Raw genomic sequence first — 105,148 nt, forward strand, 5'->3', positions numbered from 1 at the left:
TTTCTGGGGAAGGACCCACAGGCTCCCTGACAATTATGTATCTTTCTAAGTTTGCTCCCTCATTTTTTGAAACATAGCCATATGAAACATAGCCATATGTGTAGCCCCATATGGCTACACACATTAGCTTAATTATATTTGAAACCAACCTGTACTCCTGTGCTGGAATACTACTTGCCTCCAGGTTGAGGTTGGATGTGTCAATTAGTTTGTGCTAATTTGATTAGACACATTTGGGAATATGGACCACCCGGTTGCTATGGCAGCAGGCTAAACAAGGTAGCAGGGACATCCTTTTCCTGAACCACGTCTTCCAGCTCTTCCTGGGGGATCTCAAGGAGTTCCCAGCCCAACTGTGATATGTAATTCTGAGGCAACCATACCAGACACTCTTTGCCTCAATGTTCTGTTCATGAAAATCCCAAACAAAGGACCCACCTCTTAACTTTGTCACACACTGAACCTGGGGTCATCAGAATCCCCTGGCGGTCTTGGGGCCAGAACAGCTGCCCACTTTGTCCACTTCATAGTTGAGTCTCGGTTCTGAGAGAATCAAAGAGTTCATGTAAGGGGACCCAAAATGTTTAACTTAATCATCACTTTAAGTATTCAGTCTATGTTTCTGTTGTTGCCTCAGGCTGGCTGGTCCTGGAGAGCCACCAGTGTAATCAAGAAACTCTTTTATCTTATTCTTTTATTTCCCCACTATCTAATCCAGGAGGAACGGGAGGAACCAACCCGGCCTCTGTGACTGTGCAATATTTAAAAGTTAACACTGCTCTTAAAATCTTATATTAGTTTGAAAACTTGTCTTTGGTTCTTTGGAGGATTTAGGAAACCCACAGAGAAGTGTCTGTTTGTCACCCCCTAAGTTAACACACAGCGTGTGTGTAATTGACAGTGTGTTGAAGAGCTGTCGAGCAGTAATATGAAAGCTGCTGTCTAATGCAGGGGGCAATTTGGAGCTGCAGCAGTAACAATATACGTCCTTGGAGAGTGGGAGTGTGTGTTGGTCATATAGCCTGCATTACAAACACCCCTCCGTGAGTCTGACAGGGGAGACGTGAGATTGATGGTGTCTTTTTACTCTCAGAGAAAGTCAGTGAAGGTTATGGTGATTGGAGAGATTCAAGGTCTCAGAGTTCTTTTACGTGTCAAAGGTGAAATAAGGCTCGGGATATAAAGTAAAAAAACATTTCTAAATCAACTTTGGAGTGTGTACTCTGGACAACTGTAACTTACTGTAAATGTGCATTACAGCAGATTTAATTGATTTCACTAAAAGGCATCAATGCTGATAAAAATGTTCATCCTATGTTGTTCATTTTACCTGATATAGCAAAGTCAGTCTGTCTTAAAAAAGATACAAAGGGGACAGCAGTGTACTATGGTGACAAAGTGATTAACACTGTCACCTCACAGCTCACAGTACGAGGGGCTATTCTCAGCTCCTGCCGTGCTCTATAGCGTTTGCTTGTTGTCCTCTGTGCTCTTCGCTTCACTATCCTCCTAAAATGCAATTTTGAATGTCAACCAATCAGGTTGGAATGTGAGCCTAAGTGATGATGTCTGTTTACCTGTATTAGCTCTGTGATGGATGCCGGACCTGTCCTACTGTGTGCATAGGCGACACCGTGTTCCTGAAGAGAAATATGTAAGAAAATGCTATTGATGACATTTTCTCAAGAAAGTTTTATTGTGGTTTACAATTACTAGTATACTAATAGTTACTGCTGACTTTCAGCCTCATGGGAATAGTGTGCAAGATAGATAGACATAGATAATAGCCAGCCAGCCAGCCAGCCAGCCAGACAGACAGACAGACAGATAGTCTGTCACGATTCGATTACGATTATCCTGTCAACGATTCGAATCGATTCAATATCACGATGCATTACGACGCGTCACCTCCTCAATATTATTATACATTGCTACATATCAACATATCAACATATTCAAGCAGTCAGATATATATGAACTCCCCTTTTTATTGTATCTGCTCTTAAAAAAGACACTTCCTGAATGTAGCAAAGTCTGAACACAGCAGACAACAGAAGAAAGTCAACAACAAAAAAGCAGCGACCAGAAAATCAACAAGTAACATCATTAGGCAATAATCAATTATAGTCTGTCCCTGCATCGATGCAGAATCGTCCAGGTCCGCATCAGACAGACAGACAGCGGACGGACAGACAGACAGACAGACAGACAGACAGACAGACAGACAGACAGATAGATAGTCCTTACTTGCACGCATACGTAGGCACAGTAGGTGTAAAATTAGATAACAGATATGCCACATGAGATACATTTAATATTCAAAGCTTCTTAGGTAAAATATACTGCTATGCATACACTTTCTAACTTCACAACAGGAAATGACAGAGAATGCCTGGGTGAAACATTGTGTCGCTGTGTCATTTGTTAGTGTGACAAATCCTACTGCATTAATCAGTATGATAGTATCTTTGTCTAAGGAAGGTATTTGCTGCTGGGCAGCACCAAAGCATCAAAAGATATTAAGCTCTGCTATCTGACATCTATCTTCTCCACCATATAAATGGAACTTTAAAAACAAGTGCAGTTCATTTAGCATTGTTGAACGATTGTATCATAGCTGTGGTTCGCACTTTTTTTCTCCGAATTCTTTGTTTTATCAGAAATTAAACTATAAAACATTTAAGTCCCTGTGCATCCCATTAAGACGCCAAACTGCTGTTTTATGAAACACTGGCACCGTGCCCTTAAAGCCCAGCTGAATTGAAACAACCTGAGAGGCAGTGCGACTCAAAAGTCAATTCCTGCAGATTCCCTGCCGTCCTCGAAACACAGCCTGTGCCAGGGGAATCGTGGCTATGGGCTTTGGCTTTTAGTAAAGATCTCTGGATGTGTGAAGTTCATATATCAGATTGCAGATTGGTGTCAGAAAGAGGCACTTTCCTGGGATTTATACGCAGGCTGCCTGGCACATGAAGGCTAACTGAAGACAACAGCGTTGTTTTAGATATCACAGGTGTGTGTTCTCACTGGTTCAAGATGTGAGTTACAGTCTTTCCACCTGAACGGACCTGACTGTAAGATACTGTAGATGCACCTACAAAGTCTCGTACACCCATGCATTTCTGCTCTCAGGAGGATCTTCCGTTACATCACACCATTTACAACTGCAATGAAAAGCAATTCATTGTGGCTTATCTATATTCTGATGGAGGTACATAATCTCAACTTTCTTGTCTACACTGCCACATTTTAGTTGTGTTTGCAATTATTTGATATATAATAGTGTAACATTGTATTTGGTCCCACATAATGGATAGTCCTATGTGTCCTTGCAGACAGTCATTCATCTTTGATAAATAAAAGAACACAAAGAAGCTATCTGGCCTTTCTATCTGGTATTATGTCTTATGTTCTCAAGGCTTAGGATGTGAAGACAATAACTAGTGTCTCATTAGAAATCCCCCAACAACAGAATGTGTACATCAAGGCATACTTAAAGCTGCTTTATTCAGTTTTCTTTTGTTAATACTGCAACTGATTCAATAGTCTACATTGTGTTATGTAAAATGAGTCACTTTTAATGACAAACTCAGAGAGAACCTTTTAGAAAACAGCTTATTTACACATCCAGCAGACACGGAACATGAGCATTTATTTGGATTCCCGTTTCAGTATACCTCATAAATGGAAAGCCAATATTCACTCTCTTTTTTATGGAGGATATATTTATTCATAATTCAAATTGAAATTCCAAAGAGAAAACGAAGCAAGATCAAATTAAAAATAGTATTATTTTACAACGCAACAAATCATGCCATAATTAAATGTGAAATGTAAAAGCTTAAATGGAAATACTTAAATTAAAATCTCAAATAGAAAAAAGACATATTACTGGCTGCCGGTAAGCAAGCGATCCCGGCCACTGCGAGCTGGCTGTCACCTAAGACTGGAGCTTCCAAGTCCGACAACATATCGGAGCAAATGTGCAATTGGCCATACATTTTTGTAAAACTGCCCATATTCAAACTGTACACAGTTAATTTCTCTGTCTCAGAAATGAATTTAGTGGTGAAATAGCAGACGAAAAAAACAAATTCTAGAATCTCGCAGCTCGGCTGCGGCTCATAGAGATCCCCTTTTTTTCGTCTAGCCATCACACATCCAGGTAGCGATGTGACCCGGCAAAATCCCGATCTAGATTCTAGAATTGATTGCTTTTTTCGTCTGCTATTTCACCACTAAATTCATTTCTGAGACTGTTTTATGCGAGAAATTAACTGTGTACAGTTTGAATATGGGCAGTTTTACAAAAATGTATGGCCAATTGCACATTTGCTCCGATATGTTGTCGGACTTGGAAGCTCCAGTCTTAGGTGACAGCCAGCTGGCGGTGGCCGGGATCGCTTGCTTACTGGCGGCCAGGAATACTTACAGCCCCCCCCTGTCAGCTGGAAGTCGTTTCAGACCCTCCCACCAGCCGTTGGGCCACGCCTCCTCATTTAAATTGACACCTGTCACTTCTAAATGAAAAGCTTAGCGTTGTAAAATAATACTATTTTCAATTTGATCTTGCTTTGTTTTCTCTTTGGACTTTCAATTTGAATTATGAATAAATATATCCTCCATACTTTTTTGGTCTTAATCAATCAATCAATCAATCAATCAATCTATCATTTATTTATTTATGCATTAAAAAAAGTAATAATAACACATTTAAATCATGTACAGTATTCTTGTAGCACTGTAACAAAGTTAAGTGGATGGACATTCTACCACAATTATTTATTGTTTTGAATGAATCCATCTTTCAGGATAGAGACCATGATGTAAAAGCCTACTGGACGATGAATGTGATGCCAGATAGGCTTCACGTATGGATTCAAGCAGCAATAGCTAAGCTCATTAGAAAACCAATAATCCTGTAAAGCGTGAATTTTGCTTATGTAGTTATTTCAGTGTTAATGTGCTTAAGCATTTGATGATTTGGTGCCCCTACAGTTTCAGAGTGCAATTCACTTACCAGTATACACTGCTGTGCTCATTTTCTATGTGTGTTAGAAGTATAAAGTACTCTAAATACGAACATGAAAAGGAAAGTCTACTGTAAGACATTGAGTTTTTGATTTCATATTACACCAGACAGCTGTGGCTGCTCACAGATGAGAGGCTTAACAGTTCAACAGTTCTAACTCAGAGTGTTTGTGCACGTTTGTGACAGACAGCGATTTGGTGAGAAAATACATGTACTCTCTGTGTTTTAGGGAGCACTCACAAGGATATTGAGATATATTTAAGGTCTGTTGATGAAAGGCCTTGGAAATCAATGTGAGGTGCAGTTAAATTTCCCCTGGGTGGTGCGGCAGAGTGCTGCTCATCAAGTAACAACCACAGGGCCCAAATGAATACCACACAATTACTAGGAGAAAATAAGAGCTCCTCCAACTGTGCATGCTGCACAAATGTGAAGCAGTATTAACTACACAGAAGGAAATTATGGACAGCACTGGATCTCTGGTCTGCTTCAAACTATTGATGGGTAATGAAGCTGTGAGTCAAATAAAGGTAAAGGGAGTGAATTCCAAATTCGGCAGCTGCTGAGGTTGAGTTGCTTTAGAAGCAAATGGCGTCTAATTCACGTATCTGCACAAAAATGGCAATTAGCTTTGCAATTAGAGCTGATTGTTTGTAAGGCCTACAACAAGTTACATTAATTTTAATTACTGCAGGTCTGTGGTGTCTCATTCGTCACTCTCCCTCGTTGTCCGCCTTGTTCTGTTTGTTTCTCTTTGATTGACTCACTCTGTCTCGCTCTCCCTCCTTTCCTTCCTACCTGTCCAGTCTGTACTGGATAAATGAAAGCCCATCAAGAAGATATCAAGATAAACATAAAAGTAGTCTGAGGTCGACAAGAAAATAAGAGTCATCCATCAAAGGGCTTGGCTACTTACACAACATGTCAGAGAAACCCTTGGGTTCTCAACAAACTGCCTGGCTCTCTTAAATTCAGGACACCGAACCAGAACACTGCCATCAGACAGCCGGACAACAGGCTAAGAGATAGAAAAAAAAAGTCTTAAATGTGGTGTTTTCCGTTAACATTGTGGACCAGTTTGAGGTCCTAGAGAGCATCGCACCTTTCAGTGAGATGATAGAGGAGAAAGTCTTTATCTTCATATCAGACCTCTGAAATCTGCATCAACCTTCTTTCTCTAGGTTTCCCTTGACACAGCTGGCGTCAGAGTTTGTTGTTTTTTAAAAACCAACAACCTAATGGTCCATTTCGTTGCACAGATGAATGAAAATCAATGAGCTACATCACTTCTTGTCCATTCCGTTGTCACAGATAAGCCAATGTTTATACAGTTCTGTCCTCCCTTCTAATGTACACCACTGTCCTGATAAACGCCACATAAATGAAACCTTCTCTGTGACCTAATCTCACTTTTTACCTGGTTATAAATCATTTATTGTACTGTGTAAAGCTACCATGTGGTTGACACCACTGGGCATGATGAATTATACGACTTCCCACAAATCAATTCAAGGTCAATGACATAAATCAATTACGAGGGTAATGATGCAGTATACTACACTTGGCAACCTGCAAATTCAGTGTGATTGAGGAGGTCATTTAAGATATAATATGTAATATTTCTGCATGACAAGACCTATGTTTATCTACATTATCCCATTTTTTCTGCCGCTCAGCAATGTTCAGGACTACCGACCCAGTTCATGGGTCATTGGAACGTAAAAACCTATATTGGGGCAGGAACGATGGCCCAGGAACAAAAGATGGAACCTGGTTAATGAGTTTCTGTTTTTCTGGAAAGGTTATTGTGGTTGGAAAGGGTCATTACGTCAGAATGTCAGCATAAGTTAACAGTACGTCAGCATAAGTAAACCCCTTGAATAACATTTATTTCATTGGTATCTATGATATTCATTTCTATTTTTCTCTGGGGCAAAGTGTAAGAAGTTGTGCAGAATGAAAGTTTATAAGAGATGCAATAGAAGTCTGCTTCTCTAATTGGACTGCTTAAGGTTACAAATCCTGTGACAGTCAGTATAATGAGCGCAAATAGAAAGAAGAGAGGTTATTCACATGACTCTTTGGCAGCGAACAAAAGGTTTCTGCCACTGACAGGAAGGGATCTTGGCGGAGATACACAGTCATCTTGTGACCTCCTCTGTTTAGATCTTAAGTGTAAAGCTCTCCTCTTGTCTTACCAGTTCATACACACTTAAAGTTAAGTTAGGTATCACATAGATCTGGAACATCTGGCATCATGACACACCATGAGCCCTGATGATTATGAAATTGCCTTCAGCCGACATAGAGCAGCAATCCTGCTACCAGTCATGTGAAGATGACCTGGCTTGTTGCCATGTTTGCCCAACACATCAGACAGAGCTGAGAAAAAAAACCTACAGCACTACACAGGGTTTGCTGGCTGAGCACGTGCTTGATTGTAGCCCCCCAATCCTCCAACTACAGCATGATAATCCTAAAACCACAGCAAGGATCTACAGCATCATTCATCACTGCCAGGTTGTAGGCCACAACCCATTAGTTAGAAAGCGTTTGCCCTTCCACACCAATACTCACCACTGAGAACAGCACAAGCAGTGGGCTTTTGGTAGGCAAACTCCTGTGTTTGAGGGTAGACAACCTGCAAACAAGGGTACAAAAAGGGGCAGAGGTAACATGCTGCTTTCTCTACTTCGATCATGCTCAAAAACAATAAAAACTAGAGCTTTTTTTCACACATTGTAGCCACAACAGCACTGAAATCACCAGATCATGTCATGCCAGGAGAAACAATTGATTATTGAGCGAGCCATGCATTCATATGTAATTAAAGATCCAACGTAATCAGTTTAGAGGCAAGTAGAATTAATTAGGGCCAATTAATCAACCTTTCCCTTATCCGTCTGTTTGCTACAAAAGAAGTTTTGGCATGTAAGCTTAATTCAGGCAGCCAAGCAAATGAGATTTTGCTTCCAGTAAGCTTTTCTATCTATTTTGCTGTCGAGGCGAAAGAGCTGGCGTAGAAAGAATGAAGATGTATGGCTTCTATTAGCTGTTGTGATTTGTGGTAATACATTAAAAAAAAAAAGCGTGGTACTTTGAATAAAGAGGGGGGCAAAGGTGGTATTGTGTAACTACAGCATTCATTAAATGAGGTGGAAGCTGCACTACTTTTTCTTCACGGCTGTGTGAGCAGTGATCCGAGTGTCGCCCTAGAAAAGGGGAATGTATGGGAGGAGGGGGGATTTGCAGCGGCCTCTTTTTCGCTCAATATCGGTTCAATCCTTTTCTACTCTCTTTGCCATAGTTAATTAGCTTCAGTAAATTGGGTGGAAAAAGAGGGGCTTGAGATGGAAACAGTGTGTTGGGCTCTCCTGTTTGCAGGAGGAATCCTGAGGTCTTTCAACTGTAACCATGCTGATTAAAACAAACCCGACCAATTAACTGAGTAAAATGACACACTAAAACCTTGTCTCATGCAATCCTGGTCACATGTACATTCACTTAATCCAAATCTGAGCGTTGTTTCTATGTAACCAATGAAGAGAAAATGCTTCCATGCTAGCAGCGCTGTGTGGCTTGTTCATCCAAGCAATACATACAGTGTAAGTGATTACCCATAAAGCACTACTTACCAACTAATAAACTTAAAAAAAAAAAAAAAAGACTAATTAAATCACTCGAAGTGAGGCACAGTTGTTAATAAATCATCTCAATTATGTAATTGAATTGTGTATTGGCGTGTGTGTAAGTGCATGTCAATCTATGCATGGCAATAAAGCATGCGGCACCTGTGTAATTAAACCTAATTACCTTGATTATAATTGACTGAAAATTACCCCTTTAAGTCTCATAGTCCAAGAGTGGTGTCAGCTTTCAGCGTCTACAATTTCAGTGAATTCCTTAATCACTTCAGTTACTTTCCATTCAAACAACAAGTGTGTATACAAACTGATACTTTTACTATATCTGAATGGCAGACTGTTTGGAATAGAAAAATGTGATGTGGCAGTGTGCCAGAAAAGATCACGGCTCAGACAAGTTCATATTTTCTTTAAATATATATTTTTTTGATTAAAGGATTAGAGCTGCACCTTCTCAACTGACATCTCTGTGAAAATGCAGTGCTGTCCTTCAAGCCTTCAAAGTTATTCTTGAATTTATCTTTGAGGTTTACAACTGTGGCTTCAATATAATCATCAAAACGTGTCAAATGATTACAGGTGAAGTTGTTGGGTCTTTGTGTTTTTTATTCACAGATACACTTTATAAACAGTGTACACAGGCAGTTTTTCCCAAATAACAATGTGTCTTTAAAATCTTAGTCTCCAACCCCTGTTACTGTAACTGCATGTTACTTTAAAACCATTCTATGAGGCAGCCATGTACATCTCCCCAAATTTTCGCTACAGTGATAAAAACTAATGGTACATTTAGGCACACCTCCTCAATTGGAAAAGTCAACCATTTTCAAGACCAGGAAGTTGCCATTAAAAGACCAACAAAGTGAAAATAGCAGTGGAAAATTGAGTATTATCACTTGCCTCTACATTTCCTTTCAGCATTAGAGCCTTTCAGGATCTTTTAACTCATTGTTTTGGTTTAACCGACTGCAACTTTACTGTTTTGATTCAGTCTCACCAGCCTCATCAGCATTGTTTCCAGATGTAGCAGTAGTGGAGCATTTAGCAGCTAAAGAGACAGATATTGTCCTCAAGAGTTGGTGGAGACCAAAAAAGAGCTAAAAGAAGAGTAAATATTGGACTTTTAACACGATAAAATGTTCAGTAAATCAACTGTACGGTGATACTGTGTTAGTGTTGTGTTTACAGTTTGTTGTGCTGCCTTCAAAATGCTAAAAATAAATAAATAATAATAATTAATGCAGCTTTAAAGTTTTCTGACTTTTCTCTTGATATCAGTGGGCTCATTATTATTAGCATTACAGATGACATGAATAATACTGATACTGACTGAATACAGAAATTAGTCAGTTAATGGAATAAAAGTTATGATTCAATTCACGTTCTCAAATGTGTTGTGTTTACTCAGCAAGTACAAGGAATAAGGGTTCATTTTATAGCCCACTGAATTGTTAACACGAAATTAGGCACTGATGCTTTGGCCATTGGTGGCCTACTAATCTATAATCTAGACTCAACTCACCTAGTAGACCATTTAACTTTTGCATGTGTCTCTATTGCATGTAATCGCATAAAATAATCATGGCTTACAATGAAGTAGTAATGACTGAGGGAAAAAATGCCTGAGAATAATAGGTTTAGGCAATATGAAGTGCCTCATAATTTGTTTTAGACCTATTATTCTCAGGCATTTTTTATCTCCGTCATTACTACTTCATTTTAAGACATAATTATTTTAGAGGTGGTCCATAATGATAACATTGTAATTTAGGACTGAAATCAAAAACCCATAAATCTAATCAATGTATGCAGTCAAATGCTCTTATTCCCTTCTCAGTCATTTTGCTCTCAACAAACAACTTTCTTAAGTTGACCTGCATTTCTTGTATAGGTATTGATGTACGCTTGGCATAAAGACACAGAAGTGTTCTCAGTGCAATTAAGCCAAGCACAACAGCCACTGACAGGATTAATTATGATGAGGACCTGTAGGGACACGATAAAGAGGTGGACAGAGGAACCCATTCCTCATTGTGGTACCCTTTTTATTTAGTCAGTACTACAGTGGTGGGGCCGTATTCCTCCTCAGGTCTCTGAGTAAACGAAGTGTCTCTGGGAGTGGATATGAAAATGCTGTTTAACTAAGTTGTCTTTTCAAAGTTGTACAAATCCTGGGAGTCAGCCATACATTTTCTCCAGTTGTTCTTAATTTGTAACTTAGTGTGCTTGCCACTATATTACACAAGGGGAAAGATTGTGAGTAAATACTGTAATTAAGAATATAATTTATAGTATTTGCACATCTATTTTGCTCCCATAATCCCATTTGTTGTTGCTGGTCAAATGCAACGCAAGGCTGGAGGACCCAACATCTGCAGGAAGGAGATAATGGGAGCTTGAGTAAGTGCTGCAAATGAGCAAACCGTACCATTTGTTATGTGTTGTGTGTACACTAGAAGAACATCCATTTGGGGTTTCGCTTGAGCTCCTGATTACATTTGCCATGCTTCTCACGTAAGATGAACATAGAATTAAAACAGGCCGTCATTGGTTACTGGGCCAGATTTACGGCGTCATTTACACTTACTGGCTTTTCAGGGGGCTTTGATGTTTTGTTCATGTCATCAAACTGGGTGAATATTACACTGGAAAGGAAATTCCTATTCAGCTATTTCCAGGCAGCCGGCCTTCACACCTTCAGCTCAGCTCGCATCGTGGCAGTGATGTAGTGGACGACAGAGAGGGATCAGCTCAATATGGGAAAATGGAAAAGAAAGTAAAACCTTAACACAAGGTAACGCCACCCTCTCCTCTTCATCTTCCTTTACACATGCACGTTTGTCCTGCAAGGCTTTCAGCTCAGGGGAGATCGATACTTAATTTAGTTGGGCTTTCAACCATCTTGAGTACAAACTTCATTTGATTATCAGTGTATCATTATAACAGTGTGACTCCTTTCATCCTGGATTACTCCCACAGAGTAAAGCATCTTTTGTCTCAGCTATCTTTAACTCTGTTTGTGTCTAAAAGACTGAGACAATAATACATTTAAAATATCTGACCGTGATCAGATGTCTTCGTAAAAGGAATTAATTGAGGCATTGTGCTTGCAAGTGTCCAACACTTTTTAATTTTTTGGCTGCAGCATCAGACACTTTTACAGAAACAGACTGCTACTCTATGTATTGTAAAAGCAAGCCAGACATACAGCAATACTTTCTAAAAATGTGTTTAAACCAGCCGGACAAGACAAGACAAGAATGACAGGTGCGCAATCTGTCCTCAGATCCGCCGGTCACATTTCAAAAACAGACCATGTAAGTCTGAGCTTTATTGTGTAAAGTCACGCTGACACTGGCAGGGCAGAGGTCAGCGAGCCCTTCAAAAGTAGCTTCACACTGAGATAAGTGTTTTGTTGTTCTGCTAAGTGTTTCTCGCAGTTAAATTGGCTTCATCAGACGTTTGTTGTGCAAGCCTGTAATCTAGCATCGGGACTGAATGCTAATCCATTCCACTCCTGAATAAGATTGCTGGAGTGGCAGCTTTACTCGTTTTGTTTTTTTTAAACGATCAGAAAGTGCACACCCACTATATAAGCAAACAAAACAATGTAGCCCTTTTCTTTCTCTTTCCACCTTGGCCTTGGTTCAGCGTTGCCAGAGAACAAATCACAAAGGGACATGTTTGCAAGCAGGGCAAACAATTATCATAGGCGAGTGCAGTGTATCATCAATATAGCTGACACACTCCTCTTGGCCTGCTAACCCTTGCCAGTTGTCAAGTTTTTTAGAGATATATTCTCCCCTAAAAGTTTTTGGTTTTCTCCAAGAAATATATTAGTTAATTAGAAAGAAGAAGGGGAGGAAGAGGCCAAGAGGAGGTAAGGAGATACAATCAGGTAGACTTTACAAAGTTAAGTCAGCCAACATTTAATTCAAATTCAAAAGAATTTGTGTGAATAAGCAAAAAAGGCAGCTTGCAGCTGTTCAAGAGCCATGAAGTACAGTATGGTCAAACCATCAGAACTTTTGATGGAGTCCTGAAACAAGCCATTTATTGATTAGACCTTAAATCAAGTATTTCATGTTTTACAATCTTTAATTTCTAAAATCTCTTTAATCATGTTGAACCGCACTGAAAGCCAAAATGCATGGAACATCTGTGGCTGGCTGTAACACATCATCATCATCATAGGGTTTTCTGGAAATCAAACTGGCCTAGAAAGGGATTCTGCTGATTGGATTGCACATTGCACAGCTCATTGATATTTATTAATGTGAGGACATAAAGACTTGATGAAAAACCATTTTGAAGACATTACTCTTGTAACCTTCATTGCATGGAAACACAAGGTTGTCTGGTATAAAAGGGAGACTGGGGGAGACACAATCCTTCTCTTAATTAAACACTCTTTTTCAATTGTCCTTAATTCTCCACTTAAAAATATATTCATTTTGGAAACAATGGATCCTTAATGTTAGACAAAGGTTGACAAAAGCAGTTTCTCATTCATTGCCATGGACTGGCAAAATGACAACTGCAGATTTTATTACCTGCAGCTAGCTAGCTAATTAAGCTAAAGTTAGCTGCGTGATTTGGTTGAAAACACTATATCACACTGACTTTTTTTTTAATGGTTCCAGCGAACTCGTTTTAAAACAAGAATCTTGTAAAATAGGTCTTAAATATGCACTTGATGGCTACATTAGGGTGACTAGATTTCCCGGAACTAAAACCGGGACACGCGCGTGACCGTAGTGCTCGTGCACGCACATGCTTTTCAACGTGAACATGTGCCAGCCCAGGTCATATTGTTTTGAGAAAATTTAATCCTGCTTCCATATAAATTGTCTTTTCAGGAAACTGGGACCTGTAGTAAGGAGCATTGAGTGATTGGGAAGTACTACAGCAATCAGAATGAGAAAAACTAATTTCATTGAATTTTGGTGAATCTCTTTCAAAGGAAATTGAGTCCTGCTTCCATATAAATGGAAGAAAAACTAATTTCATTGAATGATTGGGAAGTATTATTACTATTTAGTATTATTAGTATATATTATTATTTCATATTTTCCAGAAATAATAATAACTGAACTGTACGTATTGGGAAGTAATGCAATACAAATTATTAGTGAATATTTTTCCAGAAATAGCCAACATTTTGCATCCCTACTGTCACTGCCGATCTACCAAAACGGTAATTTGTCGACGGTCCCTTACACAGAATCTAGCTACAGAACAGATGATGAAGTGCTATGAAGCTTTATGTCAGATACAAATCTCTAGCGATAATAATTGTAGTTATTTTCTCTTGATACTTAATAATGTCAACTTTCTTTGACCCTGATCACATCATTGACCTGAATTGCGTTGTCGATGTCGAACGAAAGGGGAAGTTAAAATCGAATATCATCTGAATATCAAACGTCCAGCCAACTTCACCGCGCTTAAAACGAGACAGATAAGAAGAGGCATTGCAACAATGTTTACAAATACACATTGTAACGCTAGCTGCACAGATTATGCAGACGCAGACCGCTACGATTGACTGACACACACACACACACACACACACACACACACGTTAAAATCATACGGTGGACGCTTTATTAGTCTTTCTACATGGGTTTAGTTAATGATTGGGCTATAATAAGACCACGTCGGCTATGTAATTGCTGACAAGCGGGACAATTTCATAGTGGCGGCCGACCGTTGGCAGAAAAGGCAGTTGGACAGATCAGTCGGCTCCCCAAGGTCCAAAAAGTGCCTTAGAACACACCGAAGCGACGCCGACTTGAGCGTGTAATACGTCTCCATAACAGCAGGCGGCGCTAATCTGTATTGTTGCCCAAAAAATTTAAACCGGCAGCTGATTGGATGAACGTGTCACGTGGGTCTGGCTGCTCCCAGATTTTTCAACCGGGCATAATGGCGGCTTGTTCAGAATACGATCTCATATTTTACGAAGATAGTTCACTGAAACGTGTTTCTGAAAACATTTTAAGCGAGAAATAGGCCATGCAGTTGCTGAATCTGTCTTCATTTCAGATCGACAAGGAGGCTTAGTCACCCTCATCCCGCTTGTCATTTCCAGGTTAGCACTCCACCAATGAGTAGGTCAATGAGTCCGACTGCCCGCCCTCCGACGCAACATGTCAGGTCGGCCCAAATGAAGGCCTACAGCTCCTTGGATGGACGACGGCACGGAACACACCGAACAGACTCGAGTCACTGACTTCGCCAGACTGTCCAACGGCCGATTATCGGGTTGGTGTCTCACTGCCTTTAGCGTCCCGACAGGCTTTTGTTGGGACTCGGGACACACAACTCAAAACCAGTCAAACCGGGAAGTCTGGTCACCCTAGGCTACATACACGACATCATGCTAAAAGACTGAAGCTAAATCTGCATGTAACTCTAAATGAAACAGTATTGCAGCATAGAGTGAGTTATTACTAGTAAGGAAAATTGTAAGATTTTTTTTTGTTACAAGACAAAAATGCTTTTAAGATAAACACACAACGTTGGGTAAAGTTGGCTGGAGTTGCTTGAGTGTTAGTCTATATCCTTCACGTTCCACTTCCGGGATTGCTTGTGGGAAATTCCCGCGAATGCACGTATTTTCCGTTTCCTTCCGCTTTCTTTGTGTTGGAATTTTAAATTTGGTGGATTTATGAGGACTATTGTTGACTGCTCCTCAAATCTCTCTATAGTAAATTGAGACAGCTAGCTAGACTATCTGTCCAATCTTGAGTTTTCTCTCGCATAACTATTTTGCAGCGTCTCTGTGCGGGGTTAAGCACCGCCCATGACGATTCTGATTGGTTTAAAGAAATGCCATTAAACCAGAGCATGTTTTCCTCCCATCCCCGAATGCTGTGTGGCATAGCCAGCCTCTCCTTCGGCATGCTTTGGAGGAGGGTCTGGCAAAGCGAGACTACTTGAGTGTAAACTTTCCCATAGACACACAATGTGGAAATAGTGTATACTACACAGTGGGTGTGCTACTCACACAGGACTCTTCAAACTGCAAACACTGTAAATTATTACTCTTTCTATCATGAATTTTTAATCCCTGAATGTTTTATATTTGTATTACTACCTTAAAATGCCCATATTATGAAAAAAACATTTTTTCTGGGATTTGGGGTGTCATTATTTTGTGTCTCTGGTGCTTCCACACACATACAAACTTGGAAGAAAAAAAAACATCAATGCGGTTTTGAGTGAGATACAGTTTTGTGAATGTGTCCTGCCTTCAGTCTCTGGGTGAGCTGTTCAAAATCGGCAGGGCTTTTTATGTCACTAGCCGAAACGAGGTGGCTAACTGTAGCATGCTAGCGCTAGCATACTAGTTCGTTCTGAATGGCAAAACACTGCTACAACACACACTAGTTCACCATAATCTACAAAAGAACTACTTACATGTCCCTATTCTGCAGGTATTCCACGCAAAGTTGGAAGTGTGCCCTCATTTAGAAGAAGTATATAGAAATATGGCCATTTTAAGCTAGATATAGTTGTAACTAACATTACTAAGTCTTTTGACTTTCTGCTTCTATACTTCTATATATACTTCTATACTTTCTGCTTCTATACTCTATACTACTACTTTACTACGCTACTGTAACATTACGTTTTATGTTATTATCCTGTAATATCCACAGTGGTCCCTATTCACACTTTAAAGTAGAAGAGGGCCCACTGAGGAGGCAGCATCTGCAGTTGAAGCACATATTTACACTTCTTCCAAAATAAAACTTGCCTTAGGCACATTAAGCAACTTGGAGCCCCATGAGCTGTACAAAAGTGATTTTGAAAACGTGATACAAAACGGTTTTGCCATGCAATTATGCCCCAGGCCATTGTTCTCGGAAGGCTAATTGGTCCAGTCGAACGGTACTCCAAGCTGTCTGAGGATTTCTCAGCTATTTATTGTTATTAAGCATTTACGGTCCAGCTGAGGGGTACAATGTCGCGGCATTTTCAATTCCATTAATGCATCTCTGTTGAATATTGTCAGCTCAGGGCTTTTTAAAATGACTTGAACACATTCTCTTGGCTTGGGGTCGAATGAGTTTATTGGGCCTCAGTGGGTTTTGGATGGGCCAATGGTAATTGAAAACAAGGTTTTACAGTACAGCTGATGCTTTAAGCCAAATACTTGCAGTAGTTGACTAGGTTCTGAGTTTACAGTGAAATTACAATAAAGGAAGTGGAAAGAGTTCCTATAGGATTATATAGCCATTTCACAAGGAGCAAGAGAAATGAACAAATTATTAAAAACAAAATACACATGACCTTTTTATAAAACCCTTTTTTGAAAGGTTATCTCGTCTACAAATAATCACACCAATATGCTGCATTGCAAGTGGCCCTCCTCCTCGAGTAAATGCCTGTCTTAACTCTGTGGATGTGCACACAGTTATGCTCTTAGTGGCTTTCATGTGTACATGACTATAAAGGTGGGTCCTTTATTAATGCTTGGCTGGAGGAAACCATGCAAATCTATAAAAACCCAACTCTATCCTTCCTAGCTTAGATTTATGCATTACCAGGATAGATAGTCAATGTAAGTGAAAAATGGCTTGCTAAGGCTAATGAAAAATATTGAGCACAATATGTAAGACAGAAGTATAATCCTTTCTGTAAAAATGAATTGGAATACCTGTGACATCTTTTGAATGATTTTGCATTGTGATCATAGTTATACAAACACTGTAATAAGAAGAATAATATCATCAGGTTTGTTAAGCAGGCCAAGTAAGAGTTGTGTCAAATCCAATGATTACATAGGTCATTATAATGCTCTCTTCCAAACCCACACACTTCAACGGTTCAAGCCTGTACACTACACTGACACTTCACAAATATGACTTACAAATAGGTAGTACTATATATTAGTATAGTAGTATAGTACTATATGAATAGTATTGATGTCAGCCATGGCACACACTATACTTTCAACAAAACATTTATTTCCCATTGCATGTGCACACCAGCCAACCGCAAATACATAACGAAAGCTTGTACAGAAAAAAAAAGATATACAACAGCAAAAATGATCACAAACTACTGTACAATATGTGCAAGAAAAAAGAAAATATGCTGCAGATGTATTAGCCTCATGGGTCATCCAATCTCTCCTCTCTGTCTGGCCAGAACATTTTATAGACATCACACCTGATCTTGTTCCCCATCCAGCCTAAGTCTATCCATCTGACAACTTTTCCAACAATACCACAACGTATCTAATATATGTATGGCAGCTTATTGTGATTGTTGGTTGCTCTATTTTGCATGGAGAAATTTACACAATCAACATGTGTATAATTGCATTTGAGAGTAATATGATGAATGAATGCAAACTATTTAGATCTGCAAGGCATACTCTGTGCATTTTGTGCCAAAGCAATTATAAATGACTATAGTCATGTAAACAACTGACCTAATGTCATAAGGTTTGACAAAGTTTAATAGTCATTCCACGATTGTGCCAAAGCGATTGAGAAAAACTGTAATGTACCAGTTTCATCCAGAGGACCATGATCTTGCAACAACCAATCAAATAGCTACAAAACCATGCTGCATCAGTAAACAGTCTTAAACTCCACCCACGACCATCAATCCACAAGTGTGACCATTCTAGTGTAGAAATCAAAGACACAGTGTGCAGTAAAACATGTGCTACATTTAGAGAGAGTGCATACAGGTATGACACATGACTGTATGACACCCAGCCTCACCTCACACCTAGCAAGTTGGATCGATGTGAGCTTTAAAAGGCAGCTGGTCTGCTCTGTCATTTATCAAAAGTTTTAGAAAGTCAACCAAAGCTTACCCCCCTCGATGTGAAGTTCATTTTGAATGGACATCGGTCACTTTAATGTAACCCCTCTGGCAGTGACGATGGGAGAGGAGTGAGTAGGGAGTCTATGAGATGTCAGGGGTGGAAATGGTCAGTGGAAGGGTGAGGGAGATGACAAGGACAGAGGGAAAGAGAAAACAAGGAGAAAATAGTGAGATGAGGAGGAGATGCCAGGAGGGTGAGATTTCTTATCTCAGAGACGGGTAAGGTGGGGTGGAGAGGGAAAAGGGCAATTGAAGAGAGGAGGGGAGGGACGGTGAATGGAAAAACAAGGCTAATGGCCAAGGCCCACAGCTGGCTCACTGGGTTAGTGGGGACCCATAAATAAACGTTTGGCAGCGATAAATATAGTATGACAGGTCATCAGCACATTCACTATGTCCCCCAAGGACACTGCTGGCAAAAGGAGCCATACAGGGCTCAGTGACTGCCCAGTATTTCACACAGCGTGACTGATAAGCGGCTGATTGAGGATCAGCATTACAAGAATCCCCAGAGGAGAACAAACTGAACACAGAAAAGGTAAGAGTAGATGAGGATGATCTTTAACCTAAGCTGTGTGAGGCAAAAACTGAGGGATCGATATATTGGTTGTTATATAAGGTGACAGTGATCAAGCCTGATCAGGGTTTAAGGGATGATATAAAGTGCAATGTTCCGGAGGTATGACATGGGCAAAAAAGGCAATATTTTGTCCAGACTGCCTTTGACAGAACTTTAAATTCCTGCTGACGTTGGAAAAATACTTGTGCTATAGAATGATGAAACGGGTCAGGAAAAGTTCAGTTTAACAAAAGTGAAAATAATAAGTGAAATGACAATGCACTTAGTATCCCATACAACTGCATTTTACTATCTTGTCATACACGATGAAGTAATGTGCATATACCAAAGAAAAAACACAAACAGTGAATACCTCCACAATCTTGTGATCAGCCAGGTTCTCACAGACACCATGATGAGGCTGTACTGTGTTTACTAATATAATGGTGTTGCTGCTGGAAGAACCAGTAAAGATAGATGGAAGATGAAAAGAAAGCTGTGGCCAAGGAAGCAAAGGAAGATGCACGAGGAGCCTAGAGAAGAGGCTTTAGTAGAATGGCAGAAGAAGAACACCCCTGGACTGAAGTATGCTCTCACCCAAGCACTAACTAACTTAACATTATTTAAAAAAAATAATAAGTTTGGCTGCAGACCAATGAAGAAGCTGGGTTAACTTTCCTCCTCCATTAATATGGTAAAAGAGCATTTGAATGTATCACACAGCTTGAGATTTGTTATCAGCTGTGAGTTAGGAGGAAAGTATCAATACATTTGACTTTATACAAATGTGTCACTGTTGTAAATGGACCAGAAGATATCTATGACTGCAAACCCCAAAATGTTTTTTAGAAATACTGACTCTCTCAGTGATAGTGTGGGGAAACCTTGTCAGTTTGAGGTATTATGTCAGCACATACTTATTGTGTTTAGCACACAGACAAAGATAAATAAACAAGATGAATAATATTATCTTAGGTCAGACTAATCTGAAAATTAATGGGTCCCTTCAGAGCCGTAGATCACATAATAAAACATTTTTTTTTATTTGTGTGTAATGCTGGTGATGAAGCTGAAGCTAGAGACTGTTTCAGATTGGTTTGTAATGAGAGCAGCACACTGCAATTTCTCTGCCATGCTCTTTTCCGTCTGATAATACTGTATATGTGGGCAAATGAAGCAACTAGTAGACATATTTGGTGATTTCTGCCCGTATAGCTGCTGATGCACAACTGGGAAAGTCTCAGGTGCTATGAATAAATGGTTATAAATGAAATCAAAGCTACATTTTGAATACACAATAAGCAGTTTCAGATTATAAATAGCATTAATTGGAAGTATAGTAACACAAACACTTTGCTCATGCTCATTCTTGCAATTTATTAAAAACCTTTTTTGCAACACCTGGAAACACCATACGCTCACATCCTGTTTATAGACTTTACCTCCATTTCCCACATAAAAAGTCAAAACAAAAACTCTGAAAAGGGGCTGGAAGCACCTCTACTCTTTCTCTATCATTAAGATATTCTGGATCTGACCTCGCCTCGGCTAGTTGAGACCATAGACAGTATCAAATATGGACGTAGTCTCTGTGATGTCACCCATAGGTTTCTGGAGAGCCATAATGAAGCTGAAGTGATGTATCTACTCAAGCTTGCTTGGGATTGGTTGAATCTCAGATTTCAGGGAAATGCACAGACATCTCCCCCTTCAGGAAAGGAATGTGAAAACACCTCGCTAGTGACAGATACAAGTCAGTATAGTCAAGGTCTGACATTTTAGGGGATGTAAACATGAGCAAAACACGTTTTTAAGTGGAGGGGGACTTTACCACCATTCATCCTCTCACACCCCTCACCAGGCTTCAAGACACGAACACCAGGCCAACTCTGCACTGGACTTTCTTAGAAACAGAATTTAATCTGTCAATCTTAACAACGCTACATCATGCCCTCTGACCATCAGTGTACTGGCGCACCACAAGGCTGTGTGTTATCTCCATTCACACATACGAGTTGACATCGCACCACAGCTCAGTCAAAATGTTTAAGTATGTGGACAACAGTTCTATAATTGGTCTCTATCTACCTATCTATCTATCTATCTTGAAATTGAAGAGATAAAAAACGTGTGGCATGAACGCAAATTAGACATTTGAACACATCTAACATCAAAGCTCAACTTCAGAACAAGAATTCTCAAGAACAGAATGTAGTTCACTTGATGTGTTAAAAGAGGAAAACAAACACTTCTGAGGTTCATCAGCACACATGCTTTTAAGTTACAAGACATGATTGAGTTCATATGCAAACATAATTAGAAGAGTGACACTGACACCAAAGCATATCTGCAGTCTGTGGGGTGTCTCTAAATGATGTGAAAAGCTGTACTAGTGTTTTGATTTAAGGGTCTGTTTACTGAAATAATAAAAAAAAACAAAAAAAAAACATGTTTTCTCAGTTACCTCTAGTGGTGTCGAGCCATGCAAAAAGTCTTAGTCATAGTCTTTGATCTGTCTCTGAGAGTTTTTTTTAATAGATTTTTTTTTTTTTTATAGCTTTTTGATTTAGATTATTTTTTCGGGCATTTTCGGCCTCTATTTCCATAGGACAGATGAAGACATGAAAGGGGAGAGAGAGGGGGAATGACATGTAGCAAAGGGCCGCAGGTCGGAGTTGAACATGTGGCCACAGCGTTGAGGAGTAAACCTCCATAAGTGTGCCTGCTTCACCAACTAAGCCAACCCGGCCACGGTCTCTGAGAGTTTTGGGGTAACAGGAACCCCATTAAATAAAATAAATAGATGAAAAGTTGCATTTTTCCACGCTGTGAGCGCCTTAAAAATTCCATTCACCTGTATCATATTATGGTAGCAGCAGAGTGTCAGAGGCGGATATCTCAGAAGCAGATATCTAAAAACCTAGACAAATTAAAAAAAATAATTAAAAAAAATGATTATCTGCATGAATCGATACCACTAATTAATTGATTTTGCCATTTTAAATGCTGGTGTGACCAGGCCTTGTTTTTCTATGAGAGAGCAAATTAATTTTCTTGTAAACTGTAAATGTCCCTCTCAGTGTGTATCTTGGTCACAATTCTATAGGGACCAAATGAACCCATATTAAAATGTTTATGAGCTTATGGAGAAAAAAAAAAGTATTTAATCTAGCATAGTGGTATAGAGTTTGTGTGTTGACCTATGTTCAGAGGCTCACACGCCCACTGTGGAGCTGTGCAAGTATGAAAAGCTGCTGATCTAACTGAAAGGCCAAGTTTAATGTCATCCCAGATACACCACTGTGGGTGATATACTTTGACATTTTGAGCTCACTATTTTCAATGGGTTTTGTAATCGTGCTTTTGTCTTGCAGCTCTGTTTTATTAATGTGAATGCTACTGAATCAGCATTGCCACTAATAAAACAGAGCATGCAACACAACAGCTGCCTGACAAAGCTCCACCCCTTTACATTACATCATCTGTGACAAACCAGGAAACAAGTTTGTTATTGTTCCGTTTCTCACTGAGAAGAGACACACTGACAGGTAGAGGGTAAGCTTTACCTTCATATCAAAGCTGTGACTTCAACTGAGGGAGGACAGTTACAGGAGGGAGTACTGAAGTAGTGAAATACTTCAACTACCTGTTGCTGACTGAAAAAACCCCCACCAACATTCAAATGAAAAGTAACTGAAGCGACTTTCTACAGAAGGGAGGGAAACACAACTGACTTCCTGATTTGACCTGCTGTCTGTTTTCAGCTTCACTCAGACACATAATGGCTTCCAGATCAGAGGAGGATCACTGCTGTCCGGTCTGTCATGACGTCTTTAGAGATCCTGTTGTTTTGTCGTGTAGCCACAGCTTCTGTAAAGACTGTCTGAGGAGCTGGTGGAGAGAGAAACCGACACGCGAGTGTCCAGTTTGTAAGAGAAGATCTTCAAAGGAACACCCAACTGTTAATCTGGTGTTAAGGAACCTGTGTGAAGCCTTCTTACAGGAGAGAGATCAGAGAGCTTCAGAGGCTCTCTGCCATCTGCACTCTGAGAAACTCAATCTCTTCTGTCTGGACCATCAGCAGCCAGTGTGTCTCGTATGCAGAGATTCAGAAAAACACACCAACCACAGATTCAGTCCCATCGATGAAGCTGCACGACAACACAAGAAGAAACTTCAGGAAACTCTGAAGCCCTTAAAAAGGACGTTAAAGGTTTTTAAACGAATTGAAGTGAAGTTTGTTCAAACAGCAGAACACATTAAGGTCCAGGTCGGACAAACTGGGATGCAGATTAAGGAACAGTTTAAGAAGCTTCGCCAGTTTCTAGAAGAGGAAGAGGAGGCCAGGATGGCTGCACTTAAGGAGGAAGAGGAGCAGAAGAGTCAGATGATGATGGAGAAGATGGAGGCTCTAAGCAGAGAGATAGCAACTCTTTCAGACAGAGTCAGAGCCACAGAGGAGGAGCTGAGAGCTGAAGACGTCTCATTCCTGTACAACTACAAGGCCGCAGTGGAAAGAGTCCAGCGGCGGCCCCTGCTGGATGATCCACAGCTGCTCTCAGGAGCTCTTATAGACGAGGCCAAACACCTGGACAACCTGAGCTTCAACATCTGGAACAAGATGAAGGAGATGGTCTCCTACACTCCTGTGATTCTGGACCCAAACTCTGCTAATCCAGAACTCATCCTGTCTGCACATCTGACCAGTGGGAGAGGAGGAGAGAGACAGCAGCTTCCTGATAACCCAGAGAGGTTTGATCATTATTTCATTGTCCAGGGCTCTGAGTGCTTCAACTCAGGGAATCACAGCTGGGATGTCGAGGTTGGAGACAATACATTCTGGTCACTGGGTGTGTTAGCAGAGTCTTTCCAGAGAAAGCAACGCATGCGGTCTGGATTATGGGAAATGCGGTTCCATAAAGGTGAATACTCAGCACGGTCACTACCAGCTCCGCTCACTGATCTCAGAGTGGAGAAGAAGCTCCAGAGGATCAGAGTGAATCTGGACTGGAACAGAGGAAAGCTGTCGTTCTCTGATCCTGATACGACCAAACACATACACACCTTCACATACACTTTCACTGAGAGGCTGTTTCCATACATCAGCACTGTGGATAAAGTCCCACTGAAGATATTACCACTGAAGGTCTGTGTGACTAAACAGGTCTGAGAGTATTTAGTTTGAAGGTGATGGTAATAATAATAGTAAAATCAACTATTAACTTCTTAAAAGTCAAGGTGTCCTATGTATCTAAATGTATGAGCACATTTCTGAAATAATTAAATAAATAAAATGAGTTCAAACTTTATGGTGTCTGTTTGCAGTCAGATATTTGAAGCAAACGGTAACAAAACAGCAGATTAAAATAATATGAACAGAAAAAAGTATCGCAGTATATTAAGGGTCAACATGCAGTGCAGTAAAAATTAAAACAGCAGGTTGCAGCAGCACAGCAATTAGCTGAATGAAGCAATAATACAGACAGTCCGTACAAAGGTTTTAAGAAGCAGCTTGAGAGGTTCTTGAAGACAATACAAATTATATATATATATTTTTTGGATTTATGATGTTTAGATTAACTGATATTATTGTTGTTTTGTTCTACCTGTCAATCAATTTAAATTGTTCTAATTGTTGTAATGTTTTGTATAGGTAAGAAAGCAATTTCAACATTTCACAAGGGAAATCACAGCAGGTTAAATTCATCTGCATTCAATCTTCATGACAGTTTTAGTATGGAATTAGATTTGTGCCAATATAATCAAACGACAGTTTCACAGCTAACTTGAACTACATTGCAAATAACTGCTGTATCTTTCTTATCATCTGGCTTGTTGAACAGAGAACACATGCTGAGTGGAGCTGTCCTAAGCCATGCCTAAGTTCACGGTCACCATCTTGAGGCCATAAATGAAACTGCACTCCTTAATATCCTGTATATTACTGGTATGTACAGATGATAGCTAGAATGATGTGCTTCCTGTGACCCAACAAGTCAAGAAATGAATTACTCAAAGCTATCATCCTAACCCTCCCCTAGCTGCATAATTACACTTTAATTTAGCAAAATTACAGAATGTATAATTCATCAGGAAATTTACTCAGGTATACAGTACACACACACACGTTTGTTTCACTATCTTTGTGGGGACCCGTCATTGACAATGCATTCCCTAGCCCCTTACCCTAACCATCCCAACTAAATGCCTAACCTTAACCCTTACCCTCACCCTAACCATAACCTAATTCTTTGGGCCCCACAAGGCTGTATTCCCTGGTTTTTGGACTCCACGAATATAGTAAAACAAGCACGCGCGCACATGCACACACACACACACAAAAAAAAAGTCTGGAACAGCTAAACAGTGAGTAAATGTCAAGCAAGATGTGTGGTATGATATTTTATTCTCATATTTTATGGAATACAAAGCCCCCGACCCCACCCCCCCCCCCCCCCCCAACAAAAAGTGTGCACATCAGATCTGGTGGAAACTATTCAAGGACAAGATAAAGAATAGGCGAGCGACAAAAGGAAGTTGTTTATGGGTGTGGAATTGTACGACTGCAATTTAATGCGATGTTGATATAAAAAGTATACCCTCTCATCATGAATAACCCTTTTTAAAAAAGTAGCCAAATCTGGCTCCAGTCAGTTGATATAAGGGCTGCAGCCATGACAGCTGAACAAAAATGGATTAAACAAAGCATGAGTTTCCTTTTTGACAAAATAAAAACTTATTTTCATTGATCTTTTCCATTATGCCTACAAGGACGTAATCAATCATGTGCAACAAGAATTTCGATTTAGTTGCTTTTCTATTTGTTTACACAATCTCTTGCTAAGCTGCACAAAAGGAATGAAATATTGCCCCCAAGTGGACTTGGGAGAGAAACAAAAGGATAAAAATTATACAAAAGAAAGACAAATAGCAGAAGGGATAAGAAAAACAGCCAGCAGGGCTACAAATGAATGCAACCATTAAATGTACTAGCAGCCAACCTAGGTCCAAAAATGTAGGCCTTTTTTTTCCCCAAAATGGCTTTGAAACATCTGGAATGTGTTTGCCATAACATCCCAGTGAATCTGTACCACTGGAACCATGACGCAGATTCCCATCAATTGGGACAAAATAGCTGAAGCACATTTAAGTATTTTGAGAAAGGTCTGGCCAAAGATCTTAGCTAATCTCATGTAAAAACCAACCAGCTTGAGGACACACTGGGATGGCAAAATCACGGACAAGTATAGTGAATTAAAAATAACATTAGTAAGATCACTGCCATTGAATCCATACATTTCAATGCATGACTAAGTCCATTTCAGAAGATTGGGGAGCAACCCCAAAACGGTGTCACACCAATTATTATGAGATGGTTTTGAGTTCATTTTCCCAAAAATGAATTGTAATCTTTTCCTGACCACTACACATCAAAACACACCAGAAAACAAGTTAACCCAATACAATACACACAATCCAAGGTTCACAGTCCGAAAAGGTGCTGTTTGGAAAGAGCCTCAGGTCCTCTATGTCCACTGGTTAAAAGGTCCGACTCGGTGAAGCGGCATTTTCACCTTTCGGCGAAAGCAATTCATGTGCTGGACACTGGAAAAAGATTTTTTATTTTAAAAAGAAAACAAAACAAAAAAAAGGACATGTTCGGGATTATGGAGCGTCACCTTGCCAGCAGCCACCTTATTTGTCTTCTAACAGCTTTTCTCAGTTGCTCTGGTGGGGAGAGTAAACGGGCTGTAGCAGCTTGCTGTCCAAGTCTATTCCTCTTTTTCAATCATTATTTCAATCCATCCCAGTCCTTTCTTCTCTGGTCCTCACACCATGTAGGAGTTCTGGTTCTTCAGCTTGTCCAGCTCTTTGCTCTGCTGCCTCAGAAACAGGATTCTGTAGTTGAGGAGAAAACAAGTACATGTGAACGTGTGCTGTGAATGTCCGCATAAGCTAAAATGTGAATGCAAATGGAACATTTGCCTCACCTCTGTTCCCTCAGTGTAGCCTGGATTTCACACACTCGGACCAGGGAGCGGAGGTTTTTCATCTCTGTGCAGATCTCAGACATGTACAAGCTGCCCATGTTGTGGAGGTCCTCGTGCAACCGAGCCGCCTGGCGGAGAGGGACGAGTGCTTATTGTCAAGTCACGACTTTAGATTTACACAACAAACATTCAACATCAATCAATACTTTGAGAACAAGGATCAACATTAGCTTACTGATTCTGTATCATAGTATCGCGATATTTTCCGTAGCAATACTGTATCGATACACTGACGGCAAGTATCAATCTATTATTATATACAGTATGTGACGGCTAGCTTGTCTGCTTGACGATTCCATTTTGCAGCAATAAGAAGTGAGATGAACAAAGAGAAATGTATCTTTTTAGATAGAACAGATGTTGACAAAGTTTTCCTTTGGGGACATAATTTTAAATTGGGAAAAATATTAAGTTGGAAAAAGGTAATCCATTGCAATATATATATATATATATATATATATATATATATATATATATATATATATATATATATATATATATATATATATATATCAGAATATGTTTAAAATTGCAATAATATCGTGATGATATCGTATCGTGAGGCCTCTGGTGATTCCCAGCCCTACTGCTTAGTTGTCATGGAGAGGATTTAGCTATTATGGTTACAGCTGAGAAAGGCCACAAGATGAGCCTGAAAGCTCCGGAAACACCCAAGTAAGTAGACCTTGTGATGACTTTTCTTTTTTTGTCAAAACACTAAAAGTCTATATTTGTGCCAGCAGCCCCACGGAGCGGTTCTGCTTTTGTAGCGCCGTAATGATGCTACAGCTATAACAAACGGTGGTAACTGGCAACACTCTATTGCTCTGTAACGTAGAACTCTCTGTGGCGGATTGTACCTGTTTCTCAGTGTTCTCTGAAGGCCATCCTTGGATATGTCTGATGAGGCTCTCATCGAAATGAGTTGCCAGGGTGGGGGTGAATGAGCCGGGGTTGTCGCCCTGGGATTGGCTGGTGCTGCCTGAGGGGACATGGGGCAACGTAGCACCAGCTATGTTTGATCCCGTGCACAGCATCTCCTGACTGGTGGAGCGAGACAAATAATTACCGGGGTGAAGAGGGTGTAACTAAAATGACATCCAGCTGCAGTTTCCCTAATGTTGAAATACCGATGTTTGGGCATATTAGTCAAGGATACCGCGATTTATTCAACCCATAGCATTTTTTTTCTCATTTGTTATCACTTTAGAATACGTCAAACGCTGCTCATCATATTTTTGATTTAATTTGGGTGAATAACCAACGTCACAAATGTGTTTAGCACTTAACTGCCATGAAAAGTCCAAGTGTGGCCCTATAGTATTACATCAAAAATGCTGGATATGCATTTATGTAATGGTATTAGGGGTGTAAGAAAAAAATCACTTGAGTATCGCGATATTTTATTTTGCAATACTGTATCGATTTTCAAAAACACAATATTGATTTATTTTTTTAAAAGACAGTGATTCACGTTTATGTTGTGTTTAAACCCCCTACCGCTAGATGGCTATGCTAACACGCAACACTAGTATCCTTGCCTAACAGTGCCTGACTTTTTGCTAGAAGCTAACAATGTAGCTATGGCTGAACTATGGCCTACTTTAGCATACAAAAATTTGCTCACTAAGAACTTGTGAACTACAATCCCAAACTGGCCCCCAGTTACCTAAAGTAAACTTCTTTGACTTGTATGCACATCATGTCTGTTTTTAAATATTAGTTTTTCTAAAATTATACTATCAAAAAATCCCAATATATCGCCTGATGTACAGTATCGAAATATATTGCAATATATTGAATCGTGACCCATGTATCGTGCGATGTATTCTTGCCAATACACAGCCCTAAATGGTATGTCTACATATTGGATTTGTGCAAGAATAAATTACTTTCCCTATTGTTTACATGTCTTTCCAGAAAACATTACTCTGAATAATACACAGACCTCTTTGGAACTAATTTCAACCAAACTGTTGGTAACCATGAAAACTGCTTGGGACACGTTGCTATTGAAATTTGTAAAATGTCTTGTTGTAATTCAGGTGTCCTTTTACTTGTAAAACGGCCTTGTAAGGTTTTTAATTGTTTGCTTTACCTCCAAGCAATCCATCATCACAAACAAAATGGTGTGTTGAAGTGACTTGTACCTTCTCTGCTGGAGAGTTCTGGGGTCCTCTGGACGCTTCTCTACGGTCTGAGACAGGGGGACTGATCCTTGTTTACCTGAAGACATGCTGCCCTGAAGAGGGAAGGACCGACGGCAGGAGATACAGAAATAGGAATGAAAACCAGAAAAAGAACATTTAACAGACAAGGGCAGTCATAACAACGTGGAGAAAAGAGAGAAGGTGGGGGTGAGTCATGAGCAACGGGAAGTACTCCCGACATTCTTCAAACTGGACTTTTCTGTTACTTCTGCTCCTGTGACTCACCCTCGTTTGTGAGGATGCGATGCTGCCAGGGTGCACGCCAAGAAGGGATTTCTGGTTGCTCTGTGGCGTGCCGTTACGTGGTGAGACGTACGGCCGCGGCGATGATGCATCTGACGTCAGGGAGACGGGGGACTGACTGGAGTGCTGGGCTGCAACAGGAGGACGTAGAATCAGTACGGAGGAAAAGAAGGGTCATTGCGATGTTTTCCCTCGACACTGGCAGTACTTGTCCTCATGAAAACCCTCCGCCTGCAGTAATTCCCTTGCTTGCTTTCAAATGCGAATAATCGGTTTAGCAACAAGGCGGCAAACAATCCGACAACACAAGCACATTAAAAGGCTAAAAGATGACACAAGAAGACTTGTGTCATCGTTTTTCTGGCACACTTGTTGCGATTGCTATGCAACAAATCCTCTGTTCCAGCAGAGAAGGCTCACTGGAATACATGGGAGGACATCTGTTGTTTTCCCACATAACTATAGTCAATTTGAAAAAGCGATACACGCAGTTAACTTGCATAAAATGCAGAATTTTACTGACTGAAGGTCAAGAACAAATTGTGTATTACACTGCATTTAAAAAGAACTGGCAGGGACAGGGAGACCAGGATCCTTAAAAAACAAATGAGTTAGTGTAGCAGATGGTGAGAAACAGTGAGGAGGCCGTACCTTGGTTGGAGTGCTGAGCAGCTGAGAGGAGAGCAGTGATGTTGAAAGCAGGTCCAGCAGTGAGGAGCTTATGAAGCACAGACCGCAAGGAAGCTTGGGTGACAGCAGCTGCCAAGACTGGAGGGAGGAAAGAGGACACACACACACACACACACACACACACACACACACACAGGTGAGTGAGCAAGGATGCACAACAAGTGAGTGCACAAACACGTATAGTTATGTATCAGAAAACAGTTAAGATTTAAAAAAAAAAAAAACGAATCAGTGGAAAAATTCGTCTTTTCACCAGCCACTGGAGACGGTTTATGTATGTCATTTTACTACTATTAAACAGCAATCACACATGTATGTCAGGTTCACACAGAATAGCAAGAAACTAATCATATTAACTGCCAGGTTAATAACAGCAGAACACTGTCACCCATTAATAACAGGATCGAAACACACACACACACAAGTGACGGAATATTGACATTTTTGTCGTACATGCTCTTCACACTGTTTTTTGGAAAAAGATACAACGTATTTTCACACTAGTCCTGTTAGGAAAGTTTCCCTGGGATACGGTTAATCCAAGGAGAACAGAGTCGTCATCCTTGAAACATTTTCTCTTGGAAAATCCGTCACATAATTCTATAGCTATATTCTATATCAGACTCTTAAAAAAAAACTGTCTCTTAAAACGTTAGCATTTATCTTTTTTGTGCGTTAATTCATGGCTGCTTGACAGATGGTTCAATCCACAGTCTGTTTTTGCACTAAAGACGTCAGAAGATGCTTCATTTTTCACTCATCACGAATGTATTTATTCCGTGGCGGAAAACCATGTTAAACTCCTGTGGGTTTAGCCGGGCTAACGAAACACTAACTCTTGAAGGACACACTATAAAAACGGACTTGTAAACACTTGCTAGCTTAGCAACAAAAAGGCTACAAACAACCCATAAAGGCTCTGACACACCAACCCGACGGCCGACCTTCGGGAGAAAAGGCAGTCGGACTGACTGCCTTTGCAGTTGCTGAATCGGTCTTCATTTCAGATCGACAAAGGTCAGTTTAAAAGATTTTCGTCAGATTTTGAGATGGCGTTAGTCAGGCTCATCCGGCTCGTCATTTCCGGGTTAGCGCTCCACCAATCAGATTGGCCATTGAGTCCGACTGCCCGCCTTCCGATTCAACAAGTCAAATCGGCCCAAATGAAGGCAGACGGCTCCTCTGACTGACGACGGCACGGACCACACCGAACAGACTCGAGTCACTGACCTCGCCAGACTGTCCGACGGCCGATAATCGGGTTGGTGTGTCAGGGCCTTAGCACAACACTCTCTGTAGGAGCCGGTGTTACAGTGCTACACCCTCCACTCAAAAGAACATCAGATGTTGTGAACATGTAATTGTCTGGTTGTTGAATATAATACAACCCCCATTTCTTCAAACGTAACTTCATAACGTCTGGGACACTTGGCGGCTGCAGTGTGAAACGTAGTGTGGAAATTAGGGATAGACCGATTATCGCCCCTGGCCGATTATCGCGCCGTTTATTGGCAGTTTGCAGATTATCTGCATTGCCATTTTTATTTGCCCGATAACCGATAGTTCATTAATTAAAAAGTGTGCTACTTTGGCTCCACTACAGCTCTGTGTATGTCCCTCTGCTTCGCTTTCCCTCACCACTGAGTCTGACTTAATGTCCCGCCCACAACACTATCTGACTATCTGAATACTGTGTATTATGTTGAAAGTACTAATTAATTGCTTTAAGCATTTAAACAAGGTTTTTATTTGGAGTTTGGAACATTCCAAAATCTTAATTTTGACCTAAAGACTTTAATTTTCACGGTAAATGCATAAGTTCGGTGTCATTAACTACTAATAATCGGTATCGGCCTTGAACAAACAGTATTGGTTGATCCCTAATGGAAATGTTACGTTAAAGCCACTATGTGTATACAATGAAAATTCACGATCCCGGTGGAACTACCGAGAAAGACACTATGGAAGACAGTGGTGTGAAAGTGACATCTTGCGTTTCTTTGATCGGTTGTGCCCTCACCCTCATTGAGTTTGGCCATGTCCATGCTGCCGTTGTTCATCTGCAGAGTGGCCTGCAGCGCTGGGAGCAGCTGATGCAGGAGGGCTGGGTCCTGCAGCAGTGCTGGTGACGGGGACTGGACAGACTGAGGCACCTGCCCCGAAGAGGAGGAAGAGGAGGAGGACACGGCGGAGGGGGTGGAACCCAAAGCACCAGGAGCAGAGTTCAGGCTCTGAGAAGAAGAGGAAGAGGAGGAATGGCCGGAGTTGGATGCTGTGGACTGGTCCCCTGATGTTGTCTCTGTGGAGACGAGCAGAGCAGGAGAACAAAGCATTACGATATTTGTCAGGGAAATTTGTGCACCAGACATATGAAGTAAATCCTCTCCGTATCTTAAATGTTTCTCCAGAAAGTGATCAACAGAAGCTTGTCACAATCTTGGAGAGGATGACTTTGTAAAAACTTGACCCACGTTGCTTAGGTTTTATAGTTCTGCTATACTTACTAGTTGAGGCTTTGTCCTGCAAGGCCTCTTGTCTGTAGTCCATGTCCCTGGGGAAACTATTCGCCCCCATCTTGACTGGGTCTTTCGGTCGTTGTTCCCTGAAGCAGAATAAGCAGAAAGCAACAGTGACAATATGCAGGATGCAGTTAGACTCTGTACACTAAGCTAACGATATTCTGGTGCACTGCTTGATCTTGTAATGTACGACTGCATGAGAATCTCGATTACGGTTTCAGGTTGAAAACGGAATTGGCTTTTAGTGTACGTATTTTGTCATTTCATTTTAAGAGGGCTTGCCTCTCCAACAGGTCCTTGGGCTTCTCCCATTGGGAGACCTCAGTTCTACAGTTGTAGTAGTACTTCTTCCCAGAGGAGCTGATGTGTTCTGTCCAGTCATCTGCTGGGTCCTGGTGCTGAGAGAGACAAGACATGAGACCTTAGAAAGCTTTAGAGATATTATGACAAGTTAAAGAGTACCTAGGGCTGTGCAATACATTTGGTCTGCCGCTGAAGGAGCGATTGCCGCTGCTCCTTAGGTATTCAAAAAAAAATGTCCCGAAGTCGTAATTACACGACTCTGCAGAGCTGTCTGCTCCCCTGAACTCAAGAGAACAGTCAGCTCGCTGTCCCCTTTGAGGGCGAGCAACTGGAACAGTAACAGCGCGGTTACAGCATTTCCTCCTCAGGCAGAGGGACAAACGGCGACGAAAGCCTTGGCGGCTGATTTACCACAGAAACTGCGTGAAATATGACAGCTACAGTCGCTTGGAAAATAGCGTTATGGGCACTGAATTTGATAAATTTACTGTTTATCAGACCTCAGATGAGACAAGAAGCTAACGTTAGCGTACCCTGCGGCCCCTCTGTCTTTGACTCCCCGCTGCAGGAGACGTCGTATTCCCCCGACACGCTGTATTAACGTTACTGTTTAAAACATTTTCCAGGTTAGTGGGGATGCATACCCCTCAAAACCAACGCGAAAATTCATAGTAATGTTCCTACAGCATATTGTTTTGTTGCTAAGCTATATGTAAAATGAGCGGTGACGTTATAGCAATCTTCCACGTAAAGTTATTGTCCATATTTTGGCAAAATGTTTAGTAATGACAGTAGTAGTGGTCATAGTGAAAATGTGTTATGTATCTGGAATTGTTCATTAGCCGTGTATGTGTGTTATAAATATGTAAAGCTGAACGGACTCACATAGTAAAACAGATTTTATTCTAATCCAAAGACTCCTTCTGTGAGAGAAAGACACTATATCCTGAAATGTAATTGTAAGATATATGATGCTTTTTAGAAACGATTGCAAATATCAATTTTCTTAAGTCTTAAATGTCAATGCTACATGGAAGCGAACGGACATTAGCAACAACATGTTTGAAAAAATAGTCAGCAGCTATGTTAACTGATGACTTGCTGGTAAATGAGCTATGCTCCTCTAAGTCTATGATCCTTTGATAAATAAGCATCCGTGTTCATTTAGTAGGTAAGCATCCCTCACTTTCCACCCTCAATAATGGATAAGGACTTTTCAGTCTGGTTGGGAGCGATAGGTTTAATATCCATGATCATGTACATACCGACACTTCCAGTCATTACAACAATTCCAGGAAGAAAATGTACATTGCCTGATCCCGTCTTTCCTTTTTACAATTGCCCCGATTTTAAAACATGCTGATTTTGCAGAGGAGGCTTGAGCCACAATAACATTTATTTCATGCTTTCTCACAAACAAACAAAAAGGTCAGATGGTCTTAAGAAAAATATGGACAGCAGTAGTAACTAGATTTTATAGCAGGGCCTTGGTATTGCTAAAAACAAATGTAACTGTGATGTGATTTGACAGTTACTGCATGAATTGCAGTTACAGATTTTGCATCAACCCCCGGGCAAGAACGGAACATAATTGATGTACAGTTTTTGAATCCTCTTCAATTCTATCCTTATTTTAGCAGCAGCTCACAGCTAATCAACCCGTTCTCAGCCTGTGCATCTCAACATAGAGCAGAGAAGGGCAGGATGTCATAATTATCAACAGACTACATTAGCGAAAGATAATCTTTAATAACTTAATCTTGCCAAACCTGAACTGTAAAACCCCTGCGTCTCTTAATGTGTTCCTCTGTGGATTTCTTTTCCTTTCATCTCTCATCTCATAATGGAAGCACAACGGTGCACAAATGAAGAAAAACCTGCTTTGCGCTACATATTTGTCACTTGCTTGTAGAAACCATACTGTGTATGCACATTTAAGTTTAGATTTGGAAAAAATTTTGCTTTGTCTTGTCATGATGTTGACTTTACATATGCACTCCACCCTCTACTCACTTCAAAATGATAACTAATAACAGTATACATCAACACCGGGTTCCCAAACAACGTTAAACATTGAGTGTCTGGCCTTATTGCTCAGTACAACCAGATACTGAGTGAGATATATTAAGATAATTAAATATTTTAACATAGAAGTCTTACATCTAATCAGACCATCTACTCTGTAGAAGGAGCCTGTTACATAAGATTCAATCACGCATTGTTGTTGAGACAAAAAAAATTCTGCACAGAGAGAAAGAGAGATGCTTCTACATAATGTCTTGCATACCATGTTCCAAGTAGCGTGACAGCAATTCCTACACGAAATGCTGAAAGTATATCATTAGATAACACTGGACAACGTCTTACCCTGTCTGCAGGCTTGCTCTGAGTCGCATGAGAGTCGGAGCCATGGTGGGAGCTGTTGTTGTGAGAGTTCTCCTGAGGAGAGCCGCTGGTCCCTGTAACAAAGCCATTTATCAAGTAAGAGTAAACACATAATTAGAGATGTTCTGATACCGATACCAGTATCGGTATCGGCTCCGATACTGCCTAAAACGCTGGTATCGGTAAGTACTGGAGTTTATGCACCGATCCGATACCACATAATAAAGCCCTAAAGAAAATCAACGTGAATGCCATAATTAACATTGAAGATACTGATCAGAAGAATGTATTTGTTGATCAACGTACACAATTGATTAAAGTCAGCTGAGGCTGAGAGCTGATAGTTTGCCTGCAGCCACAAGCATCTGATATTTGTCTGAGGTGCAGGACCAAGATGCTGCCATTTCCTTATAGCAACCCTTTAAGATAAAACGTGCATGCATTTGTAGGACCGCCAGATCCTAATAATTGCCCCTTGTGGGATTAATAAAGTTGTTGAATTGAATTGATCCGGGCTTACCATTTTTTCCTCTAACTGCGTGAGAGGTTTTTGCCTTGCCATGTCCTGTGCCGTCTCCCTGTCTGCTGCCAGGACTTTCGTCGGAGCGTCGCAGCATCTTGTAAGGGGGTGTGGGGTCTGATGAGCCGTCGCGCACTTTGTCATAGCGGTGAAGGCTGCTGGACTGGCTCTTTGGCTGAGATTTATGGGCCTAGATTGAATAAAGCATGGCAGAAAGAGTTGTTGGGATGGGTAGTTTTGGTCATTTTTTCCTTATTTTGTTTAAATAAATGTGTGTGAAATGTGTGTGTCTGTAAATAATAAATAAATAATATAAAAATATAAGTGTACAGCCAAGGTTCTCTGCTTTTCAGCATGTCTTGAATGTATCCTACAGGAAGCCATTTAAAAGTTGGTAACATCACTTTGTGGCGATGTTCAAGGAGTACTATAGCGGTGTCAAAATGTGTGCCTGATGCTATATCAACACAACATGAATTTAAGAGCAAACTTTGCCAGGTTTTACAAGAACATTACACAAACTGCCACAAAAGTACTTCCTATGGGAAGTTGTGTGATAGCCATGCAGATTGAATGTAAATAAAGTTTTTAGTGGTTTATTTTGTTCAACAGTATGAATAAGTGACAATATAATTGGGAATTTAACTGGAAGTGTTAGTGAGATTTAATTTGAATGGAAAATACTGCACCTTGATTAGCTAACGTTACGTTAGTATAAAGTAATGACAGGTGACTTAACAAATTGTCATATGTCATACCTGATAGGATTGCGAATCCCTTCTGTCGTTGCACCTGTGGAAACACAGAACAAACAGTACTGTAAGACAGTTTGCATTTTTACGGCTAGGCTACTCTTTTAACTTAGCAACATACTTTCTGGAGCTTATTTAGCTAGCTACCGTTAGCTAAGTTAGCTTGATTTGCCACCTTAGCAACAGCTGCTTGCTCTAACGTTAGCTAATAGAAAATACCGATCATGTTTAAAACATATCGTAGCTACATATTGTGACCTATACACCCACGGTTTACCATTAACACGTTAGTTAGCTAACGTTACGTTAATTAATAGGCTAAAGGAAATAACCGGAACCCAGAGCTAATTGCAAACTGTTAGCTCGTAGCACTGATAGCTAACGGTTACAGGCAACACGAATACCCAACCTACATATGAAAAAAAAAATAGGTAAACCCTACGAATAACTTTAAACATGTTATGGTTTGTGCTTGATTTACCCATCGCTGACTCTTGTTGGTTTCCTTGCATACATCACCATCAAGGCCGGGGTGGTGGTGTGGTGTGTGTGTGTGTGTGTGTGTGTGTGTGTGTATGTGTGTGTGTGTGTGTGTGTGTGTGTGTGTGAGAGAGAGAGAGGGGGAACCGTGGCCTCCTGCCTGTCTGCTTTCACAGCTCTCTTTTCTTCAGCTTCCTGATATCTGGACTCAGTCTGTCCTACCAAACAGAAACCTACAAACAGTGCACCGAGCACCAGCACTGCATAGCGGGTGGTCTTTATTGCAAACCACCCTCAGTGCATCGTCTGGCATGTAGTTACGGTATACGCTTGGCTCGGCCGATGTAGCTCAGCGAAAAGCAGCAGAGTCAGTAGGAAACGGACTCCTCGGTAATGTTTAGCTAGAAAAAAATAAGTTCCGGTTGTATTTTCAAATTATGAGAACCTTATTGAATAAAGAGAGGTACCACAACGAATAAAAATACATTAGGTAAACTTGTTCAAATGCCGTTTTTGGACGGTCGTAATGTTTAACTCAAAAATATAATAGGAAGGAATAATCGCTGAAACACTGTCGCAGTCGTTACTAGCATTACTGGATAACTTAGCTAACGTTAGCAAACTGAGTGGGTCTGCTAACGTTAGTTTCAAGACGTTTCCGATAAGCAGGGAACTTCTGTGTACGCAGATATTTCATTATAACGAGACAGTTAACGTTAAATTGACAAGTAATGTAATGTTTTTTTTTCATCATGAAATGAAAAAAACGTTGTAACGACAAATACAAGATTTTTTTCTACTTCACTAAAGCAGTTTTAAGTTTGCGCTCTTATTTCGAAGTAAGTAGCCACATTTCCGGTATTAGCCTAGCTGTCTCTGGCTAACGTGACGCAGCTGAAAACGAAGCTAGTTGGTGCTGTGGACTCCTCCTCTGAGTTCACATCTCGTTGGTTGGAAATTTCTGGGACACACCCACGGTCTATAGTCTGATCTGTTGTCTCTACATTAATGTAATGAACACTTGCCCTCCATGTAGCCTACAGTATGTCTTTTCCTCCTGGGACTTATTTGGTATACGGTGTGTGGATAAGGCAGTACGACAGACACTAACTTTCTGGTCAGTATGCAGACGAGCAACAGATGAACTTTTATTTCTAAATGTATTCCACAGAACATATGGGCCTGTTGGTTAAAATGTACATTCTCAGCATCCCCACAGAGAGGTCAGGGTGACACTGAACCGCTACTGCACTGGGTAAGTATTAATTGCTTTGCACAGGGTCATGCCCCTGATAAAGAAGACTTGAACCCAATGAATAAGGGTAATGGGGTTGATATTGTGACATGCATCACACTAAATCTCACCTCCTGTGATTGTTTAGGTTGATGCACTCCCCTTAACACACATCTTCATGTTATTAACGTTACCTTAAAAAAACAGAACTCTCATGCAGCCTATTTTATCACCACAGATACAATTATGACATTAAAGAGAATCAAATGAAATAAAAGTAGGCCTACTGAAAGGATGCAAATGCTGACCTGAGATTCAATTAAATCTGTGTGACAGTCATATGTGGAAAGTGAACTGGTGTAAGCTAACATTATGCCCCATGCTCTTTGATTGCTGTATCGATTGTCCGTCGGCTTGATTTAGGTCAGACTGACACATATTGACTGGATACGGAACAGTCTCTTTTACAGTTTGGCCAGTCGAACACTATACAACCTCTCTCTACAAGTGGATGTTCACATGTAGCTCATACTCTTTAGGTATTAAGCGATATGGCATGTCTATATTGGGCCTGATGGAATGGAGAGTCTCTGGTGAGTGCACTTTAAATTGTGTGGTTCCAATGTGCTGAGCTGTTTTCCTTTACTTAAAATGTGTTGGAATGGACACAAACATGTGTGTTACACTCCTAATCTGTAACCCAGATTAGGTGTATTAGTGCAAACATACTTCTCACAATATTTTCATTCATTATCTGCTATTGAAACATTAAAAACAAATATCAGTGTCGATATAGCATTGTGGATAAAGAGAGGATAAAAATGGATTCATTTTGAGCAGAGGACATCCAATATGTATCCTGTAGTATGAGTTATGTTTTCATTATTGTTTGTTGTACTTTTAGATTAGTTTAATGTGAAAAAGGAAAAGAACTCTGCATATTATTGATAAAACATTTACTGATTTAATACTTTTTTATATATGTACAGTGGAATAGTGTATTACTGTAATGTTGCAATATTTCATACCAGCATTAGGGGGCAGTAATATGTCAGAAGAAAGAGATATTTCACACACCGTGTGAAAAACATTTCTTTCCTTTCTCTCATTATTTCTCTTTCTCTGTGTCACGCTCTAGTCTCCCTCTTCACTAATAAAATTCAAAAAGAAATTTGGAGCAAGTTACGGAGTATGAATATATATCAAGGGTTTCAATATTTGTTGAATGTTTCTTTTTCTGTTCTCAGAGTGAGGAGGATGCTGAGTCGTACAGAACACAGAGGTACGTCCAAAGTGGAGCAGGTTAACAGGTTATACGTATATGTACATGATAGGCAATATGTAGGCAATTTGAGCACATTCGTGTCATCTATCTTTTTACTTTGCTTATCCTGCCAGATAAAATACCTGCAAAACTGGAAAATAAAGCAATGATCCCCTTAACAGTGACTCTTTTAAATGCTGTGTGTCACACCCTCCATTTAACCTTTGACCTCTCTCTTTGGGTTCTGACCTCACCTCATAACCATAAACAGGGTTTCCGCGGGGTCTTAAAAAGTCTTAAATTCGCTGAAGTATTGTGATCTAGGTCTTAAATAATTTTAAACGGTTCTTAATTTTCCTACGTCCATGTAAAGCTACCTCTAATTCTTCCGTAGTTGTTTATAAAGTTGTTGTTTTTTTATTCCGTGGAGTTGTAGTTCTTTAGTTTGCTAGTCCAAATATAATTTGATGTATACTTACCGACTATTATTATCGATTTTAGTCAATTTGAATAAATGTTTTTGCAACTTTGCAAGTCACTTTGTGACTCTGCATTTTGTTGTACTTTTATGTCAGAATACAGGTCTTAAATTTCATTCATAAAGGTCTTAAAATGGTCTTAAAAACCCAGAAACAGAAACCCTGATAAAGCTCCATAGGTTAATATCAGGTGCAGGTGGTGTATATGCGTTTATAAGTGTGACAGTGCTCTGCTCCTCCTGCAGGCGTGTGCAGGTTGCTATCATCAGTGATGTCAGGAACCGAGTCTCACACAGACAGGGAGGAGGACTACAGGTTCCTCCACAGCATGTTGATGGAGAAGAAGCTTCACCTGCTCTTTAAGGTGAAGACACATTTGTGCTACAATGATTTGTGCTTGTTTACGTCCACTTATTGTAGTCACCGCATCTATTTTGTCTAACTTTTAAGTAGCAAAATACAAAGCTGAATTAAATACCCAGATCTTATTTTTAGTAGTACACCAGTGTAAAAATACTTTTTGTTTATTTTATTATATAAAATGACACTATTTTATTTATAGTGTCAAATTACAAAAGACGTTATCTCAGGACACTTTACTTATAGAGTAGGTCAAGACAACACTATCATTTACAGAAACCAAACAATTTCCCCAAGAGCATGCATTTGGTGGGAGCAAAAAACGTCTTTTAACAGGCAAAAACCTCGGACAGAATTTGGCTCTTGGTGGCCGGTCATCTGCCTCATCTGCCTCTGCTTTTCAGTAAAAGATTATACAGGAAGAATGGCTCCTGTCAGTGTTACTCTATTATACATTAGTATTACATTCTTATTATTATTACTAATGCATTAATATGTAAGTGGTACTTCAGTGTTGCAGCTAGTCAAGATGGAGCTCATTTTAACTACTGTATTGTATATACTGTTGGGTAGATTCATGTAAAAATGTATCATATTTTATAAGACTCTTATAAGATTCTCCAAGAGCGCAGATGTGGAAGACCTGTAAACGCTGACCAATCAAAGCAGACTGGCCTTTTTCGGGAGGGGGGCTTGGGGGAGACAGGTGCTAAAACAGAGCGTTTCATGTACAGGTACAGTACATTCAGAGAGACAGTGTGAGAAAAAGAATGTGTATTTTTAACATTAAAGCATGTAAACATATTCTATTAGAAACCCAAAATATTTTAATAATGTAAATTGTATTATTATAAATGATTTTAATTAGTGGTAGAAGTAGTATTAGTATTTGAAGTTGCAGTAAGTGCCTTTTTTTACTGCAGAGAAAACCTTTATTGTGATACTTTCCTGACTTGACAGATCCACGAGCGGCTGAAGCGTTTTGAGAAGCGAAGCCCTATCCCGGTCCAAGAGAATGCCGCGAGTCTGGCTTCAGATGTAAGTGACTCTCTCCAAACATCTTTTGCAGATAGACGCGCTGCCGAGGATGACAGTTTGACAGCAGAGGGAAATATTCAAATTGTTTCCTCCACATACAGATGACTTTCCTGTCACACAGAAGCACGAGTGGAACGCACAGTCCTTCTTATGCGGACTGAATTATGAAATGTTATCTCAAAACTCTGTCACCTCGGATAGTATCACTTGAAAGGCTGTGATTTATAGCAGATATCGTTTTGTATCTGCATGCCAGGAGTTAGGTCACCGAGGACAGTTCCGAGCAAAAGGCTGCTAAACTCATTTTGTGTGTAGTCTAATGTTTCAAGTTGGAGGAATACAATTAATTTCAGATTTAAGATGAAGTGACAGAGAGTGTTCCCACTACAGCTGTGACTAAAAATGGCACGACCAGTCTCTTCAGATTTGCATCCTATTTCATGTACCAGTCCTCTTCATTCCTGTTACCAACCAATATTCCCATCTCATCCCACTACCTTCCTTGAACCATTTTGGTCATGTTCCACCTTCATTTCCTGACTTTTCCCCTCTTGTTCCTGGACAAAGTGTTAAACAAGGATGTTCTTTTTACACTTTTCCCTTACTCCATCTTTTCTTCTCTCCATCCCCAAACCATACTCCCCTTTCCATTATCTCTATTCTTCCCCTTTCTCTGTATCCTTTCCCCTTTCTCTCCATTTGCGTTTCTTTATCTTCTCTCAATACCCTGCTGCACATTGTAATTCCTGCCATGTTTCCATACTGTCTATCTAACCCTATCCTCTCCCCCAAACGCCTCTCCATCTCCTTCTCTTCACTCCCTTTGCTTCAGATTCTGTTAGACAGCCACTCTCCGCCTGGCTTAAATCATCAGGACCTACTGGAAGGGCCAAACCATGGGTCTGTTTCTCCTCAGAGAGGCTTCTGTTTGCTCACAGTGGAAACTAATGACCTTCATGCATTGTGTCTCTGGAGTGTGCCTAGACATCTTGAAGCAGTAGAAGTCATTACAGTAAAATGCTTGACAAGACGGGGGACTGCACACAGTCACACTCCGCCTCTCCACTTGCCGCTGACGGTCAAGGCTGCTCTGTTTTAGCTGTCGCCGCAGCTGTCGTGTAGCCTTGAACATTCGGGAGCTTTTTTCCGACGGTGGCTAAAAGACACAAAACCAAAACAGGAACAAATAGTTAACATCATGAAGAGAAAAAAGCAAAGTCCCAGTGAGGTGAACAGGGCCATATGAAAGTGTAGAAATAATGACAGTACCGATGATGTGTCACTGCAGTCTGAATCAGATACAAGTTGAATTTCACTAACCTTTTTTGTCTCTCTGCTCGTTTCGCTGTCTCTCTTGGCTAAACCTCACTCAGGCAATGATATAAATGTATACCTCTAATTATTAAAAAATATATATATATCCTGCCCCTTCTTCTCTTTTTCTCTCCTTCCAGTTGGCGGAGGAGCTGATATGCCAAGTCTGGAGAGATGAAGTCGAAGAACTGGTTGCCCTCTTTTCCAAACCCAACTTTAAGGTGAAGAGTATTTCCTTCCATGGTGATGATGTGGTCCTGTAGCTCCACACGTGTGTCAACCCAACACTCCCCCAGCCAAGTCCTTTGTCCAGTCTAATCGCATCACTTCTACCAATGAAATACACCACTCTTAACATAAATAGTTCAACATTTTGGGAAATACGCTTGTTTGCTTATCAATCAGAGAGGATTGATACCACTCTTTTGTCTCTATGACAAATATGAAGCTACAGCCAGCAGCCGATTATCTTAGCTTAGCACAAAAACTAGAAATAGAGGAAAGCAACTAGCCTGGCTTCTCAAGAGTCTTCCTGTAAATCTGCAACTTGACGTTTTTACACTTCAGTTTTTGTACTAGTTAAGGTAATTGTTTCCTCAAGTATCTAGTCCTCGTAGTTAGCTAAACCGGTAAAAAATAAAGCTACAGACAGGGGATGGTTATTGCAGCTTATCTTGGAAAAACAACTGAGAATATTATAAATGTAAAAAAAAAAAAAATACAATATAAGCTGTTTCCCCTCTATTTTCAGATCACTGTTTTGCTGAGTTAGACAATAAGTATCAATACTGCTCTAATAGCTACCCATTAAATATGAAACTACAGCCAGGGAATGTTACGTTAGCTTACCTTAGCTTAGCATAAAGAATGGAAGCAGGGGGAAACAGATAGCTTTGCTTTATCTGAAGGTTAAAAAAAACTGCTTAACGTCCTGTAAAGTCACAATCTCTGTTTTTACACTTTGTTTTTTTTACGAATTAAACAAACCAGATATAAAGTGTTTAATTAGTCAGCTTTAGAGGTGCCAGTAGGCAAACTTTTATTATCTTTTTTACAAAGCCAGGCTAATGTTTCCCCCTGATTTCAATTTTTATTCTACGCTAATTAAGCTAACCGGCTGCTAGCTCCAGCTATTTATCAGACAGACATGGGAGTGGTATCACTCTTCTCATCTAACTCTTGGCAAGAAAGCGTGTTTCTGTCACTGAAGCACATCCTATGATTGCCATTCACATGGACCATATATGAAGCAAGAATGTAATCCACTCGGAAGATGTTGTTTTGCCTCCTTCTACTTCAGTGAGCCAAAGGATCATCAACAATACAAGTAACGTACTTACGATGGTGTGGTTACATGTTCAGTCATTTTTCTTGACCTACTGTAGTAACACTAGAACTCTAATCTGAGAAGCTAATTTCCATGCAGGAATGCTTCATCTGAGCTATTCTGATGCTGTTCAGGCGAACACTGGAGCTTACACACACACACACACACACACACACATCAAAAGGCTTATATGGGTCACACAAAGTGACAAATTAATCCAAATATAAATTCTATTAAATGTATTTCACCTAATCATGTTGCCCACTGAGAGGTGCTGACATCTATTAACCACACTGGACTTGAAGCTAATCTACTGCCTAGTTATGTTTATTAGTGTTCACTCATGTAGAGGCCCAGACTACTCAAATGCATGTTTCCTTATTTCAGATGTGATGACAGTCATATTTCAGACACACACACACACACACACACACACACACACACACACACACACACACACAGACACAGCATACGGTTTTCCAGTGAGCTGCAGAAGTCGTGGCTTTTCTTAATGAGGAGCTGAGGCCAGCCCGAGAACTAACAGGTTTGTTTGTACAGTCTTATGACCTGTTTGTTCTTGGCCCCAACGCAGGAGCTCACACATACTTATGAGAGACTTGGGGTATAATATTCTGTGAATGAATGTTTGTTTTTTGAAAACCTGTCTCTGAAAGTGGCCAGAGACACATTGCTCACACGCTGGCAGCTTCTGAGCAGAGCAACTGTTGATGGACAACATGGATAAGTAGACTAACTGACAGATCGATTGGCTGATTGTTAAAATCAAGTTGATGAGCAGATGTTTTCCTCCTCTTCTGAGGTTTTTTTTTATAACAGTAAATTGTACCATGTGCAGGCTCACAGTGAGAGATTAACATTTATCCAGAATATTGTTTTTCTGCAAACAAACCTGGAGTTTTCGCACAGCCAAAGTTAACAAAGAGTGACCTTAAATGAACTGTCTGGGCATTGATAGTGAGTTATATATCAATCCACAGTCCCTTCACTGGAAAAGCAGTTTCTTCTAAGACTTGTGTTGTTTGCCAGTAAGACTGTTAGTAGTGTGGGGGGGTTGCTTTCAAGTGGCCCACAGGCTGGCAGTACATTCCAGACCAAATCAAATTTGGCATGTTGGCACCGTCAAAACTGAAGGTTAGTGACCAGGAGGAAAGTGCTTTTTTTGGATTCAGTCGCTGTAGTGAGTGCAGGCAGGCCAGCCAAACTTATTGGAAGTTTTGCATAGTCTCAGTCACCTTTAATTAGTCAACAGGGATGTTTGGCATTTTTGTTTGAGTGCTTACCATTTTTTAACCTCACAATTACATTTAACCATATCTAGCCTAACCAGTTGGCCTAAATATGTTGATTTAAACCTGCACTGGTAAAACTGGTGACAGTGGTTCTTCATTTCGCGTCCATCTAGAATGACCACAATTAAATGAACAGACTTTTGCAGTGATTACACTGGCATTAGTTCACAATGTTGAATTTGAAAGCAGCTTGACAGCCAACGTGTCGCTTTCCATTTTGTTTGGAGTGTTCTGTTGGCTTTAGTGCCATTTTTCCATACTAAGTGAGATGCATTAGAGGATACTAGCCCCAGTGCCACATCTATTCACAACGCCTAGAATTCAAAGTGACAAACCTGACTGCAGATCAGCACCTTCGCTGTATTTCTGTTTCCTAGGGTCTGCTGTCTGTCCATGACGCTGTAGCTCAGAGAGACTTTGAGCCTACTCTGCCACCAATACCTGATGATGTACTGGAGGAGGACGAGGATTCTGTCAAAATTGTCAGTCTGGTCAAAACCAAAGACCCCCTGGTCAGTAAACATGTCTTCATGTTTCAGAGGTTGAGTTAAAAATTTGATTTATCCTGTTTGGCTTAAATGAATAGTTCGACATTTTGGGAAATACACTTATATGCTTTCTTCCAGAGAGTTTATGAGAAGGTTGATGCAGTACCACTCTGCCTGTATGTTACATGTAAATGTGCAGTTAAAGCCAGCAGGCTGTTAGCTTAGTAGGGCTGGGACGATATGCTTTGTCCTGATTTGATTCTTTCACGATACTTTCGGTCGGCACCAAGGTACTTCTGGAAAACCGTTCGCCACCTCAGGAGGGGGAAGCGGGGAACCATCCAAGCTGTGTACAGTAAGGATGGGATGCTGTTGACCTCAACTGAGGAGGTAATAGGGCGGTGGAAGGAGCACTTTGAGGAACTCCTAAATCCGACTAATACGTCCTCTATGTCAGAGGCAGAGCTGGAGGATGAGGGGGGATTGGCATCAATTTCCCTGGTGGAGGTTGCTGAGGTAGTTAAACAACTCCACAGTGGCAAAGCCCCAGGAATTGATGAGATCCGTCCAGAAATGCTTAAAGCTCTGGGTGTGGAGGGGTTGTCTTGGTTGACACGCCTCTTCAACATTGCGTGGAAGTCTGGGACGGTGCCTAAGGAGTGGCAGACCGGGGTGGTGGTTCCCCTTTTTAAAAAGGGGGACCAGAGGGTGTGTGCCAATTACAGGGGTATCACACTTCTCAGCCTCCCCGGTAAAGTCTATTCCAAGGTGCTGGAAAGGAGGGTTCGGTCGATAGTCGAATCTCAGGTTGAAGAGGAACAATGCGGATTCCCTCCTGGTCGTGGAACAACGGACCAGATCTTTACTCTCGCAAGGATCCTGGAGGGAGCCTGGGAGTATGCCCAACCAGTCTACATGTGTTTTGTGGATCTGGAGAAGGCGTATGACCGGGTGCCCCGGGAGATACTGTGGGAGGTGCTGCGGGAGTACGGGGTGAGGGGGTCCCTTCTCAGGGCCATCCAATCTCTGTACAACCAAAGCGAGAGCTGTGTCCGGGTTCTCGGCAGTAAGTCGGACTCGTTTCAGGTGAGAGTTGGCCTCCACCAGGGCTGCACTTTGTCACCAATCCTGTTTGTAATATTTATGGACAGGATATCGAGGCGTAGTCGGGGTGGAGAGGGGTTGCAGTTCGGTGGGCTGGGGATCTCATCGCTGCTTTTTGCAGATGATGTGGTCCTGATGGCATCATCGGCCTGTGACCTTCAGCACTCACTGGATCGGTTCGCAGCTGAGTGTGAAGCGGCTGGGATGAGGATCAGCACCTCTAAATCGGAGGCCATGGTTCTCAGCAGGAAACCGATGGAGTGCCTTCTCCAGGTAGGGAATGAGTCCTTACCCCAAGTGAAGGAGTTCAAGTACCTTGGGGTCTTGTTCGCGAGTGAGGGGACAATGGAGCGGGAGATTGGTCGGAGAATCGGCACAGCAGGTGCGGTATTACATTCAATTTATCGCACCGTTGTGACGAAAAAGAGAGCTGAGCCAGAAGGCAAAGCTCTCAATCTACCGGTCAGTTTTTGTTCCTACCCTCACCTATGGTCATGAAGGCTGGGTCATGACCGAAGAACAAGATCCAGGGTACAAGCGGCCAAAATGGGTTTCCTCAGGAGGGTAGCTGGCGTCTCCCTTAGAGATAGGGTGAGAAGCTCAGTTATCCGTGAGGAGCTCGGAGTAGAGCCGCTGCTCCTTTGCGTCGAAAGGAGCCAGTTGAGGTGGTTCGGGCATCTGGTAAGGATGCCCCCTGGGCGCCTCCCTAGGGAGGTGTTCCAGGCACGTCCAGCTGGGAGGAGGCCTCGGGGGAGACCCAGGACTAGGTGGAGGGATTATATCTCCAACCTGGCCTGGGAACGCCTCAGGATCCCCCAGTCGGAGCTGGTTAATGTGGCCCGGGAAAGGGAAGTTTGGGGTCCCCTGCTGGAGCTGCTACCCCTACGACCCGACCCCGGATATGCGGATGGAGATGGATGGATGGATGGATGGACGATACATTGGTGCCCATTCAATTTGTATTGCGATTTTCATTTATTGCGATTCTTATTTCATTTGTAAAGAAGAACATAACGTATTTTCTGCTTATGCTCTGTTTAGCTGAAAGCGGTTATGATGTAGTCGCCATCAGCGGTACCGTATAACGTATATTTAGGTGAATCATTGGTAAAAATTAAAAAAAATTATTCTAGGGAAAAGAATCAATTTTAAAAAACATCTTAGAATGAAGACAGGAAACAGGGAAGCAGCTAGTCTGGCTCTGTTGAGAGGGTGGTACAGTAGATGTTGTCTTTTTATTTTCTTGATCTCGTGTTAATTAGTAAGTTTTGGAGCTGTCTGAAGGCTAGGCCAGCTGTTTTCCCCTGTCTCCAACCTCTATGCCAAGCTAAGATAACCTGCTGGCTCTAGCTGCACATTTATGTTAGTGTTTACAGAGATGAGAGTGGTATCAATCTTCTCAAACAAGTATAACTGTACTTTAATGCTTGTCAGCTTGTTTCTAATTTGGTCTACCTGGCCTTGTAATGCACACAAAACAAACACAAATGTAAGAATTTAAGTTAAGACAACCATATAACTGGGCAACTGCACTTGTAATTTGTCCAGCCACAATATCTGACATACACAGTCAGTTCAAAGCAATAAACATGTCCACGGGACAGCTGAATTTTTCTCTGGTGACTGAATTTATGTCATGTTGTCGAATTGCGTGACTGCTCAAGCCATGTATGCCAAGGTGTAGCAGGTCTACAGCCCTTGGAATGATACGTAACATAAGAAAAGCTTCCTGCAGCCAGGAGTTTACAGTCAATTCTTCCACATCTTTGCTGCCATATAACTGCTGTGACGCACAACATAGTTTCAGCATTGTTGTGTGTTTGTACGTGCACATATTTATGCATGTGTATCCACTCTCTTAAATGAGTCCTTTAAAGCAATATTAAGCATTACAATGGATTGGATTCTTTTCCGTTTCTGATGTAAATCAGCTCGTTTCAAGGTCTTTAATCATAGCTCATTTTCTTGATACTACCGGAATGATCTGCCTTATTCCACCTTGTTCCAAGCCATTGTCACTTATTTCTGGAAATTTCCTGGATCAAGTGAATTTGGACTGAAAACGAACCAAACTATAAAGAGTGCATTTCTCTGCCAAGGCCACAAAATCCTCTAAATTTGTTATTTTAATAATAAAATGAAGTTCAGATTTTTTTTGGATCTGCATCTGGATCAAGATCTCAATAAAATACATGTAGTGATGGACAGCTGTGGGGTACATGTGCCAGATTTATTCCACTCAAGTAAATCCAGTAGTTCATAAGAAAATAGCAGAAATGTTCAAATATGCCCTCGCACACACAAGTTTGTTTCTTAGCCAGTGGCCTTACTTTCCAACAAATTGTATTGAAATCTATTGACAGGTTTTTTGAGATATATAACTAAAGACAAACATCGCCATAAAAAACGAGATGTTAATTTATGAAATAAAAATGATGATGATTTTATGGGGAAATATGAGAATCATTTACTTAATGATACATTTTTTTGCAGCGTGTGTATGCTCGTATGTTAGTGTTTGAGCTTTGAGAGTGGAATGTGCTTAGGACCAATAATAGAGAACACACTTTTGTATTGATCCCAAAACTAGATTGGAAGGGGACTGACCTTTTTCTGACATGGTCTCTTTTGATCGATCCAGCATGTTCCCGTTTTCCAGACAACAGGGTTACACCCGAGCGTGCGTGAGCTGATTGTAGTCAGCTACATAAGATGCTCTTTCCATTGCGATTTGCTCCACATCAATAACATCTGTTGAAAATAATGCTGATTTGGATAACCTTTTCCAGCGCTTTGTGTGTTACATGAAGGCAGCCGACTAAATGGTCCCGTCTTGATACAAATAATTTTCTCTGGAATGAAGTGACTCTAAATGAGAAATTTGTCTGGACTGTAATAAAACCAATGTGTTATTTTCACTGTTCATCGCTTGACCTCTTTGTTCATCAGCCTTTCATTCACTTATCACCATCCTCAAGGGGGCAACAATTAAGAGGGATAAGTCCACGGGGGCTATTGTTGTGGCGAGGATCATGAGAGGAGGTGCAGCTGATAAAAGCGGTAAGATGAAAAACTCTTTATTTATCACAGTTGTGTCCACTCTACTCTGTCACACGTGCTTTATATAAAGTTGTAGTAACATTATGATGGCGTATAGTAAATGTTACAGAGAAGAGCATGTGATACAAATTTCCATATGTATTTCCAACACTTTGAAGGCCTGATCCATGAAGGAGATGAGCTGAAAGAGGTGAATGGAGTCTCACTGGAGCACTGGAAGCCAAAGGATATCCTTACTCTTCTGGTTAGTCTCACTTCCTACTACTTTACAAATTTGGAATTTTTACACACAAAACGCATGTAAGTTTATAAAATGCGATGTTTTATCATAAATTAAACTACCCAACAATGTATAGGCCTACAAGTACAGCTGAAATGATTCGACGATTAAACACAGAAATGTTTTGATTGTTTCCAGTTTCTAAAATGTGAGGATTTTTCTGCACTTTAAGTAAAAGTACTTTTACTTTTAATACTTTGAGTACATTTTCCTAATGATACTTGCATACTTTTACTCAAGTAACATTTTCAATGCAGGGCTTTTACTTGTCACGGCGTATTTCTACAGTGTGGTATTAGTACTTTTAACTTAAGATCTGAATACTTCTTCCACCACTGCTTCTCTGCTTTTGCTCTCAACTTTTCCTTTCTTCTTTTCAGTGTTGTAACTTAAACGATAAGGCTGACATTGTTCGATATATATAACTTACTGTCAACCGATCTAATGAAAAAAACAAAACCAACACGGCGCCACTTCTCTACCATGTCTGTGTCTCTCAGCTCCATCCATGTTTGTTCCTATTAAAGACAGAAAAACTTTAACAAGTCACAAATACAAATACTTTTGAGAAGATCTCAGTCATATCCTAAGACAGCTGAACAATGTAGTTTTTAGCAAACGTGTCTCAAACAGGAGTAAACCGTGTATTTGTTTTGGGACTATTTCCTGCTGCGGATTAATACACATTTGGTGCACTAGTGAGCATCTATTATGTACAGGAGCAGGATGGTGTATTATGAAACTACGTTGCCCATGTTCATGAAAAAAATAACATGGGCAACGCTGTGGCTCATTGAAGTATTTTAATAGTTTCTGGACAACAATGGAGCTTAAATGAATAGCAGTAAGATATATCAGGATTTGACTGAACAGACAATGTGTCTTAGTTACCTTTGGGCAGAACCAAGCTAGCCGTTTCCTCCTACTTCCAGTCTTTATGTTAAGCTAAGCTAATCGGCGGCTGGGTGTCGCTTCATATTTTCCATACAGACATGAGAGTTGTATCAATCTTCTCATCTAACTGAAAGCAAATATGAATTCCCTAACATATCTAACTACTCCTCTTGCACAGGTTCGTTCTCAGGGTGAAGTTACATTCAAAATCATTCCTGCTTCCTCCAAGGAAGAAATGTCATCACATAAGAAGGTACAGTAAATATTAACTACATATGTATCTCCCGTGGTGTGTGTTTTTTTTTATGTTAGCATGCAATCTGACTGCATAGGGAAAGCTGCCCAGCTGGTTTCAGTAAAAAGAGATGAAATCAGTGGTATCTTGTGTGTTTGGTTATATTTTGTGTTTTTGCCACGGTGCTGTCACTACAGCAGCGCATTGTCAAGAACTAAATTTGGGTCAGACAGTCAAGGATAAGACAATAACTAACGTCATTACAATTTACAGCTTCTTTTTTTTTATCATGTTTTATCACTTGATTTATCATTTTGCACCCATCACGTGTGTTGAGCTACATCAACTCAATTTAACATTTAACTTGTGTGGAAAATGTCAAGTTCCCCAATCCTTTTCTTTGTTTAGGAAGAATTCTAGGCCACTACCGCCACATACATGAAGTGGATGTCCAAGCTGGAAACTGTTAGAGCAGGGAGCATTTGCAGTGGATTAAGACAAATTATTTTCATGATCATTTCTCAAGAATGACACCAACATATGTGAAAAAGCACCAGAGAAAGATGTTGTGTCCATTGCTAGGATACAGAAAACGTTCACAAAGCTGCAGTAGGAAAAGAGAAGAATGAATAAATGAATTACATATAATGTGTATTTTCCTTTGTCACCTATTTGTCTAAAATTTCAAAATCCAAATTGTATAATGTTGCTGTATTACGACTACAAATGAGACCAACATGCAACTTACATTGCAGCCAATCAGCTTTTGTGTTATTGGCGCGAGTCTCTTTCAGATTGTAGCACAGACATAAAACGGATTTTATTCTTCAGCTATGGGGAAGCAAGTTTAGCGATAATTGGCTTGAAAAAACTGAATTTAGGGCTTAGTTGCTGTTGCGATAAAGGTCTTACATTTCATTCATAATGGTCTTTAATTTGACTTAGTGAAACCTGCAGAAACTCTGTAAAAAACAAACATGAAATGATTTTTCTATCCTCAGCTGTTTATGCGGGCTCTGTTTGACTATGATCCTAACGAGGATCCCACCGTTCCGTGCAAGGATGCAGCGGTAGCATTTGAAAGGGGCGACGTCCTCCAAATTGTCAGCATGGAGGATGACACCTGGTGGCAGGCCTGTCACCTGGGCGACAGCAACACTCGGGCAGGGCTCATCCCCTCGCAGCAGCTCCATGAGAGGTGGTCATTTTACGCGTTTTAGTCGATAGCTACATGGTCACTCACTTGAAAACACCGTCATGTAATATCTATAAGACATTTTGATGTTTTGATACAGCCTTGTTTTATTCGGCTTTCTACAGGAGAGTTGCACTACAGCGACCTAAAGCCCTGTTCAAGCCTCGACGAGTCAAAACGCCAGGTGATGAGTCAACGTCTGTCCATAAAATCACCACACCTGAAAAGAATAAAACCTTTTAACACTTTACCAATAAACATATTAAAGCGCCTCTAGCGCTAAGCTGAGAGGTGACAGGTCATGTCTGAAGATCCAGGTCATGGGTGAGTTCTGCTGCCCTCCTGTTGTACTCACTGCTTTTGTTTTCTCCACATGCTCCACAGATGAGGGGGAAGGTACTGTCGGTTTGAATTTGCTTTTGAAAACTTACATTGAGCGTAATTTACATGATATAATACACATGTGTGTGTGTGTGTGTGTGTATATATATATATATATATATATATATATATATATTTTTTTTTTTTTTTTTTTAAGATTTAAGGCGGTGCATTTTCCAAAAATAATATTCATGTAATGCGCAGAGGATTTAAAAAAAAAAATGTTCCTCCAAGCAGGTTTATACTATCTGGCCTTCTTCAGTGTGCTAGTTTTTCCGCTAACAATCAATTTGTAAGAGTAAGGTAGTTATTAATATTTCTAAATTGTGTATATCATTTCTAAATAAAACTATTATTAGAATTTCCAAAGCAAAATATTAGGACATTTGGGTCAGAACATATGCTAATACTTTGAGTATTAAATTTCAGAGCAAGGCACGTGTCATCCCCTTGTGGTTTGTGTCCACAATTTCCTCACTCTTTCCTCTTCTCTCTTCCTGTTTTTCCAGTCCTGGAGGACGTAGACTACGGAGCTATAACAGGGATCCACATTGGTGAGATGTTTGACTTGTTCCATTAAAAACCCACTGATACTGGAAAATGGACCAGTATGATACAAGACAACACAACTCAGGGCAATTGAACATGACGGCTCACAACAACACACATATAATGAATATATATTGAACTTAGCAATAAAATTAAATGGAGACAAACCAGCAACAAAAAGAGACCCTGGTTATATTTATATTACAAACCAGTTCATACGATGATGTCGTTTTGTGGTTTTGGGGATTTGAGGGAGAGGACTAGAACAGCAAATGTGGTTTTAGCCTTTCCATTTATCCCATTTGTCTTGATCTCATGGATTGGATATGATGTGCTTGTGTGTGTTTGCGTGCATATGAGCAGTGCAGGATGTTCATATGGGGGCGTGCACTTATGGCTGATTATAAAAAGGCTCCTTATGTCGGTACAAGGCAAGGTAATTACAGATGTTACATTATATCAGTTCCAAAAGTCATATGTATTTAATAATGTACATTTCATCTTATCTCAGGCCAGCTTCCACCTGATGACGTGGTTCAGACTCTGTGTTTCCTCTTTGTTTGGCATGTAAACCTTTATCAATGCTGCACGACTAAATGACTGTATGCAGAGTAATCAGAGCAGAGAGTGGCTGAAAGAGAAGGGACATAATGGAGTACTTTGTGTAGATACACAAGTAAAGACATGATGAAGGGGAAAAACAGGCTCACAGCTAGTAATTGTTCCCCGGTGAATGTTTAGAAAATAATGTTGTTTAATGAAACAAATTACATATAAAGTGTTTTTTTTGTGTTTGTTAGTGCTGTTTTCTGATACCTTTTTAAAGGTCCAGTGTGTAACGTTTTTAGTTGTTCATTCACAATTCTCAAAATCTGTGTTGCCCGTTCACAAACTTGTCCGTTTCATGAATATTTACCACCACCATCAATTCCAAGTATTCCTATTGGCTTGAAATTTTACATTTGCGTTTGCATGAACTGGAGTAGACGCTTCATATTCATCTTGAAATACGTTACCTGGTAAGGGACATACAGGACATACTGCTCCGCCTTTCGCGTTTTCGCTGTCACATGATAAACTCACAGGTGCTGCTAATGGGTATCATCGCTTCCCGGCTACGGCAAGTTTGAAGAAGGAAACATGGAGGACCACACATTCAAAATCCAAATTTCAGGAAGAGGAGTCTTCTTCTTCGCCAAGAAAAAGAAACAGGCTATTGAAAAGAGCAAGAGACCGGCCTCATCAGAAAAAAGCGTGAAGGCTACCGTAGCTGTAATACATACTTTGAACTGCGTGGCACGAGAGAGTTGATTACGATATATGATCTCAACGCTAGATAGGAGAAATTCCCACGCATTGGACCTTTAAACAGAGCCAGGCTAGCTGTTTCCTCCTGCTCCCATTCTTTATGTTAAGCTAAGCTACCAGCTCTAGCTTGATATTTTAAAAACACTATTAAAAACAATATTGTTTTCCAAGTTCTAATCATGTGCCAATTCGTTACATCACAAATATGTCAAAACATTTTTTTTTTTATGACTCATCTTGAACTTGGTGGCACCCATCATATAAAACCGCACTTTACGGTTAGCTCGTGGGTCACAGTAGCCAGGATGATAAAGAGAGCCTCTTGTAGCAAATTAGTATCAAACACACACCTCCTACAGTGTAGGACCTTTTACCTCTCCAAAGAATGTTGTTGAGGTCGGATTAAGGATTGGATTAAAATCCCTCTTCTAACTTAACTTAACTTTAGAAATATGTCACATTACAGAAGTTAAAAAGGCTTTAAACTCTCGTTTCACAGTGACTTTAACAAAGAGGGGTTTCGATCTTCTTTTCTAAGTCGCTGCAATAAACATAACAGGATGGTCAGAACGGCAGCCATTTTTATATGTTCCATTGCCATTGCAAAGAATTGTGACCATTGTGGTGGGCTAACTCATTATATTTCTAAGGTCAGTGCACAGTGCTGAGTGCCATTTTCTTTTGAACTAGTCAAATAAATGGTCTGGGACTAGAATGCTTCATACTGAGAGTTTATGTCCACTCTCTTGCACTGCTAGGTTGAGGCTCATATCATTTCATCTTGACATGAAGGGCACAGGCCCAGTTCATGACATGCATTGCATGTATTCACTCACCCTTATTTCATACTGTCGAGTCAATCAGAAATAGCGTGCAGCATTTCCAAAAAAATGTACTAAGGTTTTACAGCTGAGAGCATTTTCAGTAAAACATGATGAATTTCAACGCCAGAATTACTTAAGATTGACAATTACAATATGTTCTCCTCTAGACCTTATTTCATTCTACGAAATATGATTTTTTTTTTTTTGTTTGCCGTATAACCGCAGTATACCCTTAGAAATGTCTGAGTGAAATCATCAGTTTGAATCCCATGTAAACAAAAGTTTGAAATCTCTACTCATAGTGGCATGTTTCTTAAAATGAAGCCCGGAGAGGAAATTGACAGATATGCTTACAAAAGTGAAATTGCAGCTGACGTCGAAGAAAGCCTGGCAGCATCACTTAGCAGCAGTTAACATCATGAAAGAGAGTGAGCTTGCCAAGCCAGGCCAGACCAGACCACAGTCGCATGGCAGACGCTGGCTGTCAGACGCTGGCTGTCAGACGGCCTACAAGCGACGCGTGACAGACTTACAGAGTTGTCGTGTGTTGACTGAGATTTGTGCTGCTTCAGGAGTGTGCTTGACACCAGAGTTTGGGTGGCAGTGTTAATGGTTTTGTCTTCTATTCTGCCTCACATTCCTACTGTAGCTCTCTCTTCTGTCATGGTCCTTGTTGCCATCTGAGTATCTCTGATACTTTTAAACAGTTTTTAAGAGTTCTTGTTTTCACACTTTTAATCAAGTGGTGCACAAAGGGAAGCAATGTTGGTGAATCATGGAAGTAATTTAGGTCTTGAATAAATCAAACCTTACATGTGCAGCTTATTAATATGTGAAAGTAAGTTATCTCAAAATTGTGGTCGTAATAAAACTAAATAACATGAAAATGGACCAAATAGGTCGTCATGAAGGATACATATGGCCTTTCTTGTGTCAAAATTTAAAAAATCTCTTTCTTTCGTGTTGCACTGATCATTATTTTTGTATTTAGAATAGATCAAATGACTTTGTGTAATGTTAAAGGGGTGGCTGATAGTGACGAACCCACAGAGAATTATCACCTGTTTTAGCATCTTTCAGCTCATTGTTGGTTCACTCTCACCGCTCTCATCAACCTCAATTCCAGCCACAGCAGGAAGCTGTTATCAGTGGAAAATGAAAAACCTGTATATTATACCTGCCCAGCACCAAATGGCAGACAGATAAAGTTAGCTACTAGCTGGTGAACGTAGCGGAGCGTTTAGCAGCTAAAGAGCCAGCTATTTCCCTCAGGAATGGGTGGAGACTAAAACAGAGCTAAAAGATGAGTGAATAATAGACTTGCATTCGCCAGGTAACTCTAAATGAATGCTGTTTCTCTGTACCTGCTGGATGTTCGAATCAGTACAGAATTTCTTTCCTAAGACATTCACCACGTCAACTTTATAAGCCGATACAATGCCAGATGTTGCGGTGCGTTCAAGTGGCCAAAAAATGAATGAATGCAAGTTTTATGCAGGAGGCTATATCGTCCTGCTAGGCTTTCATTACTACACCTGGCAGGTCAATGGTCCCTCTCTCTCTTTTTTCCAGCTGGTTTAAGAAGGAGTTTCCGACTCGGGAGAAAGAGCAGTCTGGACGGAGAAGTGGCTCGGTCCGGGAGGTGGAGCACAGGGGTACACAGCTCAGTTTGTCCCCCTACCTACATAGAGGTTATCCCCTACCACAGAGACCCCAAGGACAGACACCGTCTGGTCGTTCTGGTTGGTACGTATGAGCTAAACATACGGTCGCGTAAAGAAACAGGCAAGTTCCCATCTTCTGTGAAAAGTTTGTTTTTCAAGTACAATGCCAAAGCTTGTAGCTTCCTATGCTAATGAATTTGTCAACATTGCTGCATACAAAGCCTATAAAATGACTGTTATGACAAGTTACTGTGGTTATATGTACAGTATTGCACATAGTTGTCAATTGTGTTCTGTTTTATATCACCCCGCTGCCTGTTTTTGTCCATATAAAAAATTTAAAACATGATCCCATTCACTAAAAGGACAGTTTTATTGAAGCTGTTGTTGATTAAAAAGTAATGCATTGATGAAGATTTATGTCCCCACTCTTGAGTGCACGAACAATCCTTTCCCATCAGAACCACGTAAACACTGTCAAAGAGCTCCAAGTCAGAATATATTGTGTTCTCTTAAGTTACCAAGTGGCCCACCCCATATTCACTTCTCTGCCAATCCTGCAGGCCTGTTCTATGTATTTTTTGAGCTCTATCTCTCTCCGGGGAATTTTACATTGAGTCCCGCTGAAGGGGTTTCTTTAATGTCATATTATGATATCATATGAATCAAAGAGAGAAGAGAAGGGGAGAGTTGCAAAAATTAAGTCAGAGAGGAGAGAAACACAATGAACTGAAGAGGTGCAAAAACAAAACCACATAGAGGAGATAAATGAAAGGTGAACGGAGAGAAGGGGATGAGTGGATTGTGAATAAGATCCCCCATAATGTCAGCCAAGTGCTCCATCATCAAACTGGAACAGTTAAGACAGCTTGGATTTAGATTTAGACCTCTTTAATTGAGTTGGAGCTTACCCCGACTCTGGATTACGTTTTACTGTCTGCTGTGAAGGCTCTTCATTGACCGGAGGTCATCATTAAGAATATATAACTTATTGGCAATGAGAGTTATAGACAGGGAAACCAAAGCCCGGATCGCTAAAACAGGACCAGCTGGATAATGTTTGACCAGGTTGGAAATATATCCATTTTTGTTTGCATTGCATACGCACTTTGAATGAAACAATAGACCGTTATGCCCCAGGGAAGTTGGTGAAAGCGACTGCCAGCCACTTTAAGCCCTACAGATCGTGTAACTTTTAAAAAAAAGAAAGAAAAAAAGGTCAGTAGAAAGTATGCGCAGAGCCCGATGATGCTCCTCTCCAGTTCTGTAGAGCAGCTGTGAAAGACATCAGCAGTGTTAGAGTGGAGAGTCTATAAACTTGATATTTTGTAATGTATCAAGCTCATGCAACGCTGTGATGGAAAAGGCAGGTATGTCAGGAATCCTACTTTCAGACAGCACTCCATTAGAGTCTGATGCAATCTGGGGCTGCGGAAACCGGCTTTAGAAGAAAATCCCAGATGCTACAGTATGTGTGTATGCTTCATCCTGTGCATCCTACACTAAAAGGACACTGACACTGCGCGGCTTTGCAGATGTCACATTTAGATGTGATGCTATAGATTTTCTAGGGCATAGGAGCGTTTAACGTTCAATAGAGAGACACAGGCTGAGAAAAAGAGTGAGGCTGGTTGGAGAATCGTTTTCAGACTGAAATCAAAATGAAATCAGAGCTCTGTCTGACTTGACTCTCTCTCGCTCCCCTTCTCCTTCTCTGATGATAAAGACAGATGTGTCACTAGATCACTGAGCCTATTTGATGTCGGAATTGTCGTGAGGAAAACATTAGTACACCGAGATATTAGGAATGAATACCCACATACAGAACTCAGTGTTTTGATCTTTGTCTCAAGGGCCCAGCGGCGTTGGCGTTACTGAACTGAAGAGGAGGCTCCTGATCGCCGACCCTGAGCACTATGGCGTCACTGTGCCGCGTAAGACAGACATCCAAAACTGTCACCTTTACCTCCCGCGCCCACAATGGTTTCTCATCTTTTTACAGCTGTGTTCAAGCTCCGGTCCTGTTCTCTTTCAGACACCACACGTGAGAAGAGAAGTCAGGAGAACGAAGGCGTGGATTATCATTTTATGTCAATTCACATGTTTGAAGAGGATATTCTCAATCATAAGTAGATATGCAGACGTTGCTCTTAAGGCTTCCTTTCCCATGGTGTTAAAAATAGTCCCACTCACTCACTGATTTTTCCTGATTTTCATTTCTACCACTGCCTGATTTCTGTCTTCCCTGTCTGTTCCTGTGCATGTTTCTTACTGCCTCAAGGTTTGTAGAATACGGGAGATACAGGGGACACTACTATGGAACAAGTCTAGACTCTGTGCACAGAGTGATGGCTGAGGGCAAGGTGTGCCTCCTCGATGTGCACCCGAATGTGAGTATGCCATTAAAAAAAGATAATGACATTCATGTTTACGTAGCCAACTGAATTTGACCAGGTGTCAGGGTCCCTGATAAATCATTTGTGGTGCTTCATACTACACGTTAATTGCGACGATTGCCTTTTCAGTAATAAAAATCTATAGTTTTTTCATCTTATGACTTCTTGATGTTTTAATAATAAAAATGAATTTTCCAAGGGCCCGTTGTGTGTGTGTGTGTGTGTGTGTGTGTGTGTGTGTGTGTGTCCACACTACAGTGTTTAGTTCCTGGCAGTGGTGCTTCCCTTTTGGCCAGGCCCTCAATTGACCACACAATTGGCAGTGTTCGTATTGTGGGAAGCCAGTGAGGGGTTGCGTGCTGCTGGTTTGTCGGGGTGCCTGGCCTGGGCAAAGGAGAGATAGCATGAACCTCCACTTGTTACACCCTGCCAATTAAGGTCCTTGCTAACAAGTATGCTCTTCACTGTCCCTACAGCAACAGTGGGAGTTAGCAGTTACGGGTGTTGTGGTACAGTCCACAAGGACAGTCCAAAATCTGGAAAAGGGGTATAATGGATGGATTCCTTATTCTGTACAAACTACCATATTCGGTTGCAACATTTCAGATTATTCAACATTTACTTATAGAGCTGGGCCCATCTTCTGAAAATTATTGTTTTCTTGTAATGTGTCTACGTTGTTTACACACACTTATTCTACCATAAATACTTTCTGCCTTCGTCTGACCTACTTCTTCTTCTTTTCTCCGTCACCACAGAAAATAAAGCATGTGTACACAGCTGAATTCAAACCGTATGTGGTGTTCGTGAAGCCTCCGCATATACAAGAGCTGCGCCTCACCCGACGGAGAGCTGAATTCACCTGCGCTGAAGAGGACAAGAACTCAGTCAGGATCTTTTCAGTAAGACAAACTATAACATAAACACACAAAACACAGTCCACCAGGTACATGTGTGGAGTCAGGTGCTTTTTCCATGTCTTGTAACATGCAGGGCAGTGTGAGGTCAAACACACCTCAATGCACCCACGCAACCCCATCCCACAGACATGCACACCTAAACTCCCCTCACTCATGAGCGCACCTTGCCTTACACATGGCTGACCCTTTGGTTTGCATTTAAGAGACAGAGGGAGTTACGAGGCTTACTTGGTGGGTGGCTTCTTGTTCCATAACTGACACAGGTACATGTGAATATGTCCAGTAGATGAAGGCTTACACCTTGTGTGTGATGGGTTGAAATAATGACTTATTGAGGTGATCAAAAGAAATCTCAAAACAAGAGCGTGTATGTTTGATGGTAGATTTGTGACAAAAAGCTGCTTGGTTACTTTCATAATCCCCATCTGGCTTCTTCTTCCCTGTTTGACCCTGGCTGCCCATGTTGACCTTATTAAACCCATGAGGTCACACACCTGTGTTGCAGCATGGCTGGAGTTTGCCCAGTGCCAAGCACCGCATCCCTTAGAGGGTTCAGGCGTATCTTATGGGGCTGTGCTTTCAACTTGTACTACAGCTGGTGTGAAAAGGCCTCTTATCCTTTACTCTCAGCATGTAACGATGTGTTACGCCTTGGTCAGTAGAGCTGAATGCTCACGGGTATCCATTCCATGTCCTGTTACGTTACAGTATGTGCAGATTATTGTAAAGCATCTTTTTGGACGATGTCACCATATGGTCAGGCTTTAGCTGTTCTGTTTCCATCAACAGTGTTTGTCAAATTAACAATGAAATCCTCATTAATCATCAATTTCTTTTTAGTGCGGATTCTTTTCATCTATTGCTTGATGGTTAATCAAAGGACACTCAAATCAAACTATGAAAGGAGCTGGATGGAGGTATTATAGCATTGTGTTACAACATTTTATTTACCCAGGTGTTCTCTTGTCACAGGAGGAGGATTTTGAGGACATGATTAACTCGGCTGAAACTATGGAGAGCCAGAGCGGTCACTTGTTTGACAAGGTGATCGTTAACGGAGATATCGCCGTGGCGTTCAGAGAGCTGAAGGCGGCCCTCGAGAAAGTGGAGGAGGCAGAAGTCCAGTGGATTCCTGCAGAGTGGATTTGCTCTTCACCAACAAAAGCGCGGAGAAGTTGTGGTCATTTGGACAGCTGGATTTAAACTTTGAACTTACAAAGAAACACACACAAAAAAAAGGACAAAAAAAATGTTTCTCAATTATATGTAGTTTACCTTGAACATTGCATTTTTTTCATATTTTAAATATGTTTACGTTTGTAAACAAGTCCTGTGATTACCACAGTTTTCCATAGTGTCCCTTAGTGTGTGTCTAATTAGAGACAGAATCCGTCTCTCGCTCCCTCCGTCTGACTAAGAGACAGTTTTTCTGTTGGCATTTGGCTATAAAAACATTGGCTCGCAGGACAGAAAAGAAGAAGAAAAGAAAAAAAGGAAACTCTGCAGAGCTTGTGGCTGAGTGTAATCCTTCCCTGCCAAGTCGCAAACATCAGCATGTAATTATTCTGACAGCTGCTGCACTTCAATTAACTGTAATGTACACCAGAGAAATATTATTAGTAGCAGTCAGGGAGGCATTGCGCCAACAACATGCTGTACGAAATAGGGACACAAACGAAAGATAACAGTCAATTAAAGACTGCAGACGAAAAGGGAAACCCTGTTTAATGGCTGTAAGTTTCAGAATTGTGTACATATTGTAGATGAGGACTATAGATGCTTTAACATGTGTGTAGGTTTCACAATTATTGTACTGTAGACACTATAGAAACTTGGTTGTTAAAGATTTTAAGGGGTTGTCTTTTTAAGCACCCTACACTAGAAATCTACTCTATTATGGACCATTAATTGTAAAGAAGCCTTTTTTTTTTTTTTAATACACAAACATATTGAAACAATTATGAATAATATGCAGAAACTCCCCATTAGTGACATTCCATTAACAAATACTCATATTTGAGCATCACAGCTGCCTGACGGGTGCAGATGCTACTGTTCTGCTTCACACAAGCTGCTTAATCTTATTATTTTTGATGGCTGCATTCCTCCACATTCATGGTGTTTCCTTCCTCTTTTTGGATGCTGTGTTCAATTGGGTGTGAAGGAGTGTTAATGTGTCTATCATGTCGGGTTTGGGAGGAAGAGGGAGCAGTGTGATGTGGGGAGACGGTAATGGCTTTCTAGGGACCTGGGCCTTCGCAGACGTACAGAGAGAAAGTTACGACCGCACATAAAAGCTTACTGTAAAAGCATGGTGAGGCAATAGTGGATTAGGCTGCAAGGATAAATAGCACGTAATTTTATTTTACAGGTATTTATTTGACTTTGGCAGGCTTATTGTCAGTGTTAAATAGACGAGTGCAGATGCACTCAAAACGTACAAACCAGACTGTCACAACAGTCGCATGTCTGCCAGGCCTTGAAGCCTGACCTCAGCCAAACCGTGGCAGTATAACTTCATCACACCACTGAGAATCTGCAGGCACCCTCTGAGATCATAATGATGCCATTTAAGACACCGGAGTGATCCAATGAAAACCCACCGTTTTATGTTCACTGCAGCTCCAACTTCAAACATTACACAGCAGTATGATGTCAATTGGTCTCGGATAATTTGGCTCAATCATGTAACTGTCTATTCGAAGTATGTAAAAATAAATACGACTGATGTTAAAACAATATCTCCATCGTTGCATGAAATATTCGCGGTAAGGCACGTGCTGAAAGTACATGGGAGTTAATTATACAAACCTAAAGCAGGAAGGGGAAAAGGTTTTCACTTCATGAAATTGAAAGTCATCTACTGATTCATATGTCCTAATTTTGACACATTAAAGCCAGACTATGTAACTTTTGAAAGGAGAACTAACACCATCTTCCTCTTACTAATGAGCAGTTGAATTTATTAGCACTAAAACGCACCCTTCATCAATTCAATACACTCACAGTCTATGGTTTTATTACAAAAGTAAAACAGAAAGTGAACACACCTGACTTGACCAGAAGACACGTTTGCTGTTTCCTGCTCGTGGTTCTCTCGCGAGGTCACCCAAATATGATGTCTTTAAACCTGCAAAGCTATAAACACAACATTGACAGTTTATCACCTTACAGACTTATTATTGTACATACTGTATTAGCAAACATTTTGCATATTCATCACTCTCCTGTTTGCTCTGTTTTGGTGTACACCAACTCCTGAGGCAAATATCTGGTTCTTTAGTTTTAAACAGCTTTTTTTCCCTTAGCCATCAGGACTCTGAACTCCTGCCTCTACCCCCCTCCTCACAAGCATTACCCTGATTATGTGCCGTTGTTGTCCATTTGTGTGTTTGTGCTGCAGAGAATAACATACTGTACCGAAAACAAATTCCACCGGCCTTGGTCGTGGGGCTAATAAACAATCTATCTATCTATAAACAGTCTAATCTAAATGTTCGACTATGTTCACCAGCTGGTTGCTAACATCAGTTTGTTTGTTGCTGGCTGGGTATTATACAGTAGGTTTATAAAAACAGCTGCAGATGAGGTTGATGAGCACAGTGAAACAAAACGGTAAAGTTGCAGGCCATAAATCTCATGAGGTGAAAGATGCTGATCTGAGTGATCTGAGGAGGGAGTGATAACTCTCTGTGGGTTTGTCGCTACAAGCCACACCTTTCACTTACATTGGATCCATTGTTAATATAAAAATATAGATTAGTGCAGCTTTAACTGAAGACATCTTGGTCATTTTGCCGTAATTAACTCCTCCGGTCACAGTGGCCTCTGTTCAGTAAAAGTCTTGGCGGATACAGCAGCAACATGAAACAGCATGAACAGCATTTGATAAGTATTATCAACAATCTCTTATTCCACTCGATACGTTAGAAGTAATGCGAGATCTACATTTGGCAAAAGCTATACTTCAGGATATTTGGGAATACAATCAATTTCTCCAGAACACACTTGATAGTGATGTTTGGCCCTTTTGGCCTGAAGTTTGTGAACCTGCAAAAGACACACACACACACACACACACACATACACAAACTACCCAAACAAGAAGAGATATATGTCCTTCCACAGTGTTTTTACAGGTCTCCTGGCTGCCGAATGTAGGTGTGTTCCCAGCTAACATCAACAGTCGAGCCGGTGAACGTATCACAGAGGGACGGGAGTAAATGGTGTGTGATAGCATGTAGCATTCTCCGGCCACTGCTGAGGAATGTGAGCAAGGAATTTACTGCACCTAACGGGGATGCTTCTGGTCCATGTGTTTTTCTGCTTTGAAAGCATTGAAACTCAACCTCCCCACCAATACTGCTGAATTATGAACAGGGGCGAGAGTTATGGAGCCCTTTTAATATGGTTAATAATGGTTAAACAAGTGCTGTTCGGATTTGATAACCTTCAAAAGTTGGCTGTAGGCAGGAAAAACGCATTATCACATATTTACATAAAGATTATTTAGTGATGATTGTGCATGGCAAAGTCATTATCGCTGTGCTATATCCAAACAAGCGGAGTGTTTGGATGTCAAGAGGAAAAACATACAGGGATGACAGCTAAAGTTGAACCACAGTCTTTGAATACTGGGCCCAGTGCCAGCTTGTGGTCATGTAGTTCCACTAATAATGACGCTAAGCTTCTTTCAGACCCACTTTTTGTAATTGTTTACAGTCCTTGTTGCTTCAAAATGGAGAAAAAACATTTACAAATATGAGCATTATGGTTGGATTAGCCCTGCTCACACTGCAGACAGCGTGAAAGATGCACATTTCTGACACTCAAACGCACACGCTGACACACTTTCTGACTCAAAAAAAATAGGCGTATATAGGCGAGGATCAATTTCATGTGTTAACTACATTAGGAGACAACTTGTACTGAAATCCATTTCAGCTCAGCAGGATTCACTGCTGAACATGAGGCACAGTTTGGTGGTTTTGCTGGTTATTAGCAACCATGCAATTACACCCATAAATTTCCAGAATCCCCTGGTAAAACATGCATTAATATCTGCTGACACGATTTTTGGTAAAACCGCAAGAGATTCATACGCCATGTAGAAAATATGAGAGCGTGTCGGAGTGCTTAGCACAGGCTGCCGTCACACCAGGCAAAATCTCACTAGTAAATCTGATGACCACATTTGCTGATATTCATGTGCAGTATTTTTCTTATCCTGGAGTGCTACCGAGGTTGCCGCTCTGCAAGCTTTTCCTCACAGAGCTCTCCAAAGAAGGGATTGGACGGCAGGATAGCCAATGGGCAGCTGAGCAGCAGGTTATTTGAACTCTCCTCACACAGCTCAACTAAACCAGACAACATCCTCTGACTTTTCAAACATTTTTCTCTCACAAGAGTCTGTCATCGTCTGTCTGCTCAGTCACTGCTCCCGTGGGCACAGAAGTACGAGGACGGAACCCTTTTTTTCTTTTCTTTTTTAAATTACCTTTACATCGAGTGTATCCAGGATGGGAACCTGCTGCTTCTATTTACATCTGGAAGTCAACTGATGCACCTGTTGAGCGAGGAAAACTCTCTGTGTTTAACAATGAACAAAGTGGCTGAGATGAAGTCTGACACTCGGCTTCATTTTGAGGACAACATGAGATCAGAGGAGAGGAGCAGACTGAACTGTGTAGACTTACCTCAGAGCAGTTTAACAGACGGACAGAACACAGACCTGCTGCGATGCCAGGAGACCGCTGACGACAGCTCTCCTATCAAGTACAGAAGATATGGGTACGCCCTTGTTGTCTGAGTTGGAAATATAGTTCTAAACAGTTTAAAACAGGGGGTTGTATTTTGTATTACAGTTGTAATATGTATCTTAAAATGCAAAATGTAAAGATAATTCTCTAACCTGACATTATGTCATGTTAAAATGTTTTCTTCTGCCTTTTCATACATAGTTAAATAGTTCTTTGCAGTTCTTTAGACATGGAAGTTACAGACAGAAATACTTTAGCATCGTGTTGTTTCATGTATAAATGTCCTAGTTTAAACAGAGGGGATTGTAGGTGGTCTTTGTGTATCTATGAGGCAACTTGTGATTCCTCCAGGTCTCGTCTGGGTGGGGTCAAAGTTCGCCACAAGAGACAGGTGCTGCAGGACATGGCCCGGCCGCTGAAACATTGGCTGTACAAACACCGGGACAACCCCTACCCCACCAAGACCGAGAAGGTCCTGCTGGCTCTGGGCTCACACATGACGCTAGTGCAGGTGAGAGACAAGCCCGTGGAAGAAAGCAGGGATGGTGGAATGAAGGAAAAGTGACTTCAGGGATGTGTTGATTTTGAGGTTTGTGGGTTAAAAAAATAAGTCATTGCTGTTCTATAACAAGGTGCATCTGTGCAGGTTTCGAACTGGTTTGCGAACGCCCGGCGGAGGCTGAAGAACACAGTGAGACAGCCGGACCTGAGCTGGGCCCTGAGGATCAAACTGTACAATAAATACATCCAGGGGAACGCTGAGAGACTGAGCGTGTGCAGTGATAACACCGACTCAGATGGTACGGAATCATTTTAAAGTGTGTTTAAGATCATTTCTCTTCCTTTTTACAAATGGAATTATTGAAAAAATACTGAATTTGGAAACTTCTTGCCCACTGAAACAGCAGTTTGTATTTGTCATAGTTTGTAACATCATGTATCTTCATATGAATCATTTGAACAAGTACAACATGAAACAAGTCACAGTTTTGTTTCCATTGCTGCAGATGAAGAGTGTCCCTTACAAACTCCAATCAGCCAATCAGACTTTGGCAGGTCATCATCCCACAAGAGCGTGCTCGAGAAGCAGGGCAGCGTCCTCGCCATGGCGGACTCCGCCAACAGTGACGACAGCGCGTCGCCTCCATCCAAGTACAAGAGCAGTTTACTGAATCGGTATCTGAACGACACCCTGCGGCACATGATGGTGGCAAAGGCTGACGGCGTCACCTCGACCCGCAAGAGGAGGAGCCACTCCGAGTCGTTCAGCTCCAACGAGTGTGATCGAGATGTTGTATCTCCGGCGTCGTCCTACGAAACAGAGGCCAACTTTGTCTACCACATGGGTGAGAAATGTCAGTGTTTGTCACTGTGCAGGACAATATCACACATTAAAGCAGAGATGAGTGTTCTTACTTGAGATGAAAATGCCACTTTAACACAGAATCGGCACTGAATATGTGTAAAAAGAATCAGGGAAAGGATGTAATAATGCAACATAGAGGATAGATTGGGAGAAAAAGAGATGATAGCACCCCCTGTCCACAGAAATCATTAATGCAGCTTCCTTGTTAATTGCAGATTTATGTTGAATGTCAGGTCAAATTACATTTTAACTACCCTGCTTCCCCTCAGTTCATTTTTAACACACCACAGTGTACAGTAAAATAAGAACAGACTGAACAGAAACTTCCACATGGTCCCACAGAGCTCCCTGACATTAATAAATCTCAGGCATTCCACTGAAAGTCAGAAGCTCTGCGAGATTCAATTATAAAGTTACAGCGAATCTGGAAGGGAGTTTGACACCTGGGTGCCCTTTCAGACCTATAGGGAGCCCAGCATACTGACAACCCCTGAATCCGCTAGAGGTACATGAGCCAAAGCCTTTACAAACATTACTAATAAAGACTCATGCAGACGCTGAAATCCCTCATTTTAAAATTGGACGGAGCTCACGCTGGCTGCCGCTGCACACCGCAAATATCATTTCCATATACTAGAATGTGCCATTTGTTCCGCTTCAGCTTCTTGCCATGGTGGAAATGTCCGGTCCAGTCTCAAGGACAATTACAGAATGTCTGAGACTTTATTCTTCCCAGGGTGAGAAGTGGGAACCTCAGCCAAATGTAGAAATGGAGCAGTCTGTCAGTAAAGCACTGAAGACGTCTCGTAGTGCGACAGTCAGAGAGCTGCCACTCATCTGTGAGACATCGCAGAGCCAGATCACTAATATCCATATGGATTTTCCCATCACTCTTTGAGGGTGTTGCTTCCCTGACTCATGTATGCTTTGGCAGGCAGCTCCTCCCAAGTGTTACTTTCCTACTCAAAATCAATCTAAATGTACATGACATTATAAGAGTTGTGAAAAGATTTTTGAAACCAATTCTACTCTTTAGCATATGTCATCAGTTTCACTCTAAAAATTCAACAAGGCATGCTTTAAGTTCCTTTTTTATTATTTTAGAACCATTTCCAGGCAAACATTACATCCTGGTCCCAGTCTAAAGATGGTTATTTAATGGATATTTTTTTCATAGTCTATGACAAGGCTTAATCTGTATCCTGGAAACTTATTTTAACCTCAAATTGGTCGACAGATTGGTAACTTGAATAATTGGGATAATTCATAATTTTTTTAACAGGCTTGTGCTATATATTTAACCAGTGAAATGGTATATCGTATCAAGTGTACTGTCTTACCTAAACTATTAAACAAATATAGAATAATTTTACAAACATTTTAATTAGTGTTTATATCAATTGAACAATGATAATTCAAGGATTCTCATTTACCTCATTCATTTTAGGGAATAGTTGGTCATTTTGGGAATTACGTTTATTCACTGTCTTGCCAAGAGTTAGCCATGAGAAGATCTGTTAACTATCTACAGCCAGCAGCAGGTTAGCTTTGTGTAGCTTAGCATAAAGACTGGACACAGCTGGGAGCAGTAACTTCCTGGAGTCTCCGCTGGTTGCTTTGCAATTGGTTCCGGTTGTAGCATAGCCTATTGGTAGCTGGATTTTGTAACCTTTGGAAAGAGACAGGCTAGCTGTTTCCCCTTGCGCTAGTCTTTATGCTAAGCTAAGCTAGCCGGCTGCTGGCTGTAGCTTCATATTTACTGTACAAATACAGCCTGCAGATGGTTAGCTTAGCATAGCACAAAGGCTGTAAACAACTAGCTTGGCTTTGTCCAAACACAACAACAAAGTCCACCTACCAGCACATTTTAAGTTCACTAATTAACATCTCATTTGTTTTATCCGTTCAAAAATGTAAGTCTTACGTGGGGTTATGTGCCGGGCTATGTTTTAGATTGGGTCATGAACTTTTTTCCTTTCGATTTTGTACAGATAAAAATAATATTAAATGATGGTAACGTGTTAATTTGTGAGCATTAGAGGTACTTGACCAGTAAGCTATTTTTTTTTTTTACATTTGGACAGAGCCAGGCTAGCTGTTTCCCCGTTTTCAGTCTTTATGCTAAGTAAGGGATAATGTAAAGCGAGCCGCACATTATTGCGAATTAGAAACCCGAGCGGAGGTCTCTTGAATCGGCCTGAAGAGAGCTAATATGTGTATTTCCCAAAATGTTACACCATTCCTTGAAACATGTTATTGCTTACTCAAATCATACGTCTTTTGGAGTATTTGGGGGGTTCTTAATGTCATAACACACTATGCACTGTTTGTGCAAACTTTTAATGTATCCCTGCTGGTCATATTAAGGTTTATTGTAACCCAGTATGGCTCCTCTGTGGAGGTGAAGTGGAAAGTCAAGCTGCCAGATTCATGACAGCCACTAACACCATTAACACGTTTATACTCCACCCGTGAGACGGCTAAAAGTAAACCTCATATGAGGAACTAATAAGTGATGCCACTACAGTGTCTTACAAGGACAATCAGTCTGAATTCCACAGGCAGTAAAAGTATGGAATAGTATAGTGCTGTTTTATTTTCTGTACAGGAATGTGAGGATGTTTACAACATATAATATGATACTCGCATCGGCTTCAGTATTTCCCTTAAAAAGGCTGGAGAGTCATAAATGTGTCCAGAATCATGTTTTATTAGACGAAGAACGGCAAAGAACCTATCTGGACAAACGGCTTGCTGCATTTTCCACCCATTTTGTTTCAAATGAAAACATGCATGCAAGGGGAGCCTCTTGTTCGCGAATACATAATCCGCATTAAGGAAATAAGATGTTACAATATTTTCTCAGTACACAGTTGTTTTACAGTGTGGATCCCAATGACACACCCGTGAGATGACTGAAGGGATTTAAACCGATATTGTGGGAGAACACACAGGCTACGTCATAAACGGACAATTCACCCTATCCGTTTTCAAAAATAACATTGTGCACACCGTCAGTTTTCAGAAAAGTGTTCGTTTTTACACGAACCCGTGTATATGCCGTCAAGAGCATGCCAAACCTGTAGGTAGCAGTGTAACGAGAAGCTCAAGCCCACGTTAGCCGATCAGAATCCCGAAAATAGCAACAAATCACTTCCTCTTTCTCTTTTGACAACGCTTAATATCAAGCTACAGCAAGCAGCTGGTTAGCTTAGCTTAGCACAAACACTGAAAGCCAAACGGCTAGCCTGTCTCTGTTTAAAGGTAACAAAATTTGACTACCAGCACCTATAAAGCTCACTAATAACATGTTTGTTATTTGTTTAATCTGTCAAAAAACTAAAGAGTAAAAAAAAAAAAAAAGGTTTACGGTTATAAAACAGTCTGGCACATAGCTCCCCACTAAGAAATATTTTAAACTTCGGACTGAAGGCTTTAACCCACCAGAGGCGTTTTTTTGGTGCGATTAATTTGCATGTCAATACATTTTTTCAAAAAGTTGTTTTTGTCATGAGTACTTTCACACAGACCAAGAATATTACTTGAGCCAGGCTAGCTGTCTCCCCCTCCTTCAACTCTTTGTGCTAAGCTAAGCTAAGCGCCTCCTGGCTCTGTACAAAAACCAGAGTAACCAGTTACCAGTGGAGACTCCAGACATAGCAGGCCAGGCTGGCTTTTTTCACCACTTCCAGACTTGCTAAGCTATATCAGCTAAGATAATTACCTACTGGTTTTAGCTTCCTATTTACCATCCAGTAACCATCTTCCCTTCTAACTCTTGGCAGGAAAGTGAAAAAGTATATTTGAATTAGTTTGAAACATAGATCATTTTTTGTATATGGAATTTAGCTTTCTATTAATACCAATCCTGTCTCATGTAACCCATTCATAATTAATCATTGTCTACATGAGCTGATTTAAGTATTTGTTACCTCGTTTACACGTACATGGTTATTTTGAAAAACCTTAGACATTTCCCTTCGTTTACACGCAAACGGAGAATTCGCCTCTGAAAACAATTCTTTCTAAAAACTCCGGCCAGAGTGGAGATTTTGGAAAACTTCGTTTGCACGTTTGCATGTAAACTGAGAAAAACGGAGGTTTCATCTTTGTTGAGAGTGGTATTCATCTTCTCATCTAACTCTCAGCAAGCAAGTAAAACAGTAATTCCCAAAATATCGAACTATTCCTTATTTGTGAATAAATAAGGTTCGATGTACAGTAAGCTCTAACATGAAATTATAACTATACTGAAACACAATGTAATATAAAAACAAAGCAGTCAGGAGCTTCATTACCCCTTGTAAAATCCCTGCTATAAATGTGAGACTCACCAGAGATAAAACAATGTTTTTTCTAGGTAATAAATACAATAGAGGTACTAAAGTACTTTATTGGCAAAGCATGTTATGGCTAAAGAGAGAAATGCTCAGGGACATTCAGTAGCAAAAAAGTATAAAACAGAAAAATGATTTACTATCGGCAAGTAGTTGCTCTTGGCTCCAGCCTGGCTAAAGAAATCAGAGACGGGGATGTTTTGGGCTGTTGCATTCAAAGACTGTGTTTCACAGTGGGCCTCTAATTTGCCTGTCAATGGCTCTCTAAAGAAAAATCAGTTTTGACCATTCTATCTGCTCCAATAAAAAAAGGCATTATTCCAAAACTGAAATGGAAAATAAGTTCTACATATAATGCGCAGACATCAAACAGAGACTATGCAAGCAATATAATGCTACTTTAAAGTCATGCTCCTGCTTCTAAAATAGCCAGAGAGATATTGTAGTTTCAATTTAGGGCATTTAGAGAGAAAGACCCTTCCTTCTTTCACAGATGTAGCGAGGTTCTCAGGTATTCATTCGTGAGACACTCCCCTGCCTGTTGGTATAATTAAATCAAGTGCTTAGGCCTTGGTCAGAAAAGATGGAGATGTGCAGGGACAGCTTTTGGAAAGCAATAACACATAGTGAACTGGAACAACTTTACAGGTGCTAGCAGAGCTTTGGAAACCTGAAAACACAGAGTCAGTTGCTATGACACAGTGCAGTTATCAGATTTTTTTTCTTCTCAAAAGCTCAAGAGAAACAGCGCATTGCATTTGTTTTGGCTAGAGTAGCTAAGCACTGGCAGAATGGTGCACTGAGTCAAACCTTTCTGAGACATACTGGACGAGTAGTAACTGTACACAAATGTACTTATATTCAGAGATGCAAACACTTGCATTTGGGAGCACCTTCATGTGAACAAACACACACACACACACACACACACACACACACACACACACACACACACACACACACACCCTTAACCCATGCAGATGCACAATCACCCATCAATACACATACCCACATGCTGCAAATTAAAACTCTTATGCATTAATACTATGTATCACTAACATACAGTCTACAGCCTAATCCAACATTGAATATTCTCTGTTTGCAATTTCACTGCTATAAAGTAAAGTGATTCTTCACATATTTAGGTGAGTCTTTTTCTTCTTTCTTGTAGACACAATGGACTATACTTCAACTGAATGTGACAGGTACGTGTATTTATTCATTGCTTAATCTGCAATCGAAACAGATGTTTGCACTTTTCAACTTTAATCAGCTTGAAAAGTAATACTAATCATTATCCCTCTTGGAAGTTGTTCTTGAAACTGAACCCCCCACCTCTAATTCAGCCATATTATGCTGGCTTTATATCAAAAGGAGAAGCAAATGCACCATTTCTGCTTTGGATTTCTAAAATTGCTCTTTGGCTGATTTTAGTTAAAGGAGTGAGATGGTATTTAATAATCTATTTAATTTACAGTTGTCTTTTTTCTTCATATATTCACAGACAACAGCAGCATGGCCGAGGCCAGCAGAGACGAGACGATCAGGGCTGGAGGGAGATCCACGCCGCCGTTGCTCTGACCAGCTTGGCCCAGGGGCAGAGCTGCACAGCAGACCAGAGCCACGTGACAGTGCCCAAAGCTGAGCCCTTCTCGGTTACGAGGACCACTATCATGGACAGAATGTGTGTCACAGGACCCACCGCCGCTCTGAGGCAGAGCTGCACCACGGGGCCCACTCTCACCAACCGCATCATCCAGAAGTCCTCTCATATCTCTGAGGTCCAGACTGTTAACGTGGCCCTGGCAAACAGTGTATAGGCATTTAATTTAAGCATCTGGTCTATCGTTCCATATAGGAATACCAGATGCTTAAGTGCCTTGCAATATCTGTACATCCTCTGTTATTTTGTAATGCTGATAAACTTTGACGTTTAAATAATTTTTACATTGTAAAATGGAAAAACTAACCTAATGCAGTTGAATATTTTCTACTGTTATTGCCATGTTTCTAATGTCTTTTGCCATCTATTGCCATCTGTTGCAGTAAGTTATATTAACTTCCATGAGACCGGATTATCATCCAATGCTAAAGTTTGACAGCAGCTATTTGAATAAACCTGATGTGAAATCTTTTGACCAGTCGTTTGCTTTAAATCATTGCTTTGCAGTGGCTGAAGCTGCATACTTATGTTTTACTGAACTGTATTTAGTGGTAGTTTTCATGTGTGCAATTGTGGGTCTCGCAGTTTCATTATATACTTTTAAATTGCTTTTTAAAGGTTGTAGCCTAATATAGGCAGAAGGGTGGCATAGTGGAATGAGCAGGGAGACATGTCTTCAAGTGGAGTGCTGGTTAAAGTTTTTCTGAGGAGCATCGATCCAGCTAAAGATGGATTCAGAAAAGGTTGGTGACCAAATTTTTGTAGCTGTAACTGTTTTCAGAGAAAAGGCTCTGAAAACCGACTGTATGCTGAATTTTTAGCACCAAACGGCCAACATACAATGTTAGCAATAGCAACCAGCCAGTGAACATTTAGCATTTAGAAGCTAAAGAGCAAGTAGTTTCCCTTTAGGAGTTAGCTTAGTGGAGCCAAAAAACAGAGCTAAAATGAGAGTAAATATTGCACTTACATTTGTCAGGTCACCATAAATGCAACTCCAAATGAATGCTAATGTTGCTCCATGTCGGCTCTAACCTTATGTGTAAAAAGGCTTCTGCTAGCTTACAGCTTCTTATACCAACTTAAAAAGTGAATACCAACTTAAAAAGTGAAGTCAGCTTGTTTCCACTGCCCCCAAGAGGCCTTAAGGTCAGTTAATGCAGGTTCATGTTTTTGGAAGAGTTCCTGATGAAATTGTGAATGTATTGTAAAGAAATAATAAGGTAAGTTGCTCACAAGTACAACGGAATGTCTGTCTGAGTAACAAAATCCTGAACAGCTAACATCGTTATGATAGGTGAGACATACGACTGTCATCTGTTTTTGATGTTAAAACAGCATGAAATGCCAAATGAGAGCTCAGGAATTTTCTGACCTCAATCAACTGCCAAAAACTTATGTTATTGGAAATATGGAGAACACAATAAGCCACAGGAGAACGTCTGATAGAGACTTGTGGTGAGCGTCTTCCATCTGGGGACATCCTGACACCAAACATAAGCTTGTAATCCAGTGTAATCACACTCAGTCCTCTGGGACTTTTTTTTACAAAACATGATTAACAGGACTTTTCCACTCCCGGTTTTGGTCTGTTTCTTGACATTTTGTGCAAAGAATGTTTTCAGTCTTGCATGTACGACAGGCTAGTCATCAACAAAGTTTTATGGAAAGAGCAACTCACTCCTGTTTCCACTGTAAACCTGCTTTTGATTAGATGGGCTTCTACACACTGACATGTAATGGCACTTCTCAAATGGCAATTAAACAATAATTAGTCTTGAGTGACGGCATCTCTTGAGGTTGTCATTTATTGAAATGATACAAGCGTTACTGGACCATAACTCTAGCACGTCATTCAATTTTAAGGCAGATATTACTTTAACATATTGCTTATTTAAAATCATAATAGGCACACAGCAAACGCAACAGGAAAAAGTACAGCAAGATCAACATGATTTTAAACAAGAAAAAGGGAATTCAAACAAATAGCAACGATACATCAAATCCATACTATACTTGAAACAGGAAGGAAGGAACAAAGCTCTCAGGAATGCTCTCATACTATAGATGTGTGAGTAATGCCTTCAATAAGTCAGTGGGACAGTATATGGACCACAGCACCACACAGAAATGTCTTAATAAATGGGGAGAAAACAAGCTTAAAACAAACTGCTTGCCATTTTGCCAGATCAAAAAAAGCTGTGAACTCAAGTGAGTAAAAGAGAATATTTTTTTGCGAGGTCTTATTACTGTAAACCTTACACTTGTAGCTGTGAAAGTTATGGTCCAGATCAGACATGCAAAGACAAAGACAGGTTTGGTTGTAGGAAATCCTAAAAGACAAAGATGGTTACTTGTCTTACATATTTCCATGTAAAAGAGGAAAAAGAGAAAAAACAGGAAATCTGTTTATTTGAAAGCCTCTGTATGCTCTGAATTTGATGGAAATCAAACTAAAAAAAGAAAAAAGAATGAACTGGTGTCAGTAACTGGGGTCCATTGTGAAATGTGTTATTTGGGAGCTTTCACAGTGTTGTGGTGCATAATGACCGATCACTCCCACTCCAACAACAAGGCTCTTCCACCACTATCCTCAATCCAAGTGATGTGTTATATATGAACATTTGGTACTTTGCAGCTACATAGAAGTTGACATTTACAGCTCACAAAGCATAAGCAGGGAACTTGAGGGGACATCTGTATTGATTATAATAAGTTATTTTGGGTAGAATTTGACAAGCAATGTACTGTAACCTACAAATTGGTTCATGTAATAGGCACTATGCTATTAACCTGATGCCTTAATGTACAGCAAAATTACTGCTGCAAATAAGCTAAATTCAAACCAGACATGTACTCGTATGACGTACTTGGCATGGTTATGTCAATTTAAAACACTATACTTCCTTAGGCAAGAGGCTATTTGTGTATGATCCTTTCATTCATGTTTTAAACAGAAAGTAGTGACAGATGATGTTTGAAAAGGAAGTGTGCAAACAGCAAAGTCCTTTCGACTGATGGAACTACTCCAAACAATAAACTCATCCAGTTCCCTTTCTTTCTCTCCGTTTCTGGTCCGTAGTCATTCCTATCAGGTTGGTGCTTTTTCTTTTGGTTCAGTTTCAGGGTATGGAACAGTATCCTCCACATGCCCTGCCACTGCCCTGCTCATGGTCCCCCAGACGGACCCTCTGACCCTGGTTTTCACTCTCCCAAAGCCCCGGCGTCTGGAGGATCTTCTCCACAAGCTCCTCAAAGGCACACTGGACGCCATCTTTGGTCTTTGCACTGGCCTCTGTACAAAGGAAAGAGGGTTACCAAGATTTATGAGATCAGCCAAACTGGTAGAACACTTTCCTAAATGTTAAGAAGAAGAAAAACCTACACGTCTGCTGTAAAATCCAAAACAGTTTTCTTTTTTACAATATAGGAAAACTAATAATAGAGATTTAAAAATATCCATGTGTTGACAAACAGGACATATAAAGTATGGAATGACTTCATTTAAGAAGCCAGAGACATCCAGTGGGATGAAGACATCCTCACAGCGGATTAAATCAACGACTTCTTGCCCAACCCTTTTCAAAACCCCTTAATTTAGCCGTTCTAAAATGGAAACTCCACAGAAATGTTAACGTAATTTCCCAGAGTGAGGCAGATTGTAGATGAGAATCAGGAACACGTGTAGACATGGATGCGATAAATGAAAGCCCGCTAGATTTTAATCATAATGCAGTTCTTCTGGAGTGGCCGCATCTTTCAGCGCGAGAGACTCCGAAATGCCAAAGCAGTATAAACAACGCAACAAACCCAAAGTAAAATGCATGATTTACTAAGTGATGTCTTGACTTGTTCCAACTACACAATTACAGTTCTGATCTTTAAGTACAGTATGGTAAGCTGCAATGGCTATACAGTAAGTTTACAAGTTATGGCTCTGTTAGTTTAAATGACCATGTCTGACCATGTCTGATTTTTACTCTAACACGGATACTTACCAATAAAAAGCATAGAGTGTTTCCTAGCAAATTTCAGCCCCTCGTTTCTGTCCACTTCATGGTCGTCCTGAAAACAAAATAGACATCCTATGTAATTTTCTCTACGTGGAATACACATGGTAAAGGATTAAACATCATGTTCCATGCAAGTAAAGCAACACCAATGGCTGGTAAACTTGTATTGTATGTGTCAAACTGGCAAGAGTGACAGACTCACCTGATCAATTTTGTTCCCAACCAGCATCTTCACAATGTCATTGCGTGTTGTGTAGGTTTCCAGTTCATTTAGCCAGTTGTCGAGCTTGGTAAAAGTCTCGCGCTTTGTGACGTCATATACTGTCAAAACCATGCAAACAAGAGAAAATGAGTTAGAGGAAATATTTGATACGAGTATAATAACATCTTTCTTTTAGTAATAACAATTTTAACAGGACACTGCTGTTATCTGACGGCTGTTGATTTGCAGTTTTTATCCAGTGACTTACATGATCATGTGTAAAGAAAGTGCTACAAAAAAGTGGAGAGTGGATTCATTTTTTTTTTTTTACTGGAAACTGAAAATTGTCTCTAGGTCAGGTGTTTTTTTTTTGTTTTTTTTGTTTGTTTTTTTAAAAAAGCATCACTGTTTACCAAGTATGACTCCCTGTGCACCGCGGTAGTAGCTGGGTGTCAGAGTGCGAAACCTTTCCTGTCCGGCTGTGTCCTAGAAAAGTAAAGACACTTAAAATGAATGAAAGCAAAAGACTCCATGACACCAAACTATTAAGGTACAGTAGCCAGCATCCACACTCATAGACTCTGACTTTGACATGTGTTCCTGATAAGTCTGCAAGGTCTGTGAATTTTTAACAGACTTTTTACTCAAGCCATTTTCTTAAGGAAATTATCCATAAAAAAAATGGTAGTAACCATTCAAAAATAACCACAAAAAAAAGAACACTGTAGAGCTAGCAACATCTAATTTACATAGTTGTGTGGTTTTATTTTCTATGTACATTTTATTGATTTGTTTTCATTCAATTAGACAGAACATTATAAAAAAATATGCAATTATTATATTTAAAAATAAAGAATGCTAGGTTGTGTTAAACTACATGCAATATGAGCCTTGTACCTGCCTCAGCCCATGTTACATATGAGTTCACAAAGTGCTGTCCTCTTCCTCATAAAGTATTTTGAGCCCTCTGGCATCCTCCAGCACATGCACATTTCTGCTAAGAAAACAAATAATAAAGTCTATGGGAGATTAGTGTTTTGGGCTAAGGTTATGGCCTCACTGTGTATGGTGTGTTTTCATTGGACATTAGGACTTTGTGCCTCATGAAAGGAAGTTAAATCAGTTTTTCTGTTTCTTTCCATGGTTATGGCTGTGCAATGTCGCCATCTTGTGGAGAAACCCTGTAGTGGCTTAATGACTTCAGTCTTACCCATATGGCGAGCTTTGCTTTGTTCCCATCTATTGCGACTGTCTTTACTTTGAAATCCACACCTGGTCAGCCATGAGAGAAAAAGAGGAAAGATAAAAGGCTTTACATTGCCTGTTTTGAGCAGTTTAGCAGTTTCCATACTTCTGTGTATATGTGTTTATGTACGTCTGTGTATGTGTGTAAGTTAAAACCTATTGTCGCTGACTGCTCTGGGTCAAAGGTATCTTCTGTAAACCTCAGGAGGAGACTGTTAGGAGGAATAAAGATAACATGGAAATAAGCAGGGCATAAAGTACAATAGGCTTTTGTGAGTTGACTACAAGCTACAAGGATTTTTCTCAGTTACAGGAAGAACACAACAGCTATACAGTTATAATGGTTACAATTAGGTAAGCAGCATAATCTCTTATCAGCAAACAAAATACCAGTGAAAAGTTTTACTGCTGCCTATGTAACGTTGACGTAATATGTCACCTAACTGTCAACAGTAAGTATTTGGCCCAAATTGGCAGAAAAAGGACAACAACACTACCAGCTAGCTGTAGCAACAGCTGCTGAACAGTAGGGAATAAACTTACATAACAAAAAGAATGTCAACATTCACAACAGGCTAGCTAACGTTAGGCTCGCTACAAACAGAGACAAACCTGGACTTTCCGACTCCACTTTCGCCAATTATCAACAGCTTCAAAGTCGTCAGCACGTCGTCATCCATATTACTATAGGAGCTAGTTTGACTTGCACTTGGTGACGCTTTTATATATGAATTTCACTAGTTTTTTAGGGCATCAGGCGGCTACTGTAGCAGCTCCAACAACAGATGACAGCCTGCTGGGCACGCAACTTCCGCCCAGCCTTGGACGCATGACGTCACGGAGGTTGACGCCTTTTACTGTCTATGGTTGACGCTACATCCGTGGGGTTAACGAGGTCTGAAAATATAATGAAATCAAATAGAAAATAAAAATTAATGTTACTTGTAGGTAAGTCATTGTTGTATTCTTGTAGACTGGTTGAGTAGTTTTGTACCTGAAGTTGTACTGCGTGTACATTAATATAATTAAATAAAGTTTTGTTTGAATTAAATTATATTTAATTTCATGAAAAATGTACAAAACAATTTACAAAATGTCAAAAGTGATACGACTGTTTAGAGGTAAAAGTATTGAGTCTTAAAGTGTTAAATGATCATGTTAGCATTCAAATTTTACAATAATAAAAAAACTGGATTTATACTTTATTTGTCAGGAGGATATATTCTGAATTTGTAAAAAAGTAAATTCTGCGACATATACTGCTTATACAGCTTTTTTATGTGTCTTCTATTTCGTCCACTGACTTTTAAATACTAAATTACTTCACAAAATGTGGTTTTGTCTTCATGGTTTGTACATATGTTTTAAACAAAGCCACATATTCTTTTGCTAATGTTGGCCAGTTACCCTGGAGCAGAAGTGGATGAGGGATTAGATGGAAGTCTAGTTAGAAAATGATTGTCAATTGGCAGGTAGAAAAAGTAAATAAAGATCCACATTATAACACCTCTTTGTTGTGTGCCTTTGCAACATCCATCAATCTTCAAGGGCCCAAAGGTTTAATGTTACCTCAGCCATGAGAAGGAATTACCTGGGGGTTAGGCAATTGAAAACCATTGACAGTAAGTATTGAAATGAAACTAGTGAGCCATACTACACCAACTGTTCTTCAATAGGCTCTTTGACTGAGTCTTTCCTCAAACATCATCTGCCTCTGTTCATTACAGAGTGGGCCAACCCTGTTATTATGCAAATCTCATCTCATGAAGGAGCTAAGAAGAGTCTGCAGCGCAATAAATACAGCTGGTTGTGAATACTCGAAGCCCTTTCTAATGTTGAAATTTCTGGGAAAAAGAGCAGCTCTTTTATATTTCCCCAAAATAGCTTAACAAATTCCAACCAGAAACCCAGATTTTAAGGGAGCACGTTTTCACAGCTATGGGCAGAATCCGCACAGATTGCGTAGAGAGACTACTACGCATCTGCTTTGAAATGATGGGTCATTTTATTGGATCTCATCCCTGGTGGTTCTTAATCATCCCCCTCATTCTCTCGGCAAGTCTGGGGAACGGATTTTTTCTTCTCGAGGACAGAATGTCAAACGATATTGAAGAGCAGTTCACACCTGTCGACGGACAAGCCAAGCTGGAGAGGAAATACATCCAAGAAACTTTTCCAGGAAATGATTCCATGTTTTCACGTTTACGACTGAGCACAGATGGGAATTATGCAACTCTCATAGCTACAAGTGACAAGAATATTCTGACTGTGGAGTCGCTCCAAGACATCCTAGACTTAGACTTTAAAGTTAGGAATATGGTACTGCAGTTTAACAACCAGTCATTTCAATATGTGGATGTTTGTGCTGAGGTGATGGGATCCTGCACCTCTAATTACATTTTAGATATTATTGAATACAGTGCCAACAATATAGACACAATCAATTTGACCTTTCCGTGGTATTACTCTAATTTTAGGAGTATTCCTTTATATTTAAGTCTGGGGAGTGTGAAATTGTACGAGGACAGTTCAGTAGTTGAAAGTGCTAAAGCCATACAGCTCCATTACTATTTAGATGAGGGCAACAAAACAAAGACTGACCTTTGGTTAGAAAGCTTTATTAATTTGGTCTCAAATATATCAACTTCTATTCAGGTAAACAAAACATTCCAGTGTTCTAAATTATCATCTTTTTGTTTTTTAATTAAGTGGCTTCTGTTAAATGTATTGATAATCTTTCTAGGTGTCATACTCCACTTCCATGTCAATGCAATGGGAATTTAAAAAATCACCAGCTTCCGTCATCTATTCATTCTCCATCACCTATGCCATTACCATCACATTTTCGATCGTATCATGTTGGAGGTTGGTAAAACATCTGCTGAACATGTTATGCAATGACTTTTGGATGTATTGCATTTTTTGATTTCTGATTTTCTTTTAGGTTGGATAATGTGAGGACAAAGGTGTGGGTGGCATCCTGTGGCGTGCTCTCCACAGGTCTGGCAGTCCTGAGCGGTTTTGGTGTGCTGTTGTTGCTGGATCAACCTTTTGTCATGACAGTTGCCTCCTGTCCTTTCATGATATTAGGTAGGTTCTTTTGAACATTCAGCTCCATAAAGTCCCACTGTCCAAGGCTGAATCAAAGTTAGAAAGTAGTCATAAAACAACATTACTTCCTGTTGATCTAAAAAAAACAAAAAAACAAGCATTAACATGACATGGTATTCTAATACATTGTTATGTCATATAATATTTGTATATGTATTGTCATAAGACATGTCCATGTTTCACACTCTTGACTTCTGACAATGTATATTTTCATTTCATGTCACATACTCATTGCTGGATAAAGCAGTTAGGGGGCCCCTGGCCAAACATTTTCTGTTGGGCATCTAAAGACCAAACGTAATAATGTGCACAGTGAGGGATTACACAGTCCCATTTCCCATTTTTAAAATATCTTTCTCTTCTGACTTTCAACCTAAAGGTATTGGACTGGATGATATGTTTATCATGATCTCTTGCTGGCAGAGGACCCGTGTTCTAGACAGTGTCCCCGCCCGGCTGGCCGACACCTACAAGGATGCTGCTGTCTCTATCTCCATCACCTCCCTGACCAACGCGCTTGCTATTTTACTGGGCTGCTGCTCGCCCTTTGGTTCAGTCCGCTCCTTCTGCCTGTACGCAGGGATTTCTATTTGCTTCTGCTATCTGTACAGCATCACCTTCCTGGGGGCGTGCATGGCTTTGAACGGACAGAGAGAAGCAGAGAACAAGCACTGGTTCACCTGTGCCAAGATCCCAGAAGACTTACCATCCAGGAATTCAAAAGTCCTTAGTATATGCTGTGTTGGGGGGAGCTACAATCGAATGACAGAGAAGGAGGGAACTGACCCAATGAGTTACATGTTTGAGCGCTTCTATGGCCCAATGCTGACCCACAAATTGATGAAAGCTTGTGTATTTGTCATTTATGCAGGCTATCTGGCTGTAGGCATCTATGGTTGTTTTATCTTAAAGGAAGGACTTGATATCAGGAATCTGGCTTTGGATGATTCCTATATCATCGATTACTACAACAATCAAAGGCAGCACTTCTCTGAATATAGCTGTAACGTGATGGTAGCAGTGAAGCAGCCCTTCCCATACTGGGATGAGGATGAACAAAGGCCTCTGCTCTCGTGCATTTCAAATTTTGAGAGTTTGAACTTTGTCAATGGCACTTTAGCTTGGTTTCTTTCCTTTCTACAATATGCAAACGCATCCAATCTCGATATAAGTTCTCAAGAGGCTTTCCAAATATATCTGCGACATTTCTTAGAACTCAAGTCCATGTTCAAACAAGACATCAACTTCACTGTAGACAATAAGATTCAGGCCTCTCGCTTTTTTATTCAGACGCTCAACAAAGTCCCAACAAAGGACATGATGATTGGACTCAGGAAAACAGCAGAGGAATGTCCAGTAGAGCTACTGGTGTACCACCCTGCTTTCATCTACTTTGACCAGTACACTGTCATTATGGACAACACCATTCAAACCATCCTGGTGGCTGTGATCGTGATGCTGGTCGTCTCACTCATCCTGATACCCAATCCTCTTTGTTCCCTGTGGGTGGCCTTTGCAATTTGTTCAGTCATTGTTGGTGTGACAGGGTTCATGGCGCTGTGGGGTGTAAACCTGGACTCCATCTCTATGATCAACCTGCTCATGTGCATTGGTTTTTCTGTAGACTTCTCAGCACATATTTCTTACTCTTTTGTCTCCAGCTCCCAGAGTGATGTGAATAAGAAATCTATGAATGCATTGGCCCATCTAGGCTATCCGATACTGCAAGGAGCACTGTCAACTATTTTAGGAGTGGCGGTGCTGTCCATGTCTGGGAGTTACATCTTTAGGACATTCTTTAAGATTGTGTTTCTTGTGATTACATTTGGGCTGCTCCACGGCTTAGTGTTCATTCCAGTGTTTCTGACTCTGTTTGGTTCCTGTGGGAAGTGGTGTTAAAGTAGGGTTGTCCAGTTTATAAATGACATTTCAAAGGCAAACTGACATTTGAATTCTTCACACTTTTTGTGTAAAGAAATATAATTTACAATGATACTGCAGCTATTTTTCAGAAGATAAAATAATTTTTTGGACATATTTGTGGAAAAGCCAACCTGTTATCTCTGCTACATCGGTGTAACCATAACCTAACCTAAGCCCTAACTTCAACAGCAGAGGGGAGGCCCTACAGAAAACACCATTCTAATGGGAGGGGAACAGAGTTCTCATGACAGCTGTGACTGATGTGTAAGCCTGTGCTGGTTATGTAAAAAAAGAAGAATAGTCCTGGTTATGTACCGTCTGCCATCTGTCCCATTACAACATAAAAAAATTGGGAGGCTCGTTGTGCTACTGCCTTATTGCCTTTCACTTAGTCTATATCATGGATGTATTAAGAGAGGTCTATATCCTTGACGTTCCACTTCCGGGATTACTCCATTGCCGTTGCCTTGGGCTTCCTTTGTGTTGGCATTTTAAACTCCGGTCGATATATGAGGACTATGGTCAACCTTTTCTCAGATCTCTGCAGGGTAAATCCAGACAGCTAGCTAGACTATCTGTCCAATTTGAGTTTTCTGTTGCATGACTTAAACAACTTTTAAATGTACAAATGTTCCACCAAAACAAGTTCCTTCCGAGCCTATTTTGCAGCGGCACGATTGTGATTGGTTTAAAGAAATGCCAATAAATGTATTATGTTTTGACGTGTCTGAAAGTGTAAACCTTGTGGACTTTGTAACTAAGGTATGTGCATTTTAAGTTTTGTAAAAAATAAATTTTAAGTACACAAGATTTTATTTAGGTGTCATTTTATTTATCTCAACTGCAGTAACATTCATTAACCATTGCGATCACATTGAGAGATTTTGTCAACAGCAGAGAGCCATTCAATGTCTCAGCATAAAAGCATTACATCTATATACAATGTTACATCCCAATCATATATACAGCTAAACATGGATAAAAGGTCAATAAACTAAATAGTGTCTCAAACTGAAGCCAAGAAAACAAAATGAAAAGGGACACACTGAAAATACATATGCTGGTGGTAATCTTGATACGAGCTACAGTTTAAATGAAATGCTCAAAAAGCTAAAATACGGATTACATACACTGCTGCTGCTGTAACTATTCACAAATTGGGACATTCACCATTTTAACAGAGGCATAAGTCTGCAAGTTTCTAACCACAATCTGTGTTGAAGAAATGTCATATACTCAAGGACGTCACTTTAAAATTAGACTAGTTACAGCTTAAACTTCCTTTATACACAGAGCAGTGTCAGTAAGCACTGAACATTGGAATCTTTCTTCCACTGCACTGTGCAAAACGTGTTCAAACAGAAAGGTATAGAGCACTAGATGTGAAAAAATTACTCTTTGATGTAACGACAAAGGAGACGGCAATGGACAATAACCGATAACTGGTCTTGTTTGTCTGAATAATCTAAAGATTGAGTCTTTTGCATTTCAACTCATTTGCATTTACAAGAAACACTGATATTTTTCCTAAAGCATTTTGGAAGCTGAACTCAGACTATTTTAAATAACTTAACTTAGCTTTAAAATCCTAAGGATCTCAATAGTCTATCACTACATAACACAGTGTGTATTTGTTGCATGCTATTTGAGGCAAAGCAGCAATTGTCTGTACACACAGCATAAATGAAATAAATGAAAAGAGCACAAGTGCATTTTCAATGAATACACTTACCCAAAGTGCTGAGACATTATAGTTTAACTTTATACACTCCCTCCTTTCAAAAAGAAAAGAAAAATACACTTACAGTGCATTCCCCAAAAGGCCACCTTTAAAAATAAGTAACAGGGACATATGCAGAGGGGGTCAGGAGAATGTATATACATGAGCTTCCAATCATCCAAGATACAAAGAATCAGATGGAAAGACAAAGTGCAGCACCCCATTGCGACACTTCTTTGTGCCAAATTGAGAGGCTCACAAGATAGAAGTCGAGTGTGTAGCCTGACCTTGAAGATATACAAGACAAATAACAGATACGAACCCTGGAACACAATCGACAAATAGGAGTTGAGATTGACTTAAAGTCTAGGTACATAATTACATTCATGTATTATTTCCTCCCACCAATGGATAAAGTGACCTGAGCAACATCATTTAAATTAGGCATTTAACCTGTTAACCTTTGTCACATACAGTGAGCCTGTGCAACATACAGAGGTAAGCAGTTACCTCTGAACACAGGAAAGTCACTACTTATCTGGGAATATTGATGGGATTACACAAAGGGGACAGAGTGAAGATATGACATACTCCCACATGAGCGCTTGTCAAGAGACTTTGTGAACACAGGCTATCACTTCATACTCCTCTGATTCACTGACATGAACTGAGTCCATCCCTCCTTCCATGACCCCTGAGCTCTTCAAATCTGCCCCTCCCCCCATTGCTAACCCCCGATTGTTGCAGTCCCTTCTAGTTTCAACTGGCCTCCAGGGCCTTGCCCTCCAGGACCAGCTTGATCTCTTTGGCATCCAGTGTCTCATACATGAGCAGAGCATCTGCCAGGTTTTTGTGCTCTTTGGAATGAGTCTTCAGCAGGACTTTGGCACGCTCATAAGAGTCCTGGTGAAAGCAAGAGAAAAGATGGTAAGAAAAAAGGTTTTACAAGAGCTGGTTGAATTGCTGAATTGTTTTTTTTTTTGTTCAGCCATCCTAAAAATAAAATAAAAATAAAAAAACATCACACAGACCTTCAGTAACACCCTGACTTCATGCTCCACTGCTGCTTGTGTCTCTGGGCTCTGGGCTGTCATGTCAGTATAGGTCATCACACCCAACTTGGAGACAGGAAGGGGAAATATATACATAAATGTGCATACAATTATAGCAAAAAATGTAGACTGCGATGCATGTGCAGTGCAAATACTATGATCAGCCTTCCCTTTGTAAGTCCCATAAATTAGCCTACCTTTTCACACATTCCAAATTTGGTCACCATCATCTTAGCGATCTTTGTGGCACTATCAAAGTCGCTTGATGCACCTGGAGAGGAAGAAATGACATGTTGCCTTTACACATTCTAGCCTGCCAACCACCTTTCTACGTAGAAGAGAATCAAGATCTTACTACATTCTACATTTTATGTTAAAACATTTTTAGGAACTCCTTTTTACCAGTTGTGATGTACTCATGGCCAAATATAATCTCCTCTGCTACACGGCCGCCCATACTGACGTCCATCTGGGCCAGCAGCTGAGAGCGAGTCTCACTCCAGCGATCGTTCTCTGGAAGCATGGATACCTGACAAGAGACATTGGAGAGGATGGAAAAAGGGGAATGAAAAATGAAGGGGATAAGAGGTAAACAAATGGAATGTCTGTCTGCAGACTCGGTGTCAAATTATAATATGCAGAGTTTAGCCATTTAGTTTACAAGCTCTATGTTTCCTTACATGTCCCAGACTGGGGCCTCTGGGCATGATAGTAGCCTTGTTAATCGGCATGGCATCTTTGGTATAGTAAGCTACTATTGCATGGCCAGATTCATGGTACGCTGTGATGGTCTTGTTCTTCTCATCTATTTCTGCACTCCTTCTCTCAGGGCCTTGAAGATAAAAGAAAGTATGAATGAATTTATTTTATTGCCACATTCTCGACATGACTTTGCGAGTGATCCTAATCACTATTAGTAAGCTTTTGCCGTGTTCGATGAAAACACACAGACAATCAGGATAACTTAGCAGTAATATTAATCACATTATAACAAACTAAAAAAGCTTCCTCATTACTCACCCATGAGGATTTTGTCTTTAGCAAACTCCAGCTCTTTCAGGGTGACCATGTCTTTACCATCGACTGCTGCCTTCAGGGCAGCCTGGTTGACCAGATTTTCCAGGTCAGCGCCAGAGAAGCCCACTGTGCCCCGGGCAATAATATTGGCCTCAATAGCTGCAGAGATAACACGCGACATCAACAAAGATCACACCGATTATCTAAATCAGTCTAGGCCTCAGATGGGGCAAGTAAATGACAAACATTTAGCTTATGATGTCATCTTAAAAAAAAATAACAGTGCTCTGTGCTGCGCCAGTGTGTTCAGTGCTTGATGACCACCAAACCAAGGCATTTAAACAACTGTAGGTTCTGTCTTACGGTGCATTCAGACAAAAAAAAAAAAAAAGCGATCCGGCGATTTGCCACAGGGTTGTGAGGCGGGGGGAGTGTCAATGAAACTGCCCATTTGTGACGTCCTATTGTGATCTTTAACCCCCCCAATGTAGCACAAGAAGACTTTATATTTCACAATTGCTGTTTTCAGTCAGATCGTTTAATAAATCACGACGTCTCCGACCGCACTTGAAGGCAGCTTTAATTCACAGGAGGGAGAGAAAGAAAAGAGACGAGCGAGACATAGTGAGTGATTTGTTGTTGCAGGAAACATTCAGCTATTATACAAACTCCCGGGCAGTTCAGTGCTTGCGTGTTTTTTTTTTGTTGTTGTTGTTTTTTTACACCTTTATAGTGTTTTAAAACTTTCTTGTGGCAGTGATAAAGGCAGCGATGTTTCCCGTTTACTGTACGGGATTTCTCACACTGCCTCACAACATAGCTCAAAACACCATTTGACGGTCGACGCAAGCTGTCTGCCTTACAGTGGTTAAAAATATTATATACCATAACAAAACCTTTTAGCAAAAACATTGTTATAATTATTTTAGGATTAGCAGATGGTGATCGCACACCTGGATCTATTTTAATCTTCTTCAGATACCAGTTGAGGATCTCTGTGCGCCCTTTCACATCTGGTTTGGGGACAGTCACCTGCATGTCAAAACGTCCTGGGCGGATCAGGGCACTTAAAAAAAAACAAAACAAGAACAGCAGGTTAGTAAAATACTGATGCTGTGTCAGCATACAATCTGGGTCACGACATCAATAACAGTCTCAGGGTTGCAGTCTATTCTTAGTTTTTGACAAGAAAAGCTGTGTCTCTGAGGGTTGTAAACCTTGACATGAATGTGCATTGTAAGCGCTGATATTTTCCCAGGCTATAGCAAGAGACACAGAGATAAACATACTTATCCAAAGCCTCTGGGAAGTTGGTTGCTCCAATGATGATCACACCTTCGTTAGGTTTAAACCTACAAAATAATATCACAGGGTACATGCAAGTCAGCGTCTGCAATGCAGCAGCTCTACTCTTGCTTTCTGTTGTATTCTCTCACCACAGCAATCTTTCTTACATTCTAATTCATATTTTGAGCCACAATGCAGTACTTTGCGTATTCTTGTGTCAACCAACACTGAACTGTACTGTATGCACAGTTAACATGATTAAAGACTGTTGACCATGCTGCAAATCAGTCAGTAGGACAGTTTGAAGGCAACCCCAACGTATTGCCAAATTTGCTTTAATCTGAATTACGACAACTCCTAAACTGTAAAATATGCAACAGATAATTTGAGAGAATACCCATCCATCTCAGCAAGTAGTTGGTTAATAGTCTGTCTGGAGTAAGGGTGCATGGGAGACTCGATCCTTTTCCCACCCACGCTGTCCAGTTCATCAATGAAGACCACACAGGGAGCATTGGCTTTAGCCTCCTCTAGAAATAAGCAGTACAACAAATATAAAAAATAAACATATGTACCACAATGTAAAGCACAACAATTATAATATTTTTGCTGCAATCATGCAATATCAGGAGAAGTGAACTCTACACTCTCAAGAAGTTTCTAAGGAAGGCAAAGGGAAAAGGAAAAAGAAATCCCACTGAAAAGGTTCCTGATGCGGCTGGCTCCCACTCCAACAAACATCTCATCAAATTCGGACCCGGAGGCGTAGTAGAATGGCACATCTGCCTCTCCTGCCACAGCTCTGGCCAGTAGAGTCTTTCCGGTCCCTGGAGGGCCAACCAGTAAAACACCTAAAGTAAAGAGATGAGGAGGAAGAACGAGAGAGAGACACAAAAACAGATCTCTGAATGTAGTTGTGCAACTACCATCTCTGCTGAAAAGTCATCATACTCTAACATAAGTGCAGAATTTATAAAAATCGCATAATGCACATCTTAAAATGCACTGTGAAAGACAGCCCTACCTTTTGGCAGCTTTCCTCCCAATACTGTGAACTTCTTTGGGTTTTTCAGGAACTCCACGACTTCCTGCAGTTCGTTCTTAGCTTCTTCTATCCCTTTGACATGCTCAAATGTCACGTTTTTCATCTGCACAGGGTCCACTGCAGAGTCCAAGCCTGATGTGGTTCGGAACCGTACTATCAAAAATGGTTAGATTAAAGTTCGAAATCACACTGCATGACACACAAACACAAACACACACACACACACACACACACACACACACACACACACACACACACACACACACACACACACACACACACACACACACACACACACACACACACACACACACACACACACACACACACACACACACACACCCCTTCAATACTGCAGGTTAGAATTTGCCTGTAAAGAGCAGAAAATGGCTCAGTTATACCAAGCTTAGTTATTTTCTTTGGTAGGTTAATACATGTTCAATATTTTATGTGCATATATTTAGTTAAGCAGGCAAATGCTGTACTTTATTATTAACATTTTAACATATTAAAATGTTAACATATTGGAGGTGATTTCATGTATGACATGCAGCATGCATGAAAGCAGCTTTAGAGTAGAAAAGGAGCCTTTACCCGATATGAAGGGGGTCTTGGCGATACCATAGAGTCCAACCAGAAACAGCACCAGCAGGATTAGACGACTCCTCCGGAGAGTGTCTGAACAGTTGAAGCAGGAAAACTATACATCAGTACTGTTTAATGCTTAATAATGGAATACCGGTTGTGTGATTCAATTTGAGCTCGTTTGTAGCGTTGCCTTGTGTGTGTTGTGTCAAGACTTGGGCTTTCAGGAAACCCTCAGCGAAGCCCCTCTGGTAAGAATACTGTTGTCCATCAGCTATGCTCTTCATCTTCATCAGGCTGTCTAGACTTTCAACTTCAACCCTCTTGTCACGTGTCAGGAAATCCTGCAGTACAAGGTAAGATTGGTCAGCGATATTCTGATAGGATGAAATTAAGTCTGTATGCTTTTAAATATATCTTATATACTGTTCAATCTTGTGTGGACTGCACGTGACATCTAAAAGTTAATAAGAGGGGCCCGAGTGGTGAGGACTTATGGGAAACATCTTGGTATGACACTATGATAACGTACGACATGGGACCTAATATTCTCCAGGTGTAATTATGTTTTCTACCCATGTGCAGTGATTCCTTCCGAGGGAACACAACAAATTTAACTGGTATATTGGATTGTATGAGTTCGACAATCGACTAGCGTGGACTTGACCGGAAAACAGGAAATAAACAGAGGTATGTGCACTGGCTAGATTAACACAACTTTTATGCCTTTCTGTCACATCTACTGCAGTCAGATTCACTGTGTTCCCTCGGAAGGAAGCACTGCACATGGGTAGGCACTTGTAATGACATTTCGAGCATGTTTAGAGACTTAAAACACGTTTAAAACTTGCCCTGTTTAAGCCTGTTGGGTGCTAATGCTAGCAGGGGGATAACACGGTGTAGGCAGCACCGATTGTTTTCGTTGTTTTTGCTACTGCCAGCACTCCAAATTTCCAAACAACAGAGCTACGAGTTGAAATTGACCGGAATTCTCCTTTAAGCATGTTAACATCTCAAAGTACTTACCTTCATAAAAGATGGTGTGAATCCTTCAGACTCCAGGGGGCGGTTGGGGGACGACTGCAGTCGTCTGGTTTTGCTCTTTAAAGTTTTAAAGCCTCTGCTTGGGACCCACACTTGAAATATACAGTAAGCAAATGCTGTTTAAACAGATTAAAAAGCTAACCATGTTTACACAGCATATAACTTTACTAGATTCACATAAGCATTATACCGTAAATATACACATTGTTACATTCACAATGTACATGTAAAAATAGGACACCATAGATAATATTGACAATTATGTGGAATATTTGTTATTCTCTACGTAACGCTATTTATATTGTTGTCAAATAGCATACAAACCAACTCCAGTTATTCAATAGTAACTACACTTCATTGAATGCAAAGCTTTGGTTTAGTAATAAACTATTACATAAATCCATAGTTACCTGGCCAGTGTTGTAGCTCTGTGCAGACAGACTGAAGAGGTGAAGGGTGCTGTCTGGAATAAGACATGGGCATTGCACCACATGAGAAGCCTGGAAACAGAGGACAAGGTTTATTATTGAGATAGTTTTAAGAAAAAGTGGTAGCAGAGGCCCTATTTGCTTGTTAAAACGGTCAACTAGTGACTAAGCTAATCAAAAAGATGGGATTCATCAGAATATCAGGATGGATGCTTACCACCTCCACTAACTAGAATCTCTGCAATTCTATGCAGTCAAATGAAACTTGAAAAATGAAACAAATGTTTTAACTTCTTGCAGATTGTGAGGTCCTGACATGTTGTATTCATTCAAGAGTGATGACGAGGAGTCAGGCACGGGAACTAGCCACCGGCACTCCTATTTAAGTGGTTCAAGGTACAGTATGGGAGGCCTGTTTATAACAAAGATGTACATTCTCACCATGCTTATTGAAGAAAAAGGAGTGTGTAGAAAGATGTGAGGCGTGCCAGGCTGTCTGTCCACCCAATGGAAGTGGCGTCTCCTGTGGACTCAAGTGTGGTAACACACTGTTCACCAGCTCGTCCAGCTGCTGTGCTCCCAGGTCTGATAATCCAAGCTCACGCATGTTCCACATGGGCTGCACAAACATAAATGATATCATTTTGCGTATGACATTTGATTTATATTCCTAACAAAGTTATTCTGAAAACGTTTTTTTTGTTAAACAAGTGGACTTAGGAGAATGAAATCAACTAAGCCCAGCATCACACGGTCTCTGAATTGAAACAGCAATTACAGATTATGGCCTACTAATGTACCTCTGTGCGGTGTAGTTCTGAGCCTGAGGCATGCTCCTTGTGTTTTCTTGATTTGCAGGTGGCACTGCTGCCTCCCACTGAGCTTTTCATAGAGTGAAGGACATTGATGAGGTGGCTAAGAGGTAAAGTCACCTGTGATCACATGTAAGCAAACAGTGAGTGAATGATTGTTTTGAAAATGTAAGATTTTTCATGTATATATTTCATATATGTTACAATTAACATTACTATCACAAACCCTATTTGTTAGGTAACGTTAGCCCTTAGCCATATAGAGACTGTTGGTAGTCACAGGTAAAGTACATCAGCGAGCTGAAAAGTATTCGCATACAAGTGATTATCGCGAATCAGTAGAAAAGTTGGATGAACTGCAGATTTAATAGCAAATGCAAATCACCAGTAATTAGCTAGTCAAATATATCGTTTATTGACGCCGTTTCCCACCTGGCAGCTAAGGACACACTGAACGCTCATCAGAACAGGAACGTTAGCTGAAACTTCTCTCAGAGGTCCACACAGTCTTTATTTCTATTTATTTATCGTTACGGGTAAATATAACAACATTGACACAATGTCAACTGACTTCAATGTAAATTCCTTTCAAATCATCAAACGATAACGAAAGGTCAACAACAGTCTGGCTGACAAGCTAAGGTTAACTTGGCTGGCTAGCTAGCTAGCTCGCTAGCAGGCTTAACTCAATTAGATAGAACTCAAACAACAACAATGCTAATGTTAGCTTGGCCTAGCTAATGTTTCCTGCTTTCTTACCTGTGGTTGGACAGTCATTGACAAAGAAAACATTTTTAATTCTAACTGGTACACAACGGCAGTTAAGCTACACGAGTTATACCACTGCCCCTTAGAGTTAAAGGTCCGTATTTCTTTCACTTCATCTTTCTGTAGCAGACATAGCAAGTCAAACTGCGAAGTTCAGCGGCAGTCCACACCGGATATGACGTCTCCGTCATAAGTCTTTTTTCTGGCCTATCTTCAGTTTATCTAACTTTAGCTTCTAGTCCAGTCATTTTATGAGAAAAGGTAGGACAAATTGCAACAGAAGCAAACTCAACTGATTTCGTATCCTCAATATGTCCTGAGTAAGGAAAAAAAAGCTCAGAAGAATCCCATTAGGAGGAAGTTTTGAAAAAGACCAAAATATACCCTATTCATACGCCTATTCATTATTTTTCTCACGTGAATAGGGTAAACATTTTAACCTTTAGATATCACCATGAAAATTATTGAGTTGATTACTTACATCAAGACAAACAAAAAATGTATTAAAAGTTTTTTGAAATAGGTTGTTAACATGGGCAAACGGGGTATAATCTAATTACGTATGTGCTAGTTTGCATAAATACCACAACAGATCTAAACATTGGGTATAGCCAGTTGAAAATATCTCGTTGAATCTTGTTGACATCTTACAGTAAAAGACGTAATGTTAAGGTCTGAATGGAACCCATTTAGGCTACCCATCTACCCAGAATCTCATCTTCATTCTCGTCACAGGCCATCTGCATTGAGTTTGTGCAGCTCACCAATAATAGTCGTACCACAGGTCAACACACATCCAGATGTTCCCAATAAATTGTAGTTGATCACCAGGTATGTTTTATTAATGTAGGTTGAATAATCAATGTAGGAGAAACAAAAGGAAATCTTTCTTACCTGAGTGACAACTTAGTGACAGTTGATTGACAGTTGAGTGGACCTTGAATGAATGACTGAATCTCTGCCCCTTATGGTGACATTTGTTTGCTTTTATAGTCTTTTACTGTAAGATGTCAACAAGATTCACCAAGACATTTTCACCTGGCTATATCCAATGTTTAGATCTGTTGTGGTATTTATGCAAATTAGCACATACGTAATTAGATTATGCACCGTTTGCCCATGTTAACAAATAATTTCAAAAAACTTGTAATACATTTTTTGTTTGTCTTGATGTAAGTAATCAACTCAGTAATTTTCATGGTGATAACCTAAGGTTAACATTTTTAGCCTATTCACATGAGAAAAAGAATGACTAGGCGTATAAATAGACTATATTTGGGTCTTTTTTTTCGAAACTTTCCCCTAATGAGATTCTTCGGTTTTTATTTTTCCTTACTCAGGACATATTGAGGATACAAAATCAGTTGAGTTTGCTTCTGTTGCAATTTGTCCTAGGTTGACCCCCATTTTGGCTTAAAATGACTGGACCATTCAGTATACAATGTAATTATGTATTATTCAGCTAATTTACAGTCTAAAATGTGATAAATGTGATATATAAACTATAACCTTACCACTTATATTTTCCAGCCCAGCTCATGTAATCACGTTTTTCAGCAGTTAATCTCGATTCTGAACATCAAATGATTTACTAAAATACATGTTTGTCCAATGAATGTGTTTATTGCAAGTCAAAATTTGCTTCATACACTTATGTTTAACAACTGCATATTTGAAAGCACCACACTCTTGCTTTAAAAGAGAATTCTTAATTTTCACTGTACAGCTGAAAAGAAAACAAGAATGAATATATGGATTGTCATAACTTTTTTTGCAAAAGTGCAATCTTTGATCCTAATGCACTAACGCCATAAAATAAATATAAACTTTTTACACATAGATAACAATTTTGGTCGCTATTTGGTCTAAAAAGAAATTCACCTAAAATATTCCTATATTTCAAATGAAATATAAAAGACCCTTAGTAATCAGAAAAAAAATATTGTTTGACATGAAACATGAAAAGAAACCTAAAATAAACAATGAAATGTACAATAAATAAATAAAGGTCCACAGCTACTGTATGATAATAAATTAATTTCAATTACAAGTTGACTCAGTTATGCGAGTTGTGTATATTGAGTACCTGGTGATCTGTGAGACATGTTATAAATAAGGTCACCAACTAATGCTAAGCTCACTGTAACAAAGAAAATGTGCCAGCATTTATAATGCACTAATCTTCCCTTTCTTAAAACAACTAAAAAGTATCCATGAACTCAAAATGCTACACTATATTGTAGAGTCCCCCTTTACACACCCTTCTGACCATTCATTTATCTAAAGTGGCCTTTCCATTTCTACTGATGCCTCAGTATACTCCGTCTGTGACGGTGGCTTGAAAAAGCAACAAAAGGGCAACAATTTCATCCCAGCTTCATGTTCTTTGAATGATGCCGACGGTTGTCAGAGAATTCAGGGGATTTTCCTGTGAGGAAAAAAGGTGAAACTGAGTTTTAGTAGTCTGTAGTATGGCTATAGGCAAAATGAATTAGTGATAATAAAGCAGGGCATTTTTGATCAGTATTTGCTCACCTTCTTCTCCGTTGTAAGTAAAGCTGGACAAGCCAATGGGCAATCAGAGGCCAGAGTGCAGTTAAAACCCCTGTGAGTGGAGAGAAGTCGAAAGGCCACCAAGACGGTCTCAGGAACTACAAAAATAAAAAAAAAAACTTGCATTAAATTAGATATTTAAAAAACAAAACCATTTTAAATTTTAAATAAAAATCTAATAAGGACCGTTTGTGCTGCGGGTAGAGAGTCCTCCTGCCTTGGCGAAGATAATCTTGACTGAAAAATTGAATAAGAAAATGTAGAAATCTATCAATAAATATTTAATAAATTGTCATGGAGACAGTCTGAGGTTAACACTGTGGCTAACATCTGTGGTCTTTCACCTGTGACGCTGTGAGCGCCTCCAGAGCGTGCAGCCTGTGCAATACTGTGGTCATGTCATGCTGCAGCCTCAGCAGAGCTGTAGCTATTTGCTCATTGATGTTTCCCCTGGCAACGCTGACAGGATGTCTGCTCTGTGACACACAGCAGCATGCGGCATCTACACTGGCACACCGCTGAGAGCTGCAAGTAGCCCTTGGCGATTGTGAACCTGAAACAGGAGTCAGAATTTGACAGGTTAATGCTACAACATGCAACTTTTGTGGAGAACGGTGCTGTGTTTAAAGGCATCTAATGCCTTTAAATGCTTAGGAAGATGAACTAAGTGCACGTCTTAGGAGAAAGGTAAATTAGGGATACAATGTCAGTATAAATCAAAGTCGACAGTCTCACCTCTCCCTCTTCTTGACAAGGAGCTGTTGTGCTGGCTTGCACTAATCCCTTCTTTAAGGTAGGACTCCCCCACGAGTACTTGATCCTCTCCTCCATTCAGGGTAGTGTTGCTTTCAAACCAAAGATCACTTTGCCTCACAGAGGCAGCTCCTGATCCCGGTGACAGTATGTTTGATGTAGACAGCCCCTTGGTAGGAAGAGAGTCAACCACAGTTTGAATAGCCATGATCGGGTCAGAACACTTTATATTTTTGTGTTTTACTTTTTTCTATAATGTTGACATTACTAAAGAAATAGTTTGACAATTATGGGAAGATTCAAGATTCAAAAATCCTTTATTAATCCCACAATGGGGACATTCACACTGTTGCAGCAGCAAGGGATAAGAGGAAAAGTAGAAGACACAGGAACTATTTTATTAGCTTTTCATGAGAAAATAAACATAGCTTATTTTAGCTTAGCATAGTGACTGGGAGCAGGGACAAACAGCCAGCTTGGCTCTTCCTGAAGCACTCCTGAAGCCGCCAACACATGATCTGCGGTAAATCTGTGCTCGCTGTGCCATTGTTTTCCTATGGGGAGAGCGGTGAAGACAACTCGGAGGAAGCGCTACCCTTGGCGATGCGCACCACTCAAAATTACCGCTAAACCCTGCGTTAAAAATTTAAATGATTAAACTTTAAAATGACTATATGTAACTTTCAGTTTGTGTTGATTCTAGTGGCCGCTTTGGACAAAAGCAGTAGTGTTTTTACCACACCTGCTGTCGTAAAGGTCTTTTCTTTACAGTGCTGTATTGCCCACTGTAGATTACTGACTTAGCGTTACTGGGAGGTCATATAGTCGCGATGAATATTTTGCTCAGACAGAAAATCATACATTTACAATAAGAAAATAAGTTACAGATGCATCTTTACATTTCAGGTGTTGCATACGGTAACTTAGCCTACTTTGGATGTATCGTGAGCTAAACCGGGTATCACTGTCACTGTGTCTCGAGCCAAAGCATTAAGAGTTTGTTATAGCAACCAACATAATAACTTGCATTTATACTGCGCATTTCACAAAACCCAAAGATGCTTTACACAAGTAACGTTAACAGAGGGACAAGGGAAAAGAAAATAGTAGGCCAACACAAACACGGACTAAGAGGAATAAAACGTCTGCGTTAAATGGAAGGGGGACGTAATTTAATCTAAACCACATTGCGCATTGTAAAGTTATTTTATGAATGAAATAGACATATTACATACCTGAGGGCCAATTCGGGGACGCTTTTGTAATCATATACATTCCCGTAACTGTCTCCATCTGTTGATGGCCGAGATTGACTCAGTTTTGCCCGTTGTCTTTCACTTTCCCTTTTAGCTTTTTAATTTAATTTCCTTCTTTTCTGTGATGGCCCTGTCCCAGTATCAGCCATAACTACAGTAGGTCATTTCTAAAATAAAATTAGAATACAAGTAGGCCTATATACTGTAAGTGTTACACCAAAATCTGTGACCCATCAGAATGTGTGCTCTGTAGTGCCGTCTACCTGCCGAAAATCATTTTGTGACTTCGCGGGAAAAATCGAACCTGGGCAGAGGCATTAATAAAAACAATATAAAAATAGTGTTCTTTTCACTGTTAGTCTTGTTTGCTTTTACAGGTCCTTTATGATCATCAGATGAAAATTACACAGTTTCAGAAACATTTAAAAGTTACATTTAGTAACTTTAACCTCGTTGCCGCTGACCTTTCAAGGCACAAACAAAGCCAGAAGCAATGATGACGTACACCTGCGCTCCGCTTTGCCTCTGTGCCTGCAATATGCTCTGCGGCCTACCTTGTGGTTTTACCTCTGATCATGTGTAACTTTTGAAGCTAGTTTGATCTTTACTAAGAAAGTATAAACAACATGTTGTGGTTTTATGGGGGTTTATCTGCTGGACTATTTCTTGGCCGGGCGCAATGATTTCCTGGAGTCTACAGTGAGCTTTAGAGGGGGTAGTACTGTATGTCGGTCGGCACTTTCCCTCTGCTTCCAGTCTTTATGCTAAGCTAAGCTAATGGTCTCCTGGCTATATATTTTGTGTACAGACATGAGTGTGGTATCGATCGTCTCATCTAGCTCTCGGAAAGAAAGCAAATGAGCATATTTCCTACAATGTCAAAACTAGTCCTTTAATGTGGTGCACAGTATGAAGGAAGGACAACACACCTCTTCCATGGCCAGATGCTCCATGGAGTCACAGAATTCCTCATTATCTGAGTCTGTGGATCGGTGGTTCTTCTCAGGAAAAGCATCACTATGACCTGAACATGAACAAAATGGTAAATTGTATACCGTTCTTCAGTGTACATCTACATGATAAACATTCATGTTAGTTTATTATATTTTCTGTTTTTCTCTTTTTTTGTGCTATTATATTTGCTGCTGCCACAATAACGTTTTCCCACAGTGATACTTTATTTTTCACCTTATCCTAATCTTATAGTTTATCTAATGGTTTCGATGAGCATAATCATTATTATAAACTATTAGGTATTTGTTATCAAACATTGTGCTTTTTTATAGTGTTATATAAACATATGCACACTTTCTTTTTGCATTAATGTGAGATCTTACCACTCAGGTGCCCATTAAAGAGCATATAGGAGTTATACTGCACACTGGGCTCTATGGAACAGGCCAGCTCTTCCTCCTCTGCCTCGCTGTTGAGGGAGCTGTGTGTCCCGTTGGTGAAGGAAGACATGCTGGGCTCCATGCTGCTGCTGGACCCCCCTGTGTCAGACCTCCACCTTTTCTCCACCATCAGCAGCTTCGGGTCAGGCCTCCAGACTGAGACAGAACAATAGAGAGATAGAGAGAGAGAGAGTATGACAAAGAATTACAAAAAAGGTTCAGTTATTTTTTTTATGTGCCCTTTGTCTAGCCATATTTTGCCCTGGATGTACTTTTTTTTTATCTTACTGAAATACTGTTCTCATTTATATGAATGTATTCAGAGGGAAAAATATCACATTCATTTACTTTCAATGGAAACTATGAACATCTTGCAGCCTTAACATTAACCCAAGTGTGTCACATTATAGTGAAAACGTTATTCTTAAAAAAATAAATAAATGTGTGCTGGCTGGTCGTTAAGTCACTTCTCTAATATTCTGCGAGTGACCAACTGAAAAACACAGCAGAAATACACAAATAGCTACTCTCCTTCCCTTTTACACTTAGAATAGAGAAGCTAAAAATATTCGGAACCGGTACCTGATACCAATACCGTGACTTTGATACCGGTTCCTAAACGATATAAAACAAAAGAAATTACAACATTACGGCACAAATCTTTGTATGCATGTTCTAGCCCCGACTTAGTAGCCATCTCTGTGTAACGTAGAGCTGTTCCAGTGTGTCTACGACGTGTAACGTTAGACAGCCAATCACAGACATTATTAGATCTTGGTAGAAGCATGCTGCATGCTGATTGTCTCACTGACGCTGACAAGATTTACTCCTCAGGTATTGAAAATGGGTATTGAATGACGAGGCATTTTTCAATACTCAATACTAAGGAGGCAATTCGGTCGGTGCCTAAAAAGTATTGAATTCAGTACCCAGCCCTATCAGTAATGCAAGTGTGCATAGAGTAAATAAGTAAGCTGTGCTACATAGAAACAAAGCATTCTTCAGAGTGTGTTAAAGGTTACAAACAGGTCACAAATATATTGATTATTTTCCTCCAAAAAGGCTAAATACCTTCCTAACACAACTAGGCACTGTAGTTTTTAACAAAAGTGTGTGTAACCTCTACAACGCAGCAAATTTCACAACACAACCAGCTAAGAACTACAACTACAGGTACCTTTTTCCTCCTCCTCTTCATCGTCTGTATTGTCTTCTTCATCCTCATTCTCCTCTTCCTCACTTTTCACCCAATCACTACTTTCCTCCTTTCTCTCGATTTCACTATTTTCTTTGCTTCCCTCTGCCTCCTCGCTACTGAGACTTATGCCATGACCACTGCTGTCATCTTCTTGGAGGTTTTGTATATCATCCCATAGATCCCCATAGCCTGAGCGGTGAGGGAAACACTCTTTATCACAGTGTATGTTGCACAATGTAAATCTACATAAAGCAAAGACATACACACAGTTGGTTGACAGAACATTTTGCATCCCACAGCTTCTACACACTACATCTATACCACAGAGTGCAAATAATGTATGATAACAACCGACACACTGACCAACTACAGCATACACATGACAATTTCATTTCATTTTACACGTTTCACTCTGTTCACAGTCAAATAAACAACTTAATTAGGTTAAAAAGACTCGCCTTCCATTGTTGGTTTGTTCAATTGTTTGACAAGCTCATCTAGTGATAAAAAAACAAAACACAAATAAGACAGGCTCAGTATTCCAGAAAATGTAATTTGTGTGACTAACAAAGATAACCAACAGCAGTACTACATCCCCCTTAAACAGCAATGCTCTCCCTCAGATTGTGTTCTGCTTTGCCTTTGATGTGCCTTCGATTGTGGAGTTATTAAGGCATCGCTAATCATGTAGGCCAACATTACCTGTATGGTTTGCAAAAGGCCTGGTAAAGGGTCTCCTGTCCTGCTCAATTTCTTCAGCTTCTTCTCCTTCTACGTCCACCTCTGTGTAGAAGTTGCCAAGCTTCTGTACCAAGTTAGACACTTCTTCTGATATTGGAATGGCCTCCAAAATCTGATAACACACACAAATAATAAAGGTATCTAGTTAAATATGCATCATTTGAAATTGTCACAATAAAACATTTTTTTTTTGCATAAATAGGTGTGGCAAGACTGTCAACAAGTCACCAGAAAACAAGTTAATTACATATAATTACATACAGCAAAGGCTGACTGATTTATCTGTTGAACCAGTTAATGATGAAAACAGCTGGTAACTGGAGGAACTGAAGCCACTCATGTGCTATGAGGTGAAAAAATGTATAACAACAACATTTGCAAATGCAGTTTCTGCTGTTATTTAAAAGGCTCTGTCATTGTTTTAGCAATTTGTTGCCTCTTAAAAGGTCCCAGATTTTAAAAAGTGAGATTTACATGTTTTTGTTTTATTATAAAGCAGGGTGTGGTGCTCTATTAATACACATGCCAAAGTATTGGACAAATTAAAAGTTTGACCTGATGATGGTGCTAGATGAACAAGTCAGGGGATCACCAAAGTCTGCATGATACATCCACTGGGGACCAGGAATATCTGTACAAAATGTCACGGCAAATCTCCTCTGGCTTGAAAATAAATATCTGATAGATAAACTGCATCATCATACTCATAAATTGTCTAATCATTTGTCTTGACACAAAGTGTCTTTAAAGATTTAGAAATCAGTAACCTATAAAATAACTTATATTAGAAAAACAATCAGCCTAACATAAGCACATCATGTATTCTAAATATACATATATTTACTGTGTGTGTTAGGCATGCACATGCTTCTTGTCATGGCAAAACATAAATGTGAAGAAAGAGATGTGCACTCCAAGTTGATTAACTTTGTATTGCTATGCTGCTTCTATTCAGCTATTCAGTTTTCCATGAAAGGACTTACCAGCTGGATGTCCTCGACATAGTTCTTCATGGCGTTCTCCTTTGTCATATTTCCTAAAGAGCTCCATGAATCCCTGGTAACACAAAGTCAACACTTGAACACTAAGAGGAAAGTGAATACTGGCTAACTAATGTGCAGTTACAGCAGTATTATGTTGTGCAGAAATCTCACTAAACTTAATTTATTCTGTATAGAGTATAGCAGCAATATTATCCATATACCTTCAGTACTGTGCAGTAATATTATAATTAAAATAAATAATTTAGAACAATAGTGTAGCAGGCATGTGGAGTGACTTTGGGCCTTTGGGCTGCATGCATGTGTGAAAGGTGCTTTATAAATAAATAAATAAAGTTGAGTTTGACCCTTGACCTATAGGCTTTCAACGGACTTTGGTAGTATGGATATTATGGATCTTATGCATATAAGTTAGTGTGAAAAATGCAAATGCACCAGCTGTCTATCTTCTGTGTTGCTATTAGTCATAATTCTGAATTTAGTTGTGAAATATAAAAATCAAGTGTGCATTAAGACAACATATTATAGGTACCTACCATTTAGCTTTTCCACGAGTGTCCCAGAAGCCGTTAGGTCTGGGAATGTTGCAGGGCCCCACGGTGGCCTGCTTGTAGTAACTATAGAACAACAGCATCATGTCATCAGATGGCTGGAAAGGACCTGAGCAATGAAGGAAGCAAATTAAAACATAGGCTACATGTGCAGGGCTGCTTGAAAATGTAATACAATGCTGATAGTTACAGGAGTTGTTATTATACTTGAGAAATGACTGATTCGGTTAATCAGCTCTTATCCTTTTAGCAGCTTTATCAATAGAGGCTCAGCCAAGAGTGACAGCTCTAAAACGCTCTGCATGTAGGTCAATCACCTAGAGTGTTTACACACAAACAAGCACAGACTTCACACCGGATGGCACATAACTGAAAACCAGTTCAATCACTTTCATTTATAGTCGAGGATAGAATAAAGAAAGTCATCATCACCTTCTTCAGGCAAACTCCGGATCACTTCAACTGCAGCAACAAATTTCGCCTCCAGGCTGTGTTTGTCCTCTTCCTGCGCCATGCTGACTCCCAAAAAGCATGAAACGAAGGAGTCCTCACATCTTTGAACAATAATATGAAGCAATTAATGGAATAATCAAGGCAGTTCAGAAGGTGTTCAGCGACGGACACTTCAACACAATTTGGTCATCACTGCAGCTAGTTGCCATTTCTTATCTAAGGAGGCAGACTGTTTCCTTTTTAATCTAGGAGATTCTAGGACCAATTTGGCCTATTTAATAAGCCCTTGTCGGTTTAGCGCCAATTGCCTTTAGTATTTTATTTAGCAGGAATGATTCCCCCTATGGCTGATTTGTTAGAAACTCACCACATAGGCTAGCTCATATTCGCCGGTGCAATAATTATTTCATTAGCCCGGTGTCTGTCTGGAATATATGCAGCAGAAAACCGGTCAAGGATGAGCCAAACAGTTAACGTCTAATTGCTAAATATATCTGGGAAATGTAGTTTTTGTGGAACCAAACATCGGAGAATAGTATGTTAAAACGCAACGTTTACTCCTTCAAGTCCCACAAACCCATCTCAGTCGAGATTTAAACCGCGGTGATGTATGGGAAATGTAGTGTCGTGAAAGTATTCCTCATAAAGCAAAATAGCATTGAGGAGCGCAGTCCTTATGTAAACTTTTTACCGAAACATGTTGTGATACCCTACAAGGGACTATAGTGTGTATTTAAAACTTAAAAGTGAATTTTAACAGTTTTTTTCCTATCTCATATAAAATCACATAGGGTTTACTCAACACATCCAATCTGTAGTGATACGTTTTAATGTTATATTTTATGTATCTTTTTGAAAATCATAGAATTACCATAGTTTATAAAACGTTTTATAAAGCCTAATGCTTATCTGTTACCATTATCAAGGCTTTCATATGGCTAAATATTCAACTTATGTTTAGTAATTGTGATGACTGATGCACGATGATAATGTCGATGTTTGTATAT

At 40.2% G+C, this 105,148-nt stretch overlaps 8 protein-coding genes across 10 annotated transcripts; 4 read left to right on the plus strand and 4 right to left on the minus strand.

The window, feature by feature from the left end:
• The first annotated feature begins 22,614 nt into the window (after window positions 1-22,614).
• On the plus strand, window positions 22,615-24,486 carry LOC144526873 (zinc-binding protein A33-like). The gene has a single exon (XM_078264586.1). It carries the CDS (start codon window positions 22,869-22,871, stop codon window positions 24,255-24,257), a length of 1,389 nt encoding a protein of 462 aa, XP_078120712.1. The 5' UTR covers window positions 22,615-22,868; the 3' UTR covers window positions 24,258-24,486.
• A 1,151-nt stretch (window positions 24,487-25,637) lies between these two features.
• On the minus strand, window positions 25,638-37,641 carry LOC144526872 (WW domain-containing adapter protein with coiled-coil-like). The gene is made up of 13 exons (XM_078264585.1): window positions 37,242-37,641; window positions 36,767-36,800; window positions 36,009-36,198; window positions 35,471-35,562; window positions 33,083-33,198; window positions 32,786-32,883; window positions 32,302-32,580; window positions 30,243-30,359; window positions 29,574-29,722; window positions 29,289-29,380; window positions 27,999-28,182; window positions 27,079-27,206; window positions 25,638-26,986 (listed from the first exon to the last, which is right to left on the minus strand). The coding sequence occupies exons 1-13, from the start codon at window positions 37,280-37,282 to the stop codon at window positions 26,917-26,919; spliced, it is 1,590 nt and encodes a 529-aa protein (XP_078120711.1). The 5' UTR covers window positions 37,283-37,641; the 3' UTR covers window positions 25,638-26,916.
• A 581-nt stretch (window positions 37,642-38,222) lies between these two features.
• LOC144527018 (MAGUK p55 subfamily member 7-like) lies at window positions 38,223-62,801 on the plus strand. Its single transcript, XM_078264838.1, has 20 exons — window positions 38,223-38,495; window positions 39,014-39,067; window positions 39,722-39,756; window positions 40,463-40,581; window positions 41,538-41,615; window positions 43,070-43,150; window positions 45,944-46,078; window positions 50,137-50,218; window positions 50,377-50,462; window positions 51,571-51,645; window positions 52,629-52,825; window positions 52,948-53,006; window positions 53,207-53,218; window positions 53,713-53,757; window positions 57,457-57,630; window positions 59,402-59,482; window positions 59,584-59,677; window positions 59,830-59,938; window positions 60,703-60,846; window positions 61,837-62,801. Exons 3-20 carry the CDS (start codon window positions 39,732-39,734, stop codon window positions 62,065-62,067), a joined length of 1,827 nt encoding a protein of 608 aa, XP_078120964.1. The 5' UTR covers window positions 38,223-38,495; window positions 39,014-39,067; window positions 39,722-39,731; the 3' UTR covers window positions 62,068-62,801.
• Window positions 62,802-66,424: 3,623 nt separating this feature from the next.
• Window positions 66,425-74,420, plus strand: LOC144526580 (homeobox protein Mohawk-like). Its single transcript, XM_078264134.1, has 6 exons — window positions 66,425-66,654; window positions 66,975-67,134; window positions 67,270-67,423; window positions 67,631-67,969; window positions 73,498-73,531; window positions 73,831-74,420. Exons 1-6 carry the CDS (start codon window positions 66,425-66,427, stop codon window positions 74,144-74,146), a joined length of 1,233 nt encoding a protein of 410 aa, XP_078120260.1. The 3' UTR covers window positions 74,147-74,420.
• A 1,359-nt stretch (window positions 74,421-75,779) lies between these two features.
• Window positions 75,780-80,266, minus strand: LOC144526874 (ras-related protein Rab-18-B-like). The gene is made up of 7 exons (XM_078264587.1): window positions 80,062-80,266; window positions 79,606-79,661; window positions 79,415-79,476; window positions 78,618-78,690; window positions 78,205-78,323; window positions 77,988-78,054; window positions 75,780-77,284 (listed from the first exon to the last, which is right to left on the minus strand). Exons 1-7 carry the CDS (start codon window positions 80,127-80,129, stop codon window positions 77,112-77,114), a joined length of 618 nt encoding a protein of 205 aa, XP_078120713.1. The 5' UTR covers window positions 80,130-80,266; the 3' UTR covers window positions 75,780-77,111.
• A 1,121-nt stretch (window positions 80,267-81,387) lies between these two features.
• On the plus strand, window positions 81,388-84,459 carry ptchd3b (patched domain containing 3b). Its single transcript, XM_078265189.1, has 4 exons — window positions 81,388-82,104; window positions 82,193-82,314; window positions 82,394-82,539; window positions 82,940-84,459. The coding sequence occupies exons 1-4, from the start codon at window positions 81,388-81,390 to the stop codon at window positions 84,457-84,459; spliced, it is 2,505 nt and encodes an 834-aa protein (XP_078121315.1).
• An 834-nt stretch (window positions 84,460-85,293) lies between these two features.
• Window positions 85,294-94,428, minus strand: yme1l1b (YME1-like 1b). Of its 2 annotated transcripts, none has more exons than XM_078264589.1 (18): window positions 94,233-94,428; window positions 93,462-93,593; window positions 93,103-93,280; window positions 92,644-92,733; window positions 92,216-92,325; window positions 91,383-91,533; window positions 91,199-91,282; window positions 90,584-90,736; window positions 90,258-90,410; window positions 89,957-90,089; window positions 89,562-89,624; window positions 89,226-89,338; window positions 88,276-88,431; window positions 87,936-88,087; window positions 87,658-87,784; window positions 87,453-87,526; window positions 87,235-87,321; window positions 85,294-87,106 (listed from the first exon to the last, which is right to left on the minus strand). In XM_078264589.1, exons 1-18 carry the CDS (start codon window positions 94,263-94,265, stop codon window positions 86,963-86,965), a joined length of 2,133 nt encoding a protein of 710 aa, XP_078120715.1. In that variant the 5' UTR covers window positions 94,266-94,428; the 3' UTR covers window positions 85,294-86,962. The 2 variants fall into 2 exon arrangements, with proteins under 2 accessions (XP_078120715.1, XP_078120714.1); XM_078264588.1 differs by having other exon boundaries at window positions 90,584-90,757.
• Window positions 94,429-95,850: 1,422 nt separating this feature from the next.
• Window positions 95,851-104,603, minus strand: LOC144527054 (acyl-CoA-binding domain-containing protein 5A-like). Of its 2 annotated transcripts, none has more exons than XM_078264912.1 (14): window positions 104,509-104,603; window positions 104,121-104,242; window positions 103,674-103,797; window positions 103,120-103,192; window positions 102,098-102,248; window positions 101,854-101,892; window positions 101,375-101,584; window positions 100,141-100,353; window positions 99,733-99,827; window positions 97,530-97,716; window positions 97,139-97,347; window positions 96,981-97,031; window positions 96,777-96,892; window positions 95,851-96,669 (listed from the first exon to the last, which is right to left on the minus strand). In XM_078264912.1, exons 2-14 carry the CDS (start codon window positions 104,200-104,202, stop codon window positions 96,657-96,659), a joined length of 1,563 nt encoding a protein of 520 aa, XP_078121038.1. In that variant the 5' UTR covers window positions 104,203-104,242; window positions 104,509-104,603; the 3' UTR covers window positions 95,851-96,656. The 2 variants fall into 2 exon arrangements, with proteins under 2 accessions (XP_078121038.1, XP_078121039.1); XM_078264913.1 differs by lacking the exon at window positions 104,509-104,603 and adding an exon at window positions 103,896-104,005 and having other exon boundaries at window positions 104,121-104,207.
• Between the last annotated feature and the right edge of the window lie 545 nt (window positions 104,604-105,148).

This window comes from Sander vitreus, chromosome 12, assembly GCF_031162955.1.
Source record: "Sander vitreus isolate 19-12246 chromosome 12, sanVit1, whole genome shotgun sequence".
Taxonomy (NCBI): Eukaryota; Metazoa; Chordata; class Actinopteri; order Perciformes; family Percidae; genus Sander; species Sander vitreus.

Excerpts from the sequence above, each read along its gene's own strand:
- LOC144526873 (XM_078264586.1), top strand. The coding sequence starts at position 22,869 with ATGGCTTCCAGATCAGAGGAGGATCACTGCTGTCCGGTCTGTCATGAC.
- LOC144526872 (XM_078264585.1), bottom strand. The coding sequence starts at position 37,282 with ATGGTGATGTATGCAAGGAAACCAACAAGAGTCAGCGATGG. Across the intron at positions 29,381-29,573 it reads TCGCATCCTCACAAACGAGG|GGCAGCATGTCTTCAGGTAA; the intron begins GTGAGTCACAGG and ends TTCCCTCTTCAG. Across the intron at positions 26,987-27,078 it reads GCTACACTGAGGGAACAGAG|AATCCTGTTTCTGAGGCAGC; the intron begins GTGAGGCAAATG and ends CCTCAACTACAG.
- LOC144527018 (XM_078264838.1), top strand. The coding sequence starts at position 39,732 with ATGCTGAGTCGTACAGAACACAGAG. Across the intron at positions 40,582-41,537 it reads AGCTTCACCTGCTCTTTAAG|ATCCACGAGCGGCTGAAGCG; the intron begins GTGAAGACACAT and ends CTGACTTGACAG. Across the intron at positions 46,079-50,136 it reads TCAAAACCAAAGACCCCCTG|GGGGCAACAATTAAGAGGGA; the intron begins GTCAGTAAACAT and ends ACCATCCTCAAG.
- LOC144526580 (XM_078264134.1), top strand. The coding sequence starts at position 66,425 with ATGCACCTGTTGAGCGAGGAAAACTCTCTGTGTTTAACAATGAACAAA. Across the intron at positions 66,655-66,974 it reads ATCAAGTACAGAAGATATGG|GTCTCGTCTGGGTGGGGTCA; the intron begins GTACGCCCTTGT and ends TGATTCCTCCAG. Across the intron at positions 73,532-73,830 it reads ACTTCAACTGAATGTGACAG|ACAACAGCAGCATGGCCGAG; the intron begins GTACGTGTATTT and ends ATATATTCACAG.
- LOC144526874 (XM_078264587.1), bottom strand. The coding sequence starts at position 80,129 with ATGGATGACGACGTGCTGACGACTTTGAAGCTGTTGATAATTGGCGAA. Across the intron at positions 78,691-79,414 it reads AAGCAAAGCTCGCCATATGG|GACACAGCCGGACAGGAAAG; the intron begins GTAAGACTGAAG and ends TTACTTTTCTAG. Across the intron at positions 78,324-78,617 it reads TGCACAGGGAGTCATACTTG|TATATGACGTCACAAAGCGC; the intron begins GTAAACAGTGAT and ends TGGTTTTGACAG.
- ptchd3b (XM_078265189.1), top strand. The coding sequence starts at position 81,388 with ATGGGCAGAATCCGCACAGATTGCGTAGAGAGACTACTACGCATCTGC. Across the intron at positions 82,105-82,192 it reads ATATATCAACTTCTATTCAG|GTGTCATACTCCACTTCCAT; the intron begins GTAAACAAAACA and ends TAATCTTTCTAG. Across the intron at positions 82,315-82,393 it reads TCGATCGTATCATGTTGGAG|GTTGGATAATGTGAGGACAA; the intron begins GTTGGTAAAACA and ends ATTTTCTTTTAG.
- yme1l1b (XM_078264588.1), bottom strand. The coding sequence starts at position 94,265 with ATGTTTTCTTTGTCAATGACTGTCCAACCACAG. Across the intron at positions 92,326-92,643 it reads AGAGCTACAACACTGGCCAG|TGTGGGTCCCAAGCAGAGGC; the intron begins GTAACTATGGAT and ends GTATATTTCAAG. Across the intron at positions 91,534-92,215 it reads TCACACCATCTTTTATGAAG|GATTTCCTGACACGTGACAA; the intron begins GTAAGTACTTTG and ends CTTGTACTGCAG.
- LOC144527054 (XM_078264912.1), bottom strand. The coding sequence starts at position 104,202 with ATGGCGCAGGAAGAGGACAAACACAGCCTGGAGGCGAAATTTGTTGCT. Across the intron at positions 97,348-97,529 it reads CTTGTCAAGAAGAGGGAGAG|GTTCACAATCGCCAAGGGCT; the intron begins GTGAGACTGTCG and ends CTCCTGTTTCAG. Across the intron at positions 96,893-96,980 it reads CTCTACCCGCAGCACAAACG|TTCCTGAGACCGTCTTGGTG; the intron begins GTCCTTATTAGA and ends TTATTTTTGTAG.